Source organism: Bos indicus x Bos taurus, chromosome 1 (assembly GCF_003369695.1).
Source record: "Bos indicus x Bos taurus breed Angus x Brahman F1 hybrid chromosome 1, Bos_hybrid_MaternalHap_v2.0, whole genome shotgun sequence".
Classification (NCBI taxonomy): domain Eukaryota; kingdom Metazoa; phylum Chordata; class Mammalia; order Artiodactyla; family Bovidae; genus Bos; species Bos indicus x Bos taurus.
The window spans coordinates 72,591,183-72,733,916 of NC_040076.1; the positions used below are offsets into that span (position 1 = coordinate 72,591,183).

At 45.8% G+C, this 142,734-nt stretch overlaps 3 protein-coding genes and 1 long non-coding RNA gene across 11 annotated transcripts; 2 read left to right on the forward strand and 2 right to left on the reverse strand.

The window, feature by feature from the left end:
- Positions 1-9,042: 9,042 nt before the first annotated feature.
- FAM43A (family with sequence similarity 43 member A) lies at positions 9,043-13,924 on the reverse strand. The gene has a single exon (XM_027537966.1). It carries the CDS (start codon positions 12,985-12,987, stop codon positions 11,716-11,718), a length of 1,272 nt encoding a protein of 423 aa, XP_027393767.1. The 5' UTR covers positions 12,988-13,924; the 3' UTR covers positions 9,043-11,715.
- Positions 13,925-27,551: 13,627 nt separating this feature from the next.
- On the forward strand, positions 27,552-50,159 carry LSG1 (large 60S subunit nuclear export GTPase 1). Its single transcript, XM_027537974.1, has 14 exons — positions 27,552-27,740; positions 29,151-29,277; positions 30,444-30,564; positions 30,742-30,828; positions 31,330-31,416; positions 35,614-35,674; positions 36,838-37,014; positions 41,947-42,342; positions 42,786-42,887; positions 43,034-43,177; positions 43,616-43,739; positions 45,933-46,012; positions 47,988-48,161; positions 49,701-50,159. The coding sequence occupies exons 1-14, from the start codon at positions 27,642-27,644 to the stop codon at positions 49,878-49,880; spliced, it is 1,959 nt and encodes a 652-aa protein (XP_027393775.1). The 5' UTR covers positions 27,552-27,641; the 3' UTR covers positions 49,881-50,159.
- Positions 49,805-52,619, reverse strand: LOC113890202. The gene is made up of 2 exons (XR_003510447.1): positions 52,474-52,619; positions 49,805-50,973 (listed from the first exon to the last, which is right to left on the reverse strand). It is a non-coding gene; the product is annotated as an uncharacterized LOC113890202 (long non-coding RNA).
- A 6,455-nt stretch (positions 52,620-59,074) lies between these two features.
- Positions 59,075-106,569, forward strand: TMEM44 (transmembrane protein 44). Of its 8 annotated transcripts, none has more exons than XR_003510451.1 (13): positions 59,075-59,367; positions 61,765-61,891; positions 63,753-63,846; positions 64,947-65,113; positions 65,319-65,405; positions 70,195-70,365; positions 71,735-71,875; positions 73,495-73,599; positions 85,878-86,036; positions 98,642-98,674; positions 101,246-102,062; positions 105,950-106,155; positions 106,289-106,569. XR_003510451.1 is itself a non-coding variant. In XM_027537996.1 (11 exons), the coding sequence occupies exons 1-11, from the start codon at positions 59,213-59,215 to the stop codon at positions 101,354-101,356; spliced, it is 1,350 nt and encodes a 449-aa protein (XP_027393797.1). In that variant the 5' UTR covers positions 59,075-59,212; the 3' UTR covers positions 101,357-102,173. The 8 variants fall into 8 exon arrangements, 4 of the variants coding, with proteins under 4 accessions (XP_027393797.1, XP_027393819.1, XP_027393830.1 ...); XR_003510450.1 differs by having other exon boundaries at positions 105,950-106,128; XR_003510452.1 differs by having other exon boundaries at positions 101,246-101,962; positions 105,950-106,128.
- Positions 106,570-142,734: the final 36,165 nt, after the last annotated feature.

The window sequence follows — 142,734 nt, forward strand, 5'->3', positions numbered from 1 at the left end:
GGCAGCACTGTACCTTTCCCCAGGTGTCTGAGTCCCTGGTGGGAGGAGCTGAGGACTTTGTAGGGGAGAAGAATTCAGGCATCTCTCTGCAGGCAGCTGAGTCCCTGCTGGGACCAAGGTAGAATTAGAGGACTCTCTGCAAGCTCATAGGGCAGTATGATGATCTTAGAGGAACTTTTCAAGAATCAGAGCTGTCATCCAGGGGCTGGGCTGTCTCTGGAGAAAGAGGCCTGTTCCAAAGGCTGCAGGAATTCACTGAGCCCTCAGAGAGGGGATAGTTCCCCTCAAAATTCCTCAGAAGAGACTGTGTCTCTTCCCCAAGTCCATTTCTCTTTCGTTCTGAGCACACTGCTGGATTACACTTCCCAGCTGCCCTTGCAGTTATGTGTAACAGTGGACTGAATTTTGGCCAGTGCAACACGGTGAGAAGTTGTGTGTGTGTCACTTCTAGACCTACCCATTAAAACCTCCAATGAGCATGCACACTTTTTCTCTGTCCACTGGAAGTCATTCTCTAGCTGGAAACAAATGATCCAGGGAAAATTCTGAAGTTCCAGGGTAGGGGTCAGCAAATTTTTATGTAAAGGACCAAATGACAGATTTATTTTAGACTCGTGGGCTATACAGTCTGTTGCAACTACTCAACTCTGCTATTGTAGTCCAAAGCAGCCATAGACAATATGTGAATGGATGAGTATAACTGTGTTCCAATTAAACTTCATATCCGAAAACAGCCAGCAGGTCCGACCTGGCCCATGTCTCCTGCTCTAAAAGATGGTGGAGCCACAATGTAGACAGAGCCTGGGTCTCTGAATGACTGCAATCATGAATACTCACACTGAATATTGCATAGGAGAGAAACAAACTCTCATTATGATAACCCAGTAAGAGTATGGGATTTGTTAAAGTAGTTAGCATTCCTTGCCTTATTTAATTATACCCAACATATTGTATTCCTTCCAGCTGCCAAGTTCATGGGTCAGTAAATGGAACAATAAGAAAACCTAAATATTCTTCTGAAATGGCATTTAGAAGTATGGGGCTTGAGAGAGGCTGCAAGTAGGAAATTTTCAAAAACATCCTCCAGGGATTTCCCTGGTGGTCCAGTGGTTAATGTTCTGTGCTCCCAATGCAGGGATCCCAGGTTGGGTCCCTGCTCAGGGAACAAGATCGCACATGCTACAGCTAAGAATTCACATGCTGCTATGAAGATCTTGCCTGCCACAACTAAGACCCAGCTCAGCCAAATAAATATTTTTTTAAATGCAGAAATTCCCCAGAGAGGCTAAGGTTGGTGAGAACTTCAAAAAAAATCCTCCAATCTCTCCCTTAAAAAAAAGTTACGGAGGATTATACTTCCCCCAGAATCTAGATAAGTCAAAGTTCTATAACTTAGTCAGAACATGTCAGAAGACCACCATGGTAGCTGAAAAGGATGATCATCTCTTTTGCGAAGCCCTCTGTGACCATCCCTCCCTCCCTTGAGTGGGTTGGGATGGGTTGGCTGCCCCCTCCTCTGGGTTCCCTCAATATGGACATAGACTGTCCATACTTCTTTTTAGGTTGTATAGATATTAAATGGGCTTCCCTGGTGCTCAGCTGGTAAAGAATCTGGGTGCAATGCGGGAGACCTGGGTTCAATCTCTGGATTGGGAAGATCCCCTGGAGGACGGCATGGCAACCCACTCCAGCATGGCAACCCACTCCAATATACTTTCCTGGAGAATCCCCATGGACAAAGGAGCCTGGCATGCTACAGTCCATGGGGTCGCAAAGAGTCGGACTGACTGAGTGACTAAGCACACAGATATTACATGTTTTAGTTTCTTCCACTGGATTACAAGCTCCATGAGAGCAGGGATGCCTTCTTGTTTCCCTAGATCCACCCCAATCCCCTCCTCAGACTCACCCACCTCACGCTTACAACCAGAATAGTGTTTGGCACACAGTAGGTGCATTATAAATGTTTTTTTCCATGAAGGAGAGAATGGGAATGAATGGATGAAGACATGCACAGGTTAAGGTCAAAATTATCTAGGTAATAGGTAGGGAAACATAATTTATCATCCAAACTAGGTCACTTTTGAGAGTGAAAGATGGCTCTACTATAATTACATGAAGACACTGGTGTAAATGGGAACTGTCTGAAGCGAACCAGTTCTCATGCCACAATGAAGATCCTGCCAGCCACAACTAAGCCATACCAGTAGAGGCCTCTGTGGATCATGGCCGCCCAAGATACAGAGGCCTCCCCAAGGAAACTGGTGATTTCTCTTCGTTTAAGGACACTTTAAGATCAAAGAGAAACAAAAAAGAAGACTCAGTACAACGGAAAGGAAAGGGGGATGCGATTTGAAGTTTTTCTTGGCTAAACTCTGGGAGGATCAGCATCGCTCTCACATTGTGCTATGAGTTTTCACTGATCATTTCCCACTACGCCCAGCACAACAGTTTGAGTTTACAGCACAGCTCAGCTGTGCCCTAGAGCATAGTCCCAGGCATACCCACAGGAACATGCATGCACACACACACACACCAGCTGCATTAGGACAAGAGATCCTAAGCACTCCTGTGTATACTCTATTTATATAGCACGTCTCCCAAGAAACAACCTAGAGCTTCCACATTTCTAGAAAGGTGAACTCTGTCCATTTCAGGGCCATCTATTAGAGAGGTCAATGACTGTAAATATTTTGGGGGAGGTAATGTGTATGTCTGTTGATCTGAGTATAGAACAGTAATCACATTAGAAATACTGATCTCGGCTGATCACCACATGCGACAAAATGACTCTCTTTACAGAGAACAAACAAAAATCCAGCCAGAGAACACAGGCAGTTGCCATCTCTTCTGCCATAGCTGCTGAAAGAGTTTGGGCTGGAGATGGATCCACGTAGCTTAGGTGAATATCTTGAGCTTCAGATGGAAAATTAGCCCATAATATTTCCACAGAAACCATACCATCAAACCCCCACCTACTGTTTCCTCTTCCTAACAGATTACTTCCTCATTTGCCTGTTTTCCCTCCTTGGGTTCTGGAACATGTTTCATGGAAAATGTCCCTGCCCAGGTACACATTTATTCTTTGGGGGAGCCCCATGAAGGCTCACTCATCCCAACTGTGTTATTTCAATCTGAATATTCCAGCAGCCACCACTCCTTTTCTCCACTGCTCTTTATCAAGAGCACCAACTTGTTCAACATTTAGATTTGGAGCCTCAAAGCAACCTGAGAGATGGTTTGGTTAGCTGTCACTATCTCCATTGCACAAAAAAGAACTGGACCCCAAAAGGAAATTGCCCAAGGTCAAAGAGCTGATGTATGGGAAAATCAAGGCTAGAACCAAGTCTCAAGTCCACTTCTCTTTCAGCTATACCCACAGTCTCACCCACGGGAATACTGTGGCCACTCCATCTTAGTCCTGCAATCTCACACTTGTCAGTTAACACTGGACATCTTCTAAGACCTGGGTCAAAGGAAGGAAGTAGCAGAGATACGTACTACATAAAACTCAAGTCTCTTTGGAGTTCATCAACGTGAACACCTCCAAAAGGGTCTGACCAGCCATGGGCTCTGTGAACTTCCTTCATCAGCAGCAACTGTTACTGATGTGAGAAGAACCCCACACACCTTGGTGTGGTTCCATATCTCATTCGAGCAAGCAGCATAAACAGGAGCACCTGATTGCACAGTGCTCCTTTAAAGAGATGAGCTCCTCTATTGGAAATCAGGTAGTGTGAGCATTTTCCCTGGGAATCAAGGACGCTGAGGAAGAAATGTATTGGCCTGCAAGGACAAAGACAGGTTTACCTGCCAAGGAAACCTTGGGAGAAGACAGACAGCAGCTGTGGACAAGGAACTGCAGTTCTTGGTCTTGTAGATCTTTAAATGGTACCTGGGAATCATTCGCCAGCCCTGATTGAGCACACAGAACTGAGAGTAGGACCCAGGGGCCCTACTCACCCTCCCTCCTGAACTCAGGTGATCTTGGAAAGCTCGCTTTCTCTGTGTATGAGTTCAGCTGCAAAAGTGCAACCTTTAGGAACATGGCTTAGACTGCAGAACATCTGTGATGTTAGGAGAGTGCATCTGTGATGCACTAAAATATTTCTTCCTGCTCACTGTGGCCTTCTCCAACACAGTGCCTGAAATTCTATTATTCAGCCTTTTATATCTCAAAAGCTTTAAAATCCAAGAGACCCCTATTAAAATGTCAGTTTCCTGAAAAAGCGACTTAGGAAAGAATTTGGGACTCACTGTTGGCTTTAGGAACAATAGCTTGAAAAGGTGAAGCATGAATGTGGGCACTTCTGGAAGGGAGGCGGGCCCTGCACTTTACACGCACATATTCAGCCCACGTCCCTGAGGCAGAGAGGCCCACTGTGTTCCTGTTGAGGACTTCTAAGAGGCAGTAGTGTGGCATCTTGGAAAGAGATTGAGAGAAATTAGAAGCCTGAGTTCTACTCATGGCTCTGCGATAAGCTACCCACATCACTTGAACAAGTCCTTTCCCCTCTCTGAGCTCAGTGTTCTCATCTGTAAAAGGAAGGAACTGACTAGCTCCGTCTGGCCCTCAGACTCTCAGAAAGAGTAGATGATCTTGGGAGTGAGCTGGTGACCTCCTGAACCATTCATTGGTGGCTAATCCTGGGACAGAGGGATGGAGAATCCCCAACAGGCAACAAAGAATAAATTCTCCTAGGACAGGGATCTGTGATTGGGATGGGTCCTGGAGCAGAGAATAGCAAGGTGGTGAGGAAGATGCCCCAGGATGCCAACTCCCTCTTACTCCCAGACTTCTTCCAGTGCTTCAAGTTTCCCTCGTGGTCTTTGATCAGAGGTTGAGGCTCTTTACTCGAAGAGTAGCTGGGTTGCTTGCAAACTAACTTATCCCAATACAAAAAGATACAGGGCACGAGGGTGTAGGACTTTGAATCAGGAGATCTGACTTCTGGCCCAGCTTGTTGAGTGATCTTGGACACATTATTCTATGTCCCCTAACCTGGCTAGGTGGAGCAGTGGTAAAGAATTTGCTTGCCAATGCAGGAGACGCAAGAGACATGGGTTCGAACCCTGGGTTGGGAAGATCCCTTGGAGAAGGAAATGGGAAAGCTCTCCAGTATTCTTGCCTGGAAAATTCCATGGACACAGAAGCCTGGCAGATTACAGTCCATCAGGGTCCCAAGGAGTCAGATAGGACTTAGCAACCATGCACGCACAATCTGGCCCTTAGGTAGAATATCGGTCTGCATTTTAGGACACAGCATGGCCTCCAAGTTTGGAGGTAATGAAAGGGATGTCTGTCAGGCAACTCCTGCTCTGCCTTGGCCAAGAGGAACATCACTTTCAAATTAAACTGTGGTGATGGCCGAGGCCACAGTGAGACCTAAAGGTATTCCCAGAGCTCCAGACAGTTTCTAGCCCACAGGCAGATGTTTCTTCTATTCTTACCTACTAGCAGATAGAGGAAAGCAGAAACACTCTTAACTTTAACCTTTGTTCCTTTTTAACTCAGAACATTAGTTTTGCAATTATCAAACTGCAAGGAGATCAAATCAGTCAATCCTTAAGGAAATCAACCCTGAATATTCACTGGAAGGACTGATGCTGAAGCTGAAGTTCTAATACTTTGGCCACCTGATGCAAAGAGCTAGCTCATCGGAAAAGACCCTGATCCTGGGAAAGATTGAAGGAAAAAGAAGGGGCAGCAGAGGATGAGAGGTTAGAAAGCATCACAGACTCAATGGACATGAATTTGAGCTAACTCCAGCAGAGAATGAAAGACAGAGGAGCCTGGCACGCTGCAGTCCATGGGGTCACAAAGAGCTAGACATGACGTAGTGACTGAACAGCAATGACACCCATCTATTTTATCTACAAGTATTCTGAGACTAGAGAGAGAAAATGACTTGACTGGCTCAATGCAGCCAGAGTCCAGATCACTTCAAGGCCTGGATTCAAGACTCTTCCTGCAGATGTCCGCCATACCACATTATGTGAACCTTTACTTGGCTCAAGTTACAGGGAAAGATTTGGTCCACGATTCCATTCAAAGACAATTACCAGTAAACCACCCTTCTCTAACCACAACCATCCCTCCCTTAGAAGATTAGGGAAGTTTCAAGGAAAAAGTTGAGAACTGAATCTACCTGATATAGAGTGGAGAAGTCAACTGAATCCCAATCCTTCCCTCCTTTCCAAACATATATCCTTAAAATCTTGACTCCTCCATCTGGGTGATGACCTTGAACTTTATCAGCCCTATTCTCCTATCCTGAAGTGGAATCACCCCTTTATTCCTTCCTTAGCATTTCCTGAGCACCTACTAAGTGTTGGGCTCTATGCTAAATTTGGTGGATCAGACAGGCCTAAAGTTACATGCCTGTCCTTGGAGAACTCAGCCAACCAGGAATGATACAGATGATCAATAAACATGGTACCATGGAAAGAGCTCCCCCACCCTCAAATTATACCTGCTTTTCTAGGGCAAGACCTTGCCAGACCAGATCTCAGAGGTGAAGCAAGTGGAGACCAGGTTCCTCTGGGGGCTGCCACTCTACCCCTGCAGCAGGGTCCTTGCCAGGAAGAGACACCTGGCCCCTCTCCCTCCAGCATCATGTGGCCAGTAGACACTCACGCACACTTGGAGGTGGGAGTTGAAGGTGGGAGTGGCATGTTGATGAAGGGCACACGAGTTTATTATCCAGCATCTACCATGTGTAAAATGTAGGGATACATTAGAAAGAGGAAAACAGCCAGTTTCTGGATCCCAAAGCTAAAAACCTAGTTATGAGCCATTAAAACTGGAGGAATGTGAAAAGAGGAGTTTAGGAGTCTGGACCCCTCGGTCATGGTGTTTCCTTGTATGACTCTGGGCAGGACATCACCCCTTTGTGCCTCATTTCTTCATTTCTAAGTGGGGGCAGGGCCAGAGCATGCCCTGGGATTGCAGGATTGGTGCTGATGAATGACTGCCTGCTTGGCTTATTTTTCTTTTAAAGTTTGGGCTTTCCTTTCATTTATGTGACTCAATTCTGAACTAGGTTTGTGGAAAGGAAGAGAAATGAAGCCAGGGTCAGGTAGAAAGCTGGGTAATAGGTGACACCTGAATGATGTGTTATAGGAGGAACTGAGATTGGAGAGAGATGAAGAGGAGAAACCAGAAAGGAGGCAGTCACCAGGGCTCCTCTCCTTGGGGGTTAGAAACAGGGGCCTTTGCTGGTGTCACCGAACAATCCTAGAAAAGTGATGGAATTAGTGCCAAGCTCCAGGGCCACTTAACTATTCAAACCACTGAAATGATGGTTACTTAAGGCTGTTCAAATTAGGTCACTCCAGAGCTGGGGGCATGGATGGGATATTGGTGTGGTCCCAGGCATTTTGTGAACATGGATGAGCCAACAGAAGCAGGAAAGGCCCCAGCTAACCATAAAGCCAGATCCAGATGTGCTGAGCACGTGGAACATTCTCATGAATAGTTTATGTGCTGGGTCACAAAGCCAGCCTTGGTAGATATAAGAAAATTGAAATCACATCAAGTGTCTTTTTCGACCACAACATTATGAGACTAGATATCAACTACAAGGGGAAAAAAACTGCAAAAAACACAAACACGTGGAGGCTAAACAATATGGTACTAAACAACCAATGGAAGAAATCAAAGAGGAAATCAAAAACTACCTTGAGACAGATGTGGCCAAGTATAGAAAAACTTGGTGCAGAGAATACAGAGTACCATGGCCCCAGGGGCCTGCCTGCATGCCTGAAGCCCTGAATAGTTTCCCACATGTCAGACGGGGCTCCGAGCCCCAGCTGTCCGTGCACATTTCTAGCTCTGTTGTGCATCACTGACCAGCAAATATTCAGGTTACTGATGCATACTACACAGAGCAAAGTTCTGCTTATTCCATTACTAAATCTTGGTAGAAATGAGGGCAATGAGTTTGTAATAGAATTATGTTTCTCATGGTTCTTGGCAACTCCCATGAGGTTTTCTAATCTCCAGTGTGGTGCCAGAGGTGGATTCTACCAGCCAGATCTATCTCCTTTCACAAGCTGAACTCTTAAAAGCAGCTCTGTCCCTGAGAGGGCATCATGCTTGCTTAGTATAACAGAGCCTTTCTAATTTGTTTAAAATCTACTCTTCTGCTGACTGTGGGGCAGTGTGAGGGAAGGTTTTCTTTAGGGGGGAGCATGTGTGTGTGTGTGTGTGTGTGTGTGTAGAGTGGGTGTTTTGTCTGACACTGTAATAGTTGAAAGGGTACATAATACTATTGTTTCTTCTACACCATCCTGCTCCTCCCTCCTTCTGCCTCAACACACACAACAAACTGCAAATATGGGATGCTTGTGCTGAGGGAGGTGGAGGAACGCCTCCTCTGTGGATGTATACAGCCACCCCTGCAACCATCTCTCTTGCCACCACAAGTCACTCCTTATTTCATGCAGTCAATGCCTCCTGTGGGACACGGAGGATTACTCACACTGGCGAAGAATGTGGCAAGTGTCTCACTGCATTTAAAGTACCATTGGCTTGTAAAGGAGAAAGAGGAGGCTCACCCTGCAAGACTGTTTGACGAATAAACCTCACCTTGCAAGCTGTTTGATGAATAAACCAGACCTCAGGTGCGTTCCATAACGTGTAACGTGTATCTCCTCTGCCACACTGTACTTGTGTCACACCACTTTTCCCTCTGAGTGTTACGAGTAAATTGGTTTTCGGGTTTTTGTTTTTTTCATTCAAAACATCTCTCCTTACGCTAGTGATATCATCCCTGGAAGACTGAGATGTAAGAAGAGGTGAATCATGTATCACCTTCCTATTGCATCTAGAATTACAACAGCCAGAGCCCTGGGGTGCAGTGGGGATAAAAGCCAAAAAGTAGAGGGGAGGAAAGAGGGAAAGGGAGGGCACAGTGGGGTGAGTAGAGGAAGCTGATTCTTCTGCAGTCTGCTTATTTTCTTCTTCCTGCTTCCTCACCCTCTAAACACCCCTTCCCTATTTATAAATCAGAGAATAGGAAAAATCAGACTTTAAAGACATAGTTGCCTTGTATTTATTGATGGTATTGGTATGAATGTCATTCGTCTGTTTTCTGACCCATCATTGTAACCCCATTAATCACAGACTAAAGCCACCATGGCATTCTCTCTGGACTCAGTTGGATTAAGAAGGATGACATGTAGACTCTGCCCCACCTCCAAGTATTTGTCAAATGATCTTTACCCTGATTAAGGCTCTTATCAGTTTCAAACAGCAGAAGAACCTGGCAGTGCACAGCAATAATTTGAAATGTGAGATCTAAGCATGCAAACTAGTAATGGACCACATAGCTGACTTTCCTGACCTCTCTCTACCTGGGGGTTTGAAAACATCATTCAGTAGTGTGTATCTGAGGTATTCAGGAAAAGGGAGAGGGACTCTCAACCAAATCAAAATATAATAAAAGAGAAAGATAAAGATGGACCTTGTTCTAAGGCCCTCAGGAAGTGACTCTGAATATTTTTCAAATTCCCACCCACACTTGCTTTTCTAATAAGGATCACCAATTAACTTGTTAATTAGGAAGAAAATCTCTTCTCCCCAACCTCCCACCCCTCCTTCCTTTATGGTTTCAGTGAATTCTAGACTCCTTAAGATCACTGGGTCTATCTGCTCAGAACGAATTTACAATGAAAACAAAACCAAGGGCCTCAGGACAGCAGGGAAGGCCAAGAGAGCAATCAATTTCTGCAACATAGGAAAAAAGGGCCCACAGGGGCAAAGGGAAAAAAATAATTTGCAGAAGGCACAGTTTTGGCAGCATCTTATTACAGCTTCCAGCTGATCGGGTGCAGCCAAACTAGAGACATCTGTTTGGAGTTTACAACAGAAATAAACACAGAGCAAGCATGAAAACGCTAAGACACACACACAGACCAAGCTCTAGCAGTCCTTCTCCGCCCTGACCTCCAAACCACTCTCCCACTGGGTCAGGCTGGGTTGTAGAAGGAAAGAAAATGGGCTTTTCCACCTGCTCCCCACCCCGCCCCACCTGCACTGTGACTCATTCAAGCCATGACTAGAATTTAACTTTCCTTTCTCCTTGCTTTTCCTCTCAGGAAAAACAGAGATGCTCCCATTCCTTAGAGAACCTCATAGGGACTTCCATTCATTCTCTAATTCTCATCTTTACAGCTCCTTGAGCTGTTTGGGAAGGAAAAGGTGAACCACAGGAGCTGGTAAAACCCTAGAAGACCTTGAAAGTTACCCCTCCCTAAATCACCTCACAGGTCTGGCAGTGAGGAACAGAACTCACCCGGCATCTCCAAGAATTGCCTCAAAGAGATCAGAAACAGCTGATGCATCTCGTTTCATACATGAGATGCCAGTCCAGGTTCGATGCACGATACTGGATGTTTGGGGCTAGAGCACTGGGACGACCCAGAGGGATGGTATGGGGAGGGAGGAGGGAGGAGGGTTCAGGATGGGGAACACATGTATACCTGTGGCGGATTCATTTTGATATTTGGCAAAATTAATACAATTATGTAAAGTTTAAAAATAAAAAAAAAAGAAACAGCTGATGCTTATAGAACTGAATAAGTGAAGAATCCGGGCCCAGCTGCAGTACCCAGAGTTTCAGAGGACAGGAAAGGCCCCAGACTACGCATAAAGCGGGTTCCCCCTTCTCAATCACCTCCAAGTCCTTCGAAGGACAAAGACTAGCCTCCCAACCCTATCGCAGTCATGGTCACACACTTTCCCGCCCACCCCCATGGCCAAGCATTTTCTGAAGCAGTTTTGGATGCTCACCTGTTCTGTTCAATTTTCCTCTTTATTCTCTTCCCCACTGGCGTGCAAACAGAACCAGAGCAGTGCTACTCTTAAAAAATAACAAAATGTTTTATACACATTTCTGTATATACAACTGAACAACATTTTACATGTCCCTTTTGCACAGCAAAAGATATAAACATTGGACTCTGAGAACACAGTTATGTACAAGAAAACCAAAAAGATGTCAAAAATACTTCACAACAGTGCAAAAATATTTTACACAGTATCACGGAGTGAGATCTTTTGAGCAGGAGCAAGGTGTGTGTTTCTTAAGGAAAACTTTTTCTAGGTATTAGATGTCAATAACTGTAAACAAAATGCGACTTTCTTTCTCCCCCTCTCCCTTCCCCACTAGTTATTTGAGGAATTTGGCAGAATTTCAAGGGTCTGAATCTGAGGTAAACAACCCAAGCTCTTGCACCAAAAAGACTGGGTCCAAGGAGGTGGCATTAAAGCCTCAAACACTGTGAAAGCAATTACAAAAAAAAACAAAAACTGCCATGTCAATGACAACACTAGGCCCTCCCAGATGACCGGTGGGGGAGGAAGTTAACCCCTCCTCCTCAGGCCCCAGCTGCCCCACAAACAGGAAACTGGCCGGCAGGCACTTGTAGCCCGCCGGGCTTTGCTAACACCAGCGGCCTTTCCCTTCCCCAGACCCCAAATGGCGACCTCTTTCCCCTTCCTTGTATGGTTTCCCCTCCCCCGTATCTCCACTTGCAATCTGAGCCCCGCTTCAAACACAGCCATATGTATGGGTGTAGAGGGGGCGGGTCTGGGCCTCAAGTGTCCCATCTCCCCTTTCCTGGGGCAGGTCGGGAGGTAAGGAAGTGGTGGAGAGGCGCGTGGGGATCACGATCGGGCGCCAAGGGCGCGCACAGGACATTGCTGGGAGCTCAGCCCGAGTGGGGCTCGTCTGGGCTGGCGCAGTCCGCGGGGCCGGATGGGTCCCCGGCGGTGGCAGTGTTGGCATCCGGGCCCCCTCCTTCGATGGAGCTCTCGCTACCCGTGCTCTCGCCCGACAGCAGGCGCGTCACCCGCAAGTCCGCCTGCAGGCTGCGCACGTCGTTGCCAAAACTGAGCTCGCCCAGGTCGTTAATAAGCTGCGAAAGCTCGGCCCTCATGTCGGAGGTGCTGCCCAGCAGCAGAGGCGACGACCCAGCCTCAGGGCCCGGCGAGACCCCGCCGCCCCCCAGCGCCTCCTCGTGGCCACTCTCCAGCGTGTCCAGCAAGTCCCCGCATTCGAAGTGCATGGCCACCACCAGCGCCCGCTTCGCTTCGGCCTCTGGCTCTGCCGGCTCTCCTTCTCCGGCTCGGTCCTCCTCCTCCTCGGGGCAACCCTCCGCGTGCTCCTCTTCCTCTTCCTCCTGCAGCTCCTGCTCCTGCTGTTCGCCGAGCAGGTCCTCGGTGATGGAGCCGAGCTTGGGCGCACTTCGGCTGCGCTCCACCGGCGGTTTGTAGCAGCAGGGTCCGTGCAGGAGCAGCTTGCGCAGCGGCACTAGCGGGATGGTGTGAGCGCCAACCAGCTCCTGCTGCTGGTGACGCGCGTCGTCCCGCCGCTTGAGCCGTTTAAATTCCGCCAGAGCGTTGGCCGACGTCTGGTAGAGCAGCAGGGCCATGGCCTGCGCCTTCTCGGGCTTCGACACGAGTACCGCGTGACAGCGCAGCATGACCGCCTTGTGCTTGAGCTCGTGCCGGTACACCCAGGCGAAGACCTTGGGCAGTCGCGCGTCTGCCACACAGTAGGTAACGCGGTGCAGCAGGTACAGGTGGCCAGGGCGCCGCAGCGCGCGCTCCTCGGCGTGCACCATGCGGATACCCTGCGCACTCACAGTCAGCTTCATCTTGGTGCCCTGACGGCCCGCCTCACTCTTGCTCCAGATCTTGCCCACCGCTAGGTCGGTGCAGCCGTCGCCGCGCGCCTGGATGGTGGTGGCATTGCCCAGGTAGAGCACAGTATAAGTGGGATCCTCGCTGGTGATGTGCAGTTTTTTGCGCTTGGAGCGAAACATGCTGCCCACCCGGCTGAGCGCGCCTTCGGGGCACGCCCTCGCTAGAGAGCTGAGCGCCGAGTAGTGCAGGCTCACCGCGTAGCCCTTGGGCTTAGACGCCTGCCGTGGCGGCGCCTCGGCCAGCAGCTCGAACTTGTGCTTCTTCCACGGCAGCATCTCCGGAGGGCGCCCCCGCGCAGCTGGGCGGCGGCGGCGGAGCGCCGGTTGAGAGCCCGGCTGAGCCACCCGCCCCGGCCGGGCTCGGCCCGGGCAAGACCGAAAAATAAAACTCTGCTAGGAGTGGCCCACTCCGGAGTGGGGGCGGGGGAATAGGGGTGTATAAGGCTCGAGAACCCAGCACAAGAGGTAGGGGTCGAATTTTTTTTTTTTTTTTTTTAAGATTTAACTGCAAGGGGGAGGAGGGAAGGAGCACACAGATTTATCCCAGCCTGAGCAGGATCAGGGCAAAGAGTCTTAGGCAGGCAAAATGAGAGAAAGACAGCACAAGAGTGGGGCGGAAAACGTCTTTAGAAAAAAAGAGATGCAAATAAATGAGGAAGCCCCCAGCAAAAGCAGCCGGGATGGTGCGAGAATACGCAGGAACTCCTCGGCGAAGGTGAAAAGAGCCCCCCCTCTCACACTCACACACACAGTCGCTAGGGCCAGAAACCGCGGAAACTCAACCGCGAGTGTACCCAGGGGTCGGTACTCCCCACCTCCAAGGGGTCCTGGAGGCAGAGAGCCCCTCGGTTGAGCGGGTCCCAGAAGCAGTTGCTTGCCCCAAGTGCGCTCCGATGGTGGGTCGGATGGCCGCGGCGGGCCCCGCGCAGCAATCCCCCCGTGGCTCACTGCATCTTCCCACAGGCAGGACGCCGGGGACTCGGGCTCCGCGGCTCACTGTTAGGGCTGGCTCGGCGGGGGCAGCGCGGGGCTCCGAGGGCCAGGCGTGCGCATGGTCGGCTCCCGGGACGGTCGCTACCTCATTTCTTTTCTCCGGAGGGTGTCTGACTCGGCTCCCGGGATCCCCTGGCTCGGCTGCCAGCCTTTGCAGCGCGCCCTCTCCGGTGCTACGAGCGGTAGCTGCCTCGCCAGCCTCACATCCTTGCAGTCCGAGAGGAAGATCTCGGGTAAATATAGGCCGGCACGAACCATTCGCCGCACGGGGACAGGGGAGGAGCAGAGACAAGGATCTGTTTCAGGCTTGGACGCCCGGCGGTTTGCCGATCTCTTAAAGGGATCTGGTTGCAGCCATTGGTTGGGGGGAAAGGGAGACCGATCCAGTCTGGCAATTTCATCCCAAATTTACCAATATCCCCTATATCTACAGAAATCTCCAAGACCTGGGGTTACCCCGCAGGAAAAGCAACTTGGATTCTGACACTCCACCCCCAGGCTGAATTGCAACTCACTGAATAAATGTATGTCTCCATCGAAACTTCTGGGGGAGGCGGTGGAAGGTGGGATTTAGACTATAATGTGCAAAAAGGTTGGGGAAATAGTATTTCTTTCTGTGTGTGACAGCTTTCTGAGAATGACTGGGTGCTATTTTTTTCCCCAGAATTTTATTCTGGCAAAGAAAATAAAGAAGGGCAAAGAAAACATCTTTCATTCTCTTGGAGCCCCTTCTCCACATGTAAAGAGCAGATAATGAAAAGAGAGATGAGTGGTAATAAGATGGTTGGAGTGAACACTACAGTGTGTATTTGATAAATAAGCTCCTAACCCCTAGCAGTGGCCCAGCCTTCTGTCAGGGCCTAAGCGGGAGAGCACTTTTCTGAGATATATACAGTTTCTAAATAATCCTTGTGTGTGGTTAAGAACTCAGTTTACTTTGGCAGGCCAGGCATTTAGTTTTATTACATTACTATCACATTATGGATGAAAATTCCTAGTAAAAATTCAAATGACTTTTATTTGTTTCAAATAATGCCCACCCACCCTCCATGAGAATGCTTAGCATTAATCATTCTCTTCTCTTGTGCCAGCTTGACACTGTCACTTTAATCATCTGGCTGGCCTGACCCTTGGTTAGTAACTCATTTCTGGGCCCTTGAAACAACCAGCTTTCCTCTATGGTCTGCTCACTCAAAGCAAAACCACTTGTAGCTGAAATGTGTAATAAGTGTCCTGATAACCCTGCATGGAACACCCAAGCTCATCCCACAGGAGGACAGTAGACCCTCCCACTCTCCAGGCCCAGGCTTCTGGGGATCTGGGTGTCTCTGGCTTCCATGCCAGGTCCTGATCTCAGCACAACCGTAACCCCTCCTGGAGATTCTCTGGCCCTCTATTTTTGCTAACTTTTAACCTTTCTTTGAAAGTAAGTGAAATTCACTCAGTCGTGTCCGGCTCTTTGCAACCCCATGGACTGTATGTCCATGGAATTCTCCAGACCAGAATACTGGAGTTGGTAGCCTTTTCCTTCTCCAGGGATCTTCCCAACCCAGGGATCGAACCCAGGTCTCCCCCATTGCAGGCAGATTCTTTACCAGCTGAGCCATGACTCAATTTTCTAGAGTCATTGGTACTGAATTTCAGTTTAACTTTCCTGAGTACCTTTTGGAACCAGGCCCTGAACTGGGAGTCGACAGACCTAATTCCTGTCTCCAAGAAACTCCCAGTCCAGTGAAGGATATAAAGTTCACCCAACTCTGGGCTTCTGCTGGAACATAAATTCTATGAGAGCACCCTGTCTGCACAATGCCTGGCACCACTTAATTGTTGAATGAATGAATGAAACATGCATGTAAACAAGAAGACAGAGTGGATCAAATGGCCTGCGAAGATCCCAGAGTACTCTGAGAAGCTGGAGAAGAAAAGATTCTTTGTGACTAGGAAAATCAAAGAAGGTTCCACAGAGGTGGTTATGTTTAAAATGAACAAGACGTCACCAAGCCGGAAAGAGTTAAAGGGCTTTCCAGATATAGCAAACATAGAACATAATAATGCATGCACGTGTGCAGTTTAGGATGGCATTTAATAACAATGAAACAGGATAACTTTCCTGATGGTTCAGTGGTTAAGAATCCACCTGCCAATGCAGGGGACATGGGTTCGATCCCTTGTCTAGGAAGATTCTACACGCCATGGGACAACTAAGCCCATGTGCCACAACTAATGAGGCCCACATGCCCTTCAGCCTGTGCTCTGCAACAAGAGAAGCCCCAGCAATGAGAAGATCACACTGCAACCACAGAATAGCCCCTGCTCTCCGCAACTAGAGAAAGCCTGCATCCAGCAGCAAAGACCCAGGGCAGCCAAAATAAAATAAATAGTTTTTTTAAGTGAAAGAGGAAAATTTCCTGATCAAACAAGGAATTATGCTGATCGTGCTTTCTGGGCTCTCCTAGTCTCTTAGAGAAGGAATGGCCTTTTCATGGCTGGCTGGGCCCAGAATGTGATTAGAACAGTGCTATAATGACTTACCCTTCAACTGCCCTGATAGGTTAATGGAGGCAAGGTGTTGGAAGGAGCTGGTTAGGACTGTAAAAAGCCACTTAAACCAAGGTTAATTCCTCTTCTGCTTGCATTTCAGGAATATCTTATAGTGGCAATGAAGTAGAGAGAGTAAGTAGTCCAAACAAAAAAAAAATCCTATAAAAACCACACCAAATTAACTTGTGCTAAGTGACCTTTCGGAGAAGGCAATGGCATGCCACTCCAGCACTTTTGCCTGGAGAATCCCATGGACGGAGGAGCCTGGTGGGCTGCAGTCCATGGGGTCGCTAGAGTCGGACACGACTGAGCGACTTTACTTTCACTTTTCACTTACATGCATTGGAGAAGGAAATGGCAACCCACTCCAGTGTTCTTGCCTGGAGAATCCCAGGGACAGGGGAGCCTGGTGGGCTGCCATCTCTGGGGTCGCACAGAGTTGGACATGACTGAAGCGACTTAGCAGCAGCAGCAGCAAGTGACCTTTAGCTAGGCCATATTTCAAAGTCTAGACTCTACAAAAGCAGACATCATGTTCAAGCAGTTAACATTTCCAAATTACTCAGAGGTTCAAGGATTACGACAAGGTTGTGTATTGTCACCCTGCTTATTTAATGTATATGCAGAGTACATCATGCGAAATGCCAGGTTGGATGAAGCACAAGCTGGAATCAAGATTGCCAGGAGAAATATCATCTTCAGATATGCAGATGATACCACATTGATGGCAGAAAGCAGAGAGGAACTAAAGAGCCTCTTGAAGATCGTGAAAGAGGAGAGTGAAAAAGCTGCCTTAAAACTCAGCGTTCGAAAACTAAGATCATGGCATCCAGTCCCATCACTTCATAGCAAATAGAAGGGGAAAAAGTGGAAGCAGTGACAGATTTTATTTTCTTGGGCTCAAAAATCACTGTGGATGGTGACTTCAACCATGAAAATTAAAAGACACTTGCTCATTGGAAGGAAAGCTATAGCAAACCTAGACAGCACATTAAAAAACAGAGACGTCACTTTGCTGACAAAGGTCCATATAGTTAAAGCTATGGTTTTTCCAGTAGTCATGTACTGATGTGAGAATTGGACCATAAAGAAAGCTGAGTGCTGAAGAATTGATGCTTTCAAATTGTGGTGCTGGAGAAGACTCTTGAGAGTCCCTTGGATTGCAAGGGGATCAAACCAGTCAATCCTGAAGGAAATCAACCCTGAATATCCTAATGAAGGATTGATGCTGAAGCTGATAGGTTCCAATACTTTGGCCACCTGATGCAAAAAGCCAACTCATTGGAAAATACCCTGATGCTGGGAAAGATGGAAGGCAAAAGGAGAAGGGGGCGGCAAGAGGATGAGATGATTAGATAGCATCACCGACCGACTGAATGGATGTGAATTTGAGCAAACTCTGGGAGACAGTGAAGGACAGAGGAGCCTGGCATGCTATAGTCCGTGGAGTCGCAGAGTCGGACACGACTTAGTGACTGAACAACAGTGAAGAACAACCAAGGATCAGAAGGGTTTAGGGAGGAAGTGGAGGCGCTGGTGATGGGAGCTAGGGCTTGTCTTAACCTCCACGAGAGGCACCTCCTTGGGCTTCATGCAGTGGCAGAGAAAACAGTGGTGCACAGCAGCAGGGAGGACTCCACTGGCAGGCCAGGCTTTCTAGCAGACCCAATGTCCCAGATGCACAGGCTCACAGAGCTGCTCCTGGGCTATCTTCTTAGTAAGCTTATTTTCAACCTGGGAGGACACAGAAGATTTAAGCAAATATGAGCACTCCGATGTGTAAGACACACACCGTGTAGACCTGAGATGTAGAACAGTTCCAGAATAGACCTCAGCAAAGTCAGCTGGCAAGGGCTGACCGAAACTGCATGGCTAGAAACTGCACGGACCACAGACTGTTTTTTATGACACTGCCCCATCTACTGGTGCCAGGCAAGAGTGACACTTGGTGAAACGTTTTCTCACAGAACCAGATAAGCCAGCAGCAGAACCAACACACAGCCAAGTCACAGCCGGAAAGAAACCCAGCCTCTAACATAAATTCGAAGAGTAAGCCTTTTAGCTTGCACGAAGCTTTGGGGCTGGCTTTCTCCCACCTTATTTCTCGAATAATGCTCTTCCTGCTTGGTCCCCCTCCCCCTACATCCCACTGAATGAACATTGGCTTCAGCCATGACAAATGACATACCTGGGATCTTCAAAGTCATTCAACACATATTTGTCGAGAGTCCACTGTAGATGTGATGTCATTGCTGGGGATACTGCACCAAAGCAGACAGACAGGTCTTTGCCCTCATGGGATTTATATCCTGTGGCGAGGCAGATAACAAGCAAACAAACACCTGAGAAAATATCAGTTAGTGAAGAGTCTCTGAAGAAAAGAAAGCAATGTCAGGAGGAGGAAGTAGCTGGTTTGGACTGCATAGCCAGGTAAGGCCTCTCTGGGCAGAGACCTGGATGGGATGAAGCCAGCCAGACAAAGAAATGGAGGGAGAGCATTCCAACCTGTGATGGCCAAAATGGTAGTCATGGGCCAAATGCTGCTAATGAGCACCTGAAAAGTGCTGGGTCCAAATTGAAATGTGATGCAAACATGAAATACATTCAATATTTTAAGGACCTCGATAGGAATGTAAAATATTCAATGATTTTATAGTAATTATATATTAAATGATAATGTTTTGGCTACATTGAGTTAGTAGGATATGCTGTTAAAATTAATTTTTCCCATTTCCCTTTACTTCTTTAATGTGGCTGCTGGACATTTAAAACTATGCATTTGGACAGCTTTGTGCTAGGCAGAGTTCACAGCCAGTGTGAAGTCACCAAGGTGGGAATGACTCCAGTGGGTTCAAGGACTCTCCAACTTCAAAATCTTACTGTGAGATTACAGCCTCTTATTCTTCCAGCCCTCTTCATTCCTGACTCCTATCACATCAGCATTCCTCACAGAGCAGACTCACCCCCTGGCTGTATCAGAATTCTGTGGGGAAATTCCTGGATCCCACCCATAAACCAGATATCTGGTGTTAGAGGTTGGCAATATGTGTGCTTCAACTTCTCATGATTGAACAGATACTAAAGTGCAGGGAGCTCTGCCCTACCCCACTTCATTTTTCCCACTATCAACCCCTTCCTAACCTCTTATCCTTGCCCTCCTCCTCATCCAAGACCTTCTGGATGAGCATCAGGTTCACAATTTCTGTGCACTGTATCCACTCCTTCCCTGGATTACTACCACCGTCTCTGTGCTCTGCTCCTGGAGTCAAAACGTAAGTAGAATCCTTCAGTTGTTCAGACAGTGCCTTGACACATTCTGACCATCTTAAACAGGCAGAATAATCACCACCACCACCAACATAAAGAAGGCTGAGCACAAAGCATTGATGCTTTTGAACTGTGGTGTTGGAGAAGACTCTTGAGAGTCCCTTGGACTGCAAAGAGATCAAACCAGTCAGTCCTAAAGGAAATCAGTCTTGAATATTCATTGGAAGGACTGATGCTGAAGTACTGATCCAATACTTTGGCCACCTGATTCGAAGAGTCAACTCATTAGAAAAGACCCTGATGCTGGGAAAGATTGAAGGCAGGAGGAGAGGGGGATGACAGAAGATGAGATGGCTGGATGGCATCACTAACTCCATGGACATGAGTTTGAACAAGTTCTAGGAGATGGCAAAGGACACCAGGGAAGCCTATTGTGCTGCAGTCCACGGGGTCGCAAAAAGTCAGACACGACTGAGTGACTGAACAATAACCACAACCACCACCAACAATCTCACCCCCGCCAAAGATGCCTACGTCCTAACCCCCAGAATCTATGAATAAGTTACAGTACATGGCAAAGGGAAAGGAAGATTGTAAATGGAATTAAGGTTGCTAACCAACTGAAAATAACCAGGGAAAATAGCTTGAATTATCCAGATGGGCTCATTCTAATCACCATGGTCCATGAAAGTGGAGATCTACAAAAACATTATGCTAAAGTGAAACCCTAATGACAGAACACAGGTTGGGCATTGCCAGGGGCTGGAGGGATGGAGGAAGGGGGAGCAAGTGCTTAAGGTATACAGGGTTTCCTTTGGGGTGATAAAAATGTTACAAAACTTGACAGAGGTGGTGGTTGCATAACATTTTGAATATACTAAATACCACTTAATTATTCCCTGTAACAGGGATAATTTTATGTTACATCAATTTTTTAAAATGAAAGCAGGATGTAAAAGAGTTAGAGTGGTGTCATATTTTAGATTCCACCTATAAGGGATATCATATGGTATTTGTCTTTTTCTGACTTTAGTATGATAATCTATAGGTCCATCCATGTCTCTAGAAATGACTTTATATCATTCTTTTTATGGCTGAGTAGTAGAGAAGGAAATGGCAACCCACTCCAGTGTTCTTGCCTGGAGAATCCCAGGGGTGGGGGAGCCTGGCGGGCTGCCGTCTATGGGGTCTCACAGAGTCAGACACGACTGAAGTGACTTAGCAGTAGCAGCAGCAGCAGTATTCCATTGAATGTGTGTACCACATCTTCTTTATCCATTCATCTGTTAATTGTTTCCATGTCTTGGCTACTATGAATAGTGCTGCAAGGAACATAGAATTGCATGTATCTTTTTGAATTATAGTTTTGTTTGAACATAAGTGGAATTGCAGATCATATGCCAATTCTATTTTTAGTTTTTTGGAGGAAACTCCATACTGTTTTACATAGTGGCTGCACCAATTTACATTCCCACCAACAATGCAGGAGTGTTCTTTTTTCTCCACACCATTTATTATTTTTAGGCTTCTTTGATGATGGCCATTCTAATCAATGTGAGGTGGTATCTCATTGTAGTTTTGATCTGCATTTCTCTAATAATTGACAATGTTGAGCATCTTCTCATGTGCTTGTTGGCCATCTGTATGTCTTCTTTGGAGGAATGTCTACTTAGATCTTCTGCCCATTTTTTCAATTGGATTTTGTTATTGTTGTCATTGAGTTGTATGAGCTGTTTGTATGAGCTGTTTTGGAAATGAAGCCCTTGTAGGTCACATCATTTGCAAATATTTTTTCCCAAGCTATGCTCTTTGCATTGAGTCAGGTCAGGGACTGAGTCTGGAGGACCTTGAATAGCAGGTAGAGGCATCTTGCAAGCTGGGTGAGTCACTGGAGGCCTTTGAGTAGGGATGTGCTGTGATCAGAGTCAGAGCTCAGACGCCCATGTCCCAGCTCTGACTCATTGAGGGTCCCAGAGCAAGATGCTGCCTCTTCCTGGCCCCTCTCCTTCCTGCTTGTGAGCTGAGCAAATTCCCCTCTGGTTCTAAGATCATAAGAAGCTATGTTGGCTTTCTAAGTCTGCCATAACAAATTACCACGAATAGAATGGCTGAAAATAATAGAGATTTTTTTTCTCTCTTAGCTCCTGAGGCTAGTAGAAGATAGCATCCTTCCTTGCCTCTTCCTAGCTTCTGCAATCCCTGGCATTCCTTGGCTTGTAGACACATCACCCCGTCTCTGCCTTCCTCCTCTGATGATGTTCTCCCCCGGTTTTGTATCTTTTCTGTGTGTGCCCAAATCTGTGTCTTCTTATAGGGACATCTGTCATTGCAATAGGGCCCACTCTAATCACATGTAACCCTGTCTTCACTTTAGTACATCTGCAAAGATCCTATTTTCAAATAATATCAGGTTAAGACTGGAATCTCTATTTTTGAAAGACAGCATTCAACTCAAAGCAAAGGCCATAGTAGGAAATTGCAAGGGTAAGAGAAGAAAATAGACAGATTAGATGTCTATAAACTTTGGAGGTCGTCCTGTGTCCTAAGGCCCCAAAAATGTTCTCACGTTTTTTTGACTTGGCTTGCCTTGAAGCCCTGCCTTTCAAGCACTGCTTGCTTGGAATGTTTACCACCTGGAGAAGGGCCTGGCAGAAATGCAAAGGCATAAGAAGGCAGTCAAGAGAAGTGAAACTCTGAGCCTTGCAAGTGAGCCTTTCTCATCAGCACCACCAGAGGCAAGGGATGAATGCCAAGTTTGTTCCCTCAAAAGGCAGAGGACAGAGAAACTGCTCTGCCTGCATGGTTATCTTTAAAACTGGAGCCTTCAATCCACATTTTCATTTGTGCTAGTCAGTTCAGTTCAGTCTCTCAGTCGTGTCTGACTCTTTGCAATCCCATGGACAGCAGCATGCCAGGCCTCCCTATCACCAACTCCTAGAGCTTGCTCAAACTCACGTCCATCAAGTTGGTGATGCCATTCAACCATTTCCCCTCTGTTGTCCCCTTCTCCTCCTACCTTCAATCTTTCCCAGCATCAGGGTCTTTTCTAATGAGTCAGCTCTTTGCATCAGGTGGCCAAAATATTGGAGTTTCAGCTTCATCATCAGTCCTTCCAATGAATAAGTGCTTGTCAGATCAGATCAGATCAGATCAGTTGCTCAGTCATGTCCAACTCTTTGCGACCCCCTGAATCGCAGCACGCCAGGCCTCCCTGTCCATCACTAACTCCCGGAGTTCACCCAGACCCACATCCATCGAGTCAGTGATGCCATCCAGCCATCTCATCCTCTGTCGTCCCCTTCTCCTCCTGCCCCCAATCCCTCCCAGCATCAGAGTCTTTTCCAATGAGTCAACTCTTCGCATGAGGTGGCCAAAGTACTGGAGTTTCAGCTTTAGCATCATTCCTTCCAAAGAAATCCCAGGGCTGCTTGTAGTACTTATAAATAATAATGAGCACATTTGCTAGATCATTGGCTCATGATGCCCTTGACCCTTACATGACAAAGAGGGCAGGATGTACTCTTCTTCCTGGGTTATATAGTGAAGGTACCATGCTGATATTGCCAGCCTAGGCACCTTCTCTGAGATCATCATTGTGCTACTATTATTTCAGAGATTGGAGTGAAACAAAGGGTGGCATAAGCAGGAGGGGCAAGGAGTCTATTAGCTAAGAACCTTACCTAATTGAGCACCTTAGTGATTATCTATTCCAACACCCACTTTGAAGCATGAGCCTACTTGAGAACATCCTGATGCTTGATTATTTAGCCTTTGCTTAAACACCTCCAGTGACAGAGAGCTCACTCCCTTTCAAAGCTGTCATTCCATCTTTGAACCACTTCAATTGTAAGAAGGCTCACACAGGTTGAAATGGCAACTCTGTAGTTTCTCCCTATTTGTTCTAGTTCCACTTTCTTTGTCAAAACAATCCTCTCCTGTCCCTATGACAGTCCTTCAGATGAACAGAAACGGCCCTATATACTTTCTCCTGACTCTGTTCACACTTCCTCCAACTTTTTCTCATTTCCTTGCCATCCAAGTGTACCTGCTAACATTATCGATGTATCTAATAAAATGATTTAGGGGAGGGACCACAGTTAGAGACAAACAGTGAAATCCCAATGGTCAGAAGGCCCTCCTAGTGGATTAGTTACTGGTGGTATAGTTCATCACCCCACCACTGACTTGAGCTATTTAACCTTGGATGAGTCCCTCTGTTGGACTGATGACCACTAAAATATAAACTCATGGGAGCAGGGAGTTTGTCCATTGCTGAACCCCAGAGACTAGTAATGAATGAATTAATGAACAAATGAAAGAAACCTGGCACTTTCCATCTGAAGATTTTAGAGTTGCTGATTATTCATTCTACTAGGAACCTTCTTTATTTTGTATTACTTCACTGAACTTCACTGGATCTCAATTCCTACTGCCAAAAGTTCAGAAAACAGATAGTGCCCTTTCTTATTTGCTGTTGTGAGGGAAAAAATAATTTGCAGAGTCATCTGGGAATAAAAAAAACCCAGAAATTCCACATACAACTCCAAGAGTTGGGAAAAATTCATGGGTTCAAATACAGAACACATAGGATCTTGTCGCCTACCCACCAAAACGAGAGGTCTTTTACATGTTTCATTGAACACACAGTGACTTGCACAAGCAGGAAAGCAATGTTTGAAGTGACTCAAATTTATCATGTATAGTCACTGCTGAACTATTGAAACTTGCTTATGTGTAGGAATCCACCCATTTTCGACAGGGATAAATTGAGAATCATAGATAATCGAAGGGAGTTTCCTACTGATTCAGTGACTCTGTGGGGACTGCCAGACTTCTATTTTCACAACTCTCAGGCTTATGCAAACTGCTTTAATGTCCTTGTGGAAGAAGTTGGTGTAGAGAATGGGAAAGAGGGAGGGCAGGGTTGCAAGCTTGCCTTGGGATAATTTTTCTGCCACTGACACATTGTTGGCCGAGGGGTGAAAACAAAACCAAAACAGAAACCCACCCACTCACCCCTCTCCATCCCCAGAGAGAGGTGGAGCTCAGAGGCACAAGAGTGTGAAGCTGGAGAGCAGAAAGCTACTCCAAGGTTTATTCCTGCATGTAGGTTTGGGGGACTTGGAATTGCATTTGTTGAATCACAGTAAATCAAGAATGAGGAACACCCCATATTGCTATTTGGAAACTGAATAGGAGGTTTCCAAGCTCCAAATCAATGCAACATTCCCCAGGAGTCAGCTATTTAGGGAATCTTGGCCTCAACAGGTCTCAGCTATATGGGGTATTAGGAAGATCTGACTAGTCTTCCAGACACAAACATTTCCACTGTCGTGACAAAGTGATGAAGGGAGTTTGGCTGGGTTGTGTTGTTCCCTGAAGTGTGTGGGTGGAATGGCTTTTGTAGTTAGAGTGTAGGGGCTGGGCTGATTCATCTTTGCAACTTCCTCACTCAGGAGCAGCAACCAACACCTTCTCCGCCCTTGACCATCACCATCACCATTCCCTGTACCCCCATCTCACTTTGTTCCTCTGAATCTAGATCCCACAATCGTGTCTCATCAGCATCCTCAATTCCCCTTCCTCCTTGCCCTCTCACTGAACTAGCCTCATAATCCTTCAGTATGAACCAATTATACATCTGGAATCTCACCGGCATTATCCAGTTGTTGGGGAAAAAATTTTTTCAGTTGTGAAAATGAACACAAAATACTAGGCAATGATCTTGCAGCATTATCTCATTTACTACCTCTGCAGGACAGGAATTATTATTATCCTCATTAACCAGATAAGAAAGCTGAGATTTAGTTCTTTGTCAGTGGTAGATTTGAGGAATATCTCAGAGGGGAGTAGATTTTTTTTATGCCTTACTTATTTGTCAGCTAAGAGTAGTTGTTGACATTTTACGATGTCAGTGTCTTTTTGATGCCCTATCTTGATTAAATTATCACTTTATTTGATCCAGATTTTTTGACGCCTAGGAGAAGAATAACAATAGAAACCAAAAGTGTTTGTTTTCCTTAAATCACTGAAGGTGACAAAATCTGGAAGAGGAAATGAAAGTGAAGTCCCAAGTTTCTAACTGAGCTCTAGGTGGCAGGTTTGTTTACATCCTTTCATTATTATTGTCACTAGAATATAAAGTTCACTGAATCTTGCTTTATGAGTTAGTTTTTTCCACTGAGCCCTGGTGGCTCAGAGGGTAAAGCACCTGCCTGAAACACAGTAGATCTGGGTTCGACCCCTGGGTCAGGAAGGTCCCCTGGAGAAGGAAGTGGCAGCCCACCCCAGTACTCTTGCCTGGAAAATCCCATGGACGGAGGGGCCTGGTAGGCTACAGTCCATGGGGTCGCAAAGAGTCGCAAAGAGTCAAACGTGACTGAGCACATTTATTTTCTTTCTTTCTTTCTTTCTTTATCCACTCAGCTCTAAGAGAATGCCAGAAACTGAGTTGATGTTCAGGTTTTTTTTTGGGGGGGGGGGTTGTTTGTTTGTTTTAGTAACCCAATTTTATTGTATGTTATTGTGGTCATGCCTCAATGCATGTACGATCTTAATTCCTGACCAGGGATCCAACCCATGCCCCCTGCAGTGGAAGGGTGGAGTCTTAATCGGTAGACTGCCACGGAAATTTCTCAGGTTTTTTAAAGATATGCTGTCTCTAAGTTGACAGATGGAAGAAACCACGTTCTAATGCTTTCCTTCACTGATCTGTGAGCACCACCTTCCCAAAGCCTTGCCGACTACTACATGGTTTGTCAGCATGTTTCCCAAAGTGCACTCCAATTCAGTTAGAGTCAGCAGTGAGATACAGCCCACAGCAGGGCTTACCAGGGAATGCAGACATGGGTGGGGGATATGGTTCCAGCTCTTCCTGACCCAGACTTGCTGTGACTGACTTCTAGCCAGTGCTCTTCAGGATCTTCATCTGCACCAGCAGGAAATGGACTTCTCTTGCTCTTCAGAGTGGCCTGTGGGCCAGACCAACATCATCATCATCTCCTGGAAGAACCCAGTGCAGCCAGACCCTAGACCTTATCAGTCAGAATCAGCACGTTAGCAAGATTCCTAGAGGGTTCACATGCACATCAAAGTTGGGGAAGAACTGGGTTCTAAAATACACGATAACAACCCTCATTCTCCCCTCTTATCCGCCCCAGGAACTGATAAAATATTGAGGAGACTTGGGTTTGATGCCTGACCGAATATATTTCAGCTATGATTTGGGCATGCTGCTTGCTCTCAGAGCATCACAACAATGAGGTGTTCTGATTAATGAGAATGGAGTTAAAACCCCCAACACCCTCATAACTTTAATTTGACTTCTCTAAAGATAAAGTGAGGAGCAAAAGTCAGGCCGCAAAGAGTGGAGCGGGGTCACTGCTTTCACTTTATTTTAATTTATAGGAAAATTTAAATACAATTCTAGCTGGAAGTTTTAAACACTTTTTTAAAAGCTATTTGGAAAAAAAAAAAAAAAACACGTTTAAGTCAGATTCCTTTGGCTTTCCTTGCAACCTTGTCAAGCTCTTTCCATTCCAAAAGGCCATCCACGCAGGAACTCTTCTCACCAATTCACAGCTTAGGAAGACCAAGTAAACACAAAGCTGTTTAGTTGCCAGGCGTGACAGCAGTAAAGCCACACCTTACAACACTAGGCCGAAAATTAGCGCCAGGAAGCAACGCCACCTAGCGCTCCAGAACACTCTACACGCACGTCACCTCCTCCTCCTCCTGACGAAATTAACCGGAGGCGTGGCTGCTACCGCAAATATGCCCGGCCATTTTTTTCCGAATCTCCTAGTTGTACCCCGAACACTAAAAGTCGACGCACAAATTTAGAAGGTACCATTCGTGTAATCTACTCGCCCTATCCAACTTTGAGATATTCTTAGGAATATATATTGAAAATTAAGCTCTGAGGCCACTTTTTGCATTTACTTTCTATCGTAGTGGCAAGTGTGAGATATATAAGTGGAGATTTGAGGCAGATTATTCTGTTTCCCTGCGATGTCGGGCCTTAACCACTTCGGCTCGTCTACACGTCACTTCCGGAGATCGCGCTCCTGAATACCCAGCAAACTGGTGTGACTCTAACTTGCTGCTTTTCGTTCGTCTTCTGGACAAGCATGGGACGGAGAAGAGCGCCAGAGGGTGGAACCCTTGGCCGGGCTCTTATCCGCCAGCAAGTTCAACGGAGCCGTAGCCACCGCCACACTGACTCCTGGGTAAAAACGTCTTTCTCAGCCTTTCTGCCTAGTTGTGAGTCTGAACGCTGCGAAATTTACGGTCAAGGTTCTCAGGGAAATATTCAAAGGAAATGATGCCAAAATAGGGTTTCTAGGGATGAATACAGTTGCGCCCCGGTAACGGCGGGGATCCGTTCTAGGCCCACCCCCAGCCCCTCTGGGATACTGAAATGCGCAAATGCTCAAGACCGTTAGAATCGACCAGACGGATAAACAGGCCCTCCTAGCAAGACACAGGGCCCATAGGTGGAGGCTAATGTGATGAGGTCGGAGTGAGATCTTGAAAACCAGGGCAGAAACCAGGGCAAAAGTTTGATATTTATCCTGTAGGCCGTGGAAGCATTTGGAAGTTTCCTCACAGGAATGACGCAAAAACTACTTCTTGTTGTATTCATTTTTCTAAAGAATTGATCCTCCAAGAGCCGCTGGTTGGTAGCAGAAGTACAAAATAACTCAGATTCGTGCTTCACTTTTTTTTTATTCCCTAGTGGTATTACTCAGAACTGGACAGCATTTCTCCAAAGTTTGGCCGGCCTAGTAGCTTCCTGGGCCTGGAAACGGTCATAGCTTTAGGATCCTTGAAGAGCGGATGAAGTGGTTTGATTGATTTGTAATTGTCATTTTGACATTCATTCCTCGAAGTGTTAGAATTCACAAAGTTCTCAGCAAAGAACTGGATTCTAATCCTTACCCTGATTTTTGCTGATTCTGGGGCCTTTGGGCAAACCACATAGCCTTTTAACCTTCAGGTTTTTTTTCATTTATTTGTACCTGTACAGAGCATGTAGCTTAGGATGATGTTTATCTTATCAAACTGAGGTGTGTCTGGAATCAGAACAGTGAGTGGCAACTAGCCAAGCTTTTCACCCCACAGAATAAAACTCAAGAAAATACCACGTTGTGTGGAATGTAATAAAGGTAACTTTCAGGATTCTTTTGTTTTCACTTCACTATACTGAATGGTACACAGCATCTCACAGTATCTCACAGCATTTAAGTCACTATCCGAAGTGTATTGCTTACTGTGGGTGTCTGTCTAAAAAAGTTGACCAACAGTGGCTGCCAGAACCAGAGTATATGGTTTATGGATTTATAAACCACATATTAGCTCTGCCACTTATTAGCTTATGACTATAGGCAATTTATTCTCTCCAGTTTAATCCTGATGGAGATATGAAGTTTATTTCAAAAGATTTTGAAAATTAAATAAGAAAGTAAAAGGAAAATAACTATTACGAGGTAAGAAAGTACCCATTTAAATGTTAACTGTTACTAGTGTTGACTAAAAGAGCTAACACCACCCTCAAGACCATAGAATGGTTTTTTGAGAACATAGCGTTTATTTGGATGTGAAGAGCAGAAGAAAGCAGCTGTATGTTTTACTCATAGCTACACACAAGTGAGCTCAACGATGGCTATGATTGGGGTCGACTTAATCTTCAGTCCGTGACTGAACAGAGTTCCCTGGATGACTTCCTTGCCACTGCAGAACTTGCAGGAACAGAGTTTGTAGCTGGTAAGTTGTTGCTGAGTGCCTCCAACACGTTTCTGTCTTTGCTGACTAGATACAAGTAAGTCTACTTGGGGGTGTTTTGCCAATCTTCCTAAAGTCATAGGGAGCTGTTTTTAACCCAAAGGCAGATATCCCAGGAGCAGTGCGGAAGGGTCAGTTGAGTTCAACAGGGAAGTTCAAAATGTGCCACGGTTTTAAAATTAAGCTCTAAAAAGTATCTGTGGTTATCTGTCATGTCAAATTCGAGAAACTCAGTCTCTCATCAGGGAAGAGACCAGTTAACATCATGGTGAGTAAGTTCCCATATTAAGTGGGAACATTGGGTAGGAGGTCACCATTGGAAGGAGAAATTAATGTTAAAAAATGATCAAGCATGGGGTTAGAGGGGTGTGTGTTCTGACTGGTGGTTGAGGATGACATGATGAGAATGGTGACTGGACCGTCCAGTATTGATGGTCACATGAGGGTAGTGGATTGCCGTCTTTGCCTAAAGATCAAGAGAACCATTGCTGAAGATGACCTGTTATCCTTGAATAGGACCTCCTCTCAGCATTTGGGTAAGAAGCGTAGCTGGCTCCCAAGTGCTTATCTCACTGGAGTCACCTGCCTCAGAGACTAGGTGGCTGTGTGGAGAGGTGCAGTAGAGAGGCCTGGAGCAGCTTCAGGGGATAAAGCCTAGAGCAGAAGCCTCTGGTTTATACATACACTGGGTGTTTTTTTATTCCTTTAAATTCTTGTACAGCTTAATTGTGAATGTTAATAAATGTTTTATGTAAATTCTAGCTTTGTAGTAGCTCACCAGTTTGACTGGAGTGCGTCTCCTTGCTGAACTTTGCTTTTCCCCTCAGTCCCTTTGGCTTATAATTATTCTCCATGGGTACAATGAGGAGATTGGTTGTAATGAATATTTTCAATTGCTTCCCATTTCTATTGTTTCTGGTTCCAAGAAATGCATTTAGCATATGGAGTTTTATAAAAATCAGTACTGGAAAAAGTGGTTGACCTTTTGAAACATTTAGTAAAGATCTTTTCCTTTTTTTTAGGTTAGGGAAATCTATGTAGATCAAGAAAGCTTAAATTCTGTTTTAGGTGCTCATATTTTTAGTATTCTAAGTAATGAATTCACCGCCTCTTAAATAGCAGTACTTTTTTTTCCCCCCTATGGATAGAGAAGCTTAATATTAAATTTGTGCCTCCTGAGGCTAGAACTGGACTACTATCTTTTGAGGAGAACCAGAGAATTAAGAAACTCCATGAAGAAAACAAACAGTTCCTGTGTATACCAAGGAGGTGAGTTGAGTAAAAATGTATATCAAAAGGCATAACAAATCCACTAAATGTAAAATTTTTTATTTGGTGTTCACTTTTTTCTGCTTTCTTTTCTCAACTGCCATTATTAAATCCAGTTATCCTATTCTGTTTTGGTAACTCATGTGGATTTTTTTTTTTTTTTTATGATTGTTTCAGACCAAAGTGGGACCAAAAAACTAGCCCAGAAGAACTCAAACAAGCAGAGAAAGATAACTTTCTAGAATGGAGACGTCAGCTTGTCTGGTGAGTGTTCACCTCCATGAAGAATTTTCTTGAAATTTTAAGTTAGGCATGTTGGTGTCCTTGCATTGCTGTTTGCATTTTTAAGGCTTTGTTCTTTTAAAGAGAAATGGTAGATTTCATCTTATAAGTGCAAATTAGTGTGTGTGTGCAAGCCACATTGCTTTGTGCATGTGTTTCCTTGCACAAAGGTTGTGAGTTCATCTCTGCATTCCTGGCCTTTTCTCCTTTTCATATCCTTCTCCCGCCATTTGTCACTCTGGAGTTGATCACTGCTCCCTGGAGCCTTCTTCCAGTGTGATGGATAAACCTCTAGGACTTAAAAGCTTGAGTAGAAAATTTAAATTTGATTTACATATTAACTCAACAGAAAGGATATAAAAATCATTTGACAATTAATATTTGCATGCTTATTTTTTAATGCAATGAATTTGAGTATTTATATCACTTGAAACCTAACTATCAAAATCTAGCAGAAAGATAAACTTCTCATTCTAAAACCAGGTTGGAAGAGGAACAAAACCTGATATTGACACCATTTGAAAGAAATTTGGACTTTTGGCGCCAACTGTGGAGGGTGATTGAGAGAAGGTAGATTACCGTTTTCTTCTGGTGTAAGAAGGATGTGGTGATGGTGTTATGTTAGATTTGCATGTTATATATGTTTGTGAGCCCAGAGAGGGGTTAAGGGAACAGGATCAAGCTATACAAAGGGCTACTGAGAATTATTATAAAAACTGAAACTGTGATCCTACATTTCTTTTAAAATATGGGGGGGGGTTGTTATTAATAAAACACATCGATAAACTTAATGATTGTTTTCTGTAAGATGAGTTGTGAACCACCTATAGTTATTTCAGCAAACGTATACGAATTCATACTAGTAACATGGAAAATACAGATGTGAAAAAGGATTGGTGTCTGCTTGCAGAGAGCAAATGTGTTTTGGGGAGGGGTCAAACACCAGGGACACACAGATAGATGAAATGCAATCCTTGCACTAAGTTGACGAAATACTAGTAAAATACAAGATGAAGTGTGAGTCCTGCTGTGTTACAGATGAAGGATCACGGGCCAAGTCAGAGCTGAAGGAACAGTTAGTAGTATTGGGGGAATTTAGGAGTGATTTGTTTCAACTGGGATTTGAAAATAAGAGAATGACTTTGGTAAGTTGAGAATGGGAGATTTTTCGATCATTGCCATATCCTGATAGTTAGAAATTGATGAATCAGCTTTCTTCAATCTCATTCTTTGTTACTGCTAAAGGGTTTTTATTTTTGTCAAAAGAGTGTATGAGTTATTTATAAGGACCCCTTAAATTAACCTTATATTTGAAATGATGCTTTTAACAATAAGCCTTCGGGGAGCAGGGGTGTGTGTGTTTAATCTATAAAATATACCCAGTAAGAACGTTAGGAAACAGGATGCTTTCACTGGGATTCTTGGGAAAGAATATTAGCATATTTAGCATTATTACGAAGAAGAAGGGCTTGGATTAAATTTGTAAAAGTCACTTACATTTCTTTTTAGGGTGATGAAAATGCTCTGGAATTAGTGGTGATAGTTATACAACTTTGTGGCTGTATTAAAAACCACTAAATTGTATACTTTTAAAAGGATGAATTTTATGATAACACAAATTATCTCTTTTTCTTAAAAGTCATTTACATGCCTCCAGCCCATCTTGCTCCCTTGGGTAGAGAGGGTCATTGGGCTGGGATGTGAGGAGGTGAAAATATTAAGGCAAATCTCCAAGCCTAAAGGAAGGGGATGCTATGCTAAGTCACTTCAGTCGTGTCCGACTCTGTGTGACCCCATAGATGGCAGCCCACCAGGCTTCCCCGTTCCTGAGATTCTCCAGGCAAGAACACTGGAGTGAGTTGCCATTTCCTTCTCCAATGCATGAAAGTGAAAAGAGAAAGTGAAGTCGCTCAGTCATGTCCGACCTTCAGCGACCCCATGGACTGCAGCCTTCCAGGCTCCTCCATCCATGGGATTTTCCAGGCAAGAGTACTGGAGTGGGGTGCCATTGCCTTCTCCGGAAGGAAGGGGAAGGTTGCTGCTAATTGCCAGGCTCCATGCAGACCTTAGATTGACCTAGGTTTGAATGGGGCTTAGGAAGACCCATTATGGTTCTTTTGGGGACTGACGTGGACTGATGTCTCCTTCATGCAGTTAGGATGTATATTGCTGAAAATGCGCTTTTTTTTTTCCAAAGAGGATTGATAACAGTGTGAAATATTGAAACTTCTACCTTGAGGGAATGCCCCCATCTGCACACTCTTAGTTTATTTTTTAATTCTAGATTTTCTCCTATTTCATATATTGTCTGTCTTTTTCCATATTTCTTTTTTTCCCTGTTTATTCTGGTTTCTGACTTGTGTAAGAGGCTTTCCACAGATATCAAGTGATGTTTGCCATCTGTTCATATTTAAGAAAACAAAGTGTTACAAAGCTGATTGACGAACTTCTGTTTGGGTGATTTTGCCACCAGGTGAACTTCTCTGTGTGGTGACTGAGCAGAGATCAATTTTATTTGGTTGGGATACCCTAAGATGTTCGTATCTAGGGTGTTTTCCCTAGGATCAGTCAGTTTCTTAAAGAGAAGCACTTTCGTCTGCCAGGAACGGGGTAAAGGTGATGATATACTACACGGGGACTGGGCCTTTGCACCATTTGGGGTATATGTCGACTGACGTTAATCCTCCTCTTCAGTATGGCATTTCTTTCCCACCTTCTCCTATGCTTGAGGTCTTAGTTCTGGAGCCTCTCAGGTTCATCTTCTCCACAATAAAGCCTGGCTTCTGCCATTGGGATAGAGGGCTGAGGGGCTATGGGGTGAAGTGTGGCCGCCTGGCTGAATGGAACAAGGGAATGGACCTAATCCCTCCCTGTTCAGAGTGATTTTAGCCCCACACCTTGCCCTTGTCTCAAAAGCTGCATCTGATGCTTCTGATCCTGAGCTTTCTCAGAGCTCTGGAGTGTGAACAGGCCTGCTTCTCATTGACTAACTTTCTGAGTTGCTCTTTTTGTCCTAATGAGTTCCAGCCTTTACTTTCATTTTTGTAGGTCTTGAGAGGGAACAATGGTAACCATATGAATTTTTCCATGTTTAACGGGAAGGCCCTTATTTTTTATGCCCCTAAATAAGCTGTTTGTTTCCCCAGAGTAAGCCTGGACCTGTTGAAACTTGTAGCTTCAATTGGATTACGGCATCACTTGTTCTGTTGCTGTATCACATGGAAGTGGATCTGAATTACATAAAAATATCATTAAAGTGACTCCTGCTGTGTCTCTTAACAGGAAATATTTATTGATATGTTCTGTAAAGCGGCAGATGTCTCCTGTTTGATAACAGGCTAGCTATGTCATCTGTTTCTTTAAGTTCAAGAATAGTTATCAGAAAGGATTTGGTGTATGACATTTCATTGAAATGCAGGAAACCGCTGAGGCACGGAGGGCAGAATGCTGCTTCTGGTCAGACAGGGCGTTTCCGTTGCGTTGCATCAAGCCTTTGCAGCACATAACTGGCACTTTGCCCTGCATCTTAATTCAGTACACAAAGCATGCCATCTTAAACTTGTCTTCTTACTGGTGTGTCTAAGCTGGTTATTTTTTCTGCCTGTTTGGCAGGTAGACGTAATGTTTATGGACTTTGGTTCATTAGACTTTGTCCGTTTTTTGCAGTCATTTTTGCATTTACTGTTAAATCCTTACAGTTGGAAAGCAGTAGATATTACCTTAAAGAAGGAAATACTAGGACCCACTTAACTAGAGAACTTTTTAAGCATCTTGTCAGAAATTAGCAAGTCTATGAGTTCCTTTACTCACAAGATTATGCTGGAAATTTATTCTGAAGGAAAATGCAAACCCAGATTTGTCAAAAGCTCTGCCCTGAATGGTAGCCTTGATTTAACACATTTCCTTGGTGTTCAGCATAGTTGCATAGGAGTTACTTGAGGAAGAGTGAACCGGACATGGATTGGGAAGACTATTAGAAGGTGCTGGCACATGCGCAGCTTGTTCCCTCCCAGCTGTGGTCACGGCGTTCTAGCCGCAGAGGCTGAGGGCAGGGAGGATCCTACCGGAGAAGTGCAGTATTAAGTCGTACAGTGCTGGCCTGCTGGTCCCCGCTACCTTTGTGAGAATTCGAGGGACTTGCTGTCTGCACGGAAAGTTTTCACATTGCTCCATCATCTTCTGTGTGATGAAAGGGGTTGGATTCATCATTTCCTGCTTCACCATGGCAACTTCAGTTGATACTTCACTATTTTGAATCTTTACATTTAAGCACATTCTTGAAACTGGTGAATGATGATTTGCTACATGTCAGAAGGGTTTCAATGAGGTTTATAGTGGCAGCTGTGATCAGGTGATGTATCAGGGCTTTTTGAGGCCTTGCTTAACACAAGTGTAGACTGGGTGCTGAGCATACAGTCAACCTCACCTTGGGTTGAAATCTTTGAAATAACTCTTTAATCTTTCCAGGAGAGATGACAAGAAGGTATAGTTAAAATTTTTAGCATATTGAGAGCAGGAAAATGTTACGATTACAGCATGATCTCTGGTCCAGAGTACTTGAGTTCCCTTTCAAGCTCCATCACTTAGTACCTTGTGACTTTGAATAGACCACTTAGCTGTTCCAAGCTTCAGCTTCTTTACATATAAACTGGGGATAATTGTGCCCATTGAAAGTTAACTCTATCAGCGCCTGACATGGAGAATGTCTGCTCTCAATACTGTTTCCTTTCACTTCACAGTGATTGGCGTCTCCCGTTTGTTTTTCAGTGATATCGTGGTCCAGATAGTAGATGCTCGAAATCCGCTCCTGTTTAGGTGTGAGGATTTGGTAAGTAAAACGTGACAAGATTCAAACTTGTCCTTGGAGCAGCAGTGGGAGAACCGTGTCACTGACAGCAGTGGCTCTGGGCCAGCCTTTGCACCCTATCCGGTCCCCCACTCCTTCCAAGGCCAGGAGCTTGCATAGTGGTGCCCTTCAGACAGATGTTTTCTTCAGACAGTTGTTTCCGTCTGCAGGAACGCACAAACACTTGAACTTCCTAGGTTTTAGTTTAGAAGCCACTTTGTTCAGAGGCATTTGCCAATGTTTCTCATTTTTGAAGAGACAGTAAATGAAGTAGCATTTTGCTGAGTTTGGCGTATGCCTAGTCCCTTCATCCCACTAAGCTTTCTCTTCTCACACCATAGTTACTACCTTCTGTGGTATTCTACAAATGATCTAAGTTTGTAAATACTGCAGGGGTCATCATTAAGGTGTGAGGAGCACTAGAAATGAGGTGATACAGGTTTTGAATTAATAAGACTGAACACACATGAAGTATTCCTACTTCTGTTTGAGGACCATAGTAGAACCATTATTTTAAAATCTACTGGTGACTAGCAAAATTCAAAATAAGGAAATCTTATTAATTCAGCTTTCAATATTTTTAGGGTATTTCCTAATGGAAAGCTATGGTTGGGAGTTAATTTAATCACTGGGTCTTATTTTCCTTTTAGACTTCAAAAATATTTTTTGTAATAAAAGGTAAGATTATTATTGGCTGTCATCATTTGGCTTGAAAATAGTTCTTGCTGACTGACAAATCAGCAGTTCTTTATTTTTGCTTAAAAGAAACTGTATAAAGAAATGAGAACAGGGCAGGAAAGCATTTCTTTTTTACCCTTTTGTTTTGTTTTTAATTTAAATTTATTTATTTTAATTAGAGGCTAATTACTTTACAATATTGTTTTGGTTTTGCCATATATCAGCATGTACCCTTTAGTTTTTTATGTGAAGAGTTTGTAAGTGTATGTGACCTAACTTCTTTTCAAAGCCTGCTGAAAGGATCCATAGAATGTACCATGATTAAAAATCTTTTGTATTAGGACTGTTTTAAAACTGGGGACAGTAAGACCTTTTAGTAATAGCTTCTGGGGGAAGGGGGTCTTCAGTATAATTAGCCAAATTTTTCCCCATTTGGAGAAATATCTGAATATCTTTGTCTTGCCTAGGAATGTTATGTGAAAACCATTGATGACAACAAGGAGAATGTTATTCTGATAAATAAGGCAGACTTGTTGACTGCCGAGCAGCGGAGTGCCTGGGCTGAATTTTTCAAAAAAGAAAACGTAAAGGTCATCTTCTGGTCAGCTTTGGCTGAAGCCATTAAGCTGATGGGTAACTCTAAGGTAACTGGGACTTCTTCAGGTTGGACTTCAGGGAGGAAGATTTCGGTTTCTGTTAAGTGCGCTTTGTTTGTTTTTTCTTATTGTTGATTTGTGGGGCTTTATTTATAGTAGGATAGTCAGACATGACTGAGTGACTTCACTTTCACTTTCACTTTCCTGCATTGGAGAAGGAAATGGCACCCCACTCCAGTGTTCTTGCCTGGAGAATCCCAGGGACGGAGAGGCCTGGTGGGCTGCCATCTATGGGGTCGCACAGAGTCGGACACTACTGAAGCGACTTAGCAGCAGCAGCAGTAGGGTAGTATGATGACTTACAGAAAAGTGAGTCGCAAAGTTGCTTTCTCTGAAGACACATAATTGTTTTAAATGTTAGGCAGAAAGTTGTGTAGGACGTTTCCTAATGACTTCACAGTTACTTCTAAGAGCAGTCAAAACCAAAATCCAGATACAGCTGAATGTAGTAACTTCTCTGGACTCAACTAGAATCTCTTTTGATTTTATTTTGAAAACAAAGAAATGAGTTAATACTAAATTAAGATACACCATGTGTTTTAACCCAGTTTTGATAGAAACAGTTTGAGTTATTTTCTAATAAAAATTAATGATAACCAGCTATGGAAAGAACTTAGCAATAACATCTTGGAGCTGAAAGAGACTTAAAGTCGTATCTTTTCCTGTCCACCTCCTTTTGTCTCACCTCTATTTATCAGCCATTGCTGACTAGTTAGTGGCCGGAGCTGGGTGCTCTGAATACACGCCTTCTTGTTGGTGAGCTCACAAATTAGTGAGCTCTACCTCTGTGAAGGACTTCTTCCGTCCACCTCCCTGGCAGACAGTCACATACTGTCTGCAGCCAGACATACCACATGTCTCATTCTTTTTCTCTCCAGGGTGAAAGTTCTTCATCCAGTCCAGTGAGGCTCAGCTCTCCTAACTTTGATCTAAGGCCTCTTACTTTCTCCCGGTGTTCCCTCTTCTGCAGAAGATACATTTTTCTGCTTTGCCGCTCCTTATAGACCTGTCCTCCAGCGCGCTCCTCACGCTGAGGGCCTCTCTGCCTGAGTCAGGAGAGCACCTACAATGGGTGGCCACTGATGAGTATGGTCTTTCAGATGTGGTTTGCCCAGGGCATGTGTTCTTATTTCTTGTAATCAGGATACTCCCAGGAATTCAGAGTTTTTGTTAATTCACCTCCTTTCAAAGGAGCTTATGCTTTTGGCTCATTAAACCTATGAACAACCATATCCCGCAAATATTGGGTTGGCCAAAAAGTTTGTTCTGGTTTTCCCGTACTACCTTAAGGGAAAAATCTGTATGAACTTTTTGACCAACTCAGTATTTAAAAGATAAGATTTTACCAAGCACAGCTCATCAATCTTTACATGTGGGGAAAGTTTTTCACTTTATTTTTAGCTCAGCTTAGGACATGTAACTCCTAAATATTAGTGGTTTGCGGACAAGGTAGAATTCATTTTGGATGTGTCATTTGCTTTTCTCTTCTTCCACCGTTGAATCATCTGCAGATTTTGTGTTGGCCCTTCTGTGTATTCTTAATGTTCATTGATAACGCTGTTGAGTAGTCTGGGGCCGAGGACAGTTCTGTGACCTTTCGTGGACTTAATAAGCACAGGTGTACCAAGCATTTAAGATGTATTTGAAAGGCTATAAAAGTAGTTATTGTGCTATTACTGTTGTTAATAAAAGCTAACCCACAGAAAACCTGTTCTTAGCAGACACTGCTATTCTGAGTACTTTCTGTGTTTTATTTCATCTTCTCCAGAAAGAGTGTAAGTGCTTGTAATCCTTGGGCAATCTGGCTTCATAGGCTGTCCTCTTCACCATGGCTTCTCTTGTTTCAAATCCTTCCTGGAAGTTGGTGTCTAGTTGCAGTGCTGAATAATTATTTATCAATATATCACTCAGCCCTGATACAGCAACCCAGTGGCCCTGTTAAAAATGGGAAAAGGATCAGTTTTACATCTGTGGTATTCCCTGAACTGACAATCGAGGAGTAGATTCCCAAGGGAAACGGAATTTGTTTGCATGATCTGTTCTCAGGGAATCTTTGCTGCCTCCTGTTGCTGACTGTCAGCTAACTTGTGGAATTGTTTCCCTGTCAGACTGGATTACCAGTGCTTGGTTTATGGAAGATATTCTTTCTTCCTTTCTAAAAGTTGAACCCTATTTATTCTTCCTAAGTCTTCTGAAATCTCTGTTCACGATTTTCCAGGTTGTTACCAGCTACTGTTGTGATATCGTATCTAATCACATCTGTCATTTGAATATCAAGCATGAACTTACTAAAAATAGATATTCACTATTTTTTCACCTATCTGAAGTTTGGTTCTTTCTCCATGGTTTTTTGGAGAAGTAAATGGCAACCCACTCCAGTATTCTTGGCTGGAGAATCCTGTGGACAGAGGAGCCTGGTGGGCTGCTGTCCATGGGATCACATGGAGTCAGACACGACTGAAGTGACGTAGCATGCATGCATACATTGGAGAAGGAAATGGCAACCCACTCCAGTATTCTTGCCTGGAGAATCCCAGGGACAGAGGAGCCTGGTGGGCTGCCGTCTCTGGGGTCGCACAGAGTCGGACACGACTGAAGCGACTTAGCAGCAGCAACAGCCATGGTGATTTAACCATTCTTATTTTTTTTTTAATGAGACTTTTTTTTTAATTGAGTACTTTTGTTTTCTCTTGACCATTTGTTAAATTGCACCGTGTTCCCCAAAAGATGGACTTTTCCCTTCTTTCTTTCTTTTTTTTTTTTGGTGTGTGTGTAGCAGAGTTTTATTAAAGTGAAAAAGGGACAGATAAAGCTTCTGACATAGACATCAGAAGGGGGTGGAGAGTGCCTCACTGGCTAGTCTTAGCAAGGGACCTGTATATACTTTTTCAATTGGTCTCTTCTTTAAATTTTTGATGTAACTACTGCAAAGTCCTTATGTTGCCTTTATCATTTTTCCTGAACCTAAACTGCTTCAAGCCTTAGTTTTCCTAGTACATACCCATGTTCAGTCCACATTCTTGTGTTCTGCCTCTTTCATACTTTTAAATGATTCAGAATAGTACACAGTGACTTCTTGACATTCATTATAGAAATTGCTTCCAATTCCAAGTTTCTTTTTGAGTCACCTGAAATGACAGTGAAATCATACCTCTTCTCCCTGACTTTGTTTCTTCCCTAAAATGTAGGATACCTATTTAACTGAGTTGATCATGCCCTCTCCTGTAGATTATTTGGAAATGATAGGTTTGCATCATTTCTAAATCTAAATCAATTCATCCTTATTGATAAGAATTGGTAATACTGTAAACTGTTGTATTTCTGCTTTATTATCCATAAGAATTCAGAATGATTGTTGTTAAGTTGCTAAGTCATGTCCAATTCTTTGTGGTCTCATGGACTGCACCACACCAGGCTTCCATGTCCTTTACTATCTCCCAGAGTTTGCTCAAATTCATGTCCATTGAGTCGATAATGCCATCCAACCATCTCATCCTCTGTCGTCCCCTTCTCCTGCCTTCTATCTTCCCCAGCATCAAGGCCTTTTCCAGTGTGTCAGTTCTTCATATCAGGTGGCCAAGGTATTGGAGTTTCAGCTTCAGCATCAGTCCTTCCAATGAATATTTAGGACTGATTTCCTTGAGGATTGACTGGTTTGATCTCCTTGCTGTCCAGGGGACTCTCAAGAGTCTTCTCCAACACCACAGTTCAAAAAAGCATCAAGTCTTTGATGTTCAGCCTTCTTTATGGTTTAACTCGCACATCCATACATGACTACTGGAAAAAAAAACCATAGCTTTGACTGTACAGACCTTTGTCGGCAAAGTAATGTCTCTTCTTTTTAATATGCTGTCTAGGTTAGTCATAGCTTTTCTTTCAAGGAGCAAGTATCTTTGAATTTTATGGCTGCAGTCACCGTCCGCAGTTATTTTGGAACCCAAGAAAATAAAGTCTGTCGCTGTTTATATTTTTCCCCATCTATTTGCCATGAAGTGATGGGACCAGATGTCATGATCTTAGTTTTTGAATGTTGAGTTTTAAGCCAGTTTTTTCACTCTTCTCTTTTACTTCTTTTACTTTTACTTCTTCTCATCAAGAAGCTCTTCAGCTCCTCTTCACTTTCTGTGATTAAAGTGGTATCATATGCATATTTGAGGTTGTTATTTCTCCTGGCAAACTTGATTCCAACTTGCAATTCATCCAGAAGGATTAATATACCCATGAATTGTAAATGATTTTTACCATTCTGTTTCCAAAAAAAAAATCATTGTTTGGTGAATAATTTCCATGCACAGCATTGTTTTGTTGCTCTCATGTTTCACACACAGGGACCTGTGCTCCATGGTGCTATGATTTATTAAAGGCAGTTATAAAAGAAGTTTCCTTAACTATGAAAATCCATGTCTTTGAAAATGCAAATATATATATATTATAAATTATACCCATCTTGCTTTGTGCATAGAAGAGAATGTTAACTGTTTTACTGTTAATGAGAATGCTTTTATTTTATTCTACAGTCCATTGCAAAAGTACTGCCAAGGAAATCAGCTTGACACAGACTTTTCTAAATTCTTACTCTCTTTTTAATAGATAAAAGAGTTATCTATTAGGATCAAGGTGTTCAGGGTAGTATGGCCTTAGACAAGAGTTATCTATTAGAAAAATAATAGATGTTATTTGTTCAAAGTTCAAGTAACAAAAATGTGTGATGTGAAGGTCCACCTCTAGAGGGCACCACTGTTGATAGTTCAGTTATATTCTCATGTTATCTCGTCTCCTCCATCTGTCACCTTCCCTCTTCTTCACAATGTTTTTTGTCCTCTGTTCATCTTAGATAACCAACTCTGAGTGTTTTCACCGGAGTGAAAAGTGCAGTTGTTACACACTTCTGAACTTATGTGGTTTCTGTTATTTCATCAGGAAGACGTAAACGGAGACACTGGAGAAGCTATCACAGCCGAGTTTGAAAACTCCAGTTGCGACGAAGCTGAAATTCTACACAAAGAGACTGAACATCTTTCACTTGGTGAAGCTGCCAGTAGTGAAGAAGATGAGAGCGAGTATGAGGACTGTCAGGAGGAGGAGGAGGACTGGCAGACGTGTTTGGAAGACAGCAGCAGCTCTGATGAGGAAGCCTGTGGCCAGGACTGCAAGGAGGGCCATACTGTGGATTCTGAGGCTCAAGGAAGGAACACCCCACAAAAGAGGCAAATACACAATTTTAGTCACTTGGTATCCAAGCAGGAATTGCTGGAGGTCTTTAAGCAGCTGCACTCTGGAAAGAAGGTGAAGGATGGACAACTTACTGTTGGACTGGTAAGATGAGATAGGTCATAAAATTGATTGATGAGGGTCTGTATTCCCACTGCCCTGGAACCCCAGAGACCAGCCAGGCCCTGGTGCCACAGGGAACTGAAGGCTTCTTGTTGCCCGTGGGAGCCGTAGGAGCAGGCCATGTGTGACAGACGAAGCCCAGCTCCAAGAGTGAACTTCTCAAGGCTTAAACTGGTTACACCCCTCTTCGTATTAGTCACCTTCTGCAGTCTCCCAGTTAATCCCTACAGGATTCGTGACTTACAAGATATACCAGAATGCAAACTTTTAAGGTTGTCTTCTGCCCTCTGATCCAGTGTTCTTTCCTTTAGGTAGGGTAGGCTTTTGGCATCCTGTGATGCAGGCTTTTTAGATAGGGTAGGCTTTTGGCATCCTGTGAAGATTGCCAACTTTTACTGTAGACATTCTGTCTGACTCCCTTCTAGGTGGGCTATCCAAACGTTGGTAAGAGTTCAACAATCAACACCATCCTAGGCAACAAGAAGGTATCTGTGTCTGCTACGCCCGGCCACACCAAGCATTTTCAGGTATTTCCACAGCATCAGCCTCTGCATTTACTCCTCAGACAGTTCCTCCCTCTGAGTATTTTCTGGAGTTCTTTGCCGCTCGTGTGCTGCTCTTCTTCCCCTTCCTGTGCCGTGTGCCCAGCCTAACCCCCTTACTTGTCCTTCAGACTCTCTATGTAGAACCCGGCCTCTGCCTGTGTGACTGCCCAGGCCTGGTGATGCCCTCCTTTGTCTCTACCAAAGCCGAGATGATTTGCAGTGGAATCCTCCCGATTGACCAGATGAGAGACCATGTCCCACCTGTATCACTAATATCCTTGGTGCTGTGCCAAAATTGTGGTTGTTCTGTGTATATTGGAGCTTCAGAAAAATCTGGGTAATTAAACAGGGGAGGTAAAAATCATCCCTCCTTACATAATTGTAAGGATTAGAAACAAAGATTGTGTGACTTATCTCTGAATTAGGATTATCTCACAAATCTGTAATGTATTTAGGTAAAAATTTGTCATCTTGAAGTCTGTTTCAGAGATAATATTTTTAAAGGATACATTTGGAGGTGCATACATTTGGTGCATAAGGCTTTTTTTAAAAGAAGGACTGAAAGTCTTTTAAAATTAAGAATAATCATACTTCTTAGGAGAGGTGGAAAGTTTTTTGTCACCATGGTGCTGAAATACATGTTCTTAGAAGATGCCATGGGGAGGAGGAGGAGGGTCAGTTCAGAGAAGTAGATTCCTTGACAAGCTTATGTTTGCCAGAATATTCCAAGACATGTTTTAGAAGCTACATATGGCATTGACATCATAAAGCCTAGAGAGGATGAAGATCCCCGGCGACCTCCAACATCAGAAGAACTGCTGACAGCTTATGGATGTGAGTGGTGGTTTATTTTAAAATGTGAACAAAAAATAACAATATAATTACTGATAGAAGTACCCTGCAAAGATACAAATTCAGAATTTTCCCTTAGCATTTTGTCATCTTTCAGGGTTGATACTTCTGTGGTCCTGTTGGTCTTTCCTGCGGAGTAGCCTCCAGGTAGCTGACTTGGTAGTGGTTTGGGGGTCTGGCAGTAAAGGAGTGGGAGCCAGCTGCTGCCTGAGTGGTATTTTATTCCATGTTAGGTGCTTTTTAGAGTTAGAGAAGGAGGTGTGCTATATTCCTTGCCTCTTCCCCAGGCTTTAATCGTAGAAATCAGTGCCTGGGAGACGTGTCTTCCCAGGCTTTGGTGGTTTCAGGCCCTTTCCGGTAGGAGGCCTTGGACCCAAGTGTAGACGTAGGGGTTCTGACCTGAGGCTCTGTTGGCTTTTCTTCATGGGAGCTCCATGTAGAAACTTCCCAGGTGGTGGTAGTGGTAAAGAACCTGCCTGCCAGTGCAAAAGACATGAGAGATGAGGATTCAGTCCCTCGGTTGGGAAGATCCCCTGGAGGCAGGCATGGCAACCCACTCCAGTATTCTTGCCTGGAGAATCTCATGGACAGAGGAGCCCAGCAGGTTGTAGTCCATAGAGTTGCACAGAGTCAGACACGACTGAAGCAACTTAGCATACACACACGTGAGAATTATCTTTGTCATTTCTCCAATTGACTGTGATTTACTTATCTTAAACACAAACTTTAATCTGGAGAGACCTGTATCTACCTAAAGAAATACCAGTGTTAAAAAGTTTCCATGTATATGTATCTTGCCTTTCAAGAAATTGCCCTCAGCCAGGAAAGAGTTCAGGTTATTTGAGTGTTTCCTGGCAGAGAAAGGTGATTTGATATAAACCACAGTTAAATCAGACCTTGAATTTTTGCCTTAGTTGAGATATTTTAAAGAGGATGGATACTAAGCACTTGTGGTAAGACTAGTATAGTCACAAAATCATAGGACAAGAAGGGGTCTTAAAGATTTCCCCATCTCTCCTCTCCCTTTCCTTACAACAAGTAATCTGAACTCTGAGCATGAAATGACTTGCCTAAGGTGGTGTCTGGTCAGTGGCATAGCCTCAGTGAGAACCTAGGTTTCTTTCCTAATCCATCTCTCCCTTGTGCTGGCCTGAAAGATGGGGAAAAGTAGACTTTGTATCAGACTTTCCATCTGGTTTGATATCCAGATAAAACTGAAAGTAATATGAGTCTTTTCAAATTTTTCATCTAATTCTCTCTGGTAAATCAAAAAGTGAGGACAAAGCCAATTTGTAAAAACACATGCCTAAACATTCTTAAAATACTAGTACAATCCATCATCTGTCCATGTATTTGTTAACCATTTTATCTTCTAAGCATCACTTTTTTCTATGCATCATTTGTGTCTTAATGATTTGTAGCAATTCTTTGCCACCTATGTTTCAAATGTTTTTCTTGATGTATATTTTCTTTAGCCCCATAGAAGTCAGTTTTGTTCGGTTTTTAGTTTTGTTGGGTTTGGTGTTTTACTTGGGAAAAGCTGTTTTCCTATCATTTTTTTTTTAATTTTTAGATTTTCATCCTCCTTCAAAGGTATCTTTGTGTATAGTTGTGTAACTGCTTTCTTCTAAACTAAAGGACCCAACAACATAGGGCTAGTAGGAGGAGCTGGGTTTTGAACCTGTCAGCTAAAGCCTGTGTTATTATCAGCTCTGCTCTGTTGCTCCCTTCTAATTGGATTAGTATTAAAGGGATCTTTGTTGTATGTTTGGGAAACTGAAAAAAGTGTAGGTATGTCATTAAATAAGAAAACTTGATCTGTTGCTTTTGGTTTTGCTGATAATGACAATGTAGCATTCTACAAGTAGCCTCCTTGGATCAGTGTTTAAAATCAAAGAGATGAAAGAAATAACTAGAGTAGAGAGAGACTGAACGTGTCCGTCACAACATGTTGCTAGGCGTTTGTCAAAAGATCAGATGCACCAGTATAGTCGGTCCTGGATTGTCAGATTTGTAATGCTAACCAAAATATTTTCTACATTGTTAATTGATTTTTTTTAAGGTAGCATAAGAATGCAGTGTAGTTATAGAAAAGGCTAGATTTCCATTAACCTCAAGTTTCTTTATTACAGTGTCTTCTAACTTAGGTTTTACAAAATTCATTTCCCCTCATAGGTATGCGAGGATTCATGACAGCACATGGACAGCCAGACCAGCCTCGATCTGCACGCTACATCCTGAAGGATTATGTCAATGTAAGTGAACCCTGCCTCTTGTTCCTCTCCAATAAGTAAGTAGGTCTTCTTCCATTGCCTGTGTTTAGGGTAATGGCAACCAGCTGGGTTATAAAAGAGATATTTTCTTGTTGATACTGTTTTATAACTGGAATTATACTCTTGATCCAGGGGAGCCAGCATCATATAAAACATAGAAAGGACTGACATGATATGAAATAGATGAACATCTCTGAATATCTGTTATCAGTAAAGATGATAAAGTATGTAAGTCTGTGAGCTATTATTTTCCTGTTACAGTGAGGACATAGTAAGTTTTGGGTTTTTCTCATCAGCAAAATAGGAGTTCATAGTACCTATCTCATGAGATTATTATGGGAAATAAATGAGAATGGTGATATGAGTTGGACACAGACACCCCCATATACACAAACACCACTTAGCTCAGTGCCTCGTGTAAAGTTAGCCCCGGTAGTTTTTATTAACAGTAGTAGTAAGCTACTTCTTTCCACAAAAAGTATTCCAGGAGGCTCATAATAATTGGCTGTGAGGATGTCGCTTTATTCCCTCCTCTTCTCAGTGTGTCATCAGTGGGGCTTTGGGGCACAGAAGTGAAAGAGGACAGCTGTGTTCTTTTTTTTCTTAATTTAGGAAGAAAATAGTTAATAGAACACTTGTATGGATGAATTATTTATTAATTATTCTTTGCCATCTGTCAATCTGTGAAGGATGGGTGGTGGTTGTGTTCAGTCGCTCAGTTGTGTCTGACTCTTTGCAACGCCATGGACTGCAGCGTGCCAGGCTTCCCTGTACTTCACCATCTCCTGGAGTTTGCTCAAACTCATGTCCATTGAGTCTCTGATGCTGTCCAACCATCTCATCCTCTTTCACCCCCTTTCCCAGCATCAGGGTCTTTTCCAATGAGTCAGTTCTTTACATCAGGTAACCAAAGTATTGGAGCTTCAACTCCAGCACAGTCCTTCCAATGAATATTCAGGGTTGGTTTCCTTAAGGATTGACTGATTTGATCTCCCTGCTGTCCAAGGGACTCTTCAAGAGTCTTCTCTAGCATTACAGTTTGGAAGTATCAGTTCTTCAAAGCTCAGCCTTCTTTGTGATCCAACTCTCACACCCATAACCTGACTTCTGGAAAAACCATAGCTTTGACTAGATGGACCTTTGTTGGCAAAGTGATGTCTGCTTTTTAATATGCTGTCTAGGTAGAGGATGGGGGAAATGAGTTAAAACACAGCACAGTCTTTAGAGAACACATGGTAGGAAGAGGAAACTTGGCGCCCAGCGAACGACAGCATTAGGCCCAGAGTCCCCATTAGTGCAGCCACACTGTCCAACTGCATCCTGGCTTTTGTTTCGGAAAATACATCAAGTATAGGGCTTCCCTGATGACTCAGTCAGGGAAGAATCCACCTACGGTGCAGGAGACTGCCTGCAAAGCAGGAGACGTGGTTCAATCCCTGGGTCAGCAGATTGCCCTGGAGAAGGAAATGGCAACCCACTCCAGTATTCTTGCCTAGGAAATCCCCTGGACAGAGGATTCTGGTGGGCTACAGTCCATGGGGATGCAGAGAGTTGTTCACGACGGAGTGACTAAACCCCCAACTACCACATTAAGTTTTGGATTGGCCAAAAAGTTTGTTCAGGTTTTTACATAAGATGTTACAGAAAAACCCCAAACAACTTTTTGGCCAACCCAATATAATCACGTACTTGTACTGAGGAGTACATTAAAGAAGATAAAGAGGGGCACAGAGAAGAAAGGTTACATTCTGAGTTAGGACTATGGAAGGAGTGAGGCCTCTAGAACACTAAGGATCGTCTTCTGGGTGTTAGGACTGTCTGGTTGCAGTGACCAGAACCCATCTCGGCTGTCAAAAGAACGAAAGTTCCATCAGTGTGCCCTGGGGAGAGGCCACCTCTGTGAACTTCACACAGGTGCTCTGAGGGTGTGCTGTTACCACACGTGTTATCTCTGCAGGGTAAACTCCTGTACTGTCATCCTCCTCCTGGCAGAGATCCTGTGACCTTTCAGTACCAACACCAGCGACTCCTGGAGAAAAAAGTGAATGGTGGGGAAATAAAACTGCAGGTGGTTAGAAATAAAAAGGTATATCAGATTGAAAATGTAGTGGACAAAGCTTTTTTCCATCAGGTGAGTTTTAAGTTTTTTTTTTTTTAACTTCTGATCCAATACACTTTATTGAAACAGCTTTATTTAGTAACAGCTTTATTGAAATGTCATTCGCATATCATTGAATTCACCCTATTAAAATACATGATTTAATAGTTTATGGTATATTCACAGAGTTGTGTTAACCATCACCACCATCTAATTTTAGAACATTTTATTATAGAACTCCTTCACTCCAGAAGGAGACCTTGTACCCATTAACATTCACTCCCCATTCCCCACTTCCACTAGCCACTTCCAACCAGTCATCCACTTTCTCTATAAATAGATTGTTCTGGACATTAGATATAAATGGTATCATATACTGTATGATCATTTGTGGCTGGCTTCTTTAGCAAAGCCTAACAGCTTCAGGGTTCATTCACGTATCCGTACTTCTTTTGCTTTTTATTGCCAAATAATATTCCATTAAATGGAATATACCACATTTTGTTTATTCGTTTGTCAGTTGATGGATATTTGGGTTGTTTCCACTTTTTGTATATTATAAATACAGCTGCTGTGTACATTCACGTGAAGGTTTTTCTGTTTACATGTATTTCATTTCTCTTGGGTGTATACTTTGGAGTAAGATTACTGGGTCATTGGAATTGCTCTATATTTAACCTTCTGAGTAGCTGCCAGACTATCTTCCAAAGTGGCTACACCATTATACATTCCCACCAGCAATGTATGAGGGTTCTAATACCTCCACATCCTTGCCAGACTACAGAAAGGTAATGATATTTAAGCTAGGCTTTGAGAAACAAATAAAAATGTGTCAGTGGGAAGATGTGATGAAATTTCCAGGCAGAAGGAGTAAATGAACAGAGGCAAAAAGATACGGGAGTGTGGGTTTTATCAGCACCGAACCCATGTTGCAGGTGACCCTGTGTGCCACTGGAAGGAATATGGACTTGATTCCCCAGTCTGCAAGGGGCCTTCAGAGATCTGTGAGGACAGGACTTAGAGAGATACAGATTAGAGAACTCTAATAGAAGTGTGGACTCTGGACTCAACGAGTCTTGCAGTGGTCCAGTAAAAGCCAATGAACATCTGGGTTAAAGCAGTGGGGATGGATAAGAGGGGAGGATGTATAAAGTTCTAGAGACTGGAGTCCATGGAACTCAGTGCCTAACTGTTGTGACAGATAAGACGGAGTGTGTCATCTTGGGGGCTGAGCAGGTTCTTATACCACTGGCTGAAATAAAGAATGTAGAGTCAGCTTCTAACTAACTGAGTTACACAAGTAGAATTTTGATATCAAGAGAGATTTCCAGAAAATAGCTGGTATTACGAGTATTGATATAGATGGTGTTTGAAGCCATGGGACTAAATAAAAGTTGAAGGCAGAATGAATTGAAGACAAAACTCTGAGAAACTTATTTCGGGAATGGGGAGAGAAAGAAGAGCAATGAGAGACGGAAGTCCACTATCCTGGAGTTCTCCACAAACAATTCTGTGTGTATCCTCTGAAGGAGACTGCTGACACCGCCATTAATATCTTCCCTTATTCCCTAGGAAAATGTGAGAGCTCTGACCAAAGGAGTCCAGGCTGTGATGGGCTACAAGCCTGGGAGTGGCTTGGTGACAGCAGCTGCTGTGAGCTCTGAGAGGGGGGCTGGGAAGCCCTGGAAAAAACATGGCAACAGAAATAAAAAAGAGAAAAGCCGCAGACTCTATAAGCACCTGGATATGTGAACTTGGACTGCAACGGAACTGGCACCTTGGCTGTGCATCTGTGGTGCTACAGGGTGGACCCTTCTGATGCGCACACAGCAGCCGGTGTTAAGACCAAGGGGCTCTTTAGAGTACCAGCTCAGACTAGCAGTTGTCTCAGATTCCCAGAACCCTGCTCCTGTGAAAGGCTGAATTTAAGATGAGGGAATTTATGATGTATATTTGTGTAAATATATACACAAATGCAGAGTAATTTATAAATTGGGAATTTTGGGGAAAGATATTAAAGTTCAGTTGCTACTTGTGAGTTTTTTATTGGCTCATATAGATTTATTGCTATTTGGACATTTCACATTCTTTAAATGATTTTAATTTGCTGAAACCTGGATGGATTTTTTAGTACATGATTAAATTTGTGATACTTAACCTCACACACATACCCAGCTTATGCCCCTGATATGGCAGAAGGCATATCAGATCTTAGAACAGGGTTTGACATGGATGAGTTTTAAAGCCTGTGGAGAGCATGACCTACTGAAGATTTGAGTGTCCACCCCAGAGAGGGGAGCATGTGCTTTTTGTGTCATAGATGGTTTTGGAAATTTAGTGGAAGTTATGGACACTTTCTCCAGAAAAATGTGCATTACCACCTACACAAATGTGCAAAATGTATCCAGAGATTCATAGACCCCAAAGTTCATGAATTCGCAGTTAAGAAGACTTGCCTTTAACTGACTGTAATATATCTGGTATACTTGAAAATGTGTTCTATCTGGGGAATTTAAAATTTTTTATTCACCAATTTAACAAATACTCATTGACCAACTTTTCTATTTTGATGAAGTCTAAATTTATCTTTTTTCTTTGGTTGCATGTGCTTTGGTGTTAGAATCAAAGTATTGCCAAATGCAAGATTACTAAGATACACTCATTTTTTTTCTGAAGAGTTTTAGGGTTCTAGCTCTTAAATTCAGGTCTCTGGACCAGAGTTCACTTTTGTACATAGTGTGAGTCAGGAAATGGATCAGCTTAATTCTTTTACATGTGTGTATCCAGTAGACCCAGCACCGTTTATTAGAAAGGTCAGTCTTCTCCCATGTAGTTGTTTGGGCACCTGTGTGGAAAATCAAGCATAAATGTGAGGGCATTTCTAGAGATGTACCTTTGACAAGTCAAACGTTCATGAGTGGATAACAACTGTCAATGGTATCGGACTCAGCTTTCTAGCAAGTACAGCTTGTAAGAGATGGATGTGTATGCAGATGCTCTCCACACACACACACACACACACAGACACACACACACACACACACACACACACACACACACACACTCCACATCCCTCAGTGTCAAATGGCGTCCGCCTGCCTGCAGCCCAGTTCCTGAACAGGCTGACAGCTTGCCACAAGCCCTGTGTTCCCTGCTTTCACACACACACACACACACACACACACACACACACACACACACACACACTCCACATCCCTCAGTGTCAAATGGCGTCCGCCTGCCTGCAGCCCAGTTCCTGAACAGGCTGACAGCTTGCCACAAGCCCTGTGTTCCCTGCTTTCACACACACACACACACACACACACACACACACACACACACACACTCCACATCCCTCAGTGTCAAATGGCGTCCGCCTGCCTGCAGCCCAGTTCCTGAACAGGCTGACAGCTTGCCACAAGCCCTGTGTTCCCTGCTTTCCCACCTGAGGACTTTTCCTGCACCCCAGGAGCTTGCTCAGCCTACACAAAGGGCAGCTTGGAAGGGCAGGAGGTGGAACCCCCGCAGAGTAACCCCCAACCAGGAAGGAGCGGGGGCCGGCTGGTAAGTACCCCAGCTTCCTGTCACGCAGCACGCACATTCTGGTTTCTCACAAGATCCTTAGTGGAACTGAGCCCTGTTTGCCCGTGGTTAAACTGTCTTGTTAACTCGCCTTTCCTTGCTCTTCTCCCTACCCTTCTTACTTTTGCTGCTTCCTCACTTCTGCTTCATGGAGTTGCCTCCCAAATAAACTAACTGAACCTTTGCTTAGAGTCTGAGGAACCCAAACTAGGACATCCTGAAAGGGAATTTCTGTCTTCACTTTCGCTTCTGCCTGGAATATGTCTTGTTAAGCAAACTTGAAATTTGTAAATAGTATGCCCACCCTTGTAGAGGTTAGTATTTTGAGGTTTTCGCAGGGCAGTCAGTATCACTTTATTGTTCTGAAGTCTTTTCTTACAGGGGACATACCATCCTTTTAAAGCAGAACCTGCTGTACATCTGTCATCTGTTTACTTTCAGGAAATTAGAAGGAAGTAAAGTTTTTGTCAAGAAACCAATAGCAATGTTTTCTTCATGGATACACAGGAAAAAATTAATAGCAGGCCAGAAATCCAAGTGCTACCTTGTTTTATTAGCCCTTTCCCCTCTTCAGTCTTTGTGGAGAAGTGAGGAAAATTTTTGAATTTCCACCATTTACAGCCATTTGTTGTCGTGTTCAATGTACTGTATACTAGTTGAGGGTGAGAGGCCATACAGAAAGGAAAGATAGTGCTTTCAAAAGTCTCCAGTTATAAAAAGGTTAACAACAACCATTTTGAGCAATTTAAAAATGAAGACTTACCTGGTCCTGTGGTTAAGACTCCAATTCCACTGCAGGGGCCATGAGTTCTATCCTTTGTGGGGCAACATCTCACATAATGCATGGCATGGCCAAAACAACAACAAAATGATTGATTTTTTTTTTTTTTAAGGCATTATGTTAGCAAAAAGTGCTCACTCAGTTCAGTTCAGTCGCTCAGTCATGTCCAACTCTTTGCAACCCCATGAATCACAGCACGCCAGGCCTCCCTGTTCATCACCAACTCCCGAAGTTCACTCAGACTCAGGTCCATTGAGTCGGTGATGCCATCCAGCCATCTCATCCTCTGTCGTCCCCTTCTCCTCCTGTCCCCAATCCCTCCCAGCATCAGAGTCTTTTCCAATGAGTCAACTCTTCGCATGAAGTGGCCAAAGTACTGGAGTTTCAGCTTTAGCATCATTCCTTCCAAAGAAATCCCAGGGCTGATCTCCAGAATGGACTGGTTGGATCTCCTTGCAGTCCAAGGGACTCTAAAGAGTCTTCTCCAACACCACAGTTTAAAAGCATCAATTCTTTTTTTTTTTTTTAAAGCATCAATTCTTTGGCGCTCAGCTTTCTTCACAGTCCAACTCTCACATCCATACAAGACCACTGAAAAAACCATAGCCTTGACTAGACAGACGTTTGTTGGCAAAGTAATGTCTCTGCTTTTGAATATGCTATCCAGGTTGATCATAACTTTCCCTCCAAGGAGTAAGCGTCTTTTAATTTCATGGCTGCAGTCACCATCTGCAGTGATTTTTGGAGCCCGAAAAAATAAAGTCTGACACTGTTTCCACTGTTTCCCCATCTATTTCCCATGAAGTTATGGGACTGGATGCCATGATCTTCGTTTTCCGAATGTTGAGCTTTAAGCCAACTTTTTCACTCTCCTCTTTCACTTTCATCAAGAGGCTTTTTAGTTCCTCTTCCCTTTCTGCCATGAGGGTGGTGTCATTTGCATATCTGAGGTTATTGATATTTCTTCAGGCAATCTTGATTCCAGCTTGTGCTTCTTCCAGCCCGGCGTTTCTCATGATGTACTCTGCATATAAGTTAAATAAGCAGGGTGACAATATACACCCTTGACGTACTCCTTTTCCTATTTGGAACCAGTCTGTTGTTCCATGTCCAGTTCTAACTGTTGCTTCCTGACCTGCATATAGGTTTCTCAAGAGGCAGGTCAGGTGGTCTGGTATTCCCATTTTTTTCAGAATTTTCCAGTTTATTGTGATCCACTCAATAGACCCTAAATAAAAATTTTAAATGTTTTATTAAAAACAAGATCGTACAGTGTGTTGATGGCAAAGTTCTAAATAGAACTCAGGACCTTAACAATCCTATCACTTCAGTCTTGACTCCAGTTTGTCCACAATGGGACTGCTTAAGATTTGGAATGGCCAGTATTTCAAAATGCATTCTTTAGGGACTTCCTGAGTGATGCAGTGGCTAAGACTCCACTCTCCCAATGCTGGATCAGGGAACTAGATCCCACATGCCTCAACTAAAGGCATGTTGCATACTGCAACAAAGATCAAAGGTCTTGTGTGCTGCAACTAAGACCTGGGGTAGCCAAGTAGATAGATAAACATACATTTTTTTTTTTAATGCATTATCTTAGAATTTCTCTCTATATAGCAGGTAAATTAAATTGATGAACTTTTTTTTATGTTATTGTTTAAGGAGTAGCCACAAGCCCTTTCTCTAAATAATGCATTTTATAAGAACATTGACAGGAGACAGTGTGTCCTCAGAAGAGGAAAGCTGTTGAGCTGCTCACCTGCCCACAGCCACCTCCCACCCTCTCACCAACCCCACCCCTCTTCACAGGCAGCTGGGATTTATGGTCCGATTGGCTGCCCGCTCCGGCAGGGCTAGTCAGCCTGCCACAGCCCTTCCTTCTTCAGGACAATGCCAGTGGCCGCAGTGCCTCTGCCAACAGGATGTGCTTACAAGCTGTGTGGGGAGGACGTGTGTTATGGTTCCCTTGTTAAGTTTTCCTTTTTGTTAAACTCTGGACCATGGCCAGAAGACATTCACTCTTGGGCCTGGGAGGAGCCTGGTAAAGGAACTGACTCACTTCCTGAGGGTGGATCATGTGGAGAGCCCTATGGAAGGTACTGGAAGAATTTGGGAGGGAGGGAGTTGGTTAGAATTCATCATCCTAAGTGTCCCCTACAGGACGGAGTCCTGGCTCCCTTGGGACTGGACCAACTGCCCCTCACATGGCTCTACCTGCTGCAGCATCTGCTGCTGCCTGTGCCCACAGGCCAGCCCTTCCTGCCATCAGGAGCACCTGATCTCCAAAGCTCAGCTCATGCCTTTCTTGAGAGCCTTCCCTAGCGTATTCACACAATACTAGGTATTGTTAGAGCATTTCCAGTATGTTCTTAAGTACATATCACTCTCTGGCCTGTTTAAAAATCAATATTTTCATTCTATGTATTTTCCTTACTATGTGCCAAGCACTGAGTTGCAGAGACAGATACGAACAAAACCATGGCAAGGCGCTCACAGCCTGGTAGAAAGACAACACTTAGCATGCTTGAAAGTCCCTACCAGAGGAGTAGAGTGGGCACTGGACCCCTCAGGACCAAGATCCCCGATCACCTGTGAGGGAAGACCACCCCGGTGGAACAGCTTTGGAAAGGAAAATCATCCAGTTTCGTTGTAGATGTGCTCAATTAAGATATGCAAGACATGTCACAAAGGCAGTTGCTATGTGAGACTGAACTGTGGGAGTTCTCAGCTGTGGATAATTCACTCCAGAGACCCAGGGGCAGAAGACAGATGCTCCTGGCACATGGTAGAAAACAGAACTAAGAACTGAGCTGTGTCTCCATTAGTTGACGTTCCTTTTCACATTTTCAGTGAACCACATTTGTATATAATATACATATGTGTATGTATGTATGTATTTAGCTGCGTTGGGTCTTAGTTGTGTCGCAAGGGATCTTTAGTTACGGCACGTGGGACCTAGTTCCCAGACCAGAGCACGGAGCTCCAGCCACTGGACCACCAGGGAAGTCCCTGAACCACATTTGTTTTTAAGTATATCTGAGGCTCTTCCTGGGAAAGACAGTAACAATAATAATTGCCACAGTTGGCATGTGCCAGATGCTTTATCTGCAGGATTTCTAATAATCATAGTAACTCTATGGTAGGTACTCTTGTTATCAGCTTACAGGTAAGAATACTCCTGTGCAAAAAGGATCAGCGCTTTACCCGGTCATAGCTGCAAGGAGGCAGAATGTGAATCCGGTCCAAGATTATCGAAAACCCACACTTTCCTACTGCATTGTCCGATGTCCCCAGATATCCAGTGACTGGAAACAGCTCCCCACAGTTTCTCCTCCCCAAGCGAGGGCCATCTCATAACCTTGTTTCTCATAAGCATCTCCCAGGAAGCTTGCATAAAACAGTACAGTTGGCTGGATAATGGCCCCCAAAGATATCAAGTCCTGATCCTTGGAGCCTGTAAATGTTACCTTGTATGAAGAAAGGGTCTTTGCAGGTGTGATTTAGTTAAGGATCTTGAGACAGGGAGATTATTGTGGATTATTTGAGGAGGCCACAAATAAGAGAGAGGCAGAGGGAGATTAAACATAGAAGAGGAAAAGGCAATACAGACATGGAGACAGGAGGTAGAGACTGATCAGAGTGATGCAGCCGCAAGGCAGGGAATGTTCGCAGCCACCAGATGCTGGAAGAGAGGGGACAAGAAAGAGCTTCTCCCTTAAAGTGCCAGGGAGTAGGGCAGGCACCAGATACCAGATACCACTAAGGGGATAAAGCAGGCAGCCCAGGAAACACCTTGATTTTAGTCCTGTGACACTGATTGCAGACTTTGGGCCTCCAGGACTGTGAGGGAATGCATTTTTGTTGCTTTAAACCACGAAATTTGTGATGATTTGTTTCAGCAGATCTAGGACACTAATCCATGTGGATTCCAAGGACACATGCCCAGGGAGTTAAATTTAGTAGGTCTGCTTTTTGAAGGGCAACCAGAGCGATTCTGATACTGACAATCTATGGGCCACACCGCCTCAACTGCTCAGGCAGGGCAACTGTAGGACTTAAACCCTTAAGTGCTAACCGCTGGACCACCAGAGAATTACTGAAACAACTTTTAAATTAGGTCCACTTCCCCAGGATTTATGCTGAGGCTGAGGGAGAAGGAAACCATAATAAAGACTGAATCAAGTTAAACCGTGGTAATTTCAGATCTAAGCAAAACTGATAGTATCAGGTGATCTTGGGCCTGGTGAAAGGGCGACACCAAACTGGACAGTGCTCACTTTAGCAAGACAACTAGTGGGATAGATGATTTGGGGATAGACCTGCCTCTGGGAGCTGTAGGCACCAGAGGAACCCAGGATCTAGGTGGCCACCAGTCAGCACCCATGCGTGATTAGATCCAGGCAGAGACGGCCATTCGTAAGCACAGAGGAGAACACCGGAAGAACCCACAAAAACCCAGAAGACAAAAACAAAAAGAAGGAAAAAAAAAAAAGAACCAGAAGGCAGAGATTAGACTAAGGGTATTTATTGTTTATAGACTATGAGAAACTTGGGTTGTATATATTTTTCCTTTTAATTTACCCCTCTAATCGTGTCTCGCATGTATGCATGCTCAGTTGTATTCAACTTTGCAACCTCACGGACAGTAGCCTGCCAGGCTCCTCTGTCCATGGGATTCTCCAGGCAAGAGTACTGGAGTGGATTTTCATTTCCTCCTCCAGGCATCTTCCGACCCAGAGATCAAACTTGCATCTCCTTCATTCACAGGTGAATTTTTTACCACTGAACCAACTGTCTTAGTTGGCATTAATTTTATACTTCATCTTAATCATTTTACTTATTTGAATTTTGGCCCCTTTTGTTTAATAATATATTTAATCTCTCTTTGCTCAATTGCCTACGTAATATCTTTCTCTTCTACTGAACTGTAAAGGTAGGTGGGAACCATGTCTGTTTTTCTCAGCAGTGTGTCCCCAGCTCTTAGCACAAAGACTGACAGTGTTCATTTCTCCCGTGAGTGATCCTAACTTTTAAAGATGAATGAACCCATGAAATGGCACAGCCACTTTGGTAAACAGTCCAGTAGTTCCTCAAAACTTGAAACACAGAGTCACCCGGGGACCCAGCAATTTCACACCCAGGTATATGCCCAAGAGACTGAAAACCTGTATCCACACAAAAACTTGTACACAAGTGTTCGTAATAGCATCGTTCATAATGTCCCCAAAGTGGAAACAACTCAATTGTCCATCAAGTGATGAAAAGATAAATAAAATGTGGTACACCCATACAGTGGATTATTTTTTAGTTGTGAAAAAAAAATGGGGACTTCTCTGGTGGTCCAGGCCCTAAGACTCCGAACTCCCAAGGTAGGGGACCCCACTTGAATCCCTGTCAGAGAACTAAATCCCTGCATGCCTCAATGAAGATGGAAGTTCCTGAGTACCGCAACCACCGGTGCAGTCAAATAAATAAATAACAAAGAAATGACCCTCTGATACATGCCACAATGTAGATGAACCTTAAAAACATCATACTGAGTGAAAGAAGTCAGTCACAAAAAGGTTATCTATTGGATGATTCCATTTATAAGGAATGTCCAGCATAGACAAATCCATAGAGACAGAGGCTGCTGAGGGCTGGGAGTGCTTGAGGGGGACGGAGAGTAACTAAACGCTAGTGGGTACTAGGTTTTTTGCCAGGTAATGAAAACGTTCTAAAATTCGATAATGATGGTGGCTGCAGCAACTCGGTGGATATGTTAAAAACCACTGGCTTGTACACTTTAAAAGGGTGAATTTTCTATGGTATATGAATGGGATCTCCATAGAGCTATCTTTAAAAATAAAAAAAGAAATGATACAGACAAGTCCTTCTTTAAGTTATTAAAAATCAACAAGGAAAATTTTAAATTATAATAGTTTATTTTCAAGAAAAATAGTCCCATGTACTTGAGTGGCCGTGTGTCTGAATGGGAGGGGGCATATTGCAAAAATCACGGGGCTCCCTGACTGCGGGGGTCGCCGCCTAGGAGGACTTCACTTCTAGAGCCCCGCTTGAGCAAATGGTGGGGACGCAGGGTGCAGCCACAGCCTCAGAAAAGAGGGTGAGAGAGGATGACGGGGAGCGCGTGCGATTCCTCTTTCCTGGCCTCCCACCGCACCCTTTGTATCGTGCCATTTTAACGATCTCACACCTCTCGGGATCACCAGAGCCCAAGCGGCTCGCCGGGAGCGAAGTGTGTATTGTTTGGCTCAGGAAATGTCGGGTAATGAAGGTGCCTCCCACTGGTCTGGCAGGTCACTGTATTCCGCTCTGGCCTCCGGTTTGGGGGATGGGTGACAGCAAAGGGGTCCGCGGAGCCGCGCCCCTTCTGTCTGCGGGGCAGGGAGCGCAGCCATTGTGCCGAGGCTGCTCCGGGCTCCCGCCGCTGGGGGGCGGCCTTTCGCCCGCAGACCCCCGACAATAGCGGGAGGGGTGGGGAGCAGCACGGTTCCGGAAACTTTTCCCTGGAGTCCTGACCGCCGCCGCGCGCCCCCGGGAGCACGGAGCTGGGCGCGCCCATCTCCGGCCGGCCAACTGTGTGCTCGGGCTGGCCTGGTGCGGCGGAACAGAACACAGAAGGGGGCGTGCGGGGCGGCAGCGCCGGGGCCGCGGGCAGCAAGGAAGGCTGCACGCGGGTCCCTGGCCACGCGAAGGCGCGGGCACCGGACTGGGCGGAATGGAGCTTGCCATGGGGGAGGCTCCCAGCCGCGCACCGGCGCTCGCGCTCTGGGACTGGGACTACCTGGACCGCTGCTTCGCCCGCCACCGTGTCTGCATCTCCTTCGGCCTGTGGATCTGCTCCTCTTCCTGCTGGATCGCCGTCCACGCGCTGTAATGGGGGCCGGGGCGGCTGCGGGGGGAACGGGGCGCTGGCCCTGCTGACTCGCTCTTGGGCACCTAGAAGGAGGAGGGCAGAAAGGGAGGATCCAAGAGGCAAGACAATTCCAGGGTTGAAAGGAACATTTTGCTGTAGACTGAAATCAGATCCTTCTTTCCGGATTCCACGAACGAGGAGGTTGGGCTGGGAGCCCACAGAAGGCTGGGTGGTATGGTGGGCGGGACCGTGGACTGGAAGCCGCCAGTCCTGGGTTCTCTTGTTAGCCTTTCCCCACTGACTGGCCCTGTGAGCTGGGCGAGGTGTAAAGTCCCTGGGACTCACTTATCCTCACATAAATGGGGATGTTAGCACATAGGACTGAATGGGAGGATCCAATGAGTTAGTGCTGGTAGAGCTCTTCTTAAATGCTCATTAAACAGCATTATTATTGCTCCCGCACTGCCATCCACCCTTGGCAGAGAACATGAGCCTGTCTCTCCATGTTTCTGGACTCAGTTTACCCAAGGCCCTCCTAGCTGAGAAGGGGAGAGGTAATTATATAACTCTGGCTACAAACTTTGCCAACACTGGAAGTGATCTGGCTGAGTGATCACCGTAACCTGGGTTCTAAGGGTGATGTCTGGCTAAAGGTGGCCTCTAGGTCTTCTGCCACCCTGTCCCAAGCTCTGAAGGATGGTGCCCCCCACCATGTATTCCCTAGGTGGAGGGGGAGGGAGAGAAGGACCACCACCAGGGAGGCTGGCACCTGCTCACCTTTAGCACACAATCCCGTTTACTTCAGGTCTGACGTTGTTGGAGAGAGTCTGCAGGCCATGAATAAGAAAACACTTGGAACATTTGCTGAGGGCCTAGTCCTGCCATCGTTAACTCACCAATCGCTGCCACCACCCCGTGAGGCAGGGACTGTCACTGACTCTGTTTAGATGAGGACGCCTGAGGTTCTGACAAGCTAACTAACTTGCCTGAGTGAATGGGTAGAACTGAAACCCCAGGACCTACTGGAAGGGGCAGGCTTGTGAGGTGACTACCCAGACCAGAGGATGGGAACTAAGGAGGCAGTTTACCTGCATTGTCTCACATGTTCATCACCGCCACCCTCTGAGATGGGTGTTATCAGACAGCTTACCCTCTGTTACAGAGCTTCTGTGAGAATGCCCACTGGCTGGGCCGAGAGCAGAGCCTCTGCCTTTCCACCCTGCCTCAGCTGTGTAGGGGCTGGATCAGGGCCAACCCAGGGTCCCTGACCCCTGAGAACTGGAGATCAGCAGGGCACACGCAGGGCCTCCACAGGTAAAGTGGAAGGCCTGCCGTTAACTCACCTTTCACCATAGCCCTCAGTTTTCTCCTCTCTCAAATAGGAGGGTTGAAATGAATTATTTCTAACTTGGGTCCAACTCGGAGAGTCTCTAGTGTAGAGTCTTCACTCTCAGTCCTTCAGTTTCAGGACTCAAAATTAACAGTTGACATTCCCACTGGGAGCTCTGGGCTTTGTCTAGCCAGTCAGGAATGTTTGGGAGCCCAGTTGTCTTCTGTCCACATCAATTTGTCCCAAGGGCTGATGCTCAGAACTGGCCAAATGGTCCTAATGATGTGGAGTAAGTCCTACCCTGTGGTTAAAGGAAATGAAACCAGAGCTGCAACTGTGCCTCAGTCTCCCTGTAGAAATGTTGGCAGGAAAACATCTCAGACAAAGTATTTCCAAGATCCGACTGATGATGCTGACAAAGAGACATCTGCCCCTTCCAGCTTGTCCTGCCTTCCTGCACTTATTCCTGGGGGAATGAGAGGGTAGAAAGTGAGCAGTAAGGGAGAGAGAAGCCAGCAGTGGCAATCCAAAGTGCCACAGCATCTTTGAGGAGTCTTCCCTTGTGTGCGAAGAACGTGCACCCAAAATGAAATCAACTCAGATGCAGCTGGCAGAAACTGAGCCATCTCACTGCACAGATGGATTAGAAGGATTTCATGTTAATTGCAAAGAAACAAGTTGCCTTTTTAATTTAGGCAATTAACTCTGCTCTGCAGTAAAACTGCAATGATTGGATTACTTTTATAACTCTCCTGTTTCCTTTCAAAAAAAGAAAAGCTGACAGCTCGTTTGTCAGCACTGAGAGGTGGGTCTGAATTTGAGGCAGCCAGATTGATAGGGGGAAAGAAACTCCTCCTTTTGTGAGGCCTGGCTCTTGCTGTGGGCTTGTTGGTCAGAGGCTCAGAGTCCCTTCCATCCTTTACTTTTTGCATCTATAAACTAAGGTCAAAAACACCTGGTGAATATCTGGGGAAGAAAGTGATTCATAAGGACACCAAGTCACAACTGCCTTTTTCAGACACCTGCTCTGGGAGCCCAGCCTTACATTTCTGTATTCTGTCCACACTCCTGTCTGTCTCCTCAGGCTTCTGTATCTGAGATGTGGGAGGAAATCTGGACGGGACCAGTCAGCGTTGTGGGCTGCGTGCTGCCTCCTGATTAGTCTGTGTGACACCATTGGGGCGATTCTGGCCAAGCAGCTCACCATTCAGGTGGGTTGGGCCCACAGGTGACTGTGGCCTCTGCTTTGTTCCTTCCCCACGCAAAGCAGCTTTGACCTAGGGTCTGTGCCCCTGCTGGCCTTTCTGCTCCTCCAATAACCACGTGACTCACTGCTTACCTCCTTCAAGTCTTTGCTCAAAAATCTCCTCTCAATAAGACCTCCTAGCCATCTGTTAAAAATTGTGCCCTGCGTCTCCCACAGCTGCTCCAGACCCCTTATCCTGCTCATTTCCCCCTTAATGTACCATCTGCCTTACTTTATTCATTATGTCTATTCTTTATTGCGTGTTAACCCTTACTAGCATGTCAGCTTCATAAGGGCAACAACTTTAATTCAGTGCCATCTCCCCAGCACTTAAAACAGGAGCTGGCACATAGTGGCAGCTATAATTGGACTATATGGCACATAGTCCAATTAAAAAAAAAAAAAAAAGGATGGTTGCTATTACTGTTTTTTAGAGCCCAGGCACTGTCCCCACTCATGCAGGGGTATCTGAATCCTTTCCCAGGTGGTGATGTGGGCTTTGGAGCAAATGAGAAACATTTCAAGTTTTTCCAAAGTCTGGGACCTTAAACAAATCTGTGTAGAAAGGGGCCTATCTCAAAACACATATCCCAAGGAAGAAGGACCTGTGGGCCCCACTTCAGGAGGCTGGTCCTGGCCTTTTGCCACCCAGGGAGATGCGATGGAGGGCAGCCTGGTGGTCGCACACAGATTTGGAGAGTTCTAGACCCTGCTGTGAGCAGCATTCTATCAGAAACAAATCACCTTTCGTTTTGGAGGCAGTTCTCACTAGCTGATAAAAGATAATGAAGTTCAGCTCAAGTCCAATAATAATAGCTGATATTTATTAAATAGTAAGGGTTTTTCATCTATTAAATCACTTAATCCTTAAATTATGGGTGCTTGCATCATCCCTGTTTTACATACGAGGTGTAAAAGAGGTGTGGAGAGGTGTAGAGAGGTTAAATAACCATGCTAAAGTCGCTCTCTTGTAAGTAGCAGTGTCAGGATTCAAACCCTAGAACACATGCTGTTAAGCACTAAATACAGTGGACCCTTGAACAACACGGGTTTGAACTGTGTGCATTCACTTATACGTGGATTTTTTCAAATAATACACACTATGGCACCCCACGGTCCATGGGTGGTTGAATCTATGGATGCAGAACACAGGATACAGAGGACCTGCTGCAAAGTGACACTCAGAATTTCCACTGCAAGGAAGTGGGCGCCCCAACCCCTGAGCTGTTCAAGTGTCAACTGTAGTCAGTAGCGAGTGCAAGTTTCGGCAGGTGCACCTTGCTGCTGCTGCTGCTGCTGCTGCTGCTAAGTCGCTTCATTCATGTCCGACTCTGTGTGACCCCATAGACGGCAGCCCACCAGGCTCCCCCGTCCCTGGAATTCTCCAGGCAAGAACACTGGAGTGGGCCAGGTGCATCTTACTTTCCTCCAATCACTGGCCTAAGCAACTTTCCACATGTCAGCTCATATCATCTACTTCACACTGAGAGAAGTGCTGTTATTATCCCTGCTTTACAGATGAGGAAACAGAGGCCCTGGGAAGGTCAGTGGCTGGGCCAAAGTTGCATAAGACTACGCCGTACTATGGAAAGTGTGGCGGGCTGGGATCCTGTCCCATCTCTATGATGAACGTTTTCATAATGGCTTTGATCACTTGAGCAAAACCCCATTTCCTCAAATGGAGGTGATAACCAACCTTTATGGGTTGGGAAGTATCCCTGGAAACCCTATTTCAGTGGAACATATGTGGTGGAGGAGATCCAGAACAAGAGGTACTACAGTTGTTTAAAGAGGTTTGAACACCAAGACCTTTCCTTTGCTCGCAGGTCTTCACTGGTACCTACCTAGCAGCTGTCGACCTGGTGAACTTTGTGTCCGTTCTCTTCCCAGTCTGTGGCTCCAAATTCAAGTCTAATTCGGGTGAGTGTGCTGCCACCTGTTCCTGACTTCATCACCCACTCATTTCATTCATCAGTACCTCTCCCTGTCGTGCCCGAGCTGGGCCCCTGCCAGGCACAGATGAATGGGCGAGCTCCCCGGCCTCAGCCAGAGCAGGGAGTCAGGGCCCTAAAAGGTAGTCAGCACTGCTAGTGAGGGGTGTGCGCATGGTGGGCAGCAGAGGAGGGGAGGGTCTGCAGGTGTCTGGAGAAGGTGACGTTGGAACTGGGACTGCAGGAAAGGGCCTTCCAGATGAAAGAGCAGCCTGGGAAGAGGTCGGGAAGAAGGAGGGGGCAGGGCTTAGGGGACAGATGGTGATACTCAATGTGCAAGTCCGGGGGCTCAGGTGAAGCCCCACCACTTCTGGAAATGGAGTCCAGGGACCGGCCTGCATGGCCTCAGGCAGAGCAGGGGCTGGAGGTGGCTGAGACGGGATGAGTAGGCTGGGAATATGTGGGATCAGACATTCCTGACAAGGGGCAGCAACACGCTCGGACCCTTATCTGAAAAGGAAATGCTTGTACCAGGGCGTAATGTAAGATGTCCTTGGGCTCAATGCTGCCCAGAGGAGGAATGCTGTTTTTGGAATTGTTCAGCGGAGGATCTGTCTTCTATTTCAAGGAGTCTTTCAAAGTCAATGCTTCTCCTGTTCACAGTTTTGATGCCTTGGCCCCACTCCGCCCACTCATGGTGCATTCACCAAGCTTGTTCGGGTTCTGCTCAGTGCCAGGCTCTGTGCAGACTCTAGAGCTGCCTAGGCACAGTGCCTGCCCTTAGGGGGCTCCAGTCTAGGATGAATAGCACTGTGTGCACGCAGATGTATGTGATAAAGGATAACGCTGACCTGCCTTGAAACAAAACGACGTGAAAGGCTGAGAAGGGGAAGAGCACCAGGCATGGGGGATGGGAGGAATGAGGGGGCACGACCACAGGCCCTTCAAGAGTGGGCAAGGTCTGGCCTGTGGAACAACGTGGGAGCCTGTGCTGGCCTCGTGGCCGGGGTCAACACCAGTTCTTCCCACGCAGCTGTCTGTCAGGTTCCAGATCCTGGCACCCGAGCAGGATCTTGGTGTCTGTTGCAGGACGGGGCTCCCGGGCGAGGAAGAGGAGGCGGCGGCTCCAGGCCAGCATGTTTGCCCTGGTCCTGCCACTGAGCCTGGGCCCGGGCTGGGCTCTGTGGGCTGCCATCCCATGGGCTTCAGGCCGTGACCAAGGGCCGCAGAGGAGGCTGCTGGGCATCCTGGTGCAGGTGAGGCCAGGCCTGCTCGGGCTGGGGGAGAGTGGTATGATGTCGGGGAATGCGGGTGCCTCCCCTCCACACAGTCCCAACCAGTGTCCTGGGGGTGGGGCCAGGTCTAGGCCTTGCTGGGAAGAACCACCTAAAAGCAGAAAAGGGTGGGCCAAGGGTGCCTGGGTGTCTTCCCAGGGTGCTGAGTGTATCACTGTTCCCACAGGACAATACAGAAATCCTCGGCTTCCTGCTGGGTGGCATCGCGGCCTTGGGCTCCTGGGTTTCCCGGATCCCCCCACTCTCCAGAATCGTGAGCCTGGGGCTGGGACTGTGGGGTCACTCCTGCAGGTCTTAGGGTATCTGGGACCATCCTCCCAGCTCCAGGTCACTGGGGTGGAGAGGTGGTGTCCCCATGTGCCCAGCCGTGTGTGTATGTATGGGGTGGGTATGTTTGTGTATATGTGTGTGCGGGGCAGAGGACAGCTGGCCCCAGCCTCCAGGGATCCTGAGGCTCACAGCGGGAGGGCTCTGTGTTCACTCCATTTCTTGTAGCAAATGAGAAGCAGGTTCTCAGGAAGGAGCCCCTGGGTTTGGATGAACAAACATCCTAGGAATGAAAAGGTTTGAGGTTTTGGAAGATAGGATTGTTCAGCTCCTGGGCTCTTTATATTCAAGAGTGTCTTGTTGGCAGATATTTTCCCAGTGTCTGGGGTAAAGGAAACCCTATGTTGGCCAATCCTCTGGGGGAAACAGACATGACTTGAGATGTCCTGCTTGCCCTTGGCAAGCTCAGTCTCAAGAAGACACAGAAATGGAAAACAAGGTGTTCGAATGCTCTAAGAAAGAGAATCAAATGTTTGGGGTTTTGGAAAAGAGGGAGAGAAACCTCTGCGTTGTGCAAATGAATGAGGGTGGAAACTGTTGACACCACTGGGTGCTGGAGTGCCTGGGCTGGCAGGAAGGCAGGGTGGGGCCTGAGGAAGCAGAGGTGAGGGGAGGCACTAGGGGCAGTGGAGAGCACGGGAAAGGCCACCAAGGCAAGAGGGCATCTGCAAGAGAGCCACATATTACGTGACCCCAGGAATGTGCCAGCCCATCATTTAGTCTTAAAACAGTCACTTGCCCAAGAGCACTGTGTTTCTTTATATTAATTTATTTATTCAGCGGGGCCGGGTCTTAACCACAGCACTCAGGACCTTTGACCTTTGTTGTGGCTCATGGGATCTTTAGTTGTGGCATGCAAACTGTTAGTTGCAGCATTTGGGATCTAGTTCCCTGACCAGGGATCGAACTGGGGCCCGCTGCACTGGGAGTGCAGAGCCTTAGCCACTGGACCACCAGGGAAGTCCCAGCGCTGTGATTTAATAGCAGTTCCAGGAGAACAGGATTTGGGGATGGCGGGGGCTTAGTTGAGCACTCTGAGAGCAGCAGTGAAACCTCCCAGGGCACCGGGCCTCCTCAGCAAAGGTGTGATCTCCAGAGTGTGCGGAGTACTGTGCTCAGTTCAGCCCCCCTGGGATGGGTCTTCAGGGTGGTGTGGGGGCTGGAAAGCTGTGTCACGTGACAACCTTTGAAGAAATTGCTGCAGTGCCCTGACCACCTGTATTGTAAAAGTTTCCTACGCCTGCAGTAACAAAGTGTCACAGACTTGGAACAACAGAAATGTATTGTCTTAAGTCTCAGCAGCCAGAGGCCTGACCCCAAAGTGTCAGGGCCACGCTCCCTCTGAAGGTCCTAGAGAGGGATCTGTTTCAGGCCCTTCCCTGAGCTTCTGCTAGTTCCCTGATTGGTGGCAGCACAACTCCAGGATTTGTGTGGTGTTCTCCGTGTGTGTGTGTGAGTGTGCATGCACACGCACACACACCAATGCATGTAGTCTTCACGTGGCCTTTCCTCCATATGTTCCTGTATCTGACTTTCCCCTTTTCATAAGGACATAGTCATCTTGGACTAAGGCTCATTCTAACAACCTCAGCTTAACCTGATCATCTACAAAGACCCTACTTCTAAATAAAGCTACATTTACTAGCTCTGGGAGTTGGATTCCAATGTCTTTTGGGGGAAACTCAATCCAACCCATAACACCAGCCCCCCTAAAATACCTCAGGCCAGCCCCACCTCTGGGTCCCTCCCTCTGCTTCATTTTCTTGATCACATTTATCACAGCCTGAAATTAGCTCCTTTAGCTATTTGCCTAGTGGCTGCCTGGTTCCCCAGCAGAGGGTGGGCACCGTGAGAGCAGTGGCCCTTTCAGTTTTACTTCTTGCTGTGTGCCCGACATTTGGGGTCTGCCCAGGGTAGTGCCAGGAGACATTTCTTACTGAGCAACTGTATCTGGCCTAGAAAATAGGGAGTTCATGGATACCGGAAATGGAGGACTGTCTTGAGGCAGAAAGAGTAGCCTTGTTCTCTGCAGTCTTAGTGATCAGAACCAAGACCGAAACCAATAACCAGGAGGTTACTGGGAGGGCCACTTCCCATTCAGTGGGAAAAAAGACTCCATGGGTTAGACACTTTGCCCAGTGGCTGGCATGTTGAGAGCAATTGGTATTGTTATTCCTGCTTTAGTAGGTAGTGAGCTCCTCATCACTAGAGGCATTCAAGCCAGATGACCCCTTGGCAGGAAGATAGAGGGAGATTGCAAGGACTGAGCTGGGTAATCTAGGGGGGACTGCCAGCCCTGAGTGTGTCTGGCCCAGTGAACAAAATCCCAGAGCTAGGGTTCCCTCATTAGGAAGAAAGCCAGCAGGACTGGGGTGCAATGGAAGCTGAGCCAGCATGGCCTCAGACCCTGGATCCCCCAGAAGCTGCTTCTAACTTACCCCTGGTGGGGGCACTGAGCAGTCCAGCTGGGTAGCTTTGATGGGAGAAGATCCCATTTTTCCAGGGGCAAGTCCTTGAATGGGACAAGGAGTGTGAAACATGCTCTGATTAGCAGAGCACTGTGCTGACGACATGGGGAATCATTGCTGCTGCAGGAGCGGCTGAGGCATGGCCCACTTCCAACCCCCAGCACAAATTTGCCAGGAAACCACCAGGTGGGTTGTCCCCTCAACCATCAGTCCTGAACTGTTAGGCAGGCCTGAGTGTGCTGGAGAAGCTCCTGCCACATCTTGAGTCACCAAGCCAGTTCCAGTCTTCAAGCAGCAATGCTTGAGGCACCTGCTGTGTGCCCAGTGCCACAAGCAAACAGAGCCCTCTAGCCCTCCAGAGCCCTAGTACCGACACTGACAAGAGCTTGAGTGCTGAGTCAGATGGTGCTGGGCGTGGGTTGGCACCAGAGTGAGACCAGAGGGCTCCTCCGGCTGAGCCCCTCTCAGCAAGTCACTGCGCCTCTGGCCATCAATGTCCCCTGTAAAATGGGGTGGGTGGGCTGGAGGACCCCAAAGGTTTCTTGCTACTGTGGTGCTGCCTGCGTTGTGTGAGGTAGGAAGGGCCAAGGGAAGGGCGGTCACTCCACCTGCAGCCTCTGGGGCTAGCGGTTCAGGGGTCACCCTCCCCAGCTAGGTGCTGTCTGTTCAGGGGTGTTGTGGTGGTGGTTTAGTTCTTAAGTCCTGTCTGACTCTGCAACCCCATAGACTGTAGCCCGCCAGGCTCCTCTGTCCATGAGATTTCCCAGGCAAGAATACTGGAATGAGTTGCCATTTCCATCTCCAGCGTATCTTCCCAACCCGGGGATTGAACCCACATCTCCTGCGGCTCCTGCACTGGCAGGTGGATTTTTCACATTGAGCCACCAGCAGGTAGTGAGCCAGAGACAGGGAGGCCCGGGAACAAAGTTAGAAGGGATGCAGAGGGAGACCTAGCACTCCTGAGGAATCTGTTTTTGTTTCCTTTTCCTTGGCTGCTCTGCATGGCTTGTGAGACCCTAATTCCCTGATCAGGGATTGAACCCAGGCCCTTGGCAGTGAAAGCACAGAGTTCCAACCACTGGGAATTCAGTCCTTTTGAGGATTAAAATTAAAATGGGGAAGATCAACCAAAACATGCTTTTTCTCTTGAATTTTGTCCATTCCTTAGGCAAGGACTGCATGTCTCCAAATACAGTCATCTAATGAACAAACTAAGTTTATGTATATATATATATGTAAACACATGTGTGTATATATGTAGACACGCGTGTATATATGTAAGCACACATGTATATATATGTAAACACGTGTGTGCATATAAACATGTGTGTATATATGTAAACACACGTGTATATGTATGTATTCTGTGTTAATTTAAATACCTATGTAATTGTATAAATTGGAAATACATAAGTGTTTATATACTTAATGTGTATAGAAAGTGACTTTATACCTGTAAATGGTACTTACATATGGATATTGCATATGTTTCCTTTTTAAAAAACCAATATTCATTACTCATTCTCCAAAAATAACCCCTTGGCTTCAAAATTACCAGAATGTTATCTCTAATTTCCCTGACTTTCCCATCTGGCCTGGTTCAGAGTTGGTGGCCCAGGAAGAGAAGGGTCAGGGCTTGGCTCTCCATAAGTCTATCTCCCTCATGCTCTCCCCACTGAAATGCATGGGCCCCTGCCCAGTGCTGAGTTCCAGGGCACCCAGGTGGTGAGGCCCTCAGCCCTGCTCTGAGGAGCTCTCTGTCTGCTGAGCAGACAGCTGTGTAAGGAGCTGAGTCGTGACCAGGGTGAAAGGCACTCCAGTAGAGGGAGTGTCAGGTGTGAGGGACCCAGAAGTAGGAATTACTTGCTCCCCTTAGGGTGGAGGCGGTAAGGGATGGTTTCCCAGAGTTGATTTTAAGCCAGGTTCTGAGGGATGAATAGGAGTTCACCAGACAAAGGGGGCAACTGTTTTTTTGGCCTTGGCTCATGGCTTGTGGGTTCCTAAGTCCCTGACCAGGGATCGAACCTGTGTCCCCTGCCGTGAAAGAGTGCAGTCCACCAGACTGCCAGGGAATTCCCGGAAGCAGCTTGAAGCCCAGTGGAAACAACTCTTTGGGGGCTGGCGTTGGTCAGAGGGCTTGCCCTCCAACCTCTCACATCAAGGGGCCTGGGTCTTAGAATCAACCGAAGGGAGCTGGGTGAGGCGGCAGTGCTCCTCCCAGCCCAGCCCCTTCCTCTCTCTGCCCAGTGCCAGGGTAAGACATTTCCCTGCATCCACCTGTGGACCCGGCTCCTGTCAGCCCTGGCTGGTCTCCTCTACGCCTCAGCCATCGTGGCCCATGACCGGCGGCCTGAGTACCTGCTGCGGGCCACGCCCTGGTTGCTGACCTCGCTCGGCCGTGCAGCGCTGGACCTGTCTGTATCCACCCCGGGTCCCGGGGCTGGACTGCCTGTGTCTCCTCTCCCCTCTGCCCCACCACGCCCTCCTACCCGCTTGGTAGAAAGAATTCTTTCTCAGTGGCCAGGGTGGTGGTTTGAAGCCTAGGGCAGGCAGACACAATTGCAGCGTGCAATTATGTGTTTTTTTCTTTTTTCTTTTTTTTAAATAAGAAGAAGGATCTCTTGACTGGAGCTCTGTGAAACTGCAGAGAGGGAATGTGAACTTCTTGGCCCTGAGCTCAGAGAAGAGCCAGCTCCTGTCTCCATGCTGCTCCCCGCTGCTCTGGCCCCAACAACCCTCTGTGAATCTGTTTTCTCACCTTTGCCTTGTCTTTCTCATGGGCTGGAAAGGGCTTTGAGAGCTGACTTGGCCTGCACAGCTGATCCTGCACGTCCTGTCCTATTTGGTGCTGGAGCCTGGGGTGGGGAAGCAGGGAGAAAAGCTGTCCCCCTTTCTTGTCCCCAGGGGGATGTTGCCCGATGTGCTGACACCCCGGTGACCTTGCTGTGAGGGCCTCAAGGGCACACTAAGCTCAGACAGTGGCGGGTGGAGATGCTGACAGTGGATAAGCCTCGGCTGGCGAGGGAGTGTGTGAAAAAACCCTGTGGATTTAGCATAAAAGTTACGAAAAAGATTTTCTCACCTACATTGCCACAAACTCGATGGCTTAAGCCAAAGGAATTTATTCTCTCAGGTTTGGAGACCAGAAGCCCCAAGTCCAGACAGGGCCACACTCCCTCCAAAGGTTCCGAGAGAGAGTCTCGCCCTGCCTTTTCCGGCTTCAGGTGGGCTCCTGGGGTGCCTTGGTTCCTGGCAGCATAATTCCCATTTCTGCCTCTACCGTCACATGGCCCTTTTCCTTTTGTGCATCTCTGCCTGTCTTCTCTTCCTCTGAAGTTCCTGTTGTGGGACTTACCTTATCCGCCCTAGGCCACTGCCAACCTCATCTTAACTAACTCTTGATATCAGCAAAGACCCTGTTTCCAAATAAAGTCACATTCTGAGGTTCTGGGTGGATATGAATCTGGAGAGGACGCTGTTCAACCCACTACGTGTACCGTCCCTCCTAAGCCGAGGAAGATGGTTTTCACAATCCTTTGGTTTAACAAGTATTCACCAGGTGCTTGTTGGAGCACCTGGCTGGGTGGTGGGCCCTGGGGGGACAGAGAGAATTGGACCTGGCTCTGTCCTTAGATGGTCTTGTGTCTGCTCTGAGGCCTACCCTGGAAGGATGATTCTGGGGAGAGAGGGCGTCACTCCAGGGTGGAGCCCTCGGGGTGCCAAGGTAAAGGCAGCATCAGGCAACTGAAATTCTCTGCTTCCTTGAACCTTAACTTCCACTTCTCAGATCATTTTCCTTTCCTGCGTGATGAAGAGCAAGATGAGGCAGGTCTTGGGATTTGCCTCTGAAGCGGGAGAGAACCCCGACACCCAAGCCCTTCTGACCGGTGCAGAGAAGGAGGAAGAAAACCAGGAGGCAATGACCGAGGCAAGGTCTCCCAGCTGGATGGGGCCAACCAGTGTCTGTGCCCAGCGTGGGCAGAGGTGGAGAGCCTTGCCAGGGCCCAGCCTGGGAATCTGGAGGTCCCTTCGGTGTGGGCCAGTCAGTCACTTTAAAGAACTACTGTTATGCCCAATGCTGAGTGCCCTGAGAAAATAGGATCCTCTGTTTTTCCAAGTACAAAATATTTTTAAAGTTTTTTCTTTGATTGCTGCATGAACTTGAACATTTTTTAGCAATGTAGATAAAACAGTCAAATGTCCACTTATGCTATTTGGTAATTTACACATATATTGAAATTCACTTACTATATAAATTAATACTTGAGTTTAGAAGTAATGTGCTTTTGCCCTCGTTTGGTAAAAACTTATGTTCCTACTTTTGCATGCATTTGACACCCACAGCATCACCACCAATAACACAATTTTTTAAAAAGTTGATATTGCTAAAAAGCTGATTTTTAAAGTGTTGTTTACAGTAAGATCCGCCCTTTGCAATTATGTCATATCTGTAAATGTGTCTGTCTCTGTCTTTACTGATTTAATCAGGTGACCCCTGTAAGTAAGGAGAACTATGCTAACTGAGGGAGTTTGTCTTTGTCAGAAGTCCTTGACTGCAAATAATCGAACAAGTGCCTCATGATAAGACAGCTTGTAAAGACTTGAACAGAAAGCACCTCCCTCTTTTCTAAGATAATTTTTTCAGGAAAAAAAAAATCTAGTGTCCTATGAAGACTCTTCACTATTCTCATTTCTTTCAGAGTGGAAATGAGACTCCCTGTGAGTGAGCCAGGCCCACTCCTCCAAATGCTCTAGCTTTAACGGCATAATCTGACTGAGCTAATGAAACAGGAGATAGCGTGTAGGTATGGCCAAGCTAAAAGGGGAGATACAGGTTCTTGGACCAAAGATCCAAGTTCCCAGGAAGGCTCTGATGGGATGTTATTTTCATTCCATTCTAGAATCTGTTGTGAATTATATTCCAAAAGGGAGCTAAAATATTTCAGGAAAGCCCCATGTGTTTAGTGTTCTGAAGAGAGTAAGTAGAGCCTTCACCATCTCTTCAGCAGTCTTTACAGCTCTGGTTCTCAAAGTGTTGTCCCTGGACTAGCATCGCCCAAGAACTTGTTAGAAATGCAAATTCCAGGGTCCACCAAGCTCTACCAAAACACAGCTCAATTGTTTTAATAAGTCCTCCTGGTGCTTCTGATGCACAGTGAAGTTCGAGAACCACTTCTTCTAAAAGCATTTGTTTAGCACCCACCTACATGGTCTCCCAGCTTTGCCAAACTTTATAATTATCCCGGGAGCTTTTAAACTCTCCAGGTCAGTTCCACACTGGTTAAATAGGAATGTCTGGGGTTAAAAGCTAAACATTAGCTGTTTTTTAAGAAGCCCAGGTAGTTCCACTGTGCAGCAAAGTTTCGGACCCACCCACCTTCTGTGACATCAAAGAGACAGATAAGATACATCTTATAGGAAGTAGAAAGTGAGTTGTGCCATAAAAGAACAGAAAAAATACTGTAGGGATTCTTTTGAAGAAAATGGAATCCTGTTTTTAGAAAGTGTCTCCTTCTTCCTTTTTGTCTTCCTGTCTCCTTTTGAAAGAACTCGGATTGGGTGCCGCTCACCACACTCCCACACTGCAAGCCACTCCAGAGGATGGCAGCCATCAGTCGCTACATGGAGCTGACCATTGAACCGGTGCAGCAGGCAAGTGGCCGTGAGCCACAGCTGGGTGCCCAGAGGGTGGGGGGTAGTCATGGGAGGCTTCTTGGAGAGGTGACACTTTAACTGCAGGAGGGGCAGGATGAGTCAGGAAAGCATGTAAAAAAGAGCTTTTGAAGGCCTCGGTAGGGAGGAGGTGGTCAGATGAAGTGGAGCTGGGAAGATGAAAAGGTGGCGAAGAGGCAAGGTCACAGTATGGAAGCTGAGCATCATCCTGAGGATGACGGGAGTCCAGGAGACTTCAGGACTAGAGACTCAGGGTCAGTCATGCATTTTAGGGCCATCACTCAGGCCGTGCTGGGGGCAGATTAGAGAGAGGAGCCTATAAGCGGGTCAGTGAGGAACGGCTGCAAGTCCAAGAAAGAGGTGGTGTGGCCTGAACCAAGGTCAGAGCTGATGGAGACGCAGAGCTTCAGTGGAGTCAGTGGGTAGAGCAGTGGGAGCAGTGAGGGTATGGGGTGACTCCCGGGGTTCCGGCCTGTTCGTGGGGTCCTCAGGAGGAGGAGCGGAGAAGGCAATGGCACCCCACTCCGGTACTCTTGCCTGGAAAATCCCGTGGACGGAGGAGCCTGGTAGGCTGCAGTCCATGAGGTCGCCAAGAGTCGGACATGACTGAGCGATTTCACTTTCACTTTTCACTTTCATGCATTGGAGAAGGAAATGGCAACCCACTCCAGTGTTCTTGCCTGGAGAATCCCAGGGACGGGGGAGCCTGGTGGGCTGCCGTCTATGGGGTCGCACAGAGTCGGACACAACTGAAGCGACTTAGCAGCAGCAGCAGCAGCAGGAGGAGGAGAGTTGGAGGAAAGACTGAAAAAGGTGGTAAGACACCCACTTCACATCCCACACCCCACTAGGATGTTCCTGTCAAGGCTACAGTGACCTCCCTACCGCTAAATCCTGGGATAATGTCTGTCCTAGTTGAGATTCAACTCGTTCAGCCACCCGCTTCTTCCAGTTTCTGGGGCTCTCCTTGTCCTAGTTTTTCCGACTCCCCACTCCTGGCGGCTCCTCCCGGTGAGCTTGACTTCAAGGTTGCAGTGCCCCAGTTCCACCTCAGGAGGGCTCCCTTCTCTGATCCCATAGCCCCACCTGCCAGCCCTTGCGATCTCCCCTGCCTGTGTCTCCATCCTTTCTAGTCTTGGCTGCTCTGCTACCTCTTCATTATCATCACATGGCATCTCACACACCCCGTGTATAATATGGAATTCTGGATTTCCATGCCCAGACCGGCTCCCGCTCCTCTCCCTATCTTCCTCATGTCAGTGCAGTGGGGCAAACCCAGATCCTCCTCTTCTCCTCACTACATGCTTATGCCCATCTCACCTGTGGGCGAGTCTTGTAAATACTTCATTTAAAGTAGATCCAGGAACTTCCCTGGTGGTCCAGTGGTTAAGACTCTGCGCTTCCAATGCAGGGAACATAGGTATTGATCCCTGTTTGGGGAACTGAGATCCCACATGGCACGGACAAAACCAAAAAATGAATAAATAAAAATAAAGTAGATCCAACCTGGAGATTATCATATAAGTGAAGTAAGGAAGACAAGTATTATATGATGCCACTTTTATGTGGAATCTAAAAAATACTACAAATGAACTTATTTACAAAACAGAAATAGACTCACAGATATAGAAAACAAACTTATGGTTACCAAAGTGGAAGGGTAGGGGAAGGGATAAATTGGGAGCATGGGATTAACAGATGCACACAACTATGTATAAAATAGATAAATGACAAGATTTTGCTACATAGCACAGGGAACTATATTTAATATCTTGTAATAAACTATAGGGCTTCCCTGGTGGCTCAGGTGGTAAAGAATCTACATGCAATGTGGGAGACCTGGGTTCGATCCCTGGGTCAGGAAGATCCTATGGAGAAGGAAATGGCAACCCACTCCAGTATTCTTGCCTGGGAAATCCCGTGGACAGAGGAGTCTGGCAGGTATAATGAGAAAGAATTTTAAAAAAGAATATAGGCATATACAGGTGAATATGTATAACTGAGTCACTTTGCTGTACACCTAAAGCTAACATAACATTGTAAATCAACTGTACTTCAATTTAAAAAGTGGGAAACAAGTAGATCCAGGAGACTTGTCACTGGTTTGCCCCTCACTGCTATTTTTGTCCTATCCCCTCCACTTACAACCAGTAACCCTAAGGGTCTGTTTAAAACGTAAATTACATCTTGTTACTCTTTGGTTTAAAGCACTCCTCTGGCTTCCCTTGTGGCTCGGCTGCTAAAGAATCTGCCTGCAATGCAGGAGACCTGGGTTCAATCCCTGGGTTGGGAAGATCCCCTGGAGAAGGGAAAGGCTACCCATTCCAGTATTCTGGCCTAGAGAATTCCATGGACTGTATATAGTCCATGGGGTTGCAGAGTCGGACATGACTGAGTGACTTCACTTCACTTCTGGCTTCCCATTTCACACAGAATAGAATCTAATCTCCTAACACAGACCTGTTAGACCCTCCGAGACCCGTGCTTGCCCCATCCCTGACTGCCTCCACTTTTACCCCGCTTCACTCCTCTCTGGCTACACAGAATATCTCTTCATTCCTCTGCCTACATGCTCTTCCTCCTGATTTTTTTACATGTCTGCTTCTTTCTCATCTTTCTGTTCAGTAAAAACGTCACTTTCTCCGAAGGCCTTCTTCCCCCACCACCCAGTCAAATGGGTGTATTACCTCTTCTGCTGTTTTACTTTCAGTTCAGTTCAGTCACTCAGTCATGTCCGACTCTTTGCGACCCCATGAACTGCAGCACGCCAGGCCTCCCTGTCCATCACCAACTCCCAGAGTCCACCCAAACCCATGTCCGTTGAGTCGGTGATGCCATCCAACCATCTCATCCTCTGTCGTCCCCTTCTCCTCCTGCCCTCAATCTTTCCCAGCATCAGGGTCTTTTCAAATGAGTCAGCTCTTCGCATCAGGTGGCCAAAGTATTGGAGTTTCAGCTTCCATATCAGTCCTTGAACACCCAGGACTGATTTCCTTTAGGATGGACTGGTTGGATCTCCTTTTGTCCAAGGGACTCTCAAGAGTCTTCTCCAACACCACAGTTCAAAAGCATCAATTCTTCAGCACTCAGCTTTCTTCACAGTCCAACTCTCACATCCATACATGACCACTGGAAAAACCATAGCCTTGACTAGACGGACCTTTGTTGGTAAAGTAATGTCTCTGCTTTTGAATATGTTGTCTAGGTTAGTCATAACTTTCCTTCCAAGGAGTAAGCGTCTTTTAATTTCATGGCTGCAGTCGCCATCTGTATTACTTTATTACCTTTTAAAATGCTCTGCAAAGCACGTTTCATGATCTTTTACTTTTGTTTTCTGTCTCCTGCTTGGATATAAACTTTGTCTGCTTCTGTCTCATCTGCGTCAACCCTGGTGCATCGAGTCACAGGCTCTCAGCACAGGTGTGTTGGAACGAAGAGTTCAGTAGTAGGGGCCCCACTGAGCTGACCTTGGGACATGCTGACACTCAGAGTTTGGTCCTGATAGAGAGGTTTTACTTATTGTTGTTCCTTGGGAAGTGGGTGCAAATAGCCTGTATGTGATGTAAGTGAAGTTCAGGGAGATTCGGAGCACGTTTTCACAATTAAGAGCCTGTTTTGGCCATTAAACTCTTCTTCCATCGGGAGGGTGGGTGGGTAGGTGGGTGATTGGAAGCCCTGGGGAAAGCACAGGGAACCCTGGCAGCATCTGGCCAACACTTTACATTAGAAATTTTGAAATCATGGAATTTCTGAAAAATAATAATGCAAAATAAAAAAGTGATGCAAAATAAAGAACAATAATGGAAAAGTTGTGTTCACTTAAACGCAAGACTCCCTGTACCTGAGTCTTGAGAGGATGCCTGCTGGGAAACAGACTCTGGGAGAAGACTGTGTTCTCTTGTTCTCTTCCTTCTGTGTCCACCAGAGGGCGAGCGTTGTCTTCATGACAGTTCCCAGCTGGGAGCCTGGAGCCCTGCCTCTAGCCTGGGCAGAAGAGTCATCATTCCCGTGGTGGTCTGTTTATTAGGGCTAACTACCTGTCAGGCTCTGAGTAATTGATAAAAACCAACCCTTCTGGTGATGACTGTACTGGTCATAGTGCTTAGAGTGCTGGTCTAAGTGCTTTACATAGATTACATCATTTAATCCAAACACCCAACCCTTGAGGTTACCATGCTCATTTTACAGAGAAGGAAAAGGGGCCAGTTGAGGTTAGGCAGCTTGCTCAAGGTCACATGATCTGTTGGTGTTAGAACCAGGATTCATACCTGTCTCTACCCAGATCTGTGCCTTTCCTTACAGTTATACAGCTTCTTACTTGGCATAATGGCTGACACCCAGTAAATGCTTGATAAATGTTTTTTAAAATTATCATCAACACAAATTCTTATAACAACTTGAAGTAGATACAAGTGTTATTTCTATTGTTATAGAAATTGTTGAATTATTATTATGGTAAATTATTATATTTAATACTTTTATTATTGTTTTAGACTGAGGCACAGAGAGGGTTAACTCACTTGCCCAAGATCCCATAGTTAGAAAAATCTCAAAAATAGGTTTCATGATAAGCATGTCTGATTCCGGGCCCTGAGCTTTTATAGAAAGGACATGATTTTTATGCCGCCATTTCATGCCTGCTATGTTAGCAGATTTTTTTTTTTTTTTAATGAGCATGTCCTGATGGGCATGTTGTGGTTTGGTATCGTGATGCCATGTGCTTTAATACACATCCAGTTTGGACTACCCTTTGAAACAGGCAAACGAGCCAGTGAGGTCCCTGCTCTTCCCAACATCCCCTCCTGAACACTGGCCTAATGAGAGATTTCCCGAGAGGCGCAGCTGGGGCTGGGCTGGGCCTGAGGGGCCGAGGGCGTGGGGTCCTCGGAGTCCACAACTCGCAGCATTTGAAACTCCATTTTATCTGTTGACTCAGGTGTGATCAGGCCTGGGGAATTTATAGATTCTTTCGTTGTTGTGGCTGGGAGGCCTCTGCTCCCCTCCTCCCTATGTCTCTGCCTGTGTTTCCTTTGTGGATTTTCCTCCCTTCCAGCTGACTCTCACAGGGATCTGTGCCCTTGACCTGTCTAGGGTTGCAGCCCTGCGTGATTTGGGGACCAGTATGAGCAGCTGTTCTTCTCATGTGTCCAGGGCGTTTACTAAACCTTACCCTCGTGACACCACTTAAGAGGAGGGCAGGCAGGGGCCACCAGCCCTGTCTATAGGTTAGAAAAGTGACGCTCAGGAGGACGAGGTTTCTTGCCAAGGTAACACAGTTAGCCGGTGGACACATGGTCTGGAAGGCAGGTTGTTCCCCCTGTGCTGTGTCAGTGTGATGACTGCCTGGCCCTGAAACCGCAGCCCACAGCCTCGAGGATCTTGCGGAAATCTGTGTGCCCTGTGAGGGGAAGCTGTCTTCTAAGACGGAAGAGAGATCAGTTCAGTTCAGTTCAGTTGCTCAGTGATGTCCAACTCTTTCCAACTCCATGGACTGCAGCACGCCAGGCCTCCCTGTCCATCACTAAATCCCAGAGTTTACTCAAACTCACGTCCATTGAGTCGGTGATGCCATCCAACCATCTCATTCTCTGTCGTCCCCTTCTCCTCCTGCCTTCAATCTTTCCCAGCATCAGGGTCTTTTCCAGTGAGTCAGTTCTTTGCATCAGATGGCCAAAGTATTGGAGTTTCAGCTTCAGCATCAGTCCTTCCAATGGATATTCAGGACTGATTTCCTTTAGGATGGACTGGTTGGATTTCCTTGCAGTCCAAGAGACTCTCAAGAGTCTTCTCCAACACCACAGTTCAAAAGCATCAGTTCTTCACCACTCAGCTTTATTTATAGTCAAACTCTCACATCCATACATGACTACTGGGAAAACCATAGCCTTGACTAGGCGGACCTTTTTTGGTAAAGTAATGTCTCTGCCTTTTAATATGCTGTCTAGATTGGTCATAACTTTCCTTCCAAGGAGCAAGTGTCTTTTAATTTCATGGCTGCAGTCACCATTTACAGTGATTTTGGAGCCCCTAAAAATAAAGTCTCTCACTGTTTCCCCATCTATTTGCCATGAAGTGATGGGACCGGATGCCATGATCTTAGTTTTCTGAATATTGAGTTTTAAGCCAACTTTTTCACTCTCCTCTTTCACTTTCATCAAGACGCTCTTTAGTTCTTCTTCACTTTCTGCCATAAGGGTGGTGTCATCTGCATATCTGAGGTTATCAATATTTCTCCTGGCAATCTTGATTCCAGCTTGAGCTTCATCCAGCCTGGCATTTTGCATGATGTACTCTGCATATAAGTTAAATAAGCAGGGTGACAATATACAGCCTTGTCGTACTCCTTTTCCTATTTGGAACCAGTCTGTTGTTCCATGTCCAGTTCTAATTGTTGCTTCCTGACATGCATACAGATTTCTCAAGAGGCAGGTCAGGTGGTCTGGTATTCCCATCTCTTTCAGAATTTTCCACAGTTTCCAAACCTTGTGCGCACCAGGACCCAGAGACCCCACAGAGACTGAGACAGAACTGGGTTTGAGTGTCCCCTGCAGAGGTACAGGTCAGCAGTGGCCTGCTGCAGGGGCAGGGGCTTTGGGTGCAGCATAAGCCCTCTTGGAGGAGGATACCACTAACCCACCATAGAGCCGCCAGAACTTACACAGGACTGGGGAAACAGACTATTGGAGGGCACAAACAGAACCTTGTGTGCACCAGGACCCAAGAGAAAGAGCAGTGACCCCACAAGAGACTGACCCAGACTTGCCCGTGAGTGTCCAGGATTCTCTGGCCAAGGCGTGGGTCGGCAGTGGCCTGCTGCAGGGTTGGGGGCAGTGAGTATAGCAGTGCATGCATGGGACATTTTGAAGGAGGCCGCCATTGTCTTCATTACCTCCACCGTAGTTTGAAAGTGAAAGTGAAGGCTGCTCAGTCCTGTCCGACTATTTGCGACCCCATGGACTGTAGCACACCAGGCCTCCCTGTCCATCACCAACTCCCAGAGTTTACTCAAACTCATGTCCATCGAGTCAGTGATGCCATCCAGCCATCTCATCCTTTATCGTCCCCTTCTCCTCCCACCTTCAATCTTTCCCAGGATCAGGGTCTTTTCAAATGAGTCACTTCTAGTTTGGCCCCAGGTAAATAACAGGGAGGGAACAAGCTCCACCCATCTTCAAAAAATTGGGTTAAAGATTTACTGAGCATGCCCACGCCCATCAGAACAAGACCCAGTTTCTCCCTCAGTCAGTCTCTCAGGAAGCTTCCATAAGCCTCTTATGCTTCTCCATCAGAGGGCAGACAGACTGAAAACCACAGTCACAGAAAACTATCCAATCTGATCACATGGACCACAGCCTTGTCTAACTCAATGAAACTATGAGCCATGCCATGTGGGGCCACCCAAGACATACGGGTCATGGTGGAGAGTTCTGACAAAATGTGGTCCATCAGAGAAGGGAATGGCAAACCACTTCAGAATTCTTGCCTTGAGAACTGCATGAACAGTATGAAAAGGCGAAAGGATAGGATACTGAAAGAGGAACTCCCTAGGTCGGTAGGTGCCCAATATGCTACTGGAGATCAGTGGAGAAATAACTCCAGAAAGAATGAAGAGATGGCGCCAAAGCAAAAACAACATCCAGTTGTGGATGTGACTGTTGATGGAAGTAAAGTTCGATGTTGTAAAGAGCAATATTGTATAGGAACCTGGAATGTTAGGTCCATGAATCAAGGCAAACTGAAAGTGGTCAAACAGGAGATGGCATCAACATTTTAGGAATCAGTGAACTAAAGTGGACTGGAATGGGTGAATTTAACTCAGTGACCATTATATATACTACTGTTGGCAGGAATTCCTTAGAAGAAATGGAGTAGCCATCATGGTCAACAAAAGAGTCTGAAATGCAGTACTTGGCTGCAATCTCAAAAATGACAGAATAATCTCTCTTCATTTCCAAAGCAAACCACTCAATATCACAGTAATCCAAGTCTATGCCCCAACCAGTAATGCTGAAGAAGCTGAAGTTGAACGGTTCTATGAAGACCTACAAGACCTTCTAGAACTAACACCCCAAAACGATGTCCTTTTCATCATAGGGGACTGGAATGCAAAAGTAGGAAGTCAAGAGATACCTGGAGTAACAGACAAATTTGGCCTTGGACTATAGAATGAAGCAGACCAAAGGCTAATAGAGTTTTGCCAAGAGAACGCATTGCTGCTGCTGCTGCTGCTAAGTTGCTTCAGTCGTGTCCGACTCTGTGCGACCCCATAGATGGCAGCCCACCAGGCTTCCCCGTCCCTGGAATTCTCCAGTCAAGAACACTGGAGTGGGTTGCCATTTCCTTCTCCAATGCATGAAAGTAAAAATTGAAAGTGAAGTTGCTCAGTCATGTCCAACTCTTAGCAACCCCTTGGACTACAGCCTACCAGGCTCTTCCATCCATGGATTTTCCAGGCAAGAGTACTGGAGTGCGGTGCCATTGCCTTCTCCGAGAGAACGCACAGGTCATAGCAAACACCCTTTTCCAACAACACAAAAGAAGACTCTACACACGGTCATCACCAGGTGGTCAATACAGAAATCAGATTGATTATATTCGTTGCAGCCAAAGATGGAGACGTTCTATGCTGCTGCTGCTGCTGCTAAGTCGCTTCAGTTGTGTCCGACTCTGTGCGACCCCATAGACGGCAGCCCACCAGGCTCCACCATCGCTGGGATTCTCCAGGCAAGAACACTGGAGTGGGTTGCCATTTCCTTCTCCAATGCATAAAAGTGAAAAGTGAAAGTGAAGTCGCTTCAGTTGTGTCCGACTCTGTTTGACCCCAGGGACTGCAGCCCACCAGGCTCCTCCATCCATGGGATTTTCCAGGCAAGAGTACTGGAGTGGGATGCCATTGCCTTCTCCAGGAGACGCTCTGTACAATCAGCAAAAACAAGACCGGGAGCTGACTGTGCTCACATCATGAACTCCCTATTGCCAAATTCAGACTTAAACTGAAGAAAGAAGGGAAAACCCCTAGACCATTCAGGTATGACCTAAATCAAATCCCTTACAATTATACAGTGGAAATGACAAATAGATTCCAGGGATTATACAGTTCCTGAAGAACTATGGACGGAGGTTCATGACGTTGTACAGGAGATAGTGATCAAGACCATCCCCAAGAAAAAGAAATGCAAAAAGGCAAATGGTTGTCTGAGGAAGCCTTACAAATAGCTGTGAAAAGAAGAGAAGCAAAAAGCAAAGGAGAAAAGGAAAGACATACCAGTTTGAATGCAGAGTTCCAAAGAATAGTAAGGAGAGATAAGAAAGCCTTCCTCAGTGATCAATGCAAAGAAATAGAGGAAAACAATAGAATGGGAAAGACTAGAGATCTCTTCAAGAAAATTAGAGATGCCAAGGGAACATTTCATGCAAAGATGGGCTCAATAAAGGACAGAAATGGTAGGGGCCTAACAGAAGCAGAAGATATTAAGAAGAGGTGGCAGGAATACACAGAAGAACTGTACAAAAAAGATCTTCACGACCCAGATAATCACGATGGTGTGACCACTCACCTAGAGCCAGACAGCTGGAATGTGAAGTCAAGTGGGTCTTAGGAAGCATCACTACAAACAAAGCTGGTGGAGGTGATGGAATTCCAGTTGAGCTATTTCAAATCCTAAAAGATGATGCTATGAAAGTGCTGCACTCAATATGCCAGCAAATTTGGAAAACTCAGCAGTGGCCACAGGACTGGAAAAGGTCTGTTTTCATTCCAATCCCAGAGAAAGGCAATGCCAAAGAATGCTCAAACTACCACATAATTGCACTCATCTCACACCCTAGCAAAGTAATGCTCAAAATTCTCCAAGCCAGGCTTCAACAGTACATGAACCATGAACTTCCAGATGTTCATGCTGGATTTAGAAAAGGGAGAGGAACCAGAGATCAAATTGCTAACATCTGTTATATCATCAGAAAAAGCAAGAGAGTTCCAGAAAAAATCTACTTCTGTTTTATTGACTATGCCAAAGCCTTTGACTGTGTGGGTCACAACAAACTGTGGAAAATTCTTCAAGAGATGGGAGACCAGACCACCTGACCTGCCTCCTGAGAAATCTGTATGCATGTGAGGAAGCAACATTTAGAACTGGACATGGAACAACAGACTGGTTCCAAATCAGAAAAGGAATACGTCAAGACTGTGTATTTAGCGTATATACAGAATACATCATGAGAAATGCTGGGCTGGATGAAGCTCAAGCTGGAATCAAGATTGCTGGGAGAAATATCAATAACCTCAGATATGCAGATGACACCACTCTTATGGCAGAAAGCAAAGAAAGAACTAAAGAGCCTCTTGATGAAGAAGGAGAGTGAAAAAGTTGGCTTAAAATTCAACATTCAGAAAACTATGGGACCATGGCATCTGATCCCATCACTTCATGGCAAATAGATGGGGAAGCAAGGGAAACAGTGAGATACTTTATTTTGGGGGGTGGGGGCTGTAAATGATGACTGCAGCCATGAAATTAAAAGACACTCCTTGGAAGAAAAGTTATGACCAACCTAGACAGTATATTAAAAAGCAGAAACATTACTTTGCCAACAAAGGTCCATCTAGTCAAAGCTATGGTTTTTCCAGTAGTCATGTATAGATGTGAGAGTTGGACTGCAAAAAAAGCTGAGCACCGAAGAATTGATGCTTTTAAACTGTGGTGTTGGAGAAGACTCTTGAGAATCCCTTGGACTGCAAGGAGATCCAGCCAGTCCATCCTAAAGGAAATCAGTCCTGAATATTCATTGGAAGGACTGATGCTGAAGCTGAAACTCCAATACTTTGGCCACCTGATGTGAAGAACTGACTCATTTGAAGAGACCCTGATGCCAGGAAAGATTGAAGGCGGGAGGAGAAGGGGATAACAGAGATGGTTGTTAACATAAGATGGATAACATAAGATGGTTGGATGGCATCACCGACTCGATGGACGTGAGTTTGAGTAAACTCCGGGAGTTGGTGACGTACAGGGAAGCCTGGTGCTGTATACAGTCCATGGGGTCACAAAGAGTCGGACACAACTGGGCGACTGAGCTGAACTGAAACCCCAGCCCATAGCCTCGAGGATCCCTGTGGAAACCTGTGTGCCCTGTGGGAGGAAGCTCTCTTCTGAGATGGACAGAGAGATAGATGATAGATAGATAGATATGGGTGCTTGCTAAGTCGCCTCAGTCGTGTCCAACTCTTTGAGAATCTATGGACTATAGCCTGCCAGGCTTCTCTGTCCATGGGATTCTTCAGGCCAGAATACTGGAGTAGGTTGCTGTTTCCTCCTCCAGGGGATCTTCCCCAACCAGGGATCGAGCCTGCGTCTCATGTCTCCTGCATTTGTGGGGCCACCTGGGAAGTCTAGATAGATAGATAATCTCATAAGTTTCTTCCTCCCTTAACCCTTCCCAAGGCACTCTCATAGGCTGCTGGCAGGTGTGTTGGTTAAGCCTCTATGGACTGCACTTTTGGCAAGTGGAAGTAAGAATGAAAGCCGCTCAGTCATTTCCAGCTTTTTGCAACTGCATCGACTGTACAGTCCATTGAATTCCCCAGGCCAGAATACTGGAGTGGGTAGCCATTCCCTTCTCCAGGGGATCTTCCCAACCCATGGATCAAACCCAGGTCTCACGTATTGCAGGCATATTCTTTACCATTGAGCCACAAGGGAAGCCCTACTTTTGCCAAGAGCTATCCAAATGACAAGTGTGCGTACCTTCTGACTCAGCAATTCCACTTCTAAGAATTTATCCTGTATATCCAGAAATTTTGAATGTAAAATATAATTTACCACACTCAGTAATGATTGTAAAAGCAAGAGATTGGGAATACCCTAAAACATCCATCAGCAGGGGACTGGTTAAACAGATTGTGAACACCTATACAATGCTACAAAAACAGATCTGCTGTAGTACTATTTCTAAGGCATGTTGTTAAGTGGAAAAGAAAGGAAGATGCATAAGAGACTATAGAGTGTACTACTGTTAGTGGAAGTGGGGGGAACGTGTCCACGCATTTGCTCGTGTGTGCACAGAAAGTTTGGAAGGACACGCAAACGAGTGCTGGCTGCCTCTAGGGGGAGCTCGGTGGCTTCGGGAGGATGGTGGAGACCGCCGCATGCTACATCCTTTCCTACCTTTGGAACCCTGAAGGACACGAACGCCCTGACAGTGCAAAAAATAAAGATGCAAACTAAGTCTCTGCCTGCCCTTCCCCACACACCTTGCAGGTGAGCTGCAGTGCCAGCAGGCTGCCTGGCGACGGACAGACAGACACAGGAGCCACGTCCCTGCAGGAGCCCCCCTCCTACCCTCCGGTCCAGGTCATCCAGGCCCGTGTGTCGTCCAGCAGCTCCTCCCAGGTCTCTTCCATCAACTCCGACCTCGAGGTACGTGCGGGGTCTGCTGGTGGGTGTGTGTGTCCTCCTTCACCCGGGCTTGCCCGTGCCTCCATGGTACCTGCATCTCTCTGCTCCTCCACGTCGACCTCATGCCTGCTGAATAGTGAATAAGCATCTTCCAAGGACTTTCGGACACAGTCCGCGCTGGGGAGGACTTTCTGTGGTCAGATGAGTCAGGGAAGCTCTGCACACTGAGTCACTGGAAACAGTCATGTCTTAGAGAAATAAATGCTGAATGACAAACTTTTTAAAGAGGCTCCATGGTTCCCAAACCCATGTGACCAGGGAAGCCTTTCTTCCCCCTCAAGGAGCACCAGCTGCTCCCTGTGGTGCTGTCATGGTGATACACGGAGGCCCTTGGAGGGCATCCTGCCTGGCACTTTCATAAGCTTTGCCTCATTGTGAATTTTTGGATCTGCGAACAAGACACATCACATTCTGTGATACAGAAATGGGTATAATTCTCAGGCCTGTGGTCCTGTCCCTCTCGGCCCCACAAGCTCCCCACAGAAGGAAGTTTCCCTTTGCAGCCAGTGAGAACAAGGAGAGCATCATGGACAGGTGGTGTCAGTGGGGGATACCTTCGGTCTGGGTTGGTTGGGTTCTCCCACTCTTTTGATGTTTAAATACCTTTTTATAACTTGATGATAATAGGAAGTGGTTAGTTGATGCTGAGGTTTTGGTTTTGGTCGTAGTGGCCTTATTTGGCAAAGTAATGAGCCAGAGGTCCCGAGTCAGTCCCCCATACTTGTTGAACTCATAGTGAACCTGGAAATCTGAAAGACTTGGAGCCTGTGATTTTCAGGGGTAGAGTCCAGACCCTGTGGCGTAGGCTCCAGGCCATGCACACCTGCCCGGGCCTTGTGCCCTTCCTTGCCCTGACCTATATGTCCCCCTTGGCCATGGACTGCTCCCTTGTCCCCAGGGTTCTGGGCCTTTCTTCCTGGGTCTTCTCTGGCCCAGTTTCCACATGTCAGAATCATACCCAGATACCACCTACTCCCCCACCCCACACACACCCCAGGGATTAGAGCCTCCCTCCCTGGGGTGCCCACAGCCCATACATCTCTTACACCCCTTCTGTTGTGTGCCCTGTGGCCTGGAGGGCTGCAGGGACCTGCCTCCCCTGCCAGGCTGTGCACAGGCTTCTAGGTCTGGAGGCCTGGGCTGCCCTCATCTTTATCTCTCCGTCCCGGACCAAACACAGCTGGTCCCTGAGAGCTTGGGTTTTGAGGGAGAGATTCTATTTCAGACCAGAGACCACTCAGGGTCCATGTATCCCCAAGTCCTGCATTCGATGCTGTTTGTTTCTTGGGTTTGATCCAGAGTGGGCAAGACACCCAAGGTGCATGGCTTGGCGACTGGGAGCCAGCAGTCCAGGCTGAGTCCAAAGCTCCAGGGAGAGAGGGAGCCTGAGCACAGAGTGTGTTCAGTGAGGGGAAGGGATGAGTTGGTGAGATGGGGAGGGGGAAGAGGGAGGGAGAGAGTAGGAAGCTATACTCACTCTCACTCTGTGGAAACCCTAACTGAGGTCAGGATTGGACCGTGACCTTGGAAAGTTTGGAAATTTGTCTCTGTGACTGTTCTGGGCCATTTCTGTGTTTTCCAGCCCTTTCCCTTCCTCTCCTCCATTCTCTCTCTTTTTAGACATTTATTTGCTTAACTACGTAAATTCCAAGGGGATGGGATCACACTCATAAGTGAGGCAAGTGGAAATGAGTACGTTTGCACTCGTTAAATAAGAAATATATTTTTAGAAGCTCAGCTGCCCCCATCCCCCACCCCGAACCCCTGCCTTCCCCCAGCACAGTCCTCCTGCTTCATTACCTGAAACACATGTACACGACACGTGGCAAAGCCCTGAGTCCTGAATAACTGAGAAGCTCACTAGACATAGACACTGCAGCTAAAATGGGATTATAAACCTCCCAGTTCAGACTGTTGAATATGCGAGCAGGGGACAGTGTAGCTTGTCGGATGTGTGACCCTTCGGGTCTTCTGCTAATCTGTTTATGCTCTTCTTAAAAGTAAGATGTGTTTATTGTAGAAATTTTGGAAGATGTTCAGTTCAGTTCAGGCACTCAGTCGTGTCTGATTATTTGCGACCCCATGGACTGCAGCACTCCAGGCTTCCCTGTCCATCACCAACTCCTGGAGTTTATTCAAACTCACGTCCATCGAGTCAGTGATGCCATCCAACGATCTTATCCTCTGTTATCCCCTTCTCCTCCCACCTTCAATCTTTCCTGGCATCAGGGTCTCTTCAAATGAGTCAGTTCTTCACATCAGGTGGCCAAAGTATTGGAGTTTCAGCTTCAGCATCAGTCCTTCCAATGAATATTCAGGACTGATTTCCTTTAGGATGGACTGGTTGAATCTCCTTGCAGTCCAAGGGACTCTCAAGAGTCTTCTCCAACACCACAGTTCAAAAGCATCAGTTCTTCGACACTCAGCTTTCTTTATGGTCCAACTCTCACATCCATACATGACTACTGGAAAAACCATAGGTTTGACTAGATGGACCTTTGTTGACAAAGTAATGTTTCTGCTTTTTAATATGCTATCTAAGTTGGTCATAGCTTTTCTTCCAAGGAGCAAGTGTCTTTTAATTTCATGGCTGGAGTCACCATTTGCAGTGATTTTGGAGCCCCCCAAAATAAAGCCTGTCACTGTTTCCATTGTTTCCCCATCTATTTGCCATGAAGTGATGGGACTGGATGCCATGATCTTAGTTTTCTGAATGTTGAGTTTTAAGCCAATTTTTTCACTTTCCTCTTCCTTCATCAAGAGGCTCTTTAGTTCTTCTTCACTTTCTGCCATAACGGTGGTGTCATCTGCATACCTGAGGTTATTGATATTTCTCCCGGCAATCTTGATTCCAGTTTGTGCTTCTTCCAGCCCAACGTTTCTCATGATGTACTCTGCATATAAGTTAAATAAGCAGGGTGACAATACACAGTCTTGATGTACTCCTTTCCCGACTTGGAACCAGTCTGTTGTTCCATGTCCAGTTCTAACTGTTGCTTCCTGACCTGCATACAGATTTCTCAAGAGGCAGATCAGGTGGTCCGGTATTCCCATCTCTTGAAGAATTTTCCACAGTTTGTTGTGATCCACGCAGTCAAAGGCTTTGGCATAGTCAATAAAACAGAAGTAGATGTTTTTCTGGAACTGTCTTGCTTTTTTGATGATCCAACAGATGTCAATTTGATCTCCAGTTCCTCTCCCTTTTCTAAATCCAGCTTGAACATCTGGAAGTTCATGGTTTATGTACTGTTGAAGCCTGGCTTGGAGAATTTTGAGCATTACTTTGCTAGCGTGTGAGATGAGTGCAATTGTGTGGTAGTTTGAGCATTCTTTGGCATTACCTTTCTTTGGGATTGGAATGAAAACAGACCTTTTCCAGTCCTGTGGCCACTTCTGAGTTTTCCACATTTGGAAGGTGTAATGATGAAAATTAAGCTGTAAGCCTGTCAGTCAACCAGCAGCAGCTCAGGGTGGTGGGATGGGGTGGTCTCCCTGGCTTTTCAGAGCAGTATTTCTTAAAGATTCTGGATCCTTGATGGTTGAAGGGCAGCAAGAGGGTATTTTACTTGATGAGTGTGATGCCGCATTCACCCACCTGTTCCGTCACTCGCTCTTTCAGCAAGCATGTTCTGAGGGGGGCGGGATTTGAAAGCAAACCTTCTGAGGACAGGTGAGCCGTCCTGACCCACCTCACCAGGTGGGAGGCCCTTGGTAGGTTGGCCACAGCCTGACTGTGACCTTGCTCCTCCAGACCACACACCAAAGGGGCTGAGGCCTGCGGTCAGATGCTGGGCCCCATGTCGCCACTTCCTCTGGTTTGCAGCCTTTCTTGCTCCCAGCATTGTACAGTTCAGATGTTTTGTAATGCTGGGCTGCAGCAGCCGGGGCATCTGTCTCTACTCTCTGGCCACAGTGGGCATCCTCGCCCTTGACCTCCTCTTATTGTCTGTGTCTATTGCCAACCAGCTGGGCTTCCGCCTGACCCTCGGGTACAGAAGGGAGCGTTTACGCATTCCCACTGTGAGGCCCTGGAGACATCCTGTGTGGCTAAGGTGATGTGTTTACCTCCTGTGTGGTCTTTGGCCTTTACAGTTTTGTGACTTAACTCTCAGAGGGTGGCTTTGTGGCTTTGGGGCACATACTGAGGGATTTGAAGACCCACTTCCTGCCATGCTGGGGGAGGTGGCGAGAAGAACGGCCCCTCAATACCACATACACTGTATCACATCACTCAGCTCACTAAGCATTTTAAGACCGTTGCTCACGGTGGTTGAGGTTGTGTCATGAGCCACACATGGTGTGTTCTATACTCACAAACACTGTTTGGTATAATCCTTCTAACAGCCCGAGGCAAAGACCTTTAAATATTTGTTTCCCAGAAGAGAAAACTGGGATTAAGTGAGTTTAAGTAACATGCCCAAGAAAACATCATCACCATTATCATAGTTATAATTGGCAGACCTGGGGATCTGAACCTGGCTCAGAAGTCTGGCTCAGAAACCCTGTCGTTACCCACTACACCCCACTGCCTCAGCAGGAACTCCCCAGGGCGGTATTATCTATCGTTCTCATCATACAGATGAAAAACTCTCCATAGGACTCCCTCCGCTCACCTGTGCCCTGCCTTTGTTCTCAGGCAAGGCCCTGTCTAACAGACAGGATAAAACATTGGGATTTACCAGGAATTTCAGTGATGCAGAACACACAAGAGAAGGGAGGGATCAGACAGATAAGATGTGGAAACTTGCCTGAAGGGAGAATTGGGTTATTTTCACTGATCCTTGAAGTGTGCACCAGCTGGGCTGGTCAGGGCACCGGATGAATGGCGCCAGAGCCTGAGTGTGACCTGTGACTCTGTGGAGAGGTCATTTGTGTGGGCTGCATGGATTTCTGCATGTCTCCACAAGAGAGGGCACATTCCACAGGGACCGTGCCCACTCACTCCCTCGGCCATTAAACACGAGGTAGCCCCACTCCTAGCACAGCTGTCCGAGGGCATCCTGAGCACCTGTGGAGGAGGGGTCAGCAGCCGCAGTCTGTGGGTGGGGGGCTGGGCCCACAGGGAGCAGGACTTTCCAGCCAGCCTCCTCACTTGCCAGGACAGGGGCCATCCCCTGCTTCATGAGTGCAGGGTCGCCCTCGTGTTGAGACTACTCCTGTGCCTTTAAAGGTTTTCCCCTGCTAGCCTCTGGGATGCAAGAAAGGACTGAGTCCCTCTTGGTGAGGAAGGAGCACTTAGTCATTTTTTTCCCTTCTGTGCTTCTGAGCGATGCTGTCGACCTGGTGTAAGAAGCTTTGTAGGAATTCTGCAGGGAGGCTGTTTCTGTCAATGAAAGAAAGTCTGCATGTTGAGAATGACTGGCTGGAGCCGGCACAGAGTGTGTGTGTGTGTGTGTGTGTGTGTGTGTGTGTGTGTGTACAGAGCCAAACACCAGGTATCTGATTGCTGTCTGAAGAGGCTCCAGTCCCAGCCCCCATGTCTTGCTAATTCTGTGCCTGAGGCTCTTGACAACCTTGACAATAAGCACTGCTTGTTCCAGACCCTGCTTCCAGCACCCGCAGGTCAGGACAGAGGCCTCTGATGTTTGTCCTTCTTAAAGCCACATCATTCTTTTAAGGAAAAAACAATTAGTTAATAAAAAGAACCACACATCATCTCTGGTGGCTCAGACAGTAAAGAATCTGGCTGCAATGTGGGAGACTGGGTTCGACCCCTGGGTTGGGAAGATCCTCTGGAGGAGGGCGTGACAACCCCCTGCAGTATTCTTGCCTGGAGAATCCCATGGACAGAGGAGCCTGGCAGGCTACAGTCCATGGGGTCTCAAAGAGTCAAATACAACCGAGAGACTAACACGCCCACATACACTGACTCTAAAAGTCCTAGTTTTAAAAGAAAATACATATAAGTATGAAGAAAGAGGCCAGAACATTCCAATAGGCCCCAAAGGCTAGAAATCAAGTTCAGGGTGTGGTATCTGCCCTGCCCAGATCTGTGTGCTCCTATGTGTCCTGTGGCCAAGAGAGATGGTATGTCTGGAAGTGTGTGGAGAGTGAGCTGGTTCCCCCTGGGGTGAGGAGAGACTCTCCACTGGGCCCTGAGGGCAGCAGAGCTGAGGAGAAGAGAGGGTGCTGAGCAGGGATGGGGCTTGTTAGGCTCTCACCTGCCTGGTGGCCATGCTTCTGCACTGGACTCCTTGGGTTTGAGTTTCTCCCTTTGTAAACAGGAATCAGGAGACCTCCCCTGCCTACATTACAGAGATTGTGAGGATCAAATGGGGGTGCTGCTGGGGCTCTGCAAGCCTGTCGATGGTTCTAGATGCGGTGCGGTGGACAGCAGGGTGGCTGGACACCCATGCTGGCCCTGAGTCCCTGAGCCAGGCAGCGTGGTTCATCTTTCTGAACTTGCTCTGTAAGTGAAGATAATGAGCTCAGGGAGCTGGTGAGGCTCTGACAAAGCACCGTTCCTGCAGATGCTCAGCTGTGGACCAGGTCATCGTTCAGGTCCCACTTAGCAGTGACTCTAGGTGTGAAGGTGTGTAGCTGGGGGAGGTAGGTGGAGGTTAGTCACACTGAGTCAGTTCTTTGGGTCTGAGCAGCACATGAATAGCAAAATTTCTTCCAAAACCCCCACAAATATACAATGTTATATGTTAGCTATATCTCATATTTTAAAGGGTGAAAAAGATTTTTAAAGAATCAGGAATAGGAACCAAGGTTGCCAGGGCCAAGGTTGCCTGGTGGTCCTAGAGTTTGGCTTAAATACAGTATTTGTAAATCCCTGTGACTGGAGTAGAAACGGCCTTTTTCCCAACCCCTGCTGCCCACCGTTGTGATACACATGGCTTATCCATCTCGACCCTTCATGCCAACCTTGGCATGTCCCTGCAGTGAAACTGTCATCTTTATTAAGGAAACCAGCCCTCCGTGGGTCAGAACTCCTCTCTCACTGATCCAGGTCACCAGGGGCCTTGCACATAGCACTCCATGGCTTGTGACCCATTTTGCTATCTCACATCCCATTTTACTCAGTACAGACCAGGAAGGAAGAGCTGAGTAGGAAGTTTGAGCTGGTCAGTTCAGTCACGCAGCTGTGTCCGACTCTTTGCAACCCCACGGACTGCAGCTCCAGGCTTCTCTGTCCATCGCCTACTCCCGGAGCTTACTCAAAACTCATGTCCATTGAGTCGGTGATGCCATCCAACCATTTCATCCTCTGTCGTCCCCTTCTCCTCCTGCCTTCAATCTTTCCCGGTATCAGGGTCTTTTCAAATGAGTCAGTTCTTTGCATCAGATGGCCAAAGTACTGGAGTTTCAGCTTCAACATCAGTCCTTCCAATGGATATTCAGGACTGATTTCCTTTAGGATGGACTGGTTGAATCTTCTTGCAATCCAAGGGACTCTCAAGAGTCTTCTCCAACACCACAGTTCAAAAGCATCAGCTCTTCGCTACTCAGCTTTCTTTATAGTCCAACTCTCACATCCATACATGACTACTGGAAAAACCATAGCTTTGACTAGACGGATCTTTGTTGGCAAAGTAATGTCACTGCTTTTTAATATGCTGTCTAGGTTGGTCATAGCTTTTCTTCCAAGGAGCAAGCATCTTTTAATTTCATGGCTGGAGTCACCATTTGCAGTGATTTTGGAGCCCCCCAAAATAAAGCCTGTCACCGTTTCCATTGTTTCCCCATCTATTTGCCATGAAGTGATGGGACTGGATGCCATGATCTTAGTTTTCTGAATGTTGAGTTTTAAGCCAACTTTTTCACTCTCATCTTTCACTTTCATCAAGAGGCTCTTTAATTCTTCTTCACTTTTTGCCATAAGGGTGGTGTCATCTGCATACCTGAGGTTATTGATATTTCTCCCAGCAATCTTGATTCCAGCTTGTGCTTCATCCAACCTGGCATTTTGCATGATGTACTCTGCATATAAGTTAAATAAGCAGGGTGACAATACACAGTCTTGATGTACTCCTTTCCCAGTTTGGAACCCATCTGTTGTTCCATGTCTAGTTCTAAATGTTGCTTCCTGATCTGCATACAGACTTATCGGGAGGCAGGTCAGGTGGTCTGGTCTCCCCATCTCTTGAAGAATTTTCCACAGTTCGTTGTGATCCACGCAGTCAAAGGCTTTGGCATAGTCAGTAAAACAGAAGTAGATGTTTTTCTGGAACTCTCTTGCTTTTTTGATGATCCAACAGATGTTGTCAATTTGATCTCTGGTTTCTCTGCCTTTTCTAAATCCAGCTTGAACATCTGGAAGTTCATGGTTCATGTACTGTTGAAGCCTGGCTTGGAGAAATTTGAGCATTACTTTACTAGAGTGTGAGATGAGTGCAATTGTGTGGTAGTTTGAGCATTCTTTGGTGTTGCCTTTCTTTGGGATTGGAATGAAAACTGACCTTTTCCAGTCCTGTGGCCACTGCTGAGTTTTCCAAATTTGCTGGCATATTGAGTGTGGCACTTTCACAGCATCATCTTTTAGGATTTGAAATAGCTCAACTGGAATTCCATCACCTCCACTAGCTTTGTTCGTAGTGATGCTTCCTAAGACCCACTTGACATTGCATTCCAGGATGTCTGGCTCTAGGTGAGCGGTCACACCATTGTGGTTATCTGGGTCATGAATATTTTTTTGTATAGTTCTGTGTATTCTTGGACCTCTTCTTAATATCTTCTGCTTCTGTTAGGTCCATACCATATCTGTCCTTTTTTGTGCCCATCATTACATGAAATGTTCCCTTGGTGTCTCTAATTTTCTTGAAGAGATCTCTAGTGTTTCCCATTTTATTGTTTTCCTCTATTTGTTTGCATTGATCACTGAGGAAGGCTTTCTTATCTCTCCTTGCTATTCTCTGGAACTCTGCATTCAAATGAGTATATCTTTCCTTTTCTCCTTTACCTTTAGTTTCTCTTCTTTTCTCAGCTATTTGTAAGGCCTCCTCAGACAACCATTTTTGCCTTTTTGCATTTTTTTTTTCCTGGAGATGGTCTTGATCACTGTACAGTGTCACAAACCTCTGTCCATAGTTCCTCAGGCAGTCTGTCTATCAGAGCTAATCCCTTGAATCTATTTGTCACTTCCACTGTATAATCGTAAGGTAGAGAGGTAGAGAGCTGGTAGATAGGTGGAAAGAATGTATGAGAGGTGAAACCGTGTTTGATCCCAAGTTAAGTGTTACAGAACTGCTTAATTAACTGAAGAAATAGGAAGGATGAGATACTGAAGTGTAAGGTGGAAGGTTTAAATGCCTGAGAGGTGCGAGGAAAATAAAAAAGGAAATCTACTTAATGAAATCTAAGACCGAACTGTAGCTAATGTGTATCTGGTCATTCTCAAAACTTTATGATCAGAAAAACAAAAAAAAACCCTTTATAACGGGTCCTGAGTCCAGCAGCATTTCACCACCCCAGTCTTGGGGAAGTCTCTTCTCCCTAAATGTAAGGAGGAAGTTGTACAGATGGTCTCTGGGGGCCCATTCAGCTGCCAGTCTGGAAAGTGACTTTCCTTGGTGGTGGAAATACACCTCAGAGTCTTCAGGAACAAAGAAGTTAGCACATGACCTGGGAGCAGGTTTCAGAACACAAAAATGTGTACTTTCAGCAATGAGGTGAATTGAAATACTGTGTGCTGTGGTTCATGAAAGTGATGGAATTGTGGTCCTAAAGACTGCATATTCAAAAGCAGAGACATTACTTTGCCAACAAAGGTTCGTCTAGTCAAGGTTATGGTTTTTCCTGTGGTCATGTATGGATGTGAGAGTTGGACTATGAAGAAGGCTGAGCACTGAAGAATTGATGCTTTTGAACTGTGATGTTGGAGAAGACTTTTGAGAGTCCCTTGGACTGCAAAGAGATCCAACCAGTCCATTCTGAAGGAGATGAGCCCTGGGATTTCTTTGGAAGGAATGATGCTAAAGCTGAAACTCCAGTACTTTGGCCATCTCATGCGAAGAGTTGACTCATTGGAAAAGACTCTGATGCTGGGAGGGATTGGGGGCAGGAGGAGAAGGGGACAACAGAGGATGAGATGGCTGGATGGCATCACTGACTCGATGGACGTGAGTCTGAGTGAACTCCGGGAGTTGGTGATGGACAGGGAGGCCTGGCGTACTGTGATTCATGGGGTCGCAAAGAGTTGGACACAACTGAGCAACTGAACTGAACTGAACTGAAAGACAATTTAAGGGTATACAGAAATGTTTATTCTGTGTTAAGAGAGAAAAGGAATTTGCATAATTTGATTTGTGTGTGTGTGTGTGTGTGTGTTTCAGAGGGCTGTTCCTTCATTAAATCATAAAGGCTCTCAGGGATAGAATTACGTGCAGTCTTCAGTTTGTTTTTTTAAAAAGTTTCTATACAAAAATGAACAAATTTTGCTCCTGAAACAGGGAAAAGACTACAAAAATGTTAGTTACTTTCACCTTTTTTCGTAAGGGGTGGAGAGAGACCTCCTTTACAAAGATTTGGATTAATCATACTCCTTAGGGACATTCTCATCTACTACTTCCACTAGAGGGCACTCTTCTGAAATTTTAGGTTGCTGAAGATTTTGGAAAGGAGGTTTCAAGGTTTCATTTCAAACCTAGTTGGAGGACTCCAGCTTCTTTACTTGTTTGCTTATTTGTTTGCTTGTCTTTAAATACACTGTTTCTTTGGGAATAATTTTAGATTTACAGAAAAGTTACAAAGGTAGTCCAGAGAGCTCTTGTTTACCTTCACTCAACTCCTCCTAAGATTACCACCTTGCAGCAGCATGCTGCATGTGTCAGAACTGAGAAATTAACATTATTACGGTAGCACATTACTGTTAACTAAAGTACAGACTTTATTTGAATTACACCAGTTTTTCCATTAAAATTCTTATTCTGTTCCAGAATATAATCCAGTATATCCCACTGAATTTAGTAATTTTTTTAAAACAAACAACAAAACTCACTGTGGTAATCACACATCACCAATTATACTTTACATGAACATCTGTATTTTCTAAAGAAAGATGAAGGTTACCATTCTTTCTTTCACCTCTCCTTTTATTTCCATTACGTTTGCAGAAGTTATATAACTTTTTCAATCCCTATGTTGTCATCAACATTTCCGTCTTTTGCAGTGTATGGGGAACCATCATTTTTAGTAATTTTGTATCTTCCCCAATTAATCTTTTTTTTTTTTTTTCAGTTTATGTTCCCTCCAGCAGGATGTCATTAAAAAATGCATGCTGTGGAATTATAACAATTTTGTTAGGCATAATAATGGCATTGTGCTTAGGATTTTTTTAAAGTCCTTATCTATAAGATACATACTGAAGTATTTACAGATGACATTATTTACTTTAAAATACTTCAGCAAATGAAAGCTTGGGGGAGCTAGAACAAATGAAGGAGGGTGTGTCCATGGGTGTTATTGTTTTACTTTTGTGTATGATTGAAAATCTTATAATTAAAGAGTTGTTCAAAAGAAAAAGGCGTGGTACAGCTGAAGTCAGTGGTGACTCAAGTTTTTGAAGTACATTCTGTCCTCCTGCAAAAAAGGGGAAGGACTTCAAGGGGGAGGATGGGAAGGCGGGGGAAGAGGGAGGACCTGGGGAGAAGACTGTCAGGCTTCTTTTTGCCTCACCTACCCCCATATTTTGCCCTCTCTCCTGCTGGGGCCACCACATCCTGCCCAGTGAGGGGTAGGAAGCTTGTGTGGGGGCACTGACCAAGAACCCAGCTTTGGTGCCCCTTCCCTGCCCTCCTCAGGGTCAAGGTGGGGTCTCTGCCCTTTGCTCCGGGCCTACCAGGTGCCCTGGGTGTGAGCTTGGGGCAGAGCTCTGCCAGCACAGCCTGGGACAGCTCTCTGCCTGCTCCGCCCCTTCCTCCACCTCTGGCCCAGAGTGGAACTCCCCCCCACCCCCCCCCCACACACACATAGCTGAGCCCCGTCTCTGAGCTAGCAGTTATCAGCAAATAGAGGGGTTCAGTAAAGTTTTTATAATCTTAATTCAGATAACACAGCTACACACACACACAAACACACATGTCCCAGGCACTGCAGGAGATGCCGGAGGAATGAGAGCAGATGGCAACATACCCTTTAAGAACCTGAATCAGATATATTTGAGGCTTGGGGTGGAACCAACTGTACAGTAAAGGCTGATTAAAAATGAATCTTGGGTGGAAGCAAATACCTCGTAGTTTTGAAGTGAAGATTTTATTTGCATCTCTCTTTTTTAGTTTTATGGTTTCAAGTTGACTCATCTCAGCCATGTGGTTAATAAATGGAATATTCATTGTTATGTCTAATAATATAAGTCCTAATAATAGTAATTTAAAAATCTGTATAGATAATAATCTTTTTCATAATTATCACAATTATCCTAGTGACCATTTAACTAAATTGGAGCCGCTAGTAGCTGCTGCCTTCTTGCTTGCTGAAGTCAGCTGTTCCTTTGCCTCCAGCCCAGTGGAGGGCCAGGCTTCTGGCTCAAGGAGCTGACGGGCTGGCGCTGATCTCTGCTCTGCTCAGTGATGGTGGCAAACTCTATTCAACACTTTTTTTCTTTATCTCTTTTTATTCTGCAGCAGAAGTATTGGGAAGCCCTAATCTCGGAGCAGGTATGGACAATTGTGCTCTCTCTTTATTCCAGAAGGGACTTCCTGTGGCTTGATTTCAGTTCCTGTTTTTGTGAGCCCCTCTGAGATGGCTGGGCCCATGCCAAATTCCTCTAGGGGAAAAAAAATCTGAAAATAAGAGAAGAGTCTGAAAGTTGAGGTTCTTTCCAGGCTTTTTCAATTCAGAGTTCTTTCTGCTTTGTCTGAACCATCTAATGGGGACTCAGAGAAGATACATGACCCAAGGAAGAAATGTGCTTGGAACAAAAGTCTCTGAACAGGAGGAGGCCCAGCAGCTCCCTAATGGCAATGGTGCTGGGAGTGACTGTGAGAGCATGGATCAACATTCCCCCCTGTTGTCGCTTGGAGACCTTGGGCAGCTGGCTCCTGTCTCCCTGCCATCCTCGCCTCCAAGTGACAAATGAGCACATGATTCATGACAACCACCTGTGCCTGTCACCTCCCAGGATTTTTTTTTGTTTTTATGATCAGAGAGTAGATTATCTTTTGCTCAAATTCTCTGAATGCCTGGATTCCAGCGATGTTTTTATTACTTAAAATGACATTTAAAAACACATTATTCTGGGAATTCAGAAGGAAGAGATTTAAAATGTTTTTGAAGGTTTTAACCCAGTTTAAAGAGTGCACCTCATCAGAGTTTCTGTTTCCTGGCAGCTGAACTGCTCGGGAATAGCAAGGATAACTCTTAAGAAGACATTTTAGGAGCTGGAGCAGTGGTTCTGATACATCAGGGTGGCTAAGAATCACCCTAGGAGTTTGTTCAAATGCTAAGCCTTAGATCCCAAACTACAGATGGGGTCAAGGGAGCCTTTTTGGTAAGCACCCTAGGCCCTCCTGGTGAGGCTGGTCCAAAACCAGATCCAGCACGTGGGTCTCCGCTTGAAAATGAATTCACCCATAAACACACTGTCCATTCTCAGAGAATGGAGCAGGCCCCTGCTTCCACTGCTAGGCAACTGGGTCTTGGAGGCTGAGGGGCCAGGGAGCTCTTTTACTTGGCATCTCTGATAACGTCTGGAAGGGATTTGGTTAGAGGTATCCCTCCAAGTCTGCAAACACAGATAGATGAGAAACCAGCACCACAAGGGCCTGACACAGCCCCAGACCCAGACGAGGGACTGAGCTGCACCAAGCAGATCAGCTTGGGCCCTCACCAGCAGAGTGACTGGGAGATGAGGTGGTCATTTTAACGTGATGCAGTTTCTCATGACCAAGTAGTAGAATCAGTTCAGTTATTACCAGTAAATCACGAATTAAATTGGACTCTCTGTTCAGAGCTACAATTTGTGTTTTATAACTGGCAGGCTGCAGGCATTTGTCTGTCAAGTGACTCAGGGAGCCTTGAGGACCTTGTCCTGACCTTCTAAGGACTGGATTGTTTGGTTCGTGTTTGAGCAGCTGGAGGAGCATTTTTCTTGAGTGCACATCTACGCCTGGCTCTATTTTCTTGCCCAAATAGACTGTCTGGCCTGGGCTGACACATCCTACATGGCCTTTGCTTGTTGCTTCCTGGGTCTTTTGATACCTTCAAATGCAGCCTTGTGACTCAGAATCACCAGTCATAGAAACTCAGAAATGGGAGCTCGTATTATCTAGTTCCTGATTCAGACTCCCAGTTCACACATGGAGAAATGAAGACCCACAGAAGAACCCCACATACCTCTGTGGCTGGAATCAGTAAGGATTCCCTTGCTTTTGGCCCACACACAGAGCTCTCTCTCTTATCCAAACTATTAGAACAATAGGAAGACTGTATGCCGCTTCATCAGTACTTGTGTGCTCACCTGTTTTTTTTTAACCTTTTATTCCTACTCCTGCAAATTTCAGTTTCCCATACTTGTCTGAGTCAGTGATGAAATAGTCACTGGCAGTGACCACCACTCTGGATTAGGTTTTAAGTGTTTGTTTTTGATGAGTTAGCTGACCTCAAGTTCAGAAGAAGCACCATATGGGGAACGGGGGTCAAGGGGAGACTAGTGCCCTACTCTTAGGGGGCTGTTATCTACACTAGTGCCCTACTCGTAGGGGGCTCTTATCTACCTGAGGACAAGGTAGACACTCAGGCAAAGGGCAGGACCTCCCATGATCAGCCGCAAACCAGTGATACAAGCAGTACAGAGAAGAGGGTGAGAGCTCAGTGGGTGTCAGGGTAGGCTTCTTAGAGGAGGAGAGTCTTACCCAGGCCATAAGGAATAGGTTGAGTTTTCCTGGTCTTTTCTAGGATTGAGTCTGGCATAGAGATGGAAATTCTCAGGATAAAGGGAACATGCCTCAGGCTCACTAGAGAAGGACTTGGTGAAGGCAGGGGGAACAGAGAACAGGAGGGGAAGTAGGACTGATCTATTCAGGGTAGCTGTCCGTTAATTCCTTGATTTAGAGTTACACTTGCCCTATTAGGTCCTAGAATCACAGGCCTGGTTCCCCTGTCCTTATCTGTTTGTTCTTGTCTGTGCCTGGGCCTTGAGAATCAGGACTGGAGCTGTTGTTGGGGGAACTGTAAGAGATAGGATGGGTCTAGTCCACCAAGGTACCTCTTGTGTCTTTTTTCCACAGTGGGATCCTGAAGATGTAAACCTTGGAGGGAACAAAGACAGCATGGAGACACTCAGATCACAGGCACACAGGTGGTCTGTGAAGCCAGTGGACTTGCCCTCCGATGAGTAACACTTTCTGGAGCCAACTCAGCAGCTCAGAGCCCAGGGTCAAACATTTGTCAGGAACTGAGCAGGGATCAACCTTCAGGGACAGCCGTAGTAGGAATTAAGCTTCTACCGAGGCTGCCCATGAAAGTGAGGAACCAGGAGCTGTCATGGAACTTGGCTGGTCTCCACTACCGCTCAGAATGGAGCTAAGACTTTGGGCCCAGTGGACAGACTTGAACATGCCCAAAGTTTGTTCTAAAGATCGGCAGTTTGTCAAAAACCACTCGTGCTTTGACATATAATCTAAAGGACTTTGGGCCCTCTTTTCCTTTTCCCTTTGGAGTCAACCATACTCTGAATATCTGCTGTGAATGAGTTCATCTAACAAGCAGCTAATATATTTGGATCTCAGCAAAGCCCCATTCTGCAAGACCTGGCTAAGCCTAGCAAGTGGTGGGCCCACATTCTGGGTGTCTAGGACACAATGACAAGTTCTGATGGGACCTGACTACTGCCTTCCAGTAACCCACTAGAGTTTTCTGCTGAAAGTTGAGAGAGGACTGTTTGATGAACCAAGTGTTTACAAGATCACTGGTATTGCAAAGGCAAGCAGAGCAAATTGCTCTAGGTACGAGGACTTGCTCCAATCTGGCAAAGTGTGTGCTGGAGCAGGGTCTGCAGGTGAAGGGGACTGTCTGCTTTAGAGGGTAGCTGAAAGCACGCAAAGGGTAAGAGGCATGGCCGGAGGTGTTAAATTCAAGCACCGAGATCCCCTTGCAGGTTTATTTTGGAGCTAAGGTGGGAGAAACACTGGAATGAATAAATCCTGATTGAGAGAACTACAGTATTTCACCATGGAGCTCAGGGATACATCTGAATCCCAGCACAGCCTCCAAAGTCAGCCACGAGGGGATCTGGGAGAAATGCCAAGAAACACAGCTCTGCTCTTGGCTGGCCCCTGGCAGCCTGTGTGATTCAGCTGCAGCTGCCCAGTGGCTCCTAAGGGGTAGTGCAAGTCCCACCAGCATGAAAGAGGGGGTGCCTCTGGGAAGCAGTTCGGTTTCACAGGTCTCTGCATAGATTCTAATCAATTCCCTGTGTGACATGTGAACTAGAAGTGAACCTAAAGCCACCCTATTTATCCAGTTGCTTTGGACCCTGGTTGTCTGGTAACGGAGTTTGCTAAGTTGGTTTTGCTTTGTGATCTTAATCACTGAAGCTGTACTTTGATGGAAGATGAAACTTTTGAGTTGGGGGCAGGGGTAGGGGTTAGGAGAACATTCCAGAAGATGAAACCACACAGAGAATTGGAAGCAGGGAAGGGGGGAATCTAGCCAAGGAAAGAAGACTCTGATGTAGCCAGAATGGAAATAGAGAAAGGGTGAAGAGGCTGGAGAGGAACTGGGAGTTGGTACTTAATTCTATAGCTGACTGGTAGCTACTGGAAAATAGAGTAGGAAGCTGACTGGCATGCCTCAGATCAACCACAGCTGGATTGGTCAGTTTTCCATCCCTACAGCCACAACTTTTCAGGAAGCAGAAATGTACAGTCATGGATACAGTACCAACTTGGGGAGTGTGTTTAATCTGATTGGTGACAGCAGGGAAGAAAAAGTGTTTATCTTTGGAAAGGTAAAAGGCATGGGAATAGGATGACATCCTTGGAGTTTGCCTTTAGTATGTCCCCTCCCTCCAAGGGAAGACTGGCTTATGCTCCCAGAAGTTGGTTGGATCCTGATGGGAATGTCCACTCATTCAATAACATCAAGTGATCTTGCTGGCTTTGACCAGCACAAATTGCTTGAGCTGTAGATGTTGACCATCTCTTTAGATCCCATTGTCCCAGCCTCTTCCTTCACAAACCATTTCTTATTATCATTGTCCGAGCTTGTCTCAAAACAGACTCCCAAGTCTCTTCATCCAGAGTGAACATTTAAACTGAGAATTTTGGAAGCAAAGTTTGGCCTCATTGTTTAATAAGAACCTGTTATTCAAAGCTCTGTAACTCTGGAGCCTTTGTGAAGAAGTGCCAGCCAAAATGCCTTCCTCCTACTAAGAGGATTCTTGCCCTGGGCCTCTGTTGCAACTCCATCCCTAACTGTCAGTCAGACCAGGATGATAATGGGAGTTAATTGCCCTGAAGACTCACATAGCAGTGCAAAGAGGTTGCCTACACTAGGGAGAAGCTGGGAACCAATTGTGTAATCCTCCTCTCCTGCCCATTCATCTGATCATAAGAGATGGTGTAATAGTAGTTGTGCTGCCTATTATCTGCATGGCTTGGAGCTTGTTACTTAAACGTGGTGAACTCTTGGGGTAGGCTGAGAATAATAGCTATCTAGAAAGCATGTTGTGAAGAGTAAGTAATATATATGGAATGCATAACACTACTAACACTACTACTACTACTACTAAGTCACTTCAGTCGTGTCCGACTCTGTGTGACCCCATAGACGGCAGCCCACCAGGCTCCCCCGTCCCTGGGATTCTCCAGGCAAGAACACTGGAGTGGGTTGCCATTTCCTTCTCCAATGCATGAAAGTGAAAAGTGAAAGTGAAGTCGCTCAGTCGTGTCCGACTCTTAGCGACCCCATGGACTGCAGCCTACCAGGCTCCTCTGTCCATGGTATTTTCCAGGCAAGAGTACTGGAGTGGGGTGCCATTGCCTTCTCCGCTACTAACACTAGATGACTCAAAGTAGACATTGAAGAAGGATTAGTTTCCTTCCTCCCTGTAATTCCTGGCCACATATGTCCAGAAAGCCAGCTGGTAACCAAAGAATCACACCGTCAGATGGAAGAAACTTCAGAGGAGTGAAGAGCCTGACAACTCCAATAAGTGATTAAGTGGTCATCCGGCCCCTGCTTAAGCTACTCAAAAAAAAAAAATCACCCATTTTAATCTCCCAAAGAAAGAAATCTGTGATTTAGGGAGAACTGTATCAGTAAAATTTTCTTAAAATCTGTCTAGACCCTGAAGAACCAACCCCCTTATCTCCCCCAGTACTTGAGTATGGTGAAGAGACGTATGAACAAACACCCGATGCACTCACATGTGATTGTTACAGTGGGGTATGGCTCCCCCAGAGCCAGGAGAGCAAGAAGCATGGCTGGGCTCCAGTTCCTAGGTCTGCTTCAGTGAGAGACTTGTCAAGTCATGTCCCTTTCTCCTTACAATTTCCTCATCTGTAAAATGAAAGGGCAAATCTCTGTCCCTTTTTCCCTTTTATGAACATGCCAGTGAATTCTTTCCTACGGAAGACTGACATGTTCATAAACTCTCAAGAAAGAGGCATTATCAAGAGAAATTTTAGATACACTTTAAAAACAGGTTTCATTATATAATATGCACTTCTCTCTGTTTGAATTTTACTATCCGTTTAAGATAAAATCCCCCTTTTATGAAGAGTCCAAGTTTTGCTGTAACAAGAGATCACAGCATATGACATTAAAAATGTCTGCAGTTTCCTTCCAATACTGAAAAGTCTTAAATATGAGATATGAATAATATTTTCCACAGTGACAGAAAACGAACTCTGTATCAATCATTTAGAAAAAGAAAAGCTTTTCTTATGTGATTGCAGCAGGGCTAAGTCCCTATCCTGGGTTAGGGGCGCTCGCCCCCTTCTCACCCTCCACACTGCCTTAGTGGGGCAGTAAGTGGCCTCCACAAGTTGTGACGGGGAGGGAGGCCCCTAGTGGCACCATGAGAAGTGAATCCCAGCTGCTACTTGCTACCTTTCCCTCTGTGATTCTGCCAAACCCCAGCAGCCTGCGATCTATTCAAACCACCGCCCGCCGACTTCCGGGAAGAGAGGGCCTGTGTGGCTCGGCGCGTGCGCACTGTGCAGCCACCGCCTCACGCGAGTCGTGAATTCTGCATGTGCCAGCCCCTCAGTCCCCGCTGTGTGCGCGTTCCTACCTCACCGCCACCGCGCCCGGGCCTCGGGGGCACTGCAGAGGACGGCTCTTGGGGTGCATTTCACACCGCTTGTTTTGTAAGGGGATAATCTCGAGATTACCCTTCTCAAAGTATTTGAGATCCTTCAGCATCCTTTAGGATGTACTGCAGAGCAGACTCTGTTTTTAAATATATTTAAAATACGTTTTTTGTTTTTAATATCGCAGGTACACGGTTTTTAAAAAGAGAATCAGACTGTAACAAAAAGCTTGTAAAGGAAAACATCAGCGCCCTGCTCCTCCCTTCTACCCATAAAGGTCCACCCACCCACTCTTTTTTTTTTTTTAAAGACTGCTTTGTTCTAGCAGTTTTCTCCTTTAGGTTTGATTTCAGACGTGCTTTCCCGCCGTAAGTTTCCAAGATTATACTGTTTTTGTTTTGTTTTTCTTGGCTAGATTCTCTCCAACTTCCATTAAGTACAAGCTAATGAGACACCACGGTGTGTTGAGAACTGTTTGTCGAAACTGTCTTTACATCCTGCTTGTTGCTGTGGAATCCTTCGTGCCAGGGCCCTTTCCTCTTGCTTTTTCCTGATCTAGCTTCCAGCTTCTAAGTCCTGCCCACCACAAGTCGCACCTGCCCTCAGAGCAGCCTAGCTAGTCCTGCCTCTGCTCTGGACTTGACCTTGACCTTCATCCTTTGATCTCTCCTGCAGGTGTCCTAGTGCTTGGAGCATCACCAGTGCAAGTCTCAGAGATTTTCTAAACCCACAACCGGAAAAGGGCTCTTCTACACTGCAGCTGCCACTGTCTTTCCCAAGGACAGCCTGACCATGTGTGAGAAGAGCTATGCCACAGGCCTTTCCTTCTGACCAGCAAGTGCACTGTGGAATATGTATGTCCTAAAGCTCTTAAAGCTCTGGTGTGTGTGATATCTGTTCAAATAATAGGCTCTTAGGCTCCACCCTAGTGATTTCCTAGATCTGAACAGGGCCTGGGAATCTTTGGGGGTTTGCTTTTTGTTCATTTGTTTTTGTTTGTTTGTTTGTTTGCAGCACTGAGGTATGCAGGATCTTAGTTCTACCAGACATGGAGCCCCCTGCATGGAAGTGCAGAATCTTAACCACTGGACCACCAGGGAAGTCCCAGGGTCTGGGAATCTTTAACAAGCTCCTCAAGTGATCCTTTGAGAACATTGCCCTAAGGAAATTACTTTTAAAGTCTTTCTATTTGTGTGAGATGTTTTCATAAATGTATTTAGAACAGGCACAAAAGTGATAAAGCCTCAAAACCCCACTTGTTTGGAAAGATTAAACATTATACTTTCATGAACAAATGCTATTTGGGTATTAGACCTAGAAGATCACAGAGGAACAGATCTGAATTACTTGAAATCATCTAGTTCAGTGCCTGAGTGGCTTGCTCATTCTCACAACTTGAATTCCCAGTTCCAACATGGAAAGAAAAATCTGCAGAAGACAATGAGACTTTCTATAGTAAGGGGATTATATGGATTCTTATAGTAGTGGTTTCTTTACTGTAGAAGCAGTTGAATACATTCCCCAGTTTAAAAATATTTCCCCCTAAATTCTCTTCCCTTTCAAGTTTGCAGCATAAACCTTTGGTTCCAAGAGAAACCCCTTGGCTCTAGCAGCTGCTGTAGTTCCAACTCGTTACTGATCTCATCCCTCAAGACTAAAGAACAATAAAGGGAGACCAGATAGCAGTGATTCTCAAACCAGGGAAAACAGACAGGAGAGAGCCCCTGAGAAAATATGAAAGCCTAGTTGTTTAAAAGCAAGGTGGGAAGACTAAAAGGACAGATTTTTTTTTTTTTTTTTGAGAGTTCTGTAGTATGAGCCCCCTGGTGGCTCAGATGGTAAAGAATCTACCTGCAATGCAGGAGACGTGGGTTGGATCCCTGAGTTGGGAAGATCCCCTGGAGAAGAGAATGGCAACCCACTCCAGTATTCTTGCCTGGAGAATTCCATGGACAGAGGAGCCTGGTGGGCCACAGTATATGGGGTTGCAAAGAGTCAGACACGACTGAGTGACTAACACTTTCACTTTCTTTAGTATGAATAAGAAAAGAGGCATATCAAAATATATATATATGTTAATATACAGAAGTAACTGTCATGGATATATTTGTAAATGTTATGCTTTTAAATACTTTTTGGTGCTTCATTAACATTTAAAAATTTTTTTATTGGAGTATAGTTGATTTACAATGTTGTGTTAGTTTCAGTTGTACAACAAAGTAAATCAGATTTACTTTCAGATTCCTTTTCAGATTTTTTCCCCATAGGTTGTTACAGAATATTATAAACTTTTAAAATTAGTATTGTTTATCATATAAGTATACAAAATAAACTGAAGAAAGTTATGAATACCTATATGCTCCCCCGAATAACATTCATGGAAACATTAGAAGAGGGGAAGCTTATAAGTAACTATGTATTGTGCATGTATTTTCATCTTGCTCTCTGTGTGGATGTAGAAATTATATTTTCATTATACTTTTCAGTATTTTATACCTTTTTCATAATGAGCATTTTTTGGGGGGATTAAAACAAAGTGATCCATCATAATAATATTTGACAGGCAAGGACCTCAATAATTGCTAAAAACTCATGAGAAGACATTCACAGGGTCACAAAGTACCTCTTGTGTATGAAAATTCAGTTAACAATCAACCTAAGAAGAAAAAAAGGGAATTTTATTTGAACCAAACTGAAGATTATAACCCAGGAAACAGATTCTCAGAAAGCTCTGAGAGCTATTCTTTCTGTTAGAAGTCATTCTTAAGACAAAGGACAAGACAAAGAACAGTAAATACATCAAAATGACCTACTAATGTTTTGCATAAAGTTCACCAAGGTTATGTAGTCCAGGGAAACGTGTGCAAAGTGGGCTTAAAGTCAGCACGACCCACTACAGAATTGGGGAAAAGTGCTAATCTTCAGGGAATTTACATGACTAGTGTTGGAAACAAGGGTAAAAGTGAACGTTACAGTTAAGAGGCGCCCCCATCACCGAGAAGTTCTGGTGTATGTGTATTGCAGATACTCACTGGACATTAAGGAGAGGGAGGAGTTGCAACTGGATGCAGAGAGAGGATTTTATGTTTAAGTTTTCTTGTCCTGTCTTAAAAGATAGATTTTATTTCATCACACCCTGCTAATTACTTTATTAATTACAAATGGAAATAGATTCCTGTACAATGATGAAATCTGCATATTACTGTGGGGGTGATGTGAGGATATCACCTTAACCAGGATATGACGTTCACATTACCAAAATCAAGGACATTGGAGCGTGTGCTGCATATTAGCTAACATTATTATTTCATTTTCTTGAGAGTGATAATAGTATGGTTGTGTAGGAGAACCCCCTATTCTTCAGATAGACATGCCAGCTATTTAGGAGAGAAGCAGCATGATTTGGCCACTTTGAAATGGTCAGACAAGAAAAAGTATGTATTGTTCAGCTATACATGAAGACTAAAACAAACGTGATGAAATGGGGTCAACTGATGAATCCAGGTGAATAGTATAAGCATGTGCATCGTATCATTCTTGCAACTTTTCTGTAGGTTGAAAGTTTTTCAGAGTAAAATTTGAGGGCAGAAGTACAGTCAGCTTCACCAAGAGGTGGTTCTCCATCACGCTTGCCTGTAGAGGACCCTGAAATTCTAGGGCTTTGTGAAGGAAACTGCTGGATTACTAGGGACTGCTGTTCAAGCAGCTTCCCTGTGCAGCTGGCTTCTGAGCTGGCTGATTGTGGGATGATATCAGGCCATAAAGGGTGAACAGATTCCAGTTTATCTGGTACTGAGAGAAAAATAGGCCCTGTATCTTAGACAGCCCTGATAAGGCACCTCCATGGATATGAGTAATTGTCAGACCCAGGGGATGAACCAGGGCTGAGAAAGCTGAACAATGGAAAGCCGGGAGCAGAGTGACAAGGAAATTCTTCCCCTGAATTGCCTTTTCCTATTGAGATAAGATAGTATGCAATAAAGCGCCAGACTCAGAAGTGCTGCCACCAGTCCCAGTGGGAGTGGCTGGCACTGAGCCTGAGCGGCAGCACGTGTGAGCCTGGTGCTTTCAGCACCTGGGTGGTCCCTCAAGGGCTTGCTCAGGCCTGCCGCACAAGGGGCAGGGCGAAATCAGTGACCTCAGACCCAGAAGGCCTGGGGGCAAGTCCTGATTCCACCACTCACCAGCTCAGGGACGATTCTCTTATTCTTGTTTGCACACACAGACACAAAAATATTTCCTTTTCTCCCGTCTGCCTTACTGATAGGTTGCAAAACCCGAAAACAAACCATAAAAGGGTTTTTCAACTCCCAAAGGCCATCGAACTGTCAGTCATTATCATGACTCCCTAAGCATGAAGCAATTTGATTTGTAGCTTTCCCTCCTCTTCAGGCCAGACTCACCTGGATGTCTTTTAGACCCTGAGTACATTTTAAAAAATTTTATCTTTAATTAGAAGATGATTACTTTACAGTGTTGTGCTGGTTTTTGCTGTACAACAATGTGAATCAGCCATATTCATATATCCCCTCGCTCCTGAGCCTCCCTCCCACCCTAGAGTACATTTTTATTATGAGATTGTATGAGTAAAACCTTTCAAACTTCTGAGGAGGCAGGATGGAGATGCTTCGAGATGCTCTAACTTCTCCTGAATGGGCAGAGTGGCTGAGGATGTTGCCCCTTTGATATACCGTAACTGGGAAATAGATCCCCACAGGCAAGCCGTGACTCATCCACACTGTTCCGGCTGAGTCGCTGTCCCAGCTGAGCGAGCATGGGTGGCCCTCTGTCAGAGTGCCATACAGGAGGGCCTCCACTCAGTCCTAGATGTCAGCCTTGGCGTCTCAGGGGCAGTAGAGCAGAGTGGACAGAGTGGAAAGGGAGCCATGCCTTTGGCTGATCTTCAGGAGGAGAGGATTGAGCTGGTGCAAGGAAGAACTTGCCTTCCGTCTGTCCCAGCTGCAGTGGAGGCCAGGAGTTCCCTGGTACTAAAGTTATCCCACACAGCTCCATCACCCCTTCTCTGAAATGTTTTGGGGAAGGGGCATTACTGACTAGAGATGGATCAGATGATATTCCAGGGCTCTTCCAACTTTAAGAATCTAAGCTACTTTTGACTAGCAAGGAATTTGGATTATCCCATCCTCTGCTTATTGGTCATGTGACCTTGAACATATTAACTTTCTTTTCCTGTTTTTGTTGTTGCACCATGTGGCATGCAGGATCTCAGTTCCCCAACCAGGAATTGAACTCTGGTCCCCTGCATTGAAAGTGCAAAATCCTAACCAGTGGACCTTCGGGGAAATCCCTGTTTTTTAGTTTCCTGATCCTTCATTTCCTCAGATGTAAAATTAGATTATTAACATCTACCCTAGTTACCTCCTAGAGTAGAAGCATCCACACAAGTAAGTCATGCTTCTTGGTGCAGTCATAAAATTTTTCCCAGCTCTCTCGGTCCTCTGCCCACAGTTCCTGGGTGGCCAGGAGACAGCCTGGACTGGCATATTCCATGGGTCCAAAGAGAGGTCACAAATGCTCAAGGGGTCAGCACTAAATACAATTTCACTGACCAGCCTCCGTCCTTGCTCAGCACCTGGCCCTTTCTGGCTTCCCCCTCCCTCTGTCGTCACCCTTCCCTTCCTCCTTTATCTTCTGCTCAGTCAGCTAGGCTTCTGAGAGAGGACTATGTCTCAGACACCCTGCTGGGCCAGGGAGCATGTGAAAATTACCCAGTCCTGCCAGCATGTCTTGCCTGGTGTGGGGGGAACACAGAAGGAGGGTTGTGCTGGGGCTCCCAGGGTGCAAGCCTTTGTGGGAGCAAGGCCAGGAGGGCCAGCTGGACAGGAGAAGTGTTCACCAAGAATAAGACATTTGAGACTGTCTTTTAACAGACTGGTTTCCAAGTACAGAAGGACAGCAGAGGGCATGAGCACAGAGCACGTGGTTGTGAGCCTTGGGTCCCCTGGGCTTGGCTTCTCTGCGCCCAGTCTTTAGCTAGCTCCTTCCCTCTAGGCAGCTCCCACCCGCAGCTTCCTTCTAAGCAGGAGGATTTGGAAACTAGAAACAGTTCCTGGGAACACTGCTGCTGGGTCATTGAGGGTGTAAAATACTACTGTGAAATAAAGACAGTAATTCTCAGCCCTGACTGCACATCAGCATCACCTGTGGTTTGTTTTCGGTTTTGTTTTCAATTCACATTTCCTGGCCCCACCCTTCATCTACTCTCATTCAGTAAATCTGGGGCTGCTGCTGCTGCTGCTAAGTCGCTTCAGTCATGTCCGACTCTGTGTGACCCCATAGATGGCAGCCCACCAGGCTCCCCCGTCCCTGGGATTCTCCAGGCAAGAACACTGGAGTGGGTTGCCATTTCCTTCTCCAATGCGTGGAAGTAAAAAGTGAAAGTGAAGTCGCTCAGTTGTGTCCGACTCTTGGCGACCCCATGGACAGCAGCTTACCAGGCTCTGCTATCCATGGATTTTCCAGGCCTAGGATCCCCTAATCAAGAGTTTCACTTAACTGCAGTTTTCTAAGAATCCTAAAGACTCAGAAGTTCCAAAAAACAGAGGAACCATGGTGAGATTAGGTGGGATTAGTCTGGCCTTCATTTCCAGAATGGGCGAGAATAATGATGAGCAGTCCACTAAAAAATCTTCTCTGAAATGGGAATAAAACCAGCTCCTACCTCATAAGATAGTGGTGAACACAGAGAACATAATAGCATGTAGTAAGCACTCAGAAAACAGTGGCTAATGTTATGGAGGCAGCGAGGCCTGTCTGGCAGTTAAGGATGTGGGCTCTGGAGCCAGACTGTCCGGTTCACAGCCTGCTGGCTACTCTCATATAACCTCCGTGCCTCAATTTCCTTTTCTTTACAAAAGGGTGATAGTAACTTCCTCACAGAGCTGTTATTACAGGAATGAATAAGGGTTTGGCACTTAGATCGGTGCTGGTCTAACCAAAGGAATATTGCATATATCACGACTTGTGCTGTGACAGCTAGCAGCCTCATGGTGTCACTATTGGGCACCGGTCCTGCCGCCTCTTCAGCTGGTGCCCGCGATGCTCCCTGCAGCTTTTCAGGCCCAACCCTAGCCCTTGGAGAAGGAACCACTGCCTCCTGCCACCCCGCTAACTGTGCTCTCCCAACACAGCAGTTCGCCTCCACAGCCCCCTCCCAGGACACCAGCTGGCTCCACAATGCTGAGTCAAGACCTGGTTCCACCCCACCAGCTGGCAGAGCCAGAATCGCCCTACCTCCTTCCCTGCAACGATCTACCCGAGGGTTCGAGGCTTCTTTGACAATCTTGGAACCTAAAGCATCTGAGCACATCCCTTTCCCTAAGAAGGCTACTGTTTTAAAAGAAGTCATTTGAGCAAGTCATGGGGTTCCCATGCCCCTCTTTGCTCAGAAGGCTGTCTGTCCTCCGTGGCCCCAAATGACTGGTCCTCATTAGGGAGATTCCCGAAGAGATTAGCAGGTGCGAACACATAACCTTCTGGTGAAACCACTGCCAGGGTTTCTAAAGCCCTTTTTTTTTGCTTTTTAGAGAAGAGAGGAGAATCTCCCCTGCACCCCTGCACCCCCATCTACCCTCTGCTTAGAAATCATATGTAATTGCTTTAAAACTCCACACATGATTCTGATATGCTGTCAGGGTTAAGAATCACTAAAGTAAGAAGACAGAGACCTAATGATTATTAGAACTCACCTGTGCCAGTGGGAGGCTGGGGGCTTACTCCCTGGAGCCTGCCATCCCACAGAACATTTCAATCCAAGAATGCCAGAGTTAAATCTGTCCCCGAGATCAGCTGGCTGAATGATTCCCAAACTCAATGCAGCAGAATCACCAGGGCCTGCCCATCACACAGATCCTCAAGTTTTAAAATTCAGGAGATCTGGGGGTGGGAGAGGGGGGAGGAGTCTCAAATCCTCATGAGATGCCAAAGTAGGGATCTGTGGGGAGGGTGTGGGCAAAGAGGGTAAAAGGCTGCCTACACAGTGGTGCCTAAGCAGGGGCTTATGTGAGGCAAGGGGGCTTCTCAGGAGGGCTGAGACAGGAGGAGTTGTCATCTGTGCACTTCTCAGCGTTAAAACTCAAATCTCTTGCCAAATAATATAGCCCCTATCTGGCTATCAGGGCATATTTTTCCAATGAAAGAAAATATATGTCCAAAGCAGGAATCCCAGTATCAGAACACTCCGTGAGAGCGGAGGTGAACCCCTGGGAACGCAAGCTGGGAAGACAATTGCTGCCACCGGTCAGTGAGGAAAGCCTCGAACTCCGATGACCTCATGGCTCTTTTCTGTCGCCGGTGACTGGACACACCCTTCCCCTCTGCCCACCTCCACCCACTAGCATATCAGACAGATGACTGCATGAGCCCAGGGGAAAAGTGTTCCCGTCGATAACACGACATTCTCACGTGCTGCTGCCGCCACTGGCCTCATCTCCCAAACGTCCCATGATGTCAAGCTGAGCAAGCCTGGCTGAGGTCAACAGGAGCTCTCTCTCTCCCCGGAGATGCAGGAATTTTTGAAAAGTTGTCTAAGGGCAAATGCCTGGTTGTGCCTTGAATTTTTCCTGCGAACACTTTAGCTCTGACAGTTTGAGTCACTTTTGCCCCCTGGCTCACTGTGCCTGGTTTTGTTTTTCTGAGCAGTGCTCATAGTGAGAAGAAAAATTGCTCCAGAGGCATCAGGGAGGCAGCCTGTCCAGCCGTGAGGTAAGTGATTGCCCAATCAAATGAGGCTCACATGCTCATGGCCTCTGGATTCCACCCCTCCAAAGGAATCTTTCCCTCTCTCTCCAAATTCTGTAAGTGATCCCAAGGTGTCACCTAAACCCCAAAGAACTCAGTTAGTGATAAAGAAGTCAGGGGGCCAGAGCCTCCTGGGTATCACTATTTCCATCAAAATACCAGAGGATCTCCCCAAAAAAGTCCTTTCCCCACATTATCAAGCTCTCAAACCTCTCTGATGGCTCCCCAGCCCTCCCCAGTCTCCTACTTGGCTAAATATTTGGGAGCTGAAACAATAGCCTCACTGAAGCAGTGGTGGGCAATTACTGGAAAGTCATGTGATTGCCCGAATTCAACCAATTTGTCAAAGACCATTTTCCTTTCACTCATCACCTCCCCCACGATAAGATAGGGTCCCCAGAGCACAATAATCCTTTCCTGAGATACAATGTAGAGGCTCCTGAGAAAAGAAACAAAAGTGAGGCTAATTTTGGCTTTTCTGGGACTAAAGAAAAGCAGGCAGACAGGCAAACAGGCCTGGTTCAGCTCGAGGAAGCTGCTCCTTGTTGGCTGCTCCAGGGTGTCTGCTTAGGTCACCAGGGAATTTGGAGAACAATGCAGGGGTGGGTGGGTGGGATGGAAACAGACCTGGCCCTGGTCACCGTGACTGAAGCCTCGTCCAGGCTCTGAAGAGGTCTCTAGAATGGCAGCCCATGGCTTCAGACTTGGATATTTTTTAAAATTATAAACTCCTTGCTGCTTTTCCTCTACTAAATTATTCATGAATTAAGACTTGGGGATTCCTTACAGACCCAGCCAGTGGTCTTCAGGCTCTTCAGGGCTCTGTGAAAGCCCTAAAGTTGCAGGTGGGGGTGTTGGTCACCATGGGCCCTTTTTCCTGGGACAAGGACCCTTGACTTTCCTCTGATTCTCAGAGGGATCTGCTGTCCCCAAATGGTGTATCTTTCTTGGCAGAGCATTCCCCCCCTCTCCCACTCCACCCTCAGGCAGAACTCCAGTTCTTTGTGGCAGTGGTGGTCAAATTTCCATGGGCATTAGAATGACCTGGGTATCAAGTTAACATGTAAATTCAAATTCCTTAGGTCTGGGTGGGACTCAAGAGTCTGCATTGTTGACGAGCTCTAGGTGATGCAGCAGAGAAGGCAATGGCCCCCACTCCAGTACTCTTGCCTGGAAAATCCCATGGATGGAGGAGCCTAGTAGGCTGCAGTCCATGGGGTCCCTAAGAGTCAGACAGGACTGAGCGACTTCACTTTCACTTTTCACTTTCATGCACTGGAGAAGGAAATGGCAACCCACTCCAGTGTTCTTGCCTGGAGAATCCCAGGGACGGGGGAGCCTGGTGGGCTGCCGTCTCTGGGGTCGCACAGAGTCGGACATGAGGTAAGCGACTTAGCAGCAGCAGCAGCAGGTGATGCAGAGGCTACTGGTCCTGGAGCAGAGCCTGGGGGCAAGCCATCATTCTTCTTCCAAGACTGGGTCTTGGTTGTGGCCTCCTAACTGGTCTCCTGTGTACCCTCCCGCTGGCCACAGGAGTGACCTTGATGCACATGTCTTTTCTTTTTTAGCTTTTATTGAAGTGTAGTTGCTTAACAATGTTGTGTTTGTTTCAGGTGTACAACAAAGTGATTCAGTTCTACAAATACATACGTCCTCTCTTTCGAAGCACATTTCTAGTCGTGTTCCTCCCCTTCCTGAAAGCCTCTGTGCCCTCCATCTCTGTTAAATAAAACGCCTCAGAATCCATAAACAAGATGTTGATGATTTGTCTTTATTCTATACTTTCTCTCATTGTATCATCCTCAGTTCAGTTCAGTTCAGTCGCTCAGTCGTGTCCGACCCTTCGTGACCCCATGAATCGCAGCACGCCAGCTAATTCCTTCCATGCTGGAATCCATAAGAGCAAAGACTTGGGAGATGGGGGTGTCATTATTCCTGCCATTTTGTGACCATCTAGTCTCCAGTTTCTTCATGTGTAAAATGGGAATAAAAATACCTACCTCAGGAGCTTGCTGGTGGCTCAGTGTCTAAGACCCCATGCTCCCAATGTAGGGAGCCTGGGTTTGATCCCTGCTCAGGAAACTAGATTCCACATTCCGAAACTAATAGTTCACATGCTGCAACAAAAGCTCAAAGATCTCGAGTGCCGCAACTAACACCCGGTGAGTGTGTGTGTGTGTGTGTGTGTGCTTAGTCACTTCAGTAGTGTCTGACTCTTTGCAACCCCATGGACTGTAGTCCTCCAGGCTCCTCTGTCTATGGGGTTTGCCAGATAAGCATACTGGAGTGGGTTGCTATGTCCTCTTCCAGGGGATCTTTCCCGTGCAGGGATCAAACCCATGTCTCCTGCATCTCCTGCATTGGCAGGCAAATTCTTTACCACTGAGCCACTTGGGAAGTCCCCTGAAGCCAAATAAATAAATATTTTAAAAATACCCACCTCATAGAGTTACCATGAATAACAAATAAGATAGTGTATATAAAACACTTCGCATAGTGCCTACATAGCAAATGCAGTGACTGTTGTGACTTAATCATAATGTGCCCAGAGTTTCATTCATCACATGATTCCCTGCTTGGATTATCCCCCCAGTTCCCCTTTTTTGCCCACATCAAATGCTACCTCTTCCTTAAATCCTTCCTGACACTTCCCCGCCCCCATCACCATTCAATCCTTCACCCAGTTATAACACTATGAGTGACTTCTTTCTGCCTACTGCAGTGCCCAGCCTGGTTTGGGGCCCATATTGATAACAGTCATTAGTAAAGTTTTATGAAATTGAATTGTGCTCTTATTTCTTTTTGTTGTCTATGCATAATACATACCTGTAATACTTATTCCTTAGCTACAATAGACAGTCTGTATTATCTTTTAACTAGAGAGATTTATTTGGTTATTTCTTTTTTCCCCCCGAATTAATTTGATCCTCAGTAGTATCCATCACTTCTGCCCTGAAAAGTTGCAGATCTTAAAAGAGTATAGGATTAGCATGGGGCATTACCTTCTGTTGGAATCAATTCACTTAACCAGCATTTACTGGCGTCTGCCAGTAAATAAATTCTTGTCATGAAGCTGATTGCAACAACACAGGTGCTGTAGCCTTCCTTACAGAGGTGCTGGCTCTGGGACAGCTTCTGCCACTCAGGAGAGGACAGGGTCTATGCTGAGACCTCGCTCTGTAAGGGAGAGGACACCCGCTGTATGCCCTCAGGGAGCCCATAAATGCAGAGACGCTCCGCAATAGACCCCTTAGGTAAGGACCCCTTGAAGCTCTTTCCCAACTCCAAAATGATGTGGGCTAATTCACTGAAAAATCAATCCTTTTGAGTATTTGTATGCCCATCCAAGCCTCAATTCCCTAATTATGAAGGTCCTCATTCAAACGTCTTTACAGTTTACAAAGGTCTTTCACATAACACTAATGAGATTGATCTGTGTCACAACTCTGAAGGGTAAGCAGGGTTTGTTTCTAGATTGCTGTTCTGAAGTTGAGGGGCCAAAAGCTCAGAAGAATCAAAGGATCGACCCAAGGTCTTGTGGCAAGTACTTGAACCTCTCAATACCCATATCCAGACGGATGACTAGAGGCCCCAAAATTCCTTTTATTGTGACGGGATTCCAGGTCTCATAGCTAGGGAAAGATGGAGCAGGAGAGCAATGCTTAGTGCATCTCCTGAAAGAGAGGAGGGGACCAGGTGAAGTCTCAAGGCCATGGGCCTGTGGGAGACTTCAGGCTAGAGGGTGTCAAGTACCAGAAGAGAAGACAGCCCTTAGACTGCCCCCCAGACTTTCTCCCTTGCTCTGAACTTTACAGACCACTATTGGAACTTTACAGACCACTGATGGAACCTTCTGGTCTGCTGGGAAAGAGAATGGCCTCAGCCACATGGGCCCAGGCAGGGAGACAACCAACAGGCGTCCCTCTTGAAACCAAGCGGAACCCTTCAGGGCCCCTCTAGGTACAAAAGCCCCCCTACTTCCCCTGTTTCTTGTCTGTGGCAAAAGGCTTCAGTCTCCTAGGCTTTCCCTGAATTCAGACGAGCAGACACAGGCAGTTAGTAATTAGGGTAGCGGAATGCGGAAACAAAGGAAAAGGAGTCAAATAAGAAAAGTAAAGACAATTGTTCCTCCATAAAACAGAATCTGAACTCTTCCTCAAGGGATATACAGAACAGTCTGACGTGTATCTTTGAGCTGTTCTACAGGCTCTAATGGCCCCCACCCTGTCAGACGAAGGATGGTAGACTACAAGCTTCGAATATAGACCCCAGCCTGGTTGGAACCAGAAGATTGATGAGTAAGATTCCCCAAGCCACACTGTCACCACCAACCAATCAGAACACGTCATGGTCCCTGTATCCCTCAGCCCAAATGCTGTCTTTAAAAACCCTCCCCAGACTTCCCTGGTGGTCCAGTGGATAAGACCCCTTACTTCCTCTGCAGGGAGCATGGGTTCAATCCCTGGTTGGGATATTCTAGGTGCTGCATGGTGTGGGAAAAAAAAAGCAAGGAGTTAAAAAACACTTCCATAAAATAAAGGTAAAATAAAATAAAGATTTGGGGTCTTTTGAGCCTGAGCCACCCATGCTGCTTGCTTGGGGCCCTGTGAATAAATGCTGTACGTTCCTTCACCACAACCCCATGTCAATAAATTGGCTTTGCTGCGTGGTGGGCAAGTGGACCCAAGTTTGGTTTGGTAAAACTTTCAGAAGATATGTGAGTGGAAGTGGGAACAGAGTTTCTTGGTGGATGTGACTTTCTGTGGTTACTTCCCATCAGTTGTCCCTCAACATTTTAGCAAAGCCATACCTAGTTGGGAGTGAGGGGTCCTCTGTCCAGCTTGGTAGCAGCACCTGTGATCAGTGAGTCCATCCAGGGGAAGGTGACTGTTGGTCACTCTCAGTGCAGGGCCCAACTGCCCTCCCACGTGGATAAGGATGCACCTCCATGGATATTTTTAGAATTGGGGATGATTTTTATTGAGGAAACCCAAGACTTTCTATACATGGGGAAGGCAGCAATTTTTGTAAATCACTACTAGGTACTTTTCAAGGATTAGGGGTTCCAAGCTTTGAGGTCCAGTCCTGACTCTGCTGCCAACTAACAGAGTGGGTCAGCACTGGACCTGAGCCTCTTTCCTCTAAGAGCTCTAAATCATGAAGGGTTAAATGCTTCAGCCTTCAAAACACATTGGAATCACCTGTGGAGTTTTAAAAAAAAAAAAACAAAACGCTAAACAGGGCCTCATCCTCAGATTCTGATTCAATTGGTTTGGTGACACAGGGAAGTGTTGGTTTTTTTTTTTTTCCACAAGTTCCCTCAGGTGACCTACCACATAGTGACAGTAAAGAAATAGAATATGTTAATTTCTGAGCTGCTGGGAAGAGCTGGGCAAGAACCCGAGTTCGCGTATCCATCTGGTCGACTTTCCACAGTGCATTGCACCAGGCGGCGTTCCAACTTTAGACTCAAGGCTATGAAAGACCCGAGCAGGCAGTACTCTACAGAGACCCCCTGGGGGGCCTGTGTTCCAGGTACACAGCAAGGCAGAGTGTACAGGTGTGTGAACACACAGGTGTTCAGGCATCCAGCCTCCAAGTCAGTGGCCCTGTATTACTGCCACACACCGTTGGAAGAAGCCAGGGGGATTATTGGAGAGAAAGCAAAGTTCTCCCTGCCCCCGTAAGGCTTTCACCTAAGGGTGTTTTGGAGTTCAGTGAGTATTTCCTCATTCCTCCTGCACTTGATAAACAAAGCTGTTCAAGCCCCAGAGAAGCAGTTCGTTACTACCCACAGATGACCAAACTACACGGGGAAAAGTTGAGATTTGCCCTGGTCACACAGCACAGTAACAGCAGGGGCTGCATCTGGAAACAGAAGCTCTTGTTGTCCTGGAGGAAAATCTCTTCCTTTTCATCATGACCTGGCTGTTGAGAAGCAGCAGGTCTTAGCTGGGCAGCTCCATGGAGAACAGAAGCACTCCTGCCTGAGGGGCTCCCACCCTCTCAAGTCCCAGAAAGAAGAGAAAGCATGCCCCAGTCTTTGCTGGGGCTTCAGCTTCAGTGAAGCTGGCAGCTCAGCTCTGTGGCTGTTTTGGCACCTTGATATCTCTCACATGTTTATCAAGCCCTTTCACATCTTGTCCACTGGTTTTCCCCGCCCTTGTGTTCAGGCACGAGCTCTCTCAGCTGTCCCCAGAGGTCCCCTCTGCATCATTCCATCCGGAAAGACAAAATGACAGGAAAGCACCCATCAGGGGGTGGCGAGGTGATGAGAAGGAAAAACGTTAAACTTTCAATTTTCCTGTGGTCAGTAGAACAACTGCTGAGGTGCTCCAGTGTGAAACTACGCTGTGCCAAAGTGGAAACTCTGCTGGCTCCTGCAGAGTGCTGCCCGCTCATCACCACACATACAGACATGGTGTTCTGTTGACCAAGAGTGAGAAGACCGTTGTCATCCAAATCCAGTATGCCATGAGATTTCTTTTTAGCTTTGCTCAGTGGAGAATCATTTTCGAAGCCCTGTTGTTGTTTCCCTACCCCTTTCCACTTGGCTCTAAATCCATTAGCAGCTGAAGACAATGTGCCTCAGGAAACTGGGCAACACAGACATGTAGCCAACAAAGAGTCTGCGCAGCCCAGCAAAGTGGCTTTGTATACCTTGGCTTTGATGTTCCCAGCTGATGCTTCCCTTTTGGGAAACTTTAAACTCTACCTTTGGAAGGTTATTTGGGCTGATGGGAAATCGGACAGACCGAGAACACCATCCACAAAGCCTGGGCTGCAGTAGCCAACACAGTGACGCATCTCTCTCAGTTACCTGCCCTTTAGCTTTCTGTCAGCACTTCTCCTATCTGGCTTTACCTGACCTCACCGAGCCAGGTGTGGTAGCCACCCTCCCAGATGACCCCTAATATCTTCATCTCTTAGTATTCACAACTGTGTAGTCCCCTCACATAATGAAGAGGGCTGATCTATGAGATCAATAAGATATTGCAGACCTGATGGTTTGAGACTTCCCAAAGTGAAGTGTTAGTTGTTGAGTTGTATCCAATTCTTTGTGACCCCATGGACTGTAGCCCATCTGGATCCTCTGTCCATGGGATTCTCCAGGCAAGAACACTGGAGTGGGTAGCCATTCCCTTCTCCAGGGGATCTTCCTGACCCAGGATTGAATGCGGGTCTCTGGCATTACAGGTGGATTCTTTACCGTCTGAGCCCTGGGGGTTCCCAAACAAGACTATTAATAAACATTACAGCTTCCAGTTTGGGCCCTTGACCTGCTCACTTGAAGAAGCCAACTGCCACGTCATTAAGGACCTTCAAGCAACACATGGAAAGACCAAGTTGGGATGAACAAATCTCCAGCAAGAACTTGCCAGGCACTTGAATGAACAATGCCTGGAAGCAGATTCTTTAGTTCCCGTTAAACCTTCAGATGATTCCAGCTTCTCAGCATTTGAGTCTTCAGCAAAGAACCCAGACAACAGAGATAAGTTGTCTCTGCTGTGTCCTGTCTGAATTTCGGGCCCACAAAAATAATGGAATAATAAGTCATCACTGTTGTTTTCTGACAGGAAGGTATGGGGGTGATTTGTAAAATCCCTCTCAGCAAAGATCCTGAACTCCGTGTTTTAGGTTGAGGGGAGCCTCAGATCCTTGAAGAGCTCTGTGGGCACTTTTCTCTGTAGGTCAAACACTGCAGTAGGAGCTACAGCCACCACACTGGTGTCCCTAATGCACACTGGTGATCCTAATGATAGGATCCCCAGAGCGGCAGATACCAAGTGATAGTACTTCCTCACAGAAGATGGGTGTGGTTACCATAATGGACAACTGAGCCAAGGCAGTCATCGCAGCAGTCTGAGTCACAGAGAACTACATTTGGCTAGCAAATCATGGTCTCTTTTGGGGAAGAGTGAGAGAAAGATTAACAGTGTAAAACTTTGGCAGTGCACCAGAGCCCTTCTCAAGGGACCTGGCCTCCACTTCATCCAAGAGTTCCTTGGCCTGTAAACTGGCTCAAGTCTGGGAATTGAGTGAATGTTCTGAGTGACTCTGTTTTGGTGGTCTAAGATATACTACTGTTCACTCAATGTAGAATTGCTATGCTTATCCATAGGCAAGGGTCTATGTGGGTCCACAGGCTATGAGCAGTGGTTGGGCTGAATGGGCAAGAACCAGAAAGGAACATTATTGGAAAGGTAGGGACAAGGAGGTCCCAGCAAGAAGTCAGTGTATAGCCATCTCTGAATGGGCAAAAACTGTGAAGATATTTGTAATCCATGTGAATGCTCACCAAAGGGTAACCTCTGCAGAGGTGAGAGTTGGATGGAAGCCCCAGGGCTCAGACAGTAAAGAATCAGGTGGATGGGGTAATACATTCTGTGGCCGTCGGTCAACTTCTTTCTTCAATCAGTCCTGTCATTGCCTATCAGGCTCATAAACAAAGTGGGAATGGTGGCAGGGATGGAGATTATGCATGGGCTCAGCTTCTCCTCACCGAAACTGACCTGGCTATGACCATTGCTAAGTGCCCAGATTGTCAGCAGCAGAGACCAGTACTGAGATCCTGTTATAATTCTGGAGAGATCAGAGAGCTACTTGGTGACAAATTGATTACACTGGACTGTTTCCATCATGGAAAGGCCAGCACTTTGTTCTTATTCAATAGCCACTTAATCTATACATGGATATGCCTTCCCGACACACAATGCTTCTGCCCAAATGACCATATGGGGATGTACAGAATAATTTACTCACCATCTCATTACCCCACACCACTGTGCTTCTGATCAGGACGTTTACTTTACAGCTCATGAAGTACACCAGTGAGCCTCTGCTCATGGAATTCATTAGCCTTTCCATGCTCCCCATCATTCTGCATGTTGATAGAATGTGGGATGGCCTTCTGAAGACTTATCCATTGCACCAGCCAGGTGGCAGTATCTCATGAGGTTGGCCCAGTGTCCTCCAGCAGGCTGTGTACTCTGTAAATCAGTATCCAATATATGGTACTGTTTCTCCCAGAGCCAGGATTTCTGGGTTCAGGAGTCAGGGGGTGGAAACGGGAGTGGCTCCAGTTACTGACTCCTAATGATCCACTAGCAAAATGTCTGTTGTCTTCCCTTGTGACCTGAGGCTCTACTGGTCTAAGGGGTCTTAGTTCCAAAGGAAGGAAACACAGCAATGATTTGAGCGTATTTCACTTTTTCTTGGAACTTCCAAGATTCCAAGATAGGTATTTGAGAGACAAGATGGTCTTCATTATGTATCAACTTGTCTAATTATAGTCCCCAATTATTCAGTCAAGCATTGACTGATGTTGCTGTGAAGTTATTTACAGATATGTTTAAAGTCCTTAATCAGTTGACTTTAAGTAAGGGAGAAAAGGGTTTCCCTGATGGCTCAGATGGTAGAGTCTGCCTGCAATGCAGGAGACCCAGGTTCAATTCCTGGGTTGGGAAGATCCCCTGGAGAAGGAAATGGATACACACTCCAGTATTCTTGCCTGGACCATTCCATGGACAGAGGAGCCTGGTGAGCTACAGTCCATGGGGTCACAAAGAGTCAGACGCAACTGAAGGAGTAATCTTTAAGGGAGTTTAACCGAGGTAATCAAGTGGTTTGATCAGTTGAAAGGTCATAAGAACTTCTTCCTTAGAGAATCTGCCCGAGGGTTCAGCCTACCTTCCCAGACTGTCTGCAATATGGATTTCAGCTTTGCCCAGCCAGCCCCCACAATTGCATAGGCCAATTCCTCGCAATGAATCTCTTAATATATTAATATATGTCACCTACTTGTTCTTCTCTACTCGAATCCTGGTAGAGACATTAGAAAGCCCTCTCTCCAAAGCCCCTCCCATTCCCCACCTTCCCATTCACAGGAGAAACCTAAGAATTAGGATAGCGTGGGCTCATTTTCTCTTAATGGAAAAGGATATTAAAATGAAAATGTAAACCTAAGAAGGCAGAGGGACCTTTGTTCCTCTAGAAAGTGAAAGATTAAAATTATGTTGACCAAAGGAATGTAATGTACACCCATTGAAGCTGAACTGATCATCTAGAAAGTGAAAGATTAAAATCATGTTGACCAAAGGAATCTAATGTAGACCCATTGAAGCTTAACTGATCCTTTTGTTTCTGGGTTTTTTTTTTTAATTGAGATACAATTGACACATAACATTGTGTTAGTTTGAGTTGAGTTGTACAGGTGTTGATTTGATGCATTGATATGTTGCAGTATGACTACCACCTTGGTATCAGTTAACACCTCCATCAAGTCACATAATTACTTTTTTTTTTTGTAGTGAGAACAATGAAGATCTGGTCTCTTAGCAACTTTGAAGTTTATAATACAGCATTGTTGACTATAATTACTATGTTGTGCATTAGATCTCCAGGTCATATTTATCTACTAGTTGCAAATTTGTAATCCTTGAGGTGCAAGACGCCTCTAATTTTTTCGTTTGTTTTCCTAACATATTTGGAGGAAAGCGAACTGCACTCTGAAATGGGATCCCTCTTTGTTCTGGATGTCCTCCATTTCCATTGCTGGAGCCACCTCTTCTCCATACCCAGAGGCAGAAAGTGGAGAGAAGACAGAGATATGCTGCTGCTGCTGCTGCTGCTAAGTCGCTTCAGTCGTGTCCAACTCTGTGCGACCCCATAGACAGCAGCCCACCAGGCTCCCCCGTCCCTGGAATTCTCCAGGCAAGAACTATGCAATTTAGACATAAGAGGGGACTTGAACACAGATGTTTGACTGAATGTTGGTAATTCAATAAAATGGGGTTGGGAGATGCAGGGACTCTCGGGGCTTTAAAAAGGAAAGAGGAAATATGAGAAGGGAGAGAAGGCTGATGTTAGGAGAGGAAGGGTCATCCATATGGTTGAGGGCAAGGCAGTGAAGCTCCAGACTTCTGTCTGAGGCAAAAGGACAACATTTGAGAAAAGAGATTCAATGCCAGACTTTCCAAACTCCCGACTTAATATGGTTTACATCCATCAGTGGAACTTTGAGTAAAGGACTGCACGACTGCTCACCTTTGTTGAGATTCTGGTGTCTAAAACAGGAAGCGAGAGAACCACCCTGCACCCCCACCTCCAAGATCAGCATCAGAAATTAGAAACGCCTGCACTGAGGCTGCCAAAGGGGCAGTGACGGGGGCAAAAGCATAGTGCCTTCACATTCCCCTTTACAGAACCCTGGGTGGAAGGCACAGGGCGACACATTTCAGTTCTGCCAAAAATACCTTTCAAGTGCTCTTTCTGACTAAAGGGAAATGGTCTGCCTTGGCAGGAAGTGAGTTTCTTGCTTCTATAGGTATTAGTAGATACAGATGACCACCTAATATGGGTGGTGTGGAAGAGAACTCTGCTGGATTATATTTAACAGTATAATTCTATCGTTATTGAATGATGCAGATACTGAGATAACTTTAAGAATATCTGAGACCAGAACAAGGAGGTTTTTTTGTTTTGTTTTGTTTTGTTTTTAATAATCCCAGAGTTAAAACTCATCACAGAGAATCAGAGATGGACAGGATCTTTAAAATCATCTTATCCAACTCTTCACATTTTATCTAAATGGAAAAAAAGTAAGGCCCAGAGACAAGTGACAAGTTCAGGGTCACATAGCTAAAAAGTGGATGATCTGGACTAGAACTTTCAGTGTGTTTCATCTCTCAACATCTTTGCTGGTCTCATTATCAAATCTGCCCAGCAATATCTGGAAACTTGCCAGGAAAAAAAAAATTGGAAACAATTAAACCTTGACAAATGACAGCTTCTTCAGATGTCATTTAAACACAAAGAAATATAAGGAACCCAACTGCTGAAACTCCTTGATAACATCAAGGAAAAGGAGTCATTTCACATAAATCTCAGAGATGATGTCATCCAAACTCACTAGCAGTTAGCGGAAGTTCCAACTCATTATGAAGGAAATGATTCTTATAAATAGTTTTGATCTGGAGATACTGTTTGGCGTCTTCAAATCATAGGTTCTTGAAATAGGAAGACCTACGAAGAGGTCCTCTAATCCAGGGCACACTGGTCCTGCAAATAATGGGCAGGGTTCACGCTGCTCTCAGCTTTATGTCTCGTGGTACCTTGTACCAGCAACTACTCTAGCATTTTGCTGGAGTACACAAAACTGAATGAAAGTTTTTTCTTCCAAACTGATAATAGTTTCTTCCCCCTAATAAAATAAACATACTTTTTGTAAAATTTCAAATAGTACAGAGAAGTATAAAACAAAGTAAGAAGGAAAAAAGCTTACCAGAAATCTCACCACTCAGAGATAACCATGGTTAGCATTTTGATATCATTTAATTATTTCTCCACAAACATATGTTTCCACTTGCACATCTATATTTTTGTAAAGTTGGGACTGATTTTAAGTGACAGTTTTGTCACATTCTTCTCTCTGTATAGATCTGCATCTTCATTTTAATGGCTGTATGATACACCTTAATGTGGTGAGTCAGATGCTGACTGATGGATTAGTTGTTCTCAGTTTTCTTACTAATATGGGGGATTATTTCCTGCTTCAGGGAAAGAGGTCATCTCGGTCACCCTTGGAAGGGTGTATATCATCTCTGAAAACTAAAAGAAACTTGCTGCTACAAAGTGGTGATGAGGGTGATTGCAGGGCTAAGGCTCCCTGGAATGTGAGTGGGTGGAAGGAGGGCTCTATATTCTCCACTGGGAAAGAGAGTTTAAAGAAGCCTCTGGTTTGCTGGAGAAGCTACCATACTCCAGGGAAAGGACTCCAGGAGTTGTCAGTGACTGGAAACCATCTGACCTTGGCTGACTTCCCAATCAGCTTGCAAAACTGCTTCTGCCCTGTCCACAGCAGCAACCAGAATTGAGGACTCAACAAACCTCTGGTCCAGAACTCAAATCTCTCAGGTCAGTTGCTACTCTGTGACAAAGACTGCACTCCTGGAGCTTGAGACACAGCTGCCTAATTCCTTGGTCACTCAGTTCAGTTCAGTTCAGTCGCTCAGTCGTGTCTGACTCTTTGCGACCCCATGAATCACAGCACGCCAGGCCTCCCTGACCATCACCAACTCCCGGAGTTCACTCAGACTCATCCATCGAGTCAGTGATGCCATCCAGCCATCTCATCCTCTGTCATCCCCTTCTCCTCCTGCCCCCAATCCCTCCCAGCATCAGAGTCTTTTCCAATGAGTCAACTCTTTGCATGAGGTGGCCAAAGTACTGGAGTTTCAGCTTTAGCATCATTCCTTCCAAAGAAATCCCAGGGCTCATCTCCTTCAGAATGGACTGGTTGGATCTCTTTGCAGTCCAAAGGACCCTCAAGAGTCTTCTCCAACACCACAGTTCAAAAGCATCAATTCTTCAGCGCTCAGCCTTCTTCACAGTCAAACTCTCACATCCATATATGACCACAGGAAAAACCATAGCCTTGACTAGACAGACCTTTGTTGGCAAAGTAATGTCTCTGCTTTTCAATATGCTATCTAGGTTGGTCATAACTTGGTCACTAGATGAGGCCAAAAATTCATTCACTTCCCAGTTTTGGGTATAGATTACTTAACCAACTCTGCTGTCACCAACATTCCCCTCACAATTATAATAAGTGACACAACCATCAATTAATTCGTAGGGGTGCTATAGAAAGTGGGAAATAGAGGAGTCCAGGACCCATCCACATTCTGGGAACAGCATAGGACACAAAAGTACCCCACCACCACTTCAACTGAGGAAGAGAGAAGATGACAATGCACTTTTCTACATCTCTACATATTTATCCAGATATCTGTTTAATATGGGCTTCCCTGGTGGCTCAAACAGTAAAGAATCTGCCTGCAATTCAGGAGACTGGAATTCAGTCCCTGGGTTGGGAAGACCTCCCCGAAGAAGGGAATTGCTACCCACTCCAGTATTCTTGCCTGGATAATCCTATGGACAGAGGAGCTTGGTGAGTTACTGTCCATGGGGTCACAAGAGTCACTTCTCTAAGTGGAGTTGCTGGGTTTGTGGGAAAATGCTAAACAAATCCTTCAGTGATGTTGCATGGTGCTGGGAAGGGCCAGTTGGCCACCTGCTATGAACCTTCACAGAGCAGCAACATGTTATAGAAGCAGCCACTGTTCAGGGTCTGGCTTTGAAGGTTCAGAAACTTGATCCCGTTGGGTCCCAGAGTTAATCAGTCTCAGAAAGCTGAGTCATTCAGAGTAGACTGAAGGGGATAAAGCAGAATGCCAAGTGATTAATTTATAATGAGACATGTACATGCCAGGTGAAGCGGGCATTCGGGTCAGCCTGACCAGCCTGTTCTTTCTGGTTGTGGCAGTCAGTGTGGGCAGTCAAATCACAGTCAAAAGCTAGTGGTGTCCCTAGAACAGAGGAAGGAGAGTTAGTGTGGTGTGATCTGAATGGTGGCCTGATGTATCCACTTCTCCACCAGGGCGAGGGTAATATAAACTCACTACGTGACAATGGCTGCAAAGGAGAGTCCAGCGAATTGTAAGAACAGAAATTGCTCTGGGGCTAAGGTGCGCCGCAAGCCATTCTCTCTGCAGACTCCTTTCTTCCATCCAGCAGTCTTTAGGGTCTCAGAGACTCACAGCTTTTCTTGTTGATAGGGTACAGAAGGGTTGAATGATGCCATAGGGACTCCTTTTTATTTTTTAACAGTGTAACCACTTCTCACTTTTCTATTCATCTCTTCCTTTATTCGCACATTCAACAAATGATGGTTGGATATCGGTCAGGTCCTGGGAAGAGAGCAGTGGGTAAAATAGACCAAATGTTTGTTCTTGTGGAGCTCATGTGCTAGAGGAGGAGAAAGACAATAGACAGATAACTAAACCAATAGACGATAATTTAAAAACCATTTAATAAATAAGACAATTGTTAACTGCAAAAATCTTTATGCAAGATGTTAGAAGTCAAGATTTGCTATGAATGAAAATTAAGCAGAGTAAGAGGTTAAAGAGTAATAGATGAAAATGGGGAATATTTTTAGAGGGTGATCAGAGAAGTTATTTCTGATAAGGTTACATTTGAACAAAGACCAAACTACAGCAGGAGGCAGAGCGGGGTGGGGGGGTGGGCAGGCGGGGGGACAGTGTTCCAAGTGGAGGGAACGCACATTCAAAGGCTTTGGGGCAAGAGCATGGATGGAACAGCAAAGAGATCCAGCTGGAATATATATAAGCAAGGGGAAGAAGAGGTAGAGGAAGGTGCCATAGAAGTGATGAAGTGGAATCAGATCATGTAGGGCTTTGTAGTTCCACGTTGTGAAAAGTGGATATTATTCTGAATGATATGAGAAACCACCAAAGGGTCAAACTCACCTTTTATAAGGAGTCTGGCTGCTGAGTGGTGAATAAACTGATTATTCTAATTTGTTAAGAATTGAGCCATTGAATATTAGCAAAGGGACCTTGGAGATCAAGACTCTTGCTACACAAAGTGTGGCTATGGACCAGAAGAATGACCCACTCCAGTATTCTTGCCTGGAGAATCCTGTGGACAGAGGAGCCTGGGTCTCACAGAGTCAGACACGACTGAAGTGACTTAGCATGTATGCATGCATTGGAGAAGGAAATGGCAACCCACTCCAGTATTCTTGCCTGGAGAATCCCAGGGACAGAGGAGCCTGGTGGGCTGCCATCTACGGGGTCACACAGAGTCGGACATGACTGAAGCAGCAGCAGAAGAAGCTTATTAAACATGAAGAATCTTAGAACACCACCCCAGACCTCCTGAATCAGAGTTTGCATTTAACAAGATCCCCTGACGACCTGTGTTGACATGGAGGTGTGAGAAGCACTGGTCTAGTCCAAGGCCCTCATTTTACAAGCGATGAAACCAAGTATCAGTGTGTGGAAGTGACTTGCTTACAATCACATGGTTAGGTTCATAACTGGGTCAAGGCTAGGGCCCAGGTCTCCTGACTCTGGCAAGCCCACTGTCCATGGCTCTCAGGTCATGAGATTATAAATTCATTCATTTAGTCACTAACTCACTCACTCATCACTAAGGCCATTCCATAATCAGACACGATCATCTCACTAAAGATTTTTACCTTTTAAGAACTCAAGATCCAGTCAAGAGAAATTGATAACAGACTAATGTAACTCAATTGACCACCTACCCTGATTTTTTAAAAAAACAAAACAAAACAGACCATGAGTGCTATCGGCCTTAGTTTCAGTATTTCTCCCAAACTATCTCATCCTCTGCTGAGATTTGCTGGAAATGCCCAGAATGTTTAGGTGTGGTGTCCCCTGAAACATTTCTTCCTCTTTTGTGGGAAAAGGCACAGATTTCATTGTCTTCTCAGCAGAAAAATCCCCTCTGGCCTCAAACAATTAAAAAAAAAAATCTCTATGTGGGTACCACCCCAGAATCTTGGAGATTAAACATAGAAACCCAGGTCATGTCCCAAAAGGGAAGAGTCAAGATAGGAAGGACTCTATTTTAAGAGATGGCTAGGGTGAATGGCTGGAAGCTTCTACAATGGGAAAAAAAGGCGGGTTATCATCTCTGTCATTGCTATTATTGTAGTTATTATCAAAAACTTGTAAATAGTGCTCTTAATTTATTGTCCCTTTGAAACAATAAAGGAGATAATCGAGACTTCTGCATGCATTTGCTATTCATCAGCAGCTTTGCTGTCAGAAAAATGGCCCAGTAATGACTGTGGGAATCCAGGCAATTGCAGGAGCAGGACTGGAGAGGATCAGAGGACCCTTCAAGAAGTGGTTCTGGCAGACTGTGAAGGGCACTTTCAACGGAAGAAGACCCACTCTTTAGGTGGGTCTGTTTAAGCTGATCAGGAGATAAGTGGCAGGAGAGAGGGAAAAGAAAGGCAGGGAGAGGAAGATGGGATACACTGCAGAGACACCTGGGCAGAAAGAGGGGCTCCCAGATGTCTTTGAAAGATCAAGCCTGAAGGATTGGGGGATTGGTGGGTCACCTGTAAATTTCCTCAATTTCACTATTAAACAGGGTAGTTACCTCTAGCTGCTAATCATCTTCCTCCACCCTTCCTATGTGAGGACAAAGGCTTATTTATTTATTTATTAAATATTTATGTTTTATTATTTATTTATTTGACTGTCCTGGGTTTTGGTTGAGGCATGCAAACTCTTAGTTGTATGTAGCACGTGGGGTCTGGTTCCCTGACCAGGTATCAAACTTGGCCTGACTGCAATGGGAGTGTGGAGTCTCAGCCATGGGACCACCAGGGAAGTCCCAACAAAGGCTTGTTTATGTCTCATTCCTATAGTCTGCTGTGGGTATCTTCCAGGGACACAGGCATCCTGGCTTAGCCCATCTGGTAACTGCACCATCTTAGAATCCTTCGTGTCCAGCCAGATGGGCAGAAGAGAAAGTAAAGCTTTTTCTTCACTGCCATGAATGGGAGTTGACCCATAGCTTTCACTTGCTTCTGTTGGTGAGGATTAGTCATGGGGCCCCACCTCACTTCCAAGGACCTGGAAACCTAGTCCAGCCGTGGGCCCAGGAAGTGAGCCTGGCTGGGGAGCACAGCCAACCCTCTACTGCAGGCCTGACCCACAAAGTAGGGGAGGCCATGCCACCCACACTTGTGTGGCTCTCAGGAGGTTGGCCACGGGCCAGTGTCAGGAGTGGGCAGATGTTGTGACCCCAGCAGAAGGGGGCCTCCTCACTCCAAGTCACACCCTGCTGCCCCATCTGGACTATTCCTGGTTCAGATGAGGCCCGGAGGTCACCAAACCCCTCCCTGTAAATGGCAAGGCCTTGTACTCTGTCTTTCACTGTGACTGTATCTTTAATGCTCCTTCCAATACTGATGAGTATTCAGAAGTTTTGGATTCTTACCCTGCCTCTCTGGTACCTTACCCTCTTACCTTTCCTGCAGTTAGGGCCTTAGTTTCCCTAACTGCAAAGGGAGTGGATTGGCCAAGATGGTCTTTCATGTTCTTTCCAGGCTTCAGTCTACTTTGCCTGAGGACTAGCTTTAACCAGTCCACTTCTACTGATCCTGCGCCCTTGGAAAGGAATGAGGCCTGAAAACCCTGGAGTTATTGCTGTGACCTGTGGCCCTATCTGATCCTGCCCCACACTGCCTAACAAACTCAGTGACAACTTCAGCTGAGCAGCTGCTGGCATTCAGCTACTGGCAACTATCCCCAAAAAGCAGGACCTGAGAGGGTAGATGGAGAGACCCAAGGGCATGTGCGAGGGCCAGAGGTCAGATTTCAAGGCAGCAAAGCATTCTGCCTGCGGGGACCTCTGTGAGATCCTGGGTGTGAGCGAAGCCTAGAGCATCCATAGGTGTGAGTCCAAGTACATGAGTCAGGGTCCCAGCAGGCAACAGTGCATACTTGGGTGTTTAGTGCAGTGGGAGTGGGGAGAAAAAGAGCTTAACAAAGGGACTGTTTACAAAAGGTGTGGCCAGAGTTATGGGACCAACAGAGAGTGGTGGGCACCCTAGGACTAGGACTGAGCCTGAAGGGTAAGGTGAGGAGACGCTCTGCCAGGACTCCATGAGAGCAAAAGTCCTGGGAGAGGGGCCTCCACTTAGGAACCAGAGCCACAAATGAACGAGATCACTGCCAAAAGAGCAGTAAAGCAGGAAGGAAGGTGGTATTAAGGAGTAAGGAATAAATTTGTCAGCGTGGAGTCTCCTGCCCAACTCAATAAGAAGCCAAAGGAATAGAAGCTTGGTAATGTGGTTATAGAGCCCAGAGGGCCCAGAGCAGGGCCAGGAACATGTGGCAGACACACTTGGAAAATAACCAGGGTGTGAGTCTCAGGTCTCACCTGGTCTTCCTCCCATCCTCGATGAGATGTGGAAAGGTTTAATCCTGGTGGTCCACTCTCCACAATATCCTGGCCACGGGGGTGACAACAGCCACAATAATGAAGATGGTGAACTTATCTTGTTTATAAACTCTACTCTCATGCTATAATATCTAATTACCTGGAGCAACTTTTGCAGCCTCTGAAGGAGCCAGGTTGAGTTTTTGGCATCTTTCCTCTGCGATTGCTTGTAGATACAGATTCAGACATTGTTCTGCCTTTTTCTTGAGTGGTAACACTAGCTGCTCTGTCAGTCCTGTGAGGGTTGGAAGACTGGGATAAATTTAGACCAGAGAGTTATTGTGCCAGAGCCAATATTTTACATACTTGATTTTTAATATGACCTTGACCTCTGTGCTTTGCATAAGCATTTATTTCTTGTCCTGAGCTTGACCAGCTTTTCAGTCTCTCGCCCCCATGCTTGTATGAATCTCCCCACCCCCGGAAGTTCCAAGGGGTCGGTGTGTACAATGAGACTGGTGTGGGGCTGTACTTGGTGCCCCCTCCATCAGATACCATGATTGTCAAAACAAAGTTAGCTATGTGAAAACCCTCACCATTCCCCCTGCCTCCTTTTGGAATGCACTGTTCTGACTGCAAGTACAAAGAAGCAATTTATAAGCATGACTTGGTACAGAAAACCAAGAAAATGAATATGATATGGCATAGCATGAAACCCAAAGCTGAAAACTTGGAGACAGGAATGGAATCAGGAACAAGGGGATATTTCAAAATTAATATACTGAGACATGAGAGCCTAGAAACCAGATCTCAGATATTTCTTTTGTTGCTTTGTGTAGTCACACTCACTATCGAATGACTATCAATACATGATTTTCTTCTGGTACTTTTAAAACTCTTGAAATAAGTGTGGCCATACTTACAGCACTATTAAAAAATGAAAAAGAGATAGAAAGATATATATGTATTTTTTATCCTGTAGTATAGTGTACAGTTTTTTAAATGGTAGGTCACAATCCTTTAATAGGTCATGAAATTAATTTAACAATCTGATCAGCAGCTTTCAAAAAAAGTGAAACAGAGTGAGAATCATCATAAGCATCAGAGTGTTTCACACAGAGCAAAGTGAACGTTGGATGATACACGCCGACACACGCGTGCTGGGTGTGATCATAGGCTGCGCTCTTCAATGTGGCCGAGGTGAGTAGAACTGGCTGGGGGTCAAGGCACTTGGGCACTTGTTCCAGCAGAGCTGTTAATTTTCCAAGGGGCCTCCTCTAATCCATTGTCCCCTCTGGCCTTGTTATCCTTATGTATAAAGTGATATATTTGGACAGAATGAACCCTAAGAGTCTTCCAAGCCCCCAGGTTTAACACAAATCAATTGAACACCTAGTAGGTGCCAAGCAGTGGGGATTCATTAGCCAAGACTTTGCCCCTACTGAGTTTATATTATGATGGGGGGATGCCCAACAATAGTCGAACAAGTGAATAAATAAAATGCTGAGTGGTGATAAGCGCAATGAAGAAAAACAAAGATAAGGGAGCTTACAGAACAATGAAGGGAGGGGATGCTGGTTTTTAATGTGGGTGGATGGAGCCTCTCTGATGAGATGACATTTCAGTTGAGACATTAAGAAAGTGAAAGACACAAACCACCCAGATATCTAGTGGAAGAGTTGTTGTAAGTTGCTAAGTTGTGTCTGACTCTGCAACCCCATGGACGCAGCACGCCAGGCTTCCCTGTCCATCACCAACTCCTGGAGCTTGCTCAAACTCACGTCCACGGAGTCAGTGATCCCATCCAACATCTCATCCTCTGTCGTCCCTTTCTCCTCCTGCCTTCAATCTTTGCCAGCATCAGGGTCTTTTCCAGTGAGTCAGCTCTTCACATAAGGGGGCCAGAGTACTGGAAGAAAAGTAGATACTGCCAAGATGAAAAGTGCTTGCCTTATTGGAGGAACAGGCCAGAGTGGATGGAGCAGAGTGAGCCAGGGGTAGGAGCATCAGGGGGAGGGGGGCCAGATCAGTGGAAACAAAGCCTGGAATGGGTTTGACCTGATTTGACTCATATTGTGGGGCATTCCCTCGTGGTCCAGTGGTTAAGACTCTGCACTTCTACTGCAGAAGGCATGGGTTCAATCCCTGGGGGTGGAAGAATTAAGATCCCACTTGTTGCTCGGGCATGGCATGGAGAAAGAAATGCAAAAAAGCCAAATGGCTGTCTGGGGAGGCCTTACAAATAGCTGTGAAAAGAAGAGAAGCAAAAAGCAAAGGAGAAAAGGAAAGATATAAGCATCTGAATGCAGAGTTCCAAAGAATAGCAAGAAGAGATAAGAAAGCCTTCTTCAGCGATCAATGCAAAGAAATAGAGGAAAACAACAGAATGGGAAAGACTAGGGATCTCTTCAAGAAAATTAGAGATACCAAAGGAACATTTCATGCAAAGATGGGCTTGATAAAGGACAGAAATGGTATGGACCTTACAGAAGCAGAAGATATTAAGAAGAGGTGGCAAGAATACACAGAAGAACTGTACAAAAAAGATCTTCACGACCCAGATAATCATGATGGTGTGATCACTCATCGAGAGCCAGACATTCTGGAATGTGAAGTCAAGTGGGCCTTAGAAAGCATCACTACAAACAAAGCTAGTGGAGGTGATGGAATTCCAGTTGAGCTATTTCAAATCCTGAAAGATGATGCTGTGAAAGTGCTGCACTCAATATGCAAGCAAATTTGGAAAACTCAGCAGTGGCCACAGGACTGGAAAAGGTCAGTTTTCATTCCAATCCCAAAGAAAGGCAATGCCAAAGAATGCTCAGACTACTGCACAATTGTACTCATCTCACATGCTAGTAAAATAATGCTCAAAATTCTCCAAGCCAGGCTTCAGCAATATGTGAACCATGAACTTCCTGATGTTCAAGCTGGTTTTAGAAAAGGCAGAGGAACCAGAGATCAAATTGCCAACATCTGCTGGATCATGGAAAAAGCAAGAGAGTTCCGGAAAAACATCTATTTCTGCTTTATTGACTATGCCAAAGCCTTTGACAGTGTGGATCACAATAAACTGTGGAAAATTCTTCAAGAGATGGGAATACCAGACCACCTGACCTGCCTCTTGAGAAATCTGTATGCAGGTCAGGAAGCAACAGTTAGAACTGGACATGGAACAACAGACCGGTTCCAAACAGGAAAAGGAGTACGTCAAGGCTGTGTATTGTCACCCTGTTTATTTAACTTATGTGCAGAGTACATCATGAGAAACGCTGGACTGGAAGAAACACAAGCTGGAATCAAGATTGCCAGAAATATCAATAACCTCAGATATGCAGATGACACCACCCCTATGGCAGAAAGTGAAGAGGAACTCAAAAGCCTCTTGATGAAAGTGAAAGTGGAGAGTGAAAAAGTTGGCTTAAAGCTCAACATTCGGAAAACGAAGATCATGACATCCAGTCCCATCACTTCATGGGAAATAGATGAGGAAACAGTGGAAACAGTGTCAGACTTTATTTTGGGGGGCTCCAAAATCACTACAGATGGTGACTGCAGCCATGAAATTAAAAGACGCTTACTCCTTGGAAGGAAAGTTATGACCAACCTAGATAGCATATTGAAAAGCAGAGACATTACTTTGCCAACAAAGGTCCGTCTAGTCAAGGCTATGGTTTTTCCAGTAGTCATGTATGGATGTGAGAGTTGGACTGTGAAGAAAGCTGAGCGCTGAAGAATTGATGCTTTTGTACTGTGGTGTTGGAGAAGACTCTTGAGAGCCCTTTGGACTGCAAGGAGATCCAACCAGTCCATTCTGAAGGAGATCAGCCCTGGGATTTCTTTGGAAGGAATGATGCTAAAGCTGAAACTCCAGTACTTTGGCCACCTCATGTGAAGAGTTTACTCATTGGAAAAGACTCTGATGCTGGGGGGGATTGGGGGCAGGAGGAGAAGGGGGCGACAGAGGATGAGATGGCTGGATGGCATCACTGACTCAATGGACGTGAGTCTGAGTGAACTCCAGGAGTTGGTGATGGACAGGGAGGCCTGGCGTGCTGCGATTCATGGGGTTGCAAAGAGTTGGACATGACTGAGCGACTGAACTGAACTGAACTGACTCATATTGTAAAAGGATCCCTGTAGATTGTAGGAGGTTAGTTAACAGGGTTCTAGAATACTCCAGAGCGGGGTAATAATGTCTTGCTCTAGGATAGCAGAAAGAAGACGTGAGAGAGATTCTGAATACATTTTGGAGGTAAAGCAAGCAAGGTGGTTTACATATAATGTGAGGAGTAAACAGGAATATAAGACGGATTCAAGGTTTGAGGCTTGAGCAGCTGGGGTTTTGATTTACAGAGGTAAAGATGAGACAAGGCTTTGGGGAAGAGAGGGTGAGGTGGGAGATGCTTATGGCATGTTGGCATGCATGCATGCTGAATTGCTTCAGTTGTGTCTGACTCTTTGGAACCCCATGGACTGTATCCTGCCAAGCTCCTCTGTCCATGAAATTCTCCAGGCAAGAATACTGGAGTGGGTTGTTATTTCCTTCTCTGGGGCTCCTATAGAGGAAATTAGAATTGGATGCCTCAAGTCGAAGGGAACCCCACAGGCATGTTCATTATCAGAGTATTCCTCTCCTCTGTAAAGCCCTTCTGACTGCCACATTATTTAATTGCGAGCCATTCAGGGACCATTGCTCTTTTGACCTTAACATACTTAATATGCACCCCAAAGATCTTTCCTTCAGGATAGATGAAATATTCCCATTTTTATAAGCTTTATAACACGAAAACACAAAAGATGCAGACAAACTCCAACATAGACACAGAGATTAGAAGAGACTCCCAGGTCAGTTCCCAGCCCCTCCCACATAGAGACCCAGAGGATGAGAGAAAAAGAACCAGCAAACAGGATTTGACTCTGTGACTTTTTCCAGAAGAGGTTGGCTGAAAGAGAAAAGGAAAATCTGAAAAATGTAGGTTTCATTCTAAAATAATGAGCATGAGTTTCCCATCAGTGATTGCTAAATCCCTCATTCCTGATTGCAACAGCAGTAACATCTTGTACCAAGCTAGGCAGAGGTTTGCTGGCAGGGTAAATGGCAGTATGCATTGATTGACGCAGGATTTCTTCGTTTCTTGGTGTTGTGGAAAAAAAAGGGAGTGGGAGCAAATTAGAGATTATTTGCATTCAGCAGACAATTCCAGCGGAAAGAAATGAACTCCCAGGGTTTCCCCTGCAGCCTCTGTGCTCCATAGGGAGGCTGCAGACGGGGTTTCCCCAGCTTTGCCCCTGTCAGTGCCATCTCTGGGTCAGAAGTTTAATTACAGTGCTGGGTCCTGAGTTCTCCAGGGAATTTTTCTTTTTGGGCGAAGGCAAGCGAGACCAGACTTGTGATGAATCCTCAGCCACACATCTTTTTTCTCAGGCTTCAGGACTCTCTCTCTTCTATAGGAACAGGGAAAAACTGCAAGTGGAGGAGAATGCAGTGCATGCCTTAACTCCTTAAAATGTGTCCTCTTGAAAAAGGATTGCACACAGCAGAGCTCATCAGACTGTGTGGGGCTGCAGGGTGTGTCCTACTGTGAGTTCTGGATTTCGACTACAATTTCTGTGGGCTGTCTGGATGCAGCCAAGTTGGAAGGTCGTGGTGGCCACACCGAGATTAGAGGGAAGAGCGGAGGACTGCTATATTTGGAGCAGCCGCAAAAGGAACTAGCAATTTTTGCACCCCAGATAAACTTTCTAAACTGCCCCCCACTCCCGCCCCATCACTGCCCACTGCCCCTTGGGCCACCTTCCCTCTCCCAGCAACAGATTCTCTGATTCTATTGTGACTTCTCTGGACACCAAGCCAGGACCCCATGCATTCCAGAAATTGTACTCTTGGGCCTTCACCGTCTCTCTCTTTACTCTCTTTCCCCTTAGAGCACCAAACTCCTGAAATAACTTCATCTGACCTGCAGGCAATGGCACCTCACTCCAGTACTCTTGCCTGGAAAATCCCATGGATGGAGGAGCCTGGTAGGCTGCAGTCCATGGGGTCGAGAAGAGTCGGACACGACTGAGCGATTTCACTTTCACTTTTCACTTCTATGCATTGGAGAAGGAAATGGCAACCCACCCTAGTGTTCTTGCCTGGAGAATCCCAGGGATGGAGGAGCCTGGTGGGCTGCCATCTATGGGGTCACACAGAGTCGGACATGACTGAAGCAACTTAGCAGCAGCAGCAGCAGCAGCAGCAGACCTGCAGGACAGGTTGACAGATCTGGAGGCTCAATACAGTTAAATATTGCCTGGTCAAAAACAAAGCCCCACTGATTATTCTTGAGGCTTCTGGGAGTGTACTTGTCAGGCTGAGGGGACAGGCTGACAGCTCTGCTCCCCTGACCAGTAGACAGGCTGAGAACAATGTTGGGACAATATAGCCCAATACTGTTGTTGTTTAGTCTTTCAGTTGTGTTCAACTTTTTGTGACCCCATGGACTGCAGCAAGCCAGGCTTCCCTGTCCTTCGCTACATTCCAGAGTTTGCTCAAACTCATGTCCATTGAGTCGATGATGCCATCCAATCATCTCATTCTCTGTCTCCCCCTTCTCCTGACCTCATTCTTTCCCAGCATCGGGGTCTTTTCCAATGAGTTGGCTCTTCTCATCAGGTGGCCAAAGTACTGGAACTTCAGCTTGAGCATCAGTCCTTCCAATGAATGTTTGGGGTTGATTTCTGTTTTTGTTCTTGGATGTATTGCCCTGCCCAGGCTGTGCATTATTTTTTAAAGTCTTTCCCTAGTTTCCTGTTGCCTGTAGTACAGGGGTTAACCCTGGCGGCCTCTGATTCAAAATCTCACACCATTTAGACTTTCCACAAGAGTAAACCGTCTTCTCTTAAATATGCCCTGTGTGTACGTATGCACGCACATGCACGCACCCACACCCACAAACATTCTATTCACGATGGCCAGGTCTTTACCCCCACAGTCTCCCCACATCTCTGGGCCTGTGTCCAAGTCTTTTCTTTGCCCCCTGGCTCTCAAAACCACCTTCCGAAACCCTAACTTACCCTGTTCTCGGTCAAGGCACTTTATCATAAGGCTTGCCACAGTCTGCATGATATTTAGGCTAACTGTGTGGGCTCCTGCCCACTGTGCTCCCTTCCCAACACCGCAGCCCACAGGAAACTGAGCTCTTTGAGGTCAAATTAGTACGAGAGACAGTCACACGTCAGGGCCTTTGGCACTTTCACAGAATCAAATTAAAGACTTTGCTAATTTAAAATGGTAATAGGCTAGAAGCTGCAATATTAGTTTCTGTTCATTCCTTGGTGGCTCAGACAGTAAAGAATTTCCTGTATAAAGAACCCCGAAAAGATAAAATTTGACATATTCAAAAACAAAGAAACCTGGCATGTGGCCTGGGATTTGGGCATATCAAACACCCTCCAACTGTGGTTTCAAATAGACTGTGGCCAGACACTTGGTCAAGGCAGCTACCTGAGCACAGGCTTAGAAGGGTAGCTCCTCCTTCCTGTTTTGATGCAGCAGTTCTCTTGTTAGAAATTTATCCCAAGTAATAATTATATAAACTGGTAAAGATTTAACCACAAGGGAAAATCAGGGCAAATTACATGCGTACCAGAAGAATAGGCTGAAAAATTGGGGTAAATTTCTGTGAAAGTGTACTGTATATTCAATAAAAATTATGTTCTAAAAATATGTTTGCTGACATGAAAAAATGTCCATGATTTATTGTTGGTGAAAAAAATGCAAGTTACAAAACAGAATATATCATCCAATTTTTATAATAAAAACCTACCATAGCTATATGAAGAGGATTAAGGCTAGAGAATATGTGTCAAAATGTGGACTGTGGTAATCTTTGGGTAATGCAATTATGGCTAATTTTTACTTGCTTCTTTTAGTCTTTTTTGATTATTTCAGCAACGAAATGTGTTTCTCCACTAATATTGAAACAGGAAGGAAGAGGATAGGGCATGACCTTTAAAAGAAAAACATAACCATAGGACATGATACAAACTGGTTAGAACCAACTAGGTCCAAGATGGGGGACGAGAATACCACTAGACCTTGAGCCTCAGTATATCCTCACTGTAGCACATTGGCATGCTAAACGACACACCCAAGGCACCATGACAGTTCCAAGGCTGACCCTAAAATGTCAGCAAGTGGGTGGTGGCCCAATTTCTAGATCCACCCCTTCCCCAAAATAGCTGGACTACTCCTCCCACTTATTAGCCTATGAAGTTACCCACCCTGATAAAAACTCACAACCCTATACCCTGATGCCACTCTCACCTTCTGAGATAGTCCACATTCTGTCTGTGGAGTGCTTTTCTCTCTAAATAAATCCACTTCTTATCTATTATTTTGTCTCTCACTGGATTATTTCTGTAATGAGGCATCAAGAACCTGAGCTTCATTAAGTTCTGAGACCAGGTGTGTGATCTCAGTTATAAAAGACAGTGAGTTCTAGTCCTAATCTGAGTCATATGATTTCAATATATAAAGTGTATCAGTAATAAATAGAGAAGCGAACTGACTTCAAACTCATACTGCTACTGCTGCTGCTAAGTCGCTTCAGTCGTGTCCAACTCTGTGCGACCCCAGAGACAGCAGCCCACCAGGCTCCCCTGTCTCTGGGATTCTCCAGGTAAGAACACTGGAGTGGGTTGCCATTTCCTTCTCCAATGCATGAAAGTGAAAAGTGAAAGTGAAGTCGCTCAGTCGTGTCTGACTCCTAGCGACCCCAGGACTGCAGCCCACCAGGCTCCTCCGTCCATGGGATTTTCCAGGCAAGAGTACTGGATTGGGGTGCCATTGCCTTCTCCGGACTTCAAACTCATAAAATCTGGCCTATTCTAAAGGCTCAATAAATGCATGTGAACAGGTAAGCAAGGGACTGAGCTCTGATTTAAACCTGAGAAAAAGTGAGATTGCTTAGGAAGAAAAGTACGGTGAGATGAACATGAGCCTGGGACTGGGTCAATGATCAGCTAGAGTGGGAGAAACAGGTAAAGAAAACGAAGAAATGCCCAGATAGGAATCACCAGTGTGTGGTACTGAAAACCAAGAAAATGGAGTGTTTCAGGAAGGAGGAAGTGGCCAGCTGGGCTGGGTGCTCTGCCGAGAACTTGGAGGAAGTGTGAACAGGTTGTTCTGGTAACAAAGGTCCTGGTGATGGTGGCAGCTGCAGCTGCAGGGGAAGTGGGTGTAGGGGAATCCAGACCGGAGGGGGCTGAAGAATGACTGACGGGTGAGGAAACAAGACAGGGCGTGAAGACAACTTTCAGGAACCTTGGGAAGGGAGGAAAGAGAGACATTAGCAACCAGAGGGAGATGTAGGACAGAAGAGAATTTATATTTGTTCTGTGTTTAGGATGGAATGACTGGAGAATGTGCCATAAGACCCTGACAAAAAAAGATGCTTTCTCCATGTCCACGAGGGATGATGGGAAGAGCATGATGCAGGTGCAGTGGTGGGAGGGTGAAACAGTCACCATCAGAGATTTCTTTTTTTCTGTGCAGTAGGAAGTCAGGTCATTTGCAAACAGTGAGGAGACTTGGAAGAGATGGGTGGATCTGTGAGGAGAGGAAGGTCTGTTGCGTTCTCTGTGGGGAGCCAGACAGCCATAGACAGCAAAGTATAGAAGGATTATGGGACCTTTATCCATGCTGTGTTCCTTCTGCAAGTCTTCTCACCTCTGATTCCACAGCCAAGGATATAAAGACCCAGAGAGATGAAGCCATTTGCCCAAAGTCACACAGCACACTAGGGGCAGAGCTGTGACTGGAGGCAGGTTTTCAGGCCTCCAGTTGGGAGCACATCTATCCGTGGCAGCAGTCACCTTCTCCTATGTCTGCTTGTCACCTTGTACCATCGGGTCAGCATCTT

Excerpts from the sequence above, each read along its gene's own strand:
- FAM43A (XM_027537966.1), bottom strand. The coding sequence starts at position 12,987 with ATGCTGCCGTGGAAGAAGCACAAGTTCGAGCTGCTGGCCGAGGCGCCG.
- LSG1 (XM_027537974.1), top strand. The coding sequence starts at position 27,642 with ATGGGACGGAGAAGAGCGCCAGAGGGTGGAACCCTTGGCCGGGCTCTT. Across the intron at positions 31,417-35,613 it reads TGGAGGGTGATTGAGAGAAG|TGATATCGTGGTCCAGATAG; the intron begins GTAGATTACCGT and ends TTTGTTTTTCAG. Across the intron at positions 35,675-36,837 it reads TGTTTAGGTGTGAGGATTTG|GAATGTTATGTGAAAACCAT; the intron begins GTAAGTAAAACG and ends TGTCTTGCCTAG.
- TMEM44 (XM_027537996.1), top strand. The coding sequence starts at position 59,213 with ATGGAGCTTGCCATGGGGGAGGCTCCCAGCCGCGCACCGGCGCTCGCG. Across the intron at positions 59,368-61,764 it reads TGGATCGCCGTCCACGCGCT|GCTTCTGTATCTGAGATGTG; the intron begins GTAATGGGGGCC and ends CTGTCTCCTCAG. Across the intron at positions 98,675-101,245 it reads AAGCCCTAATCTCGGAGCAG|TGGGATCCTGAAGATGTAAA; the intron begins GTATGGACAATT and ends TTTTTTCCACAG.